At 37.1% G+C, this 144179-nt stretch overlaps 3 protein-coding genes and 2 long non-coding RNA genes across 10 annotated transcripts in view; 3 read left to right on the forward strand and 2 right to left on the reverse strand.

The window, feature by feature from the left end:
* Positions 1–35080: 35080 nt before the first annotated feature.
* Positions 35081–50807, forward strand: LOC104226859 (uncharacterized). 3 transcript variants are annotated; one of them, XR_710949.2, is made up of 4 exons: positions 35081–35615; positions 36290–36385; positions 44765–47606; positions 48166–50807. It is a non-coding gene; the product is annotated as an uncharacterized lncRNA (long non-coding RNA). The 3 variants fall into 3 exon arrangements; XR_710945.2 differs by lacking the exon at positions 36290–36385 and adding an exon at positions 38728–38852; XR_710948.2 differs by lacking the exon at positions 36290–36385.
* Positions 50808–69743: 18936 nt separating this feature from the next.
* LOC138889122 (uncharacterized) lies at positions 69744–76669 on the forward strand. Of its 4 annotated transcripts, none has more exons than XR_011406685.1 (5): positions 69744–71611; positions 72173–73689; positions 74265–74549; positions 75214–75297; positions 76277–76669. It is a non-coding gene; the product is annotated as an uncharacterized lncRNA (long non-coding RNA). The 4 variants fall into 4 exon arrangements; XR_011406686.1 differs by having other exon boundaries at positions 76308–76669; XR_011406683.1 differs by lacking the exon at positions 75214–75297.
* A 16428-nt stretch (positions 76670–93097) lies between these two features.
* Positions 93098–96329, reverse strand: LOC104226858 (oligopeptide transporter 1-like). Its single transcript, XM_009778940.2, has 8 exons — positions 96260–96329; positions 95722–96164; positions 95421–95518; positions 94755–95327; positions 94230–94488; positions 93963–94145; positions 93549–93870; positions 93098–93456 (listed from the first exon to the last, which is right to left on the reverse strand). Exons 1-8 carry the CDS (start codon positions 96291–96293, stop codon positions 93155–93157), a joined length of 2214 nt encoding a protein of 737 aa, XP_009777242.1. The 5' UTR covers positions 96294–96329; the 3' UTR covers positions 93098–93154.
* A 12572-nt stretch (positions 96330–108901) lies between these two features.
* On the forward strand, positions 108902–110325 carry LOC138889202 (uncharacterized). Its single transcript, XM_070172469.1, has 3 exons — positions 108902–109080; positions 109123–109183; positions 109423–110325. The coding sequence occupies exons 1-3, from the start codon at positions 108902–108904 to the stop codon at positions 110323–110325; spliced, it is 1143 nt and encodes a 380-aa protein (XP_070028570.1).
* Positions 110326–142747: 32422 nt separating this feature from the next.
* LOC104219634 (uncharacterized) overlaps positions 142748–144179 on the reverse strand; it is a 3100-nt gene continuing 1668 nt past the window's right edge. The window contains exons 3-4 of the mRNA XM_070172470.1: positions 143326–143936; positions 142748–143176 (exon numbers count right to left, since the gene is read on the reverse strand). Coding sequence (XP_070028571.1) covers positions 142748–143176; positions 143326–143936 — 1040 coding nt within the window. The remainder of the gene's footprint in view (positions 143177–143325; positions 143937–144179) is intronic.

Genomic DNA, 144179 nt, shown 5'->3' on the forward strand with positions numbered 1-144179 from the left:
AAGGAGTTCGTTGGCAGGCCAATGTGGATGCGCGTTCTAGCATAGTCGGTTTAGTTGGCCCTAAACTCTATTGTTAGGGGACAGGTTGATGCGACCGTTATTGAGCTTACTAGTGATCTAGGAGATCTATGAGTTGCCTTCCTATGTTGCGAGACGTTATGATATTTTGGGTTATGGGCACATATAGTGCGGTTCTATTGGGGTTCATAGTGGAAGTTGAGCGGGGAAAAGTAATTGGGTGTTGCTCGGCGAGTGGCGTATCGGTTATATACTATCGGGTTTGCGTGGTATATGTTATTTGTTTCACTGTGGGTATGATGATGTGCTTTGGTTCCAGACATCAAATTGTGCATAGTTGTCGATTTCGAGCATAGTGGCTTGAGGTGTTCTATATGGAATAGTGGTTGGATAGAATCGTGCATTGCAACGAAGATTCTGTGGAGGCATGATCCTTCAGGTTAGATTCGTGTGCTCTATTTCTATGATGTAAGATGGATCCTCAGCCTTGTGTTGTGGTGGATCTGGTGAGCTTGAGGTACAGCTCTTTCATTTAAGTCATTTTCATAATTTGCGTAGGTTCGGACCGTTGCTTATTGGTGCGCGTATTATGCAAGTCGTGGCTTAGGCCTCTATTGACGTGTCATGTTACCAGAGTGGTGTGTTGGATTAGGGGAGATCGTTGGGATCATTAATGAATACAAACGGATTTGATTTCAGCTTGTTGGAAAGATAATATTGAGGTTCGGCTCGGAAATTGCTATAGTATTAGCCGAAAAGGGAAGCGCCTTCATGAATGGTTGATCTGGGGAAATGGTTATGGCTTACCACGTTTTTTGTGATCATTGGCAGTATATGAAAGTGTTGGGATGAGACATTAGTTGATAAGAGTTTTTCTATCGGTATTCGGGTGTTGTGTGCAGCTGTTGTAATTAGAAGTTATCACTACGAGTGTTTGAGTCAAGTGGTATATCAAATGATTGCACCTGAGATTGCAAGTATGGGTAATTACAGCTTGTTCGAACTTATTCTGAATATAGATATGAGATTCTGATCTTGTGAATGATTTCAGAAGTGGAAGCGTGGTTCTAAGGCTTATGGGTTAGATTGGGTTGTGAAATTTTAATTACTGTGTGTTATCAAACCTATATGAGATAGGGTGACGTGGTATCACCCCCGGATATATGCATGGTAAGGTTATTCAGCGATTGGTTGGCTTTTAGAACAACTCTGGGCACGTTCGCGGACGAACGTATGTTTAAGTGGGGGAGGATGTAACGACCCGACCGGTCGTTTTGAGCTTTTGCACTTCGCTCGCCAGTTCTCGGGCATGACTTGCCTCGTATGGTGTATTATGACTTATGTAAATCATTGGTGTTGGGTTTCAGGTTAATCGGGATGAATTTGGAAGAACAGACTCAGTTGAAAGCTTAAAATTTGAAAGGTTTGACCAAGATTTGACTTATGTGTATTTGATCTCGGATTGAAATTTTTATGATTTGGTTATCTCCGTTAGGTGATTTGGGATTTAGGAGTGTGATCAGAATGTATTTTGGAAGTCCGTGGAAGGTTTAGGCTTGGATTAGCGAAATTGAGATTTCGGCGCTTTCCGGTTGATAGGTGAAATTTTGATATAAAGGCCGGAATGAAATTACGAGAGTTGCAGTAGCTTGGTGTGTCATTTGGGATATGTGTGCAAAATTTCAGGTCATTCAGATGAGGTTTGATAGACTTTCTGATCGAAAGCATAATTTAAGAGTTCTTGGAGTTCTTAGGTTTGAATATTATGTTAATTTAGTGATTTAATGTTGTTTTGAGTGTTCCGAAGTTTTGAACAAGTTTGAACGATGTCATGGGATGTGTTGGTACAATTAGTTTGAAGTTTCGGGGGTCCCGGGTAGGTTCCGGGATGTTTTAGGCCGAAAATCATAGCTATAGCAGGTCCAGAAGGGTTGTAGGCCCCGGAACTCACCCACACGGTCCGCACAAAAATAAGTGCGCCCGCGGTGAGTGCTGTGCAGACCGCAAAAGAGCGGTCGCGGCCGCGGTAGGCGTCGCGCAGACCGCACAAAAGTGGGCGCGGCCGCGGTGAAGAACTTTCCCGCTGGTCCTACTTCGGAAACTCATATCTTTTGATCTACAAGGAATTTTGAGGTGATTTAAAAACAAAAGTTATAGCTCTTCGTGTCTAGTTTCCATAAGGTAAATACATCACAATTTGGAAATCTGTAGAGAAAGTTATGACCAAAATACTAAAGCCTGTACTGCAAAGGAAGGCCTGTGCGACCGCGGTTGTTTTTGCGCGAACTGCGGTCGATTTGGTGCAGCCCGCGGAGGCTGAAATCTGAGGGGTACTTTATAAATACGAGGTTTTGGATTTTATTTAATATTTTGACCTAGAGAGCTCGGATTTTGGCGATTTTTTGAAGGTTTTTCAAGAAATTCATCGGGGTAAGTGATTTTAACTCAGATTTGGCTAGAGTACATGAATATATCATTGAATTCATCATTTAATTCGTTATTTGAGATGGAATTTGGGAAGAAAAATTGTGAAACCTTTCAAAAATGTAAAATGATGATTTGAAGGGCCAAATGGTATCGGAATTGGATAATTTTGGTATGGTTAGACTCGTGATGGTATGGGGATTCTGAGAATGTAAATTTTACCCGATTCCGAGACGTGGTCCTAGGGCTCGGGTTTTGCTAATTTTGGGATTTTTGATATTTTTTGAATGTTTTCGCTTGGGCTTTGTTCCCTTGGCATATTGTGACGTATTCGTTCTTATTTTGGATAGATTCGACGCGCGTGGAGGCGAATTCGAGGGGTAAAGGCGTTGCGAGCTAGAGAATTAGCCGGTTCGAGGTGAGTAATGATTGTAAATGATGTCCTGAGGATTTGAAACCCCGGATTTGCACATCGTAGTGCTGTATTGAGGTAAGACACGGGCTGTATGATGAGCGTGGGGTATTTTACTACTGGGGATTGTGACTTGGTCCATCCCGATTGATGATTTTACCGCGTATTTAACTGAAATTTATTTGTTATCATCATGATTTAGGCTGATTGCCATATTTGAGCTTCGTGCCAACTATTTGGACTCTTCGGGAATTTTTATCACTATTTCCTCACTACTTTGACTTATTATTTGAACTCAGTCCTGTTGATATCTACTATTTTACAAACTCAGCCACTTTTACTCAGATTTGAAACTTATATGATATTTTTAAATGATGTTTTGGCTGAGAACTACTGTTTTACTAATGTCCAAGGGGCTTGTGATGATTTTCGGACTGAGTGAGGCCGAGGGCCATATGTGAGGATATGCTGAGTGATATGAGGTCGAGGGCCTGAGATACTTTATATGCCACGAGGTGGCTTGAGTGATGTGAGGCCGAGTGTCGAGTGATGTGAGGCCGAGTGTCGAGTGATGATGCCACGAGGTGGCTTGATATAGCGCTTGGGCAGTAAGGAGCCCCTCCGGAGTCTGCACACCCACAGTGAGCGTGGGTACCCATTATTCTGAGAGTGAGCCTGAGGGGCTGATATTATTATGAGAGTGAGCCCGATGGGCTGATATTATTTTGAGAGTGAGCCCGGGGGGCTGATATTATTTTGAGAGTGAGCCCGAGGGGCTGATATTGTTCTGAGAGTGAGCCCGAGGGGCTGATATTGTTCTGAGAGTAAGCCTGAGGGGCTGATGTTATTCTGAGAGTGAGCCCGAGGGGTTGTGTTTCTTTCCGCACTTGTTATTTAGACGCATGTTATGGTATTTTATTTAATTAATAGCATAAAACGCCCTTATTTGGAAATATTGTCTTGATTTAGGATTGTGTCGGCTGACCTAGTTTCATGATAGACGTCATCACGATCGGATTGGTTTTGGGGTCGTGACAGTTATAGTTTTTCATTTATCACAACCAAAAAAACATAATATAAAATCTGTAAAATATATTAATAATGTTAAAGAAAGAAAAGAATTAACATTGTTGCCGATATATATTATTAATATTATTAATTGAAGCACATGGCTTTCCTTGGGTTACATCACCCAAAAAAAATGACATGAACTAGAAATGGTAGTAACTGATAAAAATTGTGAAAAAGTACTTTATGGTTAATTGAGAAAATATGGGATATAAACTGTAAAAATTATATTAATAATGTAAAAATAAACGTAATAATAGTAATATTGTTGCTGATATATATTGAACATCTATTAGTGGAAAACTTAAAAGAAAAGAAATGTGTTGCGTAAAAGCCTCAACATCAGATGATTTTACCATAACAAATAATGAAAAATGAACGTTGTACTCCATCTGTTCCAATTTATGTGATCCTTTTTATGAGGGTCAACAAAAAAGGAGTAGGACCAATTATTCCAACATAATAATACAGGTGTTTATAATGGTTTATATCATCACATTTTTAGACAATATCAAATAATTTTGAGTTTAACTGTCAATTCATTGAAATAGGATCACCTTTCATCATTTTGGACTTGCATCATTTTTTCTTTTCATTTTGTTTTATACCTCAAGCATATGTTTTAACGATACATATTTGATTTAATTTTTTTTTTACCAATTGATACAAGATGCACGTATGACGCACGGGGTATGCACGTATGATGCACTTAGAAGCTAGTTTTATTAAATATACTTGAGACCTTTTTTATAGAAAAACAATTATAAAATTTTGTAAAAGGAAAGAAAAAATTTGTCTACTCTTTAACACTAAAATATTTTAGAACTTTGCATTAATCTACTTAGATCTTGATATTAGTAAATATATTTTTTACAACAATATCAAAGGTAACATATTGTAAATACATATCTTATTTATTGAATTATCCCTTTCTAATATAAAAATTTATTACTATGTGAAGCTAAAGGCTTTAAGTCATTTATGTTGAGGGAGGTAATATTATGTCATGTCTACTATAAAAATAGTAATATTTATCATGTACCACGCTGTAGTGGTGGATAATGTTGAGGTTACCGAAGGGAGGACATCTGAAGGTGAAAATTTGTGGCAGAGGTTGGTGCGGTGGGCTGCAACTGTGGAAGTACTGTTTCGCTTCGACCATATAGTTGTTCGTATCTAAGAGTTGCTTCGTCTAATTTCCAACGCAGTATGTAGAGCAAGAAACATGCCGCGAACACAAACTAAATATACACACGCAGCTGGAAAACATTCATAGCACTGCTCAATGATGCATTAACGAGCAAAAAGTTTAGGACTCCGAAATCGGTGGCTGGCTGAACCATCGCCACATTGCAAAGCAAAGACGTCACACAGAATAATAAGGCGACCATCTGAGCAGTAGAAGTGAATCCGAAACTTAACCGAAAAATAATAGACCACATCGCTCCCATGACAGATTCCATAAGCTTCTTCCTCTCATAAATCTGCACTATTAAAGCTGGCAATGTGCCCATATCTAGTCACTCCTTTAATACTATATAATCAATCAAAAGGCTTGGAGGGACGAATAGATACAACAAATGAATCAGGGTATCAGAATAATACGTTTGAGGAGGAACAACCAGATCACTGAAAATCACACTACAAAACCCTCATAAAAAGTAATAATCGAAATACATCCGAATGGAAGGTGAAAAGTTGGAGTTCCATAAGCCAATACGTAGTAAAGGACATCAAATAGAATAAATGCAAAGATGTAGTATACGAAATCAACTAAGTATACTGATGGAGTAATGTGGTTGTCTAGAGCAAAATGATTGGCTGGTCTTGAGGATAAAAGATAAAATGGCACGGACACAACTAGCAACTGTCCCAAAAAGATAGAAATTAGGACCTTGCCGACTCTGTTGAGTCTGAATCTGAAATAAATTGAATTATAAAGACTAAGCTGACTATTTTCTAACACTGGACGAAGAAGAAACGCGTATGCGGAAGAGGTAAAAGCAGACAGAGACATGCAATAAGATATTACGTATATGACACTAATCGATAATGTATGGTGACGATGTAAGTGTGCGGATATGTAAATCGACTATACAGTGTGCTAAGTAAGTACTAGACAAAGAAAAAGATGATGGAGACGAATTCCATTTGTTTTGGTGACTAAGGACACAATGCATGAACAGTGATTTCAACTAATATATAACTTTAACTCTCTTACACAGGAAATATATAACTATAGCTGAATAAGTAACTATGGTTATAACTTGTAACAAATATCTATTTACTTGGTGTGAAAGTTACCTTTATTGATTTTATGCTCAGTCAACAGCAGATGATTTTACCATAGCAAACGATGAAAAATGTCAAATAATTGTTTTTTAATGGTTATAAAAGTTTCTTATTTTTTTATGTTTATAATTATTTATATCATCACAGTTTTAGACAATATCAAATAATTTTGAGGTTAACTGTCAATTCATTGAAATAGGATCACCTTTCATCATTTTGGACTTGCATTATTTATTTTTTTCATTTTATTTTATACCTCATGAATATGTTTTAATAATTGACACAAGATGCACGTATGACGCCCGGAGTATGCACGTACGACACACCTAAAAGCTAGTTTTATTAAATATACTTGAGATTTTTTATATAGAAAAAAATTAGAAAATTTTGTAAGAAGGAAAGAAAAAAAATTGTCTATGCTTTAACAGTAAAATGTTTTAGAACTTTGCATTAAACTACTTAGATCTTGATATTAGTAAATATATTTCTTACAACAATATTAAATAACATATTGCATACACATGTCTAACATCTTATTTATTGAATTGTCCCTTTCTAACATAAAAACTTATTACTATGTCAAGTTAAAGGCTTTATGTCATTTAGGAACGTTATACTATAAACAACAAGTATGAAAAAAATGGCAATACTAACTTTTTGCATATATATTGTAACGACCCGGCCGGTCGTTTCATGAGTTGCCGCTCTGTTTCCCCTATTTATGCTTCTTTATGTCTTGTTTAACTGTATTATATGGCATTGGGTTGGTTGGTTCGGGTTCGGAGTGGTTTTGTAGAGGAATGAGACACTTAGTCTCTTTGAGAAAGCTAAAGTTGGAAAAGTCAACCAGATGTTGACTTATGGGTAGAAGGTCTCGGATGTGAATTCTGATGGTTTGGATAGCTTCCTTAGGTGATTTGAGACTTAGGAGCGTGACCGGAATGTATTTTGGAGGTCTGTGGAAAATTTATGCTTGAATTGGCGAAATTGGAAATTTGGCATTTTCCGGTTGGCAGTAAAAATTTTGATAGAGTCGAAATGGAATTCCGGAGATTGGAGTAGGTTCATTGTGTCATTTCTGTTGTGTGTGCAAAATTTTAGGTCATTCAGAGTTGATTTGATAGGTTTCGGCGTCGTTTGTAGAATTTGAAAGTTTCTAAGTTCTTAGGCTTGAATCCGAGGTTGATTTGGTGTTTTGATATTGTTTGGAGTGATTCGAAGGTTCGACTAAGTTTGAATGATGTTATGCGATGTGTTGGCATGTTTGATTGAGGTCTTGAGGGCCTCGAGTGAGTTTCGGGTGGTTAACGGACCAATTCTTGGTGTTGGAGAGTTACAGATTTTGTTGGTTTCTGTTGCAGAAGAATTTGTTCTTCGCATTCGCGAAGATTGTCCCGCGTTCCCAAGGAAGAGCTGGGTTTAGGGGAGAAAATATTCTTCGTGTTCGCGAATTGGGGGCCACGTTCGCGTAGGTTTGGATTCCAGTGAATCGCGAATGCGTGAGAGGAGTCGCGTTCGCGTAGGGAAATTGGAGTAGTTGGATCCCAGGAGTTTGTGTATCGCGTTCACGAAGGCTTGGGCAGCTGAAGCTTCGTGTTCGTGTGAAGGAACTCGCGTTCGCGAAAGAGGAATAATTGGGAAGTGGACTTTTTTGCTTCGCGAACGCGAGGGAGTTACCGTGTTTGCGAAGGAGGAAATAATACCTGGGCAGAATGTATAAAAACTCATCTACGCGATTTTTAACCCATTTCTCATCATTTCTGAACGGTTTTGAAGCTTTTTGAGAGGGATTGAAGAGGGATTCGAAGGTAAAGTGAAATCAAAGAAGGCGGCTTACCTGCGGTTAGTAGGGAGAACTAGCAAGGAAGAGAAGAGAGCGAACAGTGAGAGGTATAAGGTAGCTAGGAAGGAAGCGAAGATGGCAGTAATGGAGGCTAAGACGACAACTTTTGCTCGTCTGTATGAGGAACTAAGGAACAAAGGCGGGAAGAAGAAGTTATTCCAACTCGCTAAGGTGAGAGAGAGGACAGCTTGGGATCTGGACCAAGTGAGGTGTATAAAAGATGATGACGGCAAAATTTTGATGGGAGATGACCAGATTAAGAGGAGGTGACAGACCTACTTTCATAAACTTTTAAGTGAAGAAGGGGATTAGAATATTGTACTAGGAAAATTGAGGAATGCCGACAGTCCCCATGAATTAAGTAATTGTAGGGACATTGAGATCGATGAGGTCATGGAGGCAATGCTTAAGATGAGAATGGGCAGAGCTACCGGGCCAGACGAAATTCCGATTGAACTTTGGAGGTGTGTGGGTAGAGCAGGCTTGGAATGACTTACTGGATTGTTTAATGTTATATTCAAGACTAATAGGATGTCTGAAGAGTGGAGGTGGAGTACAATGGTTCAGTTGTATAAGAACAAAGGTGATGTCTAGAGCTGTAACAACTATAGGGGTATCGAATTATTGAGTCATACCATGAAAGTTTGGGAGAGAGTGGTAGAAATGAGAGTGCGAAAGACGATGTCTATTTCAGACAACCAGTTCGGGTTCATGTCAGGGCGATTTACCACAGAAGCTATCCACCTTATTAGGAGGATGGTGGAACAATACAGGGATAGGAAGAAGGATCTCCACATGGTGTTTATTGATCAGGAGAAAGCGTACGACAAGGTTCCTAGGGAGGTCTTATGAAGCTACTTAGAGGATAAAGGGGTCCCGGTTGCCTATATTAGGGTGATTAAAGACATGCTGGAGCTAAGACTCGGGTTAGGATAGTAGGAGGCGACTCCGAGCATTTTTTCAGTTGTTACGGGGTTGCACCAAGGGTCTGCGCTCAGCCCATTCCTTTTTGCCCTGGTGATGGATGCACTAACTCATCATATTCAGGGGGAGGTGTCATAGTGCATGCTATTTGCTGATGACATTATTCTAATTGATGAGACACGAGGCGGCATCAACGAGAGGCTAGAGGTTTGGAGACATGCTCTTGGGTCTAAAGGTTTCAAGTTGAGTAGGACGAAGATGGAATACCTCGAGTGCAAATTTGGGGTTGAGCCGACGGAAGCGGGAGTGGAAGTGAGGCTTTACTCTCAAGTCATTCCTAAGAGGGGTAGTTTCAAGTACCTTGGATCGGTTATTCAGGGGATCAGGGAGATCGACGAGGATGTCACACACCGTATAGGGGTGGGGTGGATGAAGTGGAGGTTAGCGTCGGAAGTCCTGTGTGATAAAAAGTGTCACCGTTACTAAAAGGTAAATTTCATAGAGCAGTGGTTAGGCCTGCCATGTTGTATGGGACTGAGTGTTGGCCGGTTAAGAACTCACACATCCAAAAGATGAAAGTAGCAGAGATGAGGACGTTGAGGTGGATGTGCGGGCATACAAAGATGGATAAGATTAGGAATGAAGATATTCGAGAGAAGATGGGTGTGGCCCCCATGGAGGACAAGATGTGGGAAGCAAGACTCAGATGGTTCGGGCACATTCAGAGGAGGAGCATTGTTGCACCGGTGAGGAGGTGTGAGCGACTAGCTGTGGTAGGCACGAGGAGAGGTAGAGCGCGACCTAAGAAGTATTGGAGAGAGGTGATCAAACAGGACATGGCGCGACTTAGGATTACTGAGGACATGGCCCTTGACAGGGAATTGTGGAGGTCGAGCATTAAGGTTGTAGGTTAGGGGAAAGTTGTGAATATTTCTACAGCATAATAGAGTGAGATTAGCCAGTTAGGAGTTAGTCTGAGGATGCTACTGGTCGTCTACTGATGTAGGGCTTTATCTACTGGTTTTTACTATACCATCCATCTATTTCGTATTTCGTATTCCGTATTTCGTATCTCTTATATTGTTGTTATTTTATTATGAGTCTATTGATAGTACTAATATATCTTCTCTTATTGCTTTCTTGAGTTGAGGGTCTCTTGGAAACAACCTCTCTGCCCCTCAGGGTAGGGGTAAGGTCTGTGTACATATTACCCTCCTCAGACCCCACTTGTGGGATTATACTGGGTTGTTGTTGTTGTTTTTGAACTCAATACTCGATTCTATGGTAATTTCTAACCAATTAGACATGAAATTTGTGGGATTTAAAGGCTAAAATTTGGGAATTAGGGCTTAGAATTAAAAAGTTTAAATTGGGGATTTGAGGGGCCATTTAAGGTCCGATTTTGATGTTCTTGGTATGTATGGACTCGTGGGAGGATGAGGATTCTTGTGATGTAATTTTTATCAAATTCCGAGATGTGAGTTCGGGGGTCGGGTTTGGCCAATTTCGGGATTTTTAAGTTAATTTGATAATTATCGTATGGGTTTCATTCCTTTAGCGCATATTGATGGTTATATACTGATTTTGGTTAGATTCAAGGCATTTGGAGGCCGAATCGAGAGGCAAAGGCATCGCGGGCTAGAGATTGGCTTGGCTTGAGGTAAGTAACGCTTCCAAACTTGGTTCTGAGGGTTCGAAACCTCGAACTATGTGTTCTATGATTGCTATTGAGGTGACGCAAATGCCAAGTGACGGGCGTATGGGCATGCACCGTGAGAATTGCGGCCTGGATCATTCCATGGCACTGCTTAGTAACTCTTTCTTGTTGATATCCATGTTTATAATATGTGACTAAGTAAATGTGCTGTGAAAACATGTTAGATATCCTGTTAGGGCTTGACACTGATACTGTTGAGACCCGAGAGGTCGTTTCTTACTGTCATATCTTATCTTTATTGATATTCTGTACTCAGTCATGTTCATGCATTATATATCAGGCCTCAGTCTCGATTATTATTATTTGGCATATCATATCATTGTTCGGGCTAGTATCATGACATTGTGAGCCCGTGTGTATGAGACTGGAGAGTGATGACTGAGTGAGGCCGAGAGCCTGATTGTGAGTGACAGTATATGGGATCGGGTTGCACGCTGCGTTGGTTATGTTGATGATTATGATAGTGTTTGGGTTGTAGGATCCCCTCCGGAGTCTATAACATACCCCCAGTGAGCGCAGTTGATGATATTGAGGGATGGATCTTCCCTGGACATGGATCTTGTCTGAAGTATTATACCTGGAGATGGATCTTTTCCATAGGGCTGGAATGACCTTCCTCGATACTAGATGACTGCGGCCAGTGATATATATATTCCAGGATGGATCTTCCCTAGGCCGGATAGCCATATACAGTACCGAGTGGTTGAGCACTTATGAGTAGAGGTACACGGAACATTGATCATGTTATCTGTGCAATGGTACATAGAGATTTCCTGAGCTCTATACTCTGTACTGCTTAGACTGCATTTATTTACTGTTGAATTTTTACTTGAACTGCAAGCGTGTCTATATTTTTGTACAGTTTAATGGTATTACCTATTGAGGTTTGGTCCGCCACTACCTGTCAGTCCATAGTTTGAACTTGTTACTTATTGAGTTGGTGTACTCACGTTACCCCCTGCACCTTGTGTGTAGATCCAGGTATCTCGGGCCATGGTAGTGGTTGCTGATCATTTTAGTGGTGGACTTTTCCTTGGAGATAGCGAGGTAGTTGCCTGACGATTGCAGTCTTGTCTTCTCCTTCCTTATCTTCCTCTTAGCGTATTTGTTGGTTATTCTCAGACTATGTTAGTCTTGTGTATTTCGAGCAGCTGTAGTATTTTGCTCATGACTTAGTGACACCAGAGGTTGGGCTTGTATTTTTTTGCTTTGTTTTGATATTACTTTATAACTTTTATCGGATTTCAGTTAGAAACATGGTTTTACTTAAGTTTTAAATGAAATATGGAGTATTGGGAAGTAAGTTGGCTGGCCTAGTTTCACGATATGCGCCATCACGACCGGGTCAGTTTTTGGATCGTGACATGTTGGTATTAGAGCCTAGGTTACATAGGTCTCACGAGTCATGAGCAGGTTTAGTAGAGTCTCGTGGATCGGTACGGAGATGTCTGTACTTATCCTCGGGAGGCTGCAGAACCTTTAGGAAAAACTTCACATTCTAGAATTCTTATCGCGTGAATCTATTGATTCTGATACTAAACTTTTATTATTATATTTTCTCACAAATGGTGAGGACACGTGCTACCGGTCAGGACGGACGACCACCAATACCACCAGTTGAGGCCACTAAAGGCCGAGGTCGCGGTCGAGATCGTATTAGGGGTAGGGGTGTGGCCCGTACAGTAGTTAGGGCAGCATCTACAAATCCACCAACCGCCCCAGTTCATGATCAGGCTCCAGCGGGGGATGCTCCAGCAGCACCAGCTCAGGTACCGATTGTGCCTATTGTTATTCCGGGTCTCCAGGAGACCTTGGCTCAGATTCTGACCGTGTGAACCAGTCTTGCTCAGGCAGTCGCAGTTACTACTACAACAGCTACTTCTCGGGCCGGGGGAGGCACTCACATTTAGACTCCCGCCGCCCCGTACACCCGAGCAGGTTATTTAGGAATTGCAGACACCGGAGGCACCACCAGCCTAGCCGGTTGCACCTACTCAGGATTATGTAGTTCCAGTTATGCCGGATGATGAGCAGCATCGATTGGAGAGGTTTGGTAGACTTCAGCCTCCGACGTTCAGTGGAGTAGAGGGCGAGGATGCCTAGGATTTCTTGGACAAGTGTTAGAGAATGTTACGTACAGCGGGTATTCTAGAGACTAGTGGGGTCTCATGTACTACTTTTCAATTTTGTGGAGCTTCCTTCACTTGGTGGGAGGCTTATGAGAGGCGTAAGCATGTTGGTGCAGCGCCTCTTACCTGGTAGCAGTTCTCCGCCTCTTCCTGGAGAAGTATGTGTCGCAGTTCCGTAGAGAGGAATTGCACAGGCAATTCGAGTAGTTGTGTCAGGATGATATGACTATGATGCAGTACGAGATAAGGTTCTCTAAGTTAGCCCGTCATGCTATTTGGTTGGTTCCTACAGACAGGGAGAGGATCATGAGATTCATGGATGGCTTTGCTTATCAGCTACAGATTCTTATGACCAGAGAGAGGGTGTCTGGTGCTTCTTTTGAGGAGGTGGTTGACATTGCTTGAGAGATAGAGTCAGTTCGCTACCAGGAGCGAGTTGAGAGGGAGGCCAAGAGGCCTCAGGGATCTGGTAGTTTTGGTGGTGTTCCTTCAGGAGGTTAGTTTCAGCACGACAGAGGGCGTCTATTCAGACATGCTTAGCCAGCCCATTCGGGCCACCATGGTGGATCATATGGACACGGTTCTCACAATTCACATCAGGTTCACTCATCTCTAAGTGCCTTTCCAGCTCAAAGTTCGACTCAAGCACCATTAGTTCAGGGCTCATCTATGTTTGGTTCTTCTAGTGGGCATCCCGGTGCGCGGGGCTCCATTCAGTCCCTACCGCCATTTGCTAGGAGAGGTTGCTTCGAGTGTGGAGATTTGGGTCATATTAAGAGGTTTTGTCCCCGTCTTACGAGAGGTTCTTCTCGGCAGAGGAGTCAGCCTTTGACTTCAGCACCAGTTACTTCCCCACTTGCTCAGTCATCTCGGGGTGGAAGGCAGTCAGCTAGGGGTCGCCCTAGAGGGGAAGGTCGATCAGGTGGTGGTCAGGCCCGTTTCTATGACCTCCCAGCCAGACTAGATGCTATTGCTTCAGATGTTGTGATTACATGTATTGTCTCAGTCTGCCACAGAGATGCTTCTGTATTATTTGATTCTGGTTCCACTTTTTCATATGTGTCATCATATTTTGCTCATTATCTGGATACGCCCCGTGAGTCTCTTGCTTCATCTATTCATGTCTACTCCGGTGGGCGATACTATTATTGTGGACCGTGTATATCGGTCGTGTGTAGTGACTATTGGGGGTTTGGATACCCGAGTGGATCTCTTGTTGCTTAATATGGTTGATTTTGACGTGATATTGGGCATAGATTGGTTATCTCTGTGTCGTGCTATTTTGGATTGCCATGCCAAGACAGTGACATTGGCTATGCCGGGGTTGCCACGGATTGAGTGGCGAGGTTCGACAGATTATGCTCCCAGTAGAGTTAATTCATTCTTGAAGTCCCAGCGGATGGTTGGGAAGGGTTGTCTTTCTTATCTGGCATTCGTGAGGGATGTTAATGCAGAGACTCATACCATTGATTCAGTTCCGGTATTGAGGTACTTTTCTGATGTGCTTCCCACAGACCTGTCGGGCATGCCACCGCACAGGGATATTGATTTTGGTATTGATTTAGTGCCGGGCACTCAGCCCATTTCTATTCTGCCGTATTGTATGGCACCGGTGGAGGTGAAGGGGTTGAAGGAGCAGCTTCACGAACTCCTTGATAAGGGGTTTATTCGGCCTAGTTTGTCGCCTTGGGGTGCGCCGATAACTAGGGATTATGATGCATTTTATATTCCTTCTTGCTTAAGTTTCGATTAGAAATGTGTACAAAATAGTCACAAAGGCTCACAAGTTGTACTTAATTACAGGTTTGATCAACAAGGTGACAACCAGCTCAAAAGGAGTAAAACTTGCACAAGTACCAAGACCAAGCTCAGTCAAACAGGGCCAATGCGGCCGCACACCATTTTATGTGGTCCGCAAAGATGAAGATCAGATAGTATGCTTCTCAGTCAGCCAGGTAATGCGGCCGCAAAGGACTTTGTGCGGTCCGCATTGAGTCCACTGCGGTCGCACTCGATTTCGTGCAGTTCGCAATGGCCAACTTCAGAGAGCAGATTAGTCAAGCCAAGAGCTTTAGTACGTCCGCACTCGATTTTGTGCAGTCCGCACTAGCCCCGCAGGGGTATTTTTGTCCAGAATTTTCAACCTAGTATAAGTAGTTTCTTTTCCCATTTTTAGGTCATCAGATAGATTTTGGGACAGAGTTGCGCTCGTGACTTCTTCTCTTTTACCATTTTGAGTAATTGTAGCTTAGTTTCAACATTGAATCTTCAAGTGTTATTTAGTAATTAATTATTATGGGTTTTTCTTCATCTATTTCTTTGTTTTCTTCTATAATTATGAGTAGCTAGACCCATTAGCTAGGGTTGTGGCTCAACTCTAGTGTGGGTACTTGATGGTTTTTGTGTTTTAATGCTTGATTGTCTATGGGTGTTTGATATTTGGACTAATTTAGGGTTTTAATGTTGAATTAGTGGTTGCAAACACTAGTTTATGCCTAGTAGACTTTGGCTCTTCTTGAGAAAGAGAGTCTAAGTCCATGAAATTAGTCTAACAAGGAATTGGGGCTTATTCAAAGATTGATAGCCTCAATTAAAGGGTTAAACTTAGAGATAGTAATACCCGACTTGAACCTCAATTGCTTGTACAAATTTGCATACTCAATTGGTCTTGAGAAAGTCAATTCGGACAAAATCACTCGAACTATAGAGAGGTATAGAGTGAGTAGAATCATGCAATGGTTATATCATACTCCCCAAATGTGACAATCTAGCCTTAGACTCAAGAATACGTCAATTAACCACCTAGGAGAAAGTCACTACCATAGTGCCTTTTATCTATTTGATCAACTCTCAATAGTTTAATCTTAGCTTAATTTAGCATCGTAGTAGTATAACATTAGAAGTAAAACCAAAACAAACAATGTTTAGAAGTACAATTAGGAACAATTACACAACTCCCATTTAGATAGAAACTCAACTCCAATATCTAGCTCCCTGTGGAAATCGATCCCGACCTTCTCGGGTAAAAGCTGCTTTGACCTCTCTTGCAACTTCATAGTAGTACAGGGTTGGCCTCGATTACTTTTTGGCGACGTTGCCGGGGAGCTAACGGTTTTGGCTATCTATCTAAATAGTTTTGTGTATCGCTCTTCTTTCCTTCCGTGTTACTAATTTGTGTGTGTCACAACTTCAGGTACAAAATGGCAGCAAACTTAAACAACGCACCTCTTGGAGATCTTCCTCGGGGGAGGAAGTAGATGACAATGTTGAAGATGAGGTCCCTATTGTGCCTCAAGGACAAAGGAGAGGCCGCCAGGCCAATGATAATATTCCAGACCCTCCCCTACCACCTCCAAGAGTGGCTCCTCGAGTGCTTCCAATCCAAGGCTATGCAAGTGCAATTGTCCCGCCCCGGATTCGGGCGGGCAATTTTCAAATTACCAATGTGATGCTGATATTGCTGGAGCAGCGTGGGTATTTCATGGGTGCTGCCAATCAAAATGCTTACAAACATCTCACGAGTTTTGTGGATACCTGTTAGGGGAGCAAGCAAACTAATGTGTCTGAAGATGCACTTCGATTGAGACTCTTCCCATTATCACTTAGAGGGAAGGCATTGGATTGGCTTGAGAGACTTTTCAACCATTACATCACTACTTGGGATGAGTTGGCGGACAAGTTCATTGCAAAAATTTTCTCGCCGGGGCATATGGCAGCATTGAGAGATGAGATCTTGGCTTTCAAGCAGGAGCCCACTGAACCTTTGCATGAGATTTGGGAGCGCTATAGAACAATGGTAAAGGAATGCCCCAACAATAATATGACTGAGGCGATGATCCAACAGACTTTCTACCGGGGCATTAACACAACAAACCAATGCATAGTGAACCAACTTAATGGGGGCAACTTCATGAAGCTGTCTTATGATGAGGCTTGTGACATTCTTGACGAGATGGTTGACACTTCTTATGCTTGGCAAAGTGATCGTAGGCTAAAAACTCGTGTTTTAGTCATTGTAACAACACTTTAATTATTGCAATTTACAAAGTTTGAGCTTAAATGATAATGAATTGTACTAAATTCATGTTTTATGCCTTGCAGGAAGCTAATCCGACTTAAGAATTAATTTTGGATGAATTTGATTAATTTGGGGCTTTGAAATCTGAGTAAAAGCTAAATAAATCAAGTCGAGATCGAGTTCGGGGGTCGCAAAGCAAGCCCGGATAGCAAAACAAATGAAAAAACGAAGCAGCGCAAAATTTTGCACTGTCGCGCCGCGGGGGACGGCACGACATTTTGCGCTTGAATTTTTTTGCTCCGTTAAATTGTATTCTGACTCTGTACAATCCATGTACGCATCGCCCGGGACGCTGCGTGGTGCGCCGCGGGTGTGTAAAAATCACAAAATTATTCTATTTCGGACTAAAAAGGGCATACTTGTCAAAACCCCTAGGGAGACGACTTTAAGAGGCAAAAACCAGTGCCATTATTGGAGAGACCTGTTTTTTAGAGAGGGAGAAGAAGAAGGAGATTCATCTTGAAGAAGAGAATCAAGGAAGAGCATCAACTTGGAGCAAGGATTGAAAGAGTTTTTCTAAACTTTCTCCTAGTATTTACTTATATTATGTTTAAGCTTTTTATTGTTGATGTTTGTATAATTATGAGTAGCTAAAACCCCAAATATTCTAGGGTTATGGGTGTTAGATGATTATGTGTGTTGAAACTTAAATTGATGATCTTGAATTTATCGTTAAGAGTTGTTTATTTGATTCTGCTATTAATTATTTTACTGCGTAGCTAACAGTGAAATACTATTTATGAATCTTGAGTTAAACTTGAAAAAGGAAATTCTTGATTGCATATAGAATCAAATAGAGCAAGATCTGGATCCTGGGCATCGGGTGAAAGATTCGCGATTAAGATTGAACTATACTTAATTGCCTTGTTTGGTTGAGAAATAGGATTTGTAAATGCATTTGAATTAATATTAATACCATAGAAATATAGATATTAATTTAACTTGAATAGGCGCATAGGAAATCGATAGATTCTTATGAGTATTATTAACCCTATAATCAATAACCCAGATAATTCAATAAATTATTTTTAAGCTAAAAGTGTAGCATGATCTCTAGCAATCCCCTAACCCTGGAATATCTCTTTTATTAATTGTTGAAAGAAAACTTCATAAGAGGCGTAGTAACTTTACGTAGTATTATTATTAAATTACTGGTTAAATTGTAAATTGGTTATTTATGTATTTTGTAATGAAATAGCTTGAATCGATAATTGTTTGAATTTGCATCAGTTGATAAGTTAATCACAAGTCCTCGTGGGAACGATACTCTACTTATTACTATATTACTTGAAGATCGCGTACACTTTCGTGAGTATTTTGGTCGCAACAAGTTTTTGGCGCCGTTGCCGGGGACTTAGAAATTAACTGTTTTTCTAGATCGGACTTTTATTCTTATCTTTACAAGTTTTTTTTTCTTCTTCTTTTTGTAAATATTTGATTTTTATAACTATTTGATTTTTCTCTTAGTATGCGCCTAGTTCTCTCAGGATGACATATGGGGATGAAATATATAGAGGTAAGGTTAATAATGAAGACGCTTGGTTGACGAAAGATTTTTATGGCCCGTATTTTTGTTCTAGTCATGGCCTCACCTCTTGGAGATCTGAATTTGAATATGGGAGTAAGGGTTGGTATTGGGACGAATATTCTCTATTAGGGGAATCTGTGGAATGACGTTGTTTACTAACAACGTTGATGAAAGATTGGTCTAAGGAGAGAGATGAGCTTGCACAAAAACTTGATAATTTTAGCTTGGTTGTGCATTACTTGGAGTCAGATTTGAGTGCAAAGGTTGATGCGTGTAACGCCTAACAACTTAATGATGAGTTATATGAACCTGAAAAAAATCTTCTAGACCAAATTGAGGAACTAAAACAAGAATGCCAATCATTAGATCATGTTTTTCTTGAGGATGCCAATGTTGGGAATAGTGCTCTAGAGTCATGTGAGGGAGTAGATAACTTTACTTTAGGAGAATTGAGTGTGTGTATAAATGGGGATGTAAATTGTAGTAAAATTCATGAGTTAGGGAGCATTAGACCTCATTCCAATCATTTTTCCACATTATGTTTAGATAGTAAGATAGTAATCGAGCCATCTGAGCCTATGGGGGAGTCAAAAAGTGAGGGTAAAAGTGCCTATATTCTTGAATTTGTTGTGCCAAAAAGCAAAAATTACATTCCTCATCTAAAGGGCGAGAACTGGCGAGTGAAAAATTTATTACTTGGCCTAGTTATCTTTGTAGCTCCACCAAATGAGCATAGCCACAGACTGGATACCCTGTTAGGGGTACAATTCATAAGTTCAAGGTGGAAGCAAAAAGTGGTTCACGTCGTGCCGCGACGTTAGATCAGGCGCTTGTTGGGAGGCAACCCAATGACTAACATCACTAACTTTTAATTGTAGTTTAGAAATATTAGATTTTAGAAGTTATGATGTCTTTAGTCAGGTACAAGCATGAATTTGTGCATTGAATATTATTGTGAAGATGTGATGATGTTATAGTTGTGATGTGAGGCATATTTGTGTTGTTGATATGGTGATTTTGCCTCTTTTGAAGTTGAAATTTTAAGAATACAAGACATGCTTACAATGTGTTTGTTAAAATGCCTAAGTGACATGAAATTGAGTAATGTTGCAAATTGAGAAACAAATTGCATTGTGAGATGTTATTTTTGATAACAACTATGACATTAGGCTAAACCATGATTTTTCACTTGCTTTATGTAAAATGATATGTAGGATTCATGCTGATGTGCCTATGTAGTATATTTTGTATAATAATTTTGGATTTTGTAAAATTGACTAATTTCTTTTTATGTTTATTTTTAATATTTTCAGCCTAGTGTTTTGAATTTTTATTTTATTTACAATTGTTGTAATTGTCTTTAATGTTGGGTAGGCCGATAAGCATTATGTCATTCTAATTGAAGAACAGGGTAGTCTGAATCCTTGTTATACATGCTAAGTGTCAACATGATAATAACATAAGTGTGGGGTATTTACTCCACTTGCTTTGAAAAATGATTTTTGTGTGTTTTTAGCTAATATATCATGTTGTGGTATAATGTCTCGGCGCCCAAGCAAAAGATCAAACACTGGCCTATCTGAGGTTGCATCTACTAGCCGACGAGGAGGCAGAAGGGCACCCCCTCCAGCACCTTTAAAGATGAAGATGCTTAGGCCAATGGCCTCAGGGAGTCTCTTTTCTGATCTATTTTGATTTTTTGCATTAGGGAAATGCAAGTTTATAAGTGTGGGGTGACTTGCCCCTATTGTAATGTACTTACTTTTGTATTTTTTATATTTTGGGTTGTTTGATTTTGTCTAGACTGTTAAACTTTTTTGTTTTGGTAGATTATAGCGTTTGTAGGTAGTAAGTGGTAGTGGTACTAATTATGATTTTTTTTCCCGGCGATGGATTTTCTTGAGGGAAATAAAGTTGAAATTCGAAAAAAAAAAACAATTTTGCATTTTATTTTAGTTTAGTGTATGCTAGTTTTGGTTTAATTTAAAATTTTCCTCTTGGTTTTCTTTATGCCACGGTTCTTTTCCAGGGGTGTATTTGAACCAGGTATAGTGTAATTTTTTTATTTCAATTGAATAAAAAGTTCCTAACTTACAGAGTTAATCTCCTCAAATGCACATTCTTTAGAAGTTATATGTACCTTATTTGTGATGTTCAAATCTCAGTTCTTGATTCTAAAGTAAGTGCCTTAAATTGTGTATTTATAACTATGCTTAACTATTTTGACTAGAAAGTCGAGAAAGATCCAATCTTGAGTGAGTTGTATGCCAATTTGCGAGTAAAGATTGCTGAAATATTTCGTGTATAATAGTTGATATCTAGAACTTACCCCCAAGTGTTTACAAAGCGAAATAATAGCATTATTCAGTTTAGGAGATGATATAGACATTTCTTTGTTGAACCAGTTTGATAATTATCTCCACTTAATTGTATATATCTTAGTCAAACCTTTTGAGTTGTTAATCCTATTTCTTTGGCATCCGCATTTTAAACCTTACCAATTTATGTAAATATATCAGTTGTTTGAACCTCTATCTCTTATGGGCACTTAGTCTTGTTTTAATATTGTTAAGGTTGGGAAGATATTTGTTGGTTTATATATATATAAAAAAAGTGAAGAATAATTCATATATGTATACATATGTATGTATATATAGGGGATGAATTTTTATTAGTAACATTCACTAACTTATGGTGCTTAAAGAGAATGAGATTTGTTGTTATTATGTAAACCTCAAAAAGGTTGGAGATGGTTTAACATAAGAGTAAGGCTGAAATTGTGAAATGAAATAGTGTATGTATGAAGTACTCAAAGAGATGTAGCCACTATATTCTATATTTATCACACTCTTCCTCAACCTGCATTACAACCAATTAAAGTCCTATTTGATATTTGATTGAATAAGTTCAATTAGTAGAGTATTATACTAGGGGCAAGCATATGGTATGTCATCTGTTGCACATGAATTCCAATTCTGAGAGTGAGTTAATTCTTCCTATTTTTGAGTTCCTAAATATTTGTGAATACTATGTTGAGAGGAACTAGTCTATATTAGTTGTGGGAGGGCACATGATTTGCAAAAGCAAGGAAACGTTTTGACCTTTGTGTTAGAGTAAGTGAGCAAGTTATGAAAATGTGTGGCACTTGTGAGTCACGTCTTGAGGTTTAACTATTATGAATTGGTACTTAAGTGTCGGCATGTGTTGTTAGAGAAATTGTCTGATAAAAAGGTCGTCCTTATGTGAAATGTATGTTAATTGCTCGAGAACGAGCAATGTTCTAAGTGTGGGGTGTTGATCATAGGCTAAAAACTCGAGTTTTAGTCGTTGTAACAACACTTTAATTATTGCATTTTACAAAGGTTTGAGTTTAAATGATAATGAATTGTAATAAATTCATGCTTTATGCCTTGCAGGAAGCTAATCCGACTTAAGTATTAACTTTGGGATGAATTTGATTAATTTGGGGCTTTGAAGTCTGAGTAAAAGCTAAATAAATCAAGTCTGGATCGTGTTCGGGGGTCGCAAAGCAAGCTCAGATAGCAAAACAAATGAAAAAACGAAGCCGCGCAAAATTTTGCACTGCCGCGCCGCGGGGGGCAGCATGGCAGTACAAATTTTTGCGCTTGAATTGTTTTGCTCCGTTAAATTGTATTCTGCCTCTGTCCAATCCATGTACACGTCGCCTGGGACGCTGCGTGGCGCGTCGCGAATGTGTAAAAATCACAAAATTATTCTATTTCAGACTAAAAAGGGCATACTTGTTAAAACCCCTTGGAAGACGACTTTAAGAGGCAAAAAGCAGTGCCATTATTGGAGAGACCTATTTTTTAGAGAGGGAGAAGAAGAAGGAGATTCATCTTGAAGAAGAGAATCAAGGAGGAGCATCAACTTGGAGCAAGGATTGAAAGAGTTTTTCTAAACCTTCTCCTAGTATTTACTTATATTATGTTTATGCTTTTTATTGTTGATGTTTGTATAATTATGAGTAGCTAAAAACCCAAATATTCTGGGGTTATGGGTGTTAGATGATTATGTTTGTTGAAACTTAAATTGATGATCTTGAATTTATCGTTAAGGGTTGTTTATTTGATTCTGATATTAATTATTTTACTGCGTAGCTAACAGTGAAATACTATTTACGAATCTTGAGTTAAACTTGAAAAAGGAAATTCTTGATTGCATATAGAATCAAATAGAGCAAGATCTGGATCCTGGGCATCAGGTGAAATATTCGCGATTAAGATTGAACTATACTCAATTGCCTTGTTTGGTTGAGAAATAGGATTTGTAAATGCATTTGAGTTAATATTAATACCATAGAAATATAGGTATTAATTTAACTTGAATAGGCGCATAGGAAATCGACAGATTATTATGAGTATTATTAACCCTATAATCAATAACCCAGATAATTCAATAAATTATTTTTAAGCTAAAAGTGTAGCATTATCTCTAGCAAGCACATAACCCTGGAATATCTCTCTTATTAATTGTTGAAAGAAAACTTCATAAGTGGCGTAGTAACTTTGCGTAGTATTATTGTTAAATTACTAGTTAAATTTTAAATTGGTTATTTATGTATTTTGTAATGAAATAGCTTGAATCGATAATTGTTTGAATTTGCATCAGTTGATAAGTTAATCACAAGTCCTCGTGGGAACGATACTCTACTTATTACTATATTACCTGAAGATCGCGTACACTTGCGTGAGTATTTTGGTCGCAACAAGTTTTTGGCGCCGTTACCGGAGACTTAGAAATTAACTGTTTTTCTAGATCGGACTTTTATTCTTGTCTTTACAAGTTTTTTTTTTCTTCTTCTTTTTTTAAATATTTTATTTTTATAACTATTTGATTTTTCTCTTAGTATGTTTCTAGTTCTCTCAGGATGACATATGGGGATGAAATATATAGAGGTAAGGTAAATGATGAAGATGCTTGGTTGACGAAAGATTTTTATGGCCCGTATTTTTGGTCTAGGCATGGCCTCACCTCTTGGAGATTTGAATTTGAATATGAGAGTAAGGGTTGGTATTGGGATGGATATTCTCGATTAGGGGAGTATGCGGAACGACGTTGTTTACTAACAACGTTGATGAAAGATTGGTCTAAGGAGAGAGATGAGCTTGCACAAAAACTTGATAATTTTAGCTTGGTTGTGCATTACTTGGATTCAGATTTGAGTGCAAAGGTTGATGCGTGTAACGCCCAACAACTTAATGATGAGTTGTATGAAGCTGAAAAAAATCTTCTAGACCAAATTGAGGAGCTAAAACAAGAATACCAATCATTAGATCATGTTTCTCTTGAGGATGCCAATGTTGAGAAGAGTGCTCTAGAGTCATGTGAGGGAGTAGATAACATTACTTTAGGAGAATTGAGTGTGTGTATAAATGGGGATGTAAATTATTGTAAAATTCATGAGTTAGGGAGCATTAGACCTCATTCCAATCATTTTTTCACATTGTGTTTAGATAGTAAGATAGTAATCGAGCCATCTGAGCCTATGAGGGAGCAAAGAGTGAGGGTGAAAGTGCCTATATTCTTGAATTTGTTGTGCCAAAAAGCAAAAATTACATTCCTCATCTAAAGGGCGAGAACTGTCGAGTGAAAAATTTATTACTTGGCCTAGTTATCTTTGTAACTCCACCAAATGAGCATAGCCACAGGCTGGATACCCTGTTAGAGGTACAATTCATAAGTTCAAGGTGGAAGCAAAAAGTGGTTCACGTCGTGCCGCGACGTTAGATCAGGCGCTTGTTGGAAGGCAACCCAATGACTAACATTACTAACTTTTAATTGTAGTTTAGAAATATTAGATTTTAGAAGTTATGATGTCTTTAGTCAGGTACAAGCATGAATTTGTGCATTGAATATTATTGTGAAGATGGGGTGATGTTATAGTTGTGATGTGAGGCATATTTGTGTTGTTGATATGGTGATTATGCCTCTTTTGAAGTTGAAATTTTAAGAATACAAGACATGCTTACAATGTGTTTGTTAAAATGTCTAAGTGACATGAAATTGAGTAATGTTGCAAATTGAGAAACAAATTGAATTGTGAGATGTTATTATTGATAACAACTATGACATTAGGCTACACCATGATTTTTCACTTGCTTTATGTAAAATGATATGTAGGATTCATGCTGATGTGCCTATGCAGTATATTTTGTATAATAATTTTCAATTTTGTAAAATAGACTAATTTCTTTTTATGTTTATCTTTAATATTTTTATCCTAGTATTTTGAATTTTTAATTTATTTACAATTGTTGTAATTGTCTCTAATGTTGGGTAGGCCGATAAGCATTATGTCATTCTAATTGAAGAACAGGGTAGTCTGAATCCCTGTTATACATGCTAAGTGTCAACGTGATAAAAACATAAGTGTGGGGTATTTACTCCACTTGCTCTGAAAAATGATTTTTGTGTGTTTTTAGCTAATATATCATGTTGTGTAGGTATAATGTCTCGGTGCCCAAGCAAAAGATCAAACACTGGCCTATCTGAGGTTGCATCTACTAGCCGACGGGGAGGCAGAAGGGCACCCCCTCCAACACCTTTAAAGATGAAGATGCTTAGGCCAATGGCCTCAGGGAGTCTCTTTTTTGATCTATTTTGATTTTTTGCATTAGGGCAATGCAAGTTTTAAGTGTGGGGTGACTTGCCCCTATTGTAATGTACTTACTTTTGTATTTTTTATATTTTGGGTTGTTTGATTTTGTCTAGACTGTTAAACTTTTTGTTTTGGTAGATTATAGCATTTGTAGGTAGTAAGTGGTAGTGGTACTAATTTCGATTTTTTTCCCGACGATGGATTTTCTTGAGGGAAATAAAGTTGAAATTCGAAAAAAAAAACAATTTTGCATTTTATTTCAGTTTAGTGTATGCTAGTTTTGGTTTAATTTAAAATTTTCCCCTTGGTTTTCTTTATGCCACGGTTCTTTTCCAGGGGTGTATTTGAACCGGGTATAGTGTAATTTTTTTATTTCAATTGAATAAAAAGTTCCTAACTTATAAAGTTAATCTCCTCAAATGCACATGCTTTAGAAGTTATGTGTACCTTATTTGTGATGTTCAAATCTCAGTTCTTGATTCTAAAGTAAGTGCCTTAAATTGTGTATTTATAACTATGCTTATTTAACTAGAAAGTCGAGAAAGATCCAAGCTTGAGTGAGTTGTGTGCCAATGTGCGAGTAAGGATTGCTGAAATATTCTGTGTATAATAGTTGATATCTAGAACTTGCCCCCAAGTGTTTACAAAGCGAAATAATAGCATTATTCAGTTTAGGAGATGATATAGGCATTTCTTTGTGGAACCAATTTGATAATTATCTCCACCTAATTGTATATATCTTAGTCAAATCTTTTAAGACGTTAATCCTATTTCTTTGGCATCCGCATTTTAAACCTTACCAATTTATGTAAATATATCAGTTGTTTGAACCTCTATCTCTTATGAGCACTTAGTCTTATTTTAATATTGTTAAGGTTGGGAAGAGATTTGTTGGTTTATATATATAAAAAAAAGAGAAGAATAATTCATATATGTATATATATGTATATACATATGTATGTATATATAGGGGATGAATTTTCATTAGTAACATTCCCTAACTTATGGTGCTTAAAGAGAATGGGATTTGTTGTTATTATGTAAAACCTCAAAAAGGTTGGAGATGGTTTAACATAAGAGTAATGCTGAAATTGTGAAATGAAATAGTGTATGTATGAAGTACTCAAAGATATGTAGCCACTATATTCTATATTTATCACACCATTCCTCAACCTGCATTACAACCAATTAAAGTCCTATTTGATCTTTGATTTAATAATCTCAATTAGTAGAGTATTATACTAGGGGCAAGCATATGGTATGTCATCTGTTGCACATGAATTCCAATTCTGAGAGTGAGTTAATTCTTTCTATTTTTGAGTTCCTAAATATTTGTGAATACTATGTTGAGAGGAACTAGTCTATATTAGTTGTGGGAGGGCACATGATTTGCAAAAGCAAGGAAACGTTTTGACCTTTGTGTTAGAGTAAGTGAGCAAGTTATGAAAATGTGTGGCACTTGTGAGTCATGTCTTGAGGTTGAACTATTATGAATTGGTACTTAAGTGTCGGCATATGTTGTTAGAGAAATTGTCTGATAAAAAGGTCGTCCTTATGTGAAATGTATGTTAATTGCTTGAGGACGAGCAATGGTCTAAGTATGGGGTGTTGATCATAGGCTAAAAACTCATGTTTTAGTCATTGTAACAACACTTTAATTATTGCATTTTACAAAGGTTTGAGCTTAAATGATAATGAATTGTACTAAATTCATGCTTTATGCCTTGCAGGAAGCTAATCCGACTTAAGAATTAACTTTGGGATGAATTTGATTAATTTGGGGCTTTGAAGTCTGAGTAAAAGCTAAATAAATCAAGTCGGGATCGTATTCGGGGGTCGCAAAGCAAGCCCGGATAGCAAAACAAATGAAAAAACGAAGCAGCGCAAAATTTTGCACTGCCGCGCCGCGGGGGGCGGCACGGCAGTACAAAATTTTGCGCTTGAATTGTTTTGCTCCGTTAAATTGTATTCTGCCTCTGTCCAATCCATGTACGCATCGCCCCGGACGCTGCGTGGAGCGTCGTGGGTGTGAAAAAATCACAAAATTATTCTATTTCGGACTAAAAAGGGCATACTTGTCAAAACCCCTTGGGAGACGACTTTAAGAGGCAAAAAGCAGTGCCATTATTGGAGAGACCTATTTTTTAGAGAGGGAGAAGAAGAAGGAGATTCATCTTGAAGAAGAGAATCAAGGAGGAGCATCAACTTGGAGCAAGGATTGAAAGAGTTTTTCTAAACCTTCTCCTAGTATTTACTTATATTATGTTTAAGTTTTTTATTGTTGATGTTTATATAATTATGAGTAGCTAAAAATCCAAATATTCTGGGATTATGGGTGTTAGATGATTATGTTTGTTGAAACTTAAATTGTTGATCTTGAATTTATCGTTAAGAGTTGTTTATTTGATTCTGCTATTAATTATTTTACTGCGTAGCTAACAGTGAAATACTATTTACGAATCTTGAGTTAAATTTGAAAAAGGAAATTCTTGATTGCATATAGAATCAAATAGAGCAAGATAGGGATCCTGGGCATCGGGTGAAAGATTCGCGATTAAGATAGAACTATACTTAATTGCCTTGTTTGGTTGAGAAATAGGATTTGTAAATGCATTTGAGTTAATATTAATACCATAGAAATATAGGTATTAATTTAACTTGAATAGGCGCATAGGAAATCGATAGATTCTTATGAGTATTATTAACCCTATAATCAATAACCCAGATAATTCAATAAATCATTTTAAGCTAAAAGTGTAACATGATCTCTAGCAAACCCATAACCCTGGAATATCTCTCCTATTAATTGTTGAAAGAAAACTTCATAAGTGGCGTAGTAACTTTGCGTAGTATTATTGTTAAATTACTAGTTAAATTGTAAATTGGTTATTTATGTATTTTGTAATGAATTAGCTTGAATCGATAATTGTTTGAGTTTGCATCAGTTGATAAGTTAATCACAAGTCCTCGTGGGAACGATACTCTACTTATTACTATATTACTGGAAGATCGCGTACACTTGCGTGAGTGTTTTGGTCGCAACACAAAGTAGAGTCAATGTGCCCCAGGGTGAACCCACGGTCACTCAGTTGCACAAGAAGTTACATGATCGTGGGCAGGCTATAGCTTAGTTGACAACTACAATGAACCAACTAGCAAATGCACAGTTGCAACAAGTTCAAAATCCTCGCCAAGTTAATGCTATGGAGGGTGTCAACATGCTAGTTAACAAAAGAAGACAAACAGGTCAACAGAACGAAGGGAATTCGGAGCAATTTGAGAATGATTGTGGTGGATTCCAAGATGATAGTTATGATGGGTAGAATAAAGAGGTGCAATACGTGAACAATTATCAAGGCCAAAGGGGCAATTCTTCCAACCAACAACAATAAAGACCCCAAGGCAATTGGGAAAATCAACAACAACAAGGCAATGGTAATTGGGGGAACAACAACCAAAACTCCAATTGAGGCAATCAGAACAATAATCAAAACAATCAGGGTAATTGGAATGGTAACAACAACAACTGGGGTGGTAACAACAATCAAGATGGGTGGAACAATGGCAATCAAGGAAACTAGGGGCATGCCTTTCAAAGGCCCCCAATGTACCAACAACCAAACAATCCGCCCCCATTTCCATCCCAAGGTCCTAGTTCTTCTAACTCTGATATGGGGAGAATTGAAATGATGTTTGAACAGATGATGAAAAAGAGTGTGGATTCTAATGCTCAGTTGTCTTCCCACAATACTTCGATTAGAAATTTGGAGGTGCAATTAGGCCAAATCTCACAGTCCTTGAATACTCGCCCTAAAGGGGCTCTACCAAGTGATACTGTAGTAAACCCAAAGGGTGGGAACAATCATGTTATGGCGGTAACTACAAGGAGTGGACGAGGAGGTGATGTGAATGCCTCCAAACAAAAGCAAACTTTGGGTGATGAAATTGAGTTGCAAGAAGATGAAGTTCCTTTGGTGGTTGAAAATGTGATTGACGAGAATGTGAATGAAGAAGTGAGGATTGATATTCAAGATGCCGAGGTGGAAACTCAAAATGACGTGAACCCGTCTAGGGAATACGTAATAGACATGCCGTAGTCGGTTGTGCCTAAAGCTAAGGTTCTTTTTGCCAAGGCCACCTCCACCTTATCCTCAAAGGCTTACAAAGCAGAAAAATGAGAATCAGTTTAAAAAGTTCATTGATATAATGAAGAGCTTATCCATTGATGTGCCTTTGGTGGAGGCTCTTGAACAAATGTCGGGCTATGCTAAATTCATGAAGGACTTGGTGACAAAGAAACTATCTATGGATTGTGAAACTATAAAGATGACCCACCAAGTTAGCGCAATAGTGCATTCAATGGCCCCTGATTCACTGCTTATTTTGGAATTTTATCATGTTAAAGACTTAAATGCTTATTACTTAATTGCTTAAAAATGATTTGGGAATGTGTCGGCCCTTGTCTTCGCGAAAGGTGTCATCACGACCGGATCCGGGTTTAGGGTCGTGACAACTATGGGGAATTGTAGAGCAGGTGGAGGAAATAAGGAAGTTGTTACTGGAGTGTAACACTATCATAACGCATATATATCGCAAAGGCAACAAATTGGCTGATCACTTAGCTAATTATGCTCTTGATGTAGGTCTTATAGAGTGTGATTCTTTTGCACAGTTGGACAGTACAGGGAAAGGAATTGTGAATAAAGATAAACTTCAATGTCCATACTTAAGGATAAGAGTTGCAAGAGATTGAAAGGGGAGGAGAAGGTGAAAGAATCGATGGGGAGATAACCATACATACCTGCTTTGTTCAAATCCTTAGGGAGGAGAACATGGTAGGTCTTGTTTATATTAACATTGTGTTCTTTTTTGCAGGGAAAGCTAATGTATCCATACCTTACCATTTGATACAATTTCATTGGATGGGATTAGCACTTGATACTCACTCCTAGAACGAGTATCGATAGTAGGCATATGCACGGAACCATGGAGTAAATCAAAAATACTTAGGACTATTTGTGCTCTCAATCTCGGAGGGCATATGCTCAAAATACACAATCATGTCCAAACCATTATTTTTCTGCCACTTTTCTATAAAGAAAAGAGGAACTCACATTTACTACATCTCAGAGGAAAGCCACTGCGCAGTTCTTTGGCCACGCTACTGACTTTGGGAGCTACATTTGGAGGGCTCTCAGAAAGGCATACGCACTATATTATATATGTATAGTTTTCCAGGATGTGATTCATGGGAATGATACATTGATATTATACTGGATATTGCTACATTCTAGGAAGGTACACTACATTATCATAAAGGAAACTCATTGTGCTATAGACCTAGACAACTCGAAGTTTCAAATGTCGGAGGTGATTCGTAGGATATTTACCAAAAATGGGGAGTTAACAAAAGACATAAAAGGATGCAATAGAATCTCAAGACGAGATTCAACAAATCAACAAGGAATCACACAAAACAATGCACGAATATCGTGTGAACTGAAGGATGTATTGTTTTCATTTGGTTTAATGCTTAAAGTTTGTGCTACGCTTTCAAGCCAAATTATGAAGATGTCAACAAATTATTCAAAGAGCTACAAGGATCTGCCCAGCTCTTGCTAGAAGACGAATCAAATTTGGAGACAGTTGGCGCTCATGCGATTGATATCCATATAGCTAGTTTGTATTCTGTTTCGTTTATACTGTTAGAGGTTACAAGTTTCTACATTTCTTAGTTCAAATTGCAAGACCAATTTTGGGTATCACTCACTCAAAATTGGTAACAGGAGATATGTAACCACCAAGATAGGTGCTTTACTTTTCCTTGTCAAAAAATGACAGTCAAGCTATAGTAACTTACATATGTGCTCTTCGATTTCTGGTCCACAAACTCTTTGTTCGCCTTGACATGTGTCTTCTTCAGAAGCTCATACGGATGAGCTGGCCTTCCTAGTTCTTTAGCCTAAAATTGAAAATCACATTCACTGTATTAATACATAATCACTAGCTTTGGATATATTATAACTTGGCTAAAGAAAAATGAATATACCAGTAGTCTTGCATGTTCTCGGTGAGTTCTGGAGCCTCCTGTATGGCGTGAGAGACCAGACCCTTCACCACCTTTCTCACTTAGTCGATTCCTTGAGCACTGCGCGGACTTGGCTTTAAAAGCCTCAGTCTCCCAGTGAGGCTTCCAGCTCTCCCAAATAGATATTGGAATATGTTTGCGCTTCTTCTCACAAAGTCTTGCTTCAAATAACATACGCTTGTATAGTTTTTCACATTTGCTCATAAACTTATCCTTTATGGCACTACCAAATCTAGTGTCCCATTGAAATCATTTCTATTCGAGAAGATCAAATGAAAAATAACACAAGATACTGATAACAACAACAACTTACCCAGTGTAGTAAACCCTCAGCTCAAGAAAGATAAAGGGAACTCCAAATATTATCGATCTTATTTTAAAAAAAAAAAGAATAGCTCCAAATATCTAAAAGGAATGAGAAGGATCTTCTAGCTTAGCTAAAGAAATTTTTTTACTGATCTAAAAACCAAGTTAGTAACAGAGATCATCAACCAAATACTAACAAAGAAGTGTGATCCCTCAAGACAACAAAAACCTTTGCCAGACACGATTATTATCAACATATAGGACCAAAAGTTTATGCTTATTCCATCATTACTATTGTGGTCATTATAAATTTTCCCTAGCTCTTCTCGGACACTAGCGTAGCAGAACAGAGCAGTCCTAGAATTGCTTTGTCAAAGTACTTGATAAATGACGATGCTTGAATCAAAACCTATGCAACTCAACATATGTATATTCTAGAAGTTGAAGGAAATATGAGATCTTAAAATAATTCATGCAGTAGTTACTTCATGATATTTGTACATTTGGCATAAATGGAAACTAACTAGTACAATATTAAGGTATTAAGTTTTCTATTTCTCATCCTTTTATCTTGCATTACTGACGTGTAGGTATTTATAGCAGCATAAAAACACTAAAACTAAGAAGTCTTGGACGTTATAAAAGCTGTTATATATAAGGATTATGATTGTTTTCACTAATTATGCAACAAAAATAAGACATTGCAACGAGAGGAATTCAAGTATCGTGAAATTATGATAAATGTATCACATATATACTCGACAGAATGATATTATGAAGAAAAAAACACCAATATGACGAAACTAGAAGGACTTAACCATGATTACAAGGTTTCTCAAAGATGTAAGAGATGAATAACAGTCTACTTCAGATAAAATTAATAGCAGTAGATGAAATAATTAGAAGCGCATTCACGATATCATGATTTTTCCTACATTTTAGGTTGGACTACTGAAATTATCTGTTAGAAACTAACAAAGTAAAGAACTGCATTCTCCCTAGCCAGCTAAAGCATACTTCTAATGCATTTGTTTATTAGTTCATCATAATCATCCCATATCTCCTATACATCTCAACATTGAAGATTACTAACCAGATTTTGTTTGGCTACCCACCCTAGTATTAATCAAATCAGAAGCCTCGAACCAATATTTTTTGGAATGCGCACAGAACAGATAAAACAAAAGATTGATACAACAGAAATTTTAAATATACAAAGTCCATTATTAAAATAATAATTAGTACTATAATTTTACCTTAAACTCTTCCCAATAGAAATCTTTTGTATCTGGTGTAACAGACTTCCAATTATGTCCTTCATGATCCAGTTTCTCCTTGAAGATTTTTGTGATAGACTGAGCAACTTGATTGCCTGACTCCAGACTTGAGTAAATAAGAAACGAATTATTTTATTACTCCATTCCATTTAAAGCTTTCATATTCTTTCAAGAAGCATTTGAAAAATAACGTGAATTATTTAGACGGTGCTTAATAATCATCAAGAGGGACATTCTTCTGTCCATCTTCTTACGAGAACAACCAATTTATATTTTTTTTGTATGAAGTGTAAGTAATATCTTTATTTTACACAATTCCTGCAGTAAATGAGTTGTTACCTCCTAACTAGAGTTAATATGAAGGAATTAAGATTTTGATATGCAACGTAGACCACATTAATGCACTCAGATATGCATATCACATAAATTCTTCCAACAGTTTTCCTAATAAGACCAAGTCTTACTTCATATAAAATAAAATAGAAAAGATTTCCTCTATAAGATGATTCCATGAGTATATTTATCTAGAGTCATTGTCTAGTCATATTGAAAAAGATAAGAACTTTCCTGCTTTCTCTAGTTTTTGGATATGAGCACCCTGCTATTAGAGTAGAAAATCAATGACATATTCATTTGAAGTTTTTGTCCTACGTACCATATAAAAAAGATAAAAAAAAGATTTCGCTAACTGAAATACTATAACAAATTGTGCCTCAACATGTCTGTCCCAATAGTCTAAATATGTATCTATCTTTATAGATGCTAAACAATCAGGCATGACTTCACAAAGATGCACGATACACATCAGATAAGCACGAAACATAAATAAATAAAAAAACATAAATAGATGACACTTGTACTCTTACACTCCAAGGGCGATTGTAATTAGGATACGGTTACCACCAATTGCGTTTGACGAACTTGTTGATCGGATTTCATCTCCAGGTGTACCAAGATCAGAAGATGAAGATGGTAAGGATCTGTTTATAGTTGCATCCAAATGTGACGTTTCTATAACTTGAGGGTCAGGTGATAATGGTGACTGATTAGATGTAGGACTCAACATCTGAGGAGATCTAAGTGAGTTTGTATTCCTGTTTTCAACATATCTACGTGCTTCACCTCCCGTAGGTGCCATATCTGCAATTCCAAAGTCATATGTAGATGACCAATTAAAATAATTAATGAATTATGATCAAATCTAATTGGATACAGTGATAAGTAGTTAATTGATATAGTATTCCAAGAGTAATTAACTAATACATTACTCCAAGAACAGATGCTTTGAAAAAAATAAGCATACAAGTATTAATATAGACATGACAGATTAAAAAGTCAAACATATGAAGAGGAACAAATTTACTTTATAAGTATTTCTTACTGCACTTGCAAAATACAACTACTACTCCTCACAAAATGAGGGTGATGGTCACCGGTCAAACAAGCCAGCGAAAGAACTATTAAATACAAATACCAAAGTTAAAAAAAAACAAGAACCCATAAAATCTGAAATCCAGGAACTTTTTTCTCAAGAAATATAAAATCAAATAGTAATAAAAATAAATTATATATTATGTTTCACTCATTCAGACTCTATAGTTGAAGAGATTGAAGCACTTTAACTCTATTCACTGTCATTTTCATCATATGGCTCTTCATCCTCATCTTTCCAATTCAACATGAAGTTCTACTTCATCATCTAAATTATCATCCCCGTCTCTTATGTTTATGAATTCACCATTTGGATCATTCAGGAGAACAATTTCATTGTCAGGTACCACACTAAATGTTAAACTATCTTCCTCAGATTGGAATGACTCAACACCATCTGCCGGAGTTGACTATTGTAAGCACGTAATTTTTGATCCGCACGATTTTTAAGAGTTATTTTAGTATTCGTAGTATTTTTATTATCTATTTGATTTTATAAAATTTTAATATTTTATCTTCAATTTTATTTTTTAGACACAAAAATAAAAATACAAAAATAGTTCATTATATATTTTCTTATTTCTTTTACTTAAATCCATTAGTATTTTATAGTAATATTTTGATTTTTACTATGATTTCAATTTATTTCTTTTTCTCTACCCTTACTTAAAAATACAAAAAATATTTTCATATTATTATATAGCTTACCTTAATTAATTGGAATTGATTTATATTTAATAGTATTTTGAATTGTTTTAAAGAAAAGGGTTAAGTCACTTAGTTGTTGGACTTTAAGAATTGAAATTCAAAATTTGGAGCCCAATTTCAAATTTCCTAAATCCAAGCCCAATCCCATAACCCTAAGCCCCTTCTCCCTACCTAAAGGTAAATACACACTCACAATAAAAGAAGGGGGAGTCAGCCGCACCACAAAAGAAGAAGAAAAAAGGGGGGGAAACTCCTAACCTAGAAAATCGGCAGACCCTCAAGCAAAATGAGAGCAGCCGCCACCCTCAACAAACTCCAGCAGCAGCCGTCCCCACCTTTTGGCTTAGCCCTCGTCTTTTCCCTCTATTCATTTTCCCTTTTGGATTCTTTTGCAAATTCCTTAATCCACCTGACATATAGTAGTCCCAAGAATTGTTTGTAGAATTTTTCCTAATTGTTTGTAGAATTTTTCCTTCTTTACCCATTTGGTTTGGAGTCGAGTATTCTGGATTTCACATTCTAGCTGCCTGGGGTTTCTTTCGATTTTTCTCCTGGGCTTATAACACAGAAACGCAAGCCACATCTCTGAAACGACAAATATGCAGCGTTTTTGGGTGGAGAGAGCAGTCGAGGTTTTCGATCGATTTTCCGACGAGGTTCGTTGAGGTTTCCGGCGAGGTGGACGCCGTCCATTCCAGCTCATTTCCGGATTTTATTTGGTACTTCGAACTGTTTCCTTGCTTTCAATAAGTAAGCTCTTCATCTTTGCCTTCTTTATTTTCCAGTTTATCTCTGCCCCTTTTTGTTGAATAGTATTTGACATGAATATATGGAATCTTGTTGTCTTTCAAATCCTGTATATTCGTTTTCCTTTGTGTGGCAATCTTTATCATTCTATGTATTTAATTTAATTAATGTGGATTATAAGATTTGGTTTGCAAAGTGATAATAACCCTTTAGGAAAAGGTTGAATGATATGGTGGTATTTCTCATTTTTTGGTGTGTTCTTTTGTTGGTATGCATTTTGCACACATCCCACCCGTCATTCTTATCACGCCTTAAGCTAGGATAAGCTGTATAATACACTTGAGCCGCTTGCATTGCCAAAACAAATGGTTCATACATTTTAATTTCTTTTCATGGTTGATATCCACAAGTTTATATTGTGGGTGAATCTTCATTACTGCCTTTGGTGTGGGATCAAACCACTCGTACTTGAGTAAAACAATTCTCTTTATATACTAACTACCCTTGTACTCCAATTCAAGGATATTAGTTATCACACCATAGTAGTCACTATCATTTGCACTATATATTAGTTTCTTTTATGCATACACCGTTGTTGTTAGATGCTCTATAAGAACTGCGGGTTCTAGTGTGAAATTTAAAGTCGTTGACAATATAACCAGTCCATGGTTGTGCAGTTTGACACGGACCTTCTGCAATGGCCTTGATGAACTGATTATCTATGTGGACTCGTGCCTATAAAAGAAAAATAATTAGAGTTTCTTATAAGCGAGGTAAGTATAAGTGGGAGGATATTGTACAAGTACTCACATATCTTTTAAACTATGATGCAGAATCTTCATCAAGTTTCTTATCCACTTCCTTCTCCATAATATGCGGGAAATTTTGATGAAGGGAGTCAATAAAAATCCTTTGAATCACATCGAAGAAAATTACTATATTAAGTGTTTTGATGAATTTGCTAATCTATAAATGAAAATAAAAGATTGAAGTCTTACTCAATATATGGGTGTACTTGTGCGCAATTTAATAAAATATAAATATGAGCTGCATCAAGTTCTTCTTCAGTCATATATCTTGGTTTACATATCCCAAATGCTTTACCTGGATAGATAAATATAGAATGATTACCATCGTGTTCATCCGTTTCACTTATACCACCATCATCATTTCGTGGAACTTTTCTATGCCTTATGTAAACATGAGGCTCGAAGTAGTGTGAACAAAAACTTATGCCTTATTTCGAACATTATTTTTCAATTTCTGAAGGTTTTTTGAAATAACGTATAAGCTCAAATTGTGAGTCATTCATGATGAAAATGAAGTGCTTGAATTAGTATCAATGAAATTTTACCTCTTAAATGGGTACATCCATCGTACGCAAGATGCACGGTGAGATGTTCCATTGAATCAAAGAAGTTGGGAGGGAATAAACGCTCCAATTTACAAACTATTTCAGGTATTTCTTGTTCAATCTGACCGTATCCTCTTCCCGAATTGCTGTAGAAGTGAGATCCCTAAAGAAAAGGCTCATCTCAGCAAGTGGTTCGCAAACTTTTTGTGGTAATAGCTCTCGAAACACAATAGGGACCAATCTTTGCATGAGTACATGACAATCGTGGCTTTTCATACCAAACAATTTATGTTTTTTCATATCCACACACCTTCCCATTTTTGAGACATATCCATCTGGAAATTTGAGATTCTCCACCCATTCACACAACACTTTTTTTTGACTTCTTGTCTAGTGTGTAACTAATTTTTAGATATTCGTCACCAACAACATGTAATTTAGGGCGTCGACAGAACTCTTTCAAGTCTTCCCTAGACTCGGGATTATCTTTGGTTTTACCATCTTCATCCAGCACCGTGTTGAACACATTCTCGAAAAAGTTTTTCTCGATGTGCATAACATCTAGATTGTGTCGAATGAGATTTGTACTCCAATATGGCAAATCCCAAAATATGCTTCTTTTCTTCCAACCAGAAAACTTACTAATTTTATCATTAACAATATCAACCCCAAGCTGTGTTACCTTTTTCAACCCCAATTCATTTATCTCCTTCAATATATCATCATCTGATCGTATCGGGGGAGGATGTGTTGTGACCGCTTTATTCTTTCTAACTGAATTTCTATTAGTTCTGTATGAATGATCCAGTGGTAGGAACTTACGATGATTGTCAAACCAGGACTGTTTGCCACCTTTTGTCAAAGTAAAAACATCTAAATTCTCCATACAATATGGACATGCTAGCCTACCTGCAGTACCCCATCCAGACAACATCGAATGTGCATGAAAATCATTAATTGTCCACGTCAAAGCAGCTCACATGTTAAAATTTTGCTTCTTTGAGATATCATATGTGTCCACACCTATACTCCACAGTTTTTTTAGTTCTGCAATCAAAGATTGCAAGAAAACATCAAGTTTTTGCTTAGGGTTCTTCGGCCCAGGAACTATAACTGACAAAAACAAATAGGACTTTCGTACTCATCCAAGACGACAAGTTGTATGGTGTCACAACTAATGGCCAACATGAATACTGTTGACCTGTTTGTCCAAATGGTTGAAAACCATTTGTGCATAGTATGACATTACGACTTTCAGCTGCAAAAGGTGGATACATCTTATCAAATTGTTTCCATGCGGGTGCATCTGAATAGTGACGCATCAAACCTTCCTCAACTTCATGTTCGATATGCCATCGCATATGTGCAACAGTCATGTCGGAAGCATATAAGTGTTGCAACCGTGGAGTAAGGAAGTAGTACCTCTGTTTGAGTGGTACAAGATTTCTCTTTGAATTAGATATTTGCCTAGTAGGCTTGTACCTGGAATGACAACAAAACTTGTAATGGCTAAGTTTAGTGTCTTCTCCCCAATAAATCATACAGACATTAATACAACTGCGAATTTTTCTACTGGCATGTTCATTCCCTGCATTAACTTCTTAGTTTCATAGAAATTTTTTGGCATTAGGTTATCATGAGGAATCATCTCATTCACATATTGACAAATGTCATCAAAATATCTATCAAATAGATGGTGTTCAGACTTGATATGCATTAAACGTGCAACATCTGACAATTGAGAATGTGTTTCACATCCAGGCCACACCTCTTGATTTGCAGAATCAATCATATCATAAAATTTTTGTGCATCGGGATTCGGTAATTCGTCCATATATCGAATAAGGGGCCAACGACGTCAAGGACCATTCTATGGTATGAAGCAGGTGATCCAAGCTCATCAATTACACCCACATTTACTGATCCCAATTTTGCATCTCTTCATGTTGATCTATATTTCTCGTAACCTCATTTTCTCCGTGCAAGTACCATATATGATATCCAAGTACAAAGCCATTGCGCAATAAATGTTCGTGGACCGTAAAAACATCTTCAAAATTTCTATTTTGACATTTTTTTTTGTTACATGGGCACCTTAGTCTCTCACCATCCCTCCCTTCCCAATGATTCTTTGCAAACTCAATAAATTTCTCAACACACCTTACGAATTTTGGATTATACAAACCTCTCGTTAACCTTTTGTATATCCACTCACGATTTGAAGTCATTTTTCTGGCACACTTTCTTTTCTGATAATGTAAAAAGATTACAGTAGCATTTATTGATATCTAAAAATCTTTGGATAGTAAAAAATGAGTACTAATAATCAAATTAGGCTTCGAATCCCAATTATAATGAGCACACGCTTTCAAATCATTACCTAAAAAATGGCACAATAAATGTTCACAGAGAGATTGGAAGAGATAGCTACATACCAATAGCAAAGGACAAATGTTTAAAAAAGCGATCGCTTCGTCGTTTTAAGCGAGAAGCATTGCGAAGCGACAATGCATCATTTTTCTGAAGTTGAGGCGAGGCGATTTTCAAAAGTGATTGCTTCAACACTTGAATCGAGAAGCGACGCAAAAGCAAGAAGCGAAAAAACGATCACTTTAGTCAAAAGGGGTCAATTTCTTTTTTTAGAAAAAGATTGGGTCTTTTTCTTATTATACAAAACATAGACCCCAAAGTGAATATATTTCATTATCTTCTTCCATTCCATCTAGCATCGTTGCTGCTAGGGTTCCAGAAGTCTGTCCAGGTAATTTCTTCTTTTTTCTTCTTATTTTCTTCCTTCTTTCTTCTTCTTCCCGTTGTGTCCACTACTAGGGTTCCAGTAGCCCTTCTTTTCCCCTTTTATTTTTCTTATTTAGCCTTTATTTATTAATTTTTGTATATTTTAGTTTATAAACTTAATTATTATATTTTTGAATTGTTGCTGCTTTGCTGATTTTAGTATATTAAATTTGATTATTATTATTATTATTATTTTCCGTTTTTTCCTTTTATTTTGAAATTTTATTGATTTTAGTTATTAAATTTAATTTAATTAAGGTGTTGCTCATTTCAGTTTTATATATATATATATATGTTATATTTTCAGTTTATTTCTTTATATTTGTTTTTCTTATATCTTAATAGGGATATATATTTATTTTTTTGATTATTTATGTTGTCTCTTTGTAAGGTTTACTTTTGTTTTTTTAAGAATTGTGCTCAACTTCAATGATCTAATATCTGTATAACCAAACAAATATAGCATATCAACATATCTACAATATACTTGAAAAATTAGATCGATAAAAAATACTTACCATTTAGCCGAATGGATTGTGAATTGAGAAACATCCAAACGATAGCTTGTGAGAGACTGGTATACTTTATTTTTCTTCTTTTTATATAATTTTTCTTCTTTTCTTTGTCTCTTTGGAAACTTTCCAATTTATATCGCTTTCTCCATTTTTCTTTTTGAGTATTTCGTAATTTCACTTTTGATTCTTAAACTATGTTAATACTAACTAATCACATGACTTATACATGTATCTTTAGTTATTAAATTATCATACAAAATAATAAACTTTAATTGCACCAAACTATTTGTACAAAATAATAAAATTTTAATTGCACTCATGTTTGAATTACAAAATATAAACTAAGTGCAAAAATAATTTAGATCTAATTATTTAATATTCGAATATGTAATGAAATTATTACTAATACTAGAATGTATAATTAATATTTTAAAAGGTGTAGGCATGAGGCAAAGCATTTTATCTAAACACACGTGAGACGGAAGCCTCAGGACGTGAAACATAAGTCCCATGGATAATTAATTTTTAATATTTTAAAAAGTAATATCATAAACATACAAATAAATAAACAATAAAATTACATTAAAACATTAAAAATCATAAAATAAATTAGTATATGTATATTTGCAAAATACTTTTTCTCTTATATGAAAAAGTAAATAACATAAAGATACATTACACCTATAATATAACTATGATGGTAATCCTCAGGGGTTGGCCTGGTGGCAATTGACTTGAACCTTGAGGTTTGCTCCCTTTCAAGGTCTCAAGTTCGAAACCCACTGGGTGCAAACAATTTCTGAGGGCCATCGGACTGGGTAAAACCTTAATTAACCGTGGTGCACTTACGGGAAACTCCTTGCCTAGGGCCTGTGCACCCCTGAGATTAGTCGGGGCTCTTAGAGACTCGGACACCCGGTGCAAATAGAAATAAATATATAACTATGATGGTACATAATTAGAGTTGTAAATGATACTCTATTACCTAATAATTCAAAAATAAAAAATAGAAATAATATAAAGTTATTGTTTGAACATTTTAAACTATGAAACAAATTACAAATACTCGTTATTATATAATTAGAACATCTTTTGAAATAAAATCACCATAGCAATATCTAAACAGTGTGATACCAAAAAAACTAAAATTAGAGACTAATTTGAAAAAACTATAAAAAGATTGACGAAGATATGCATAAGAAGGAAACTACAAGCTAAGGAGGACAAAGCTCTTGGCTCCAATTATTATTTTATTGTGTTTGTGTCTCTATCTCGTTCTTATCGTAGGCCGTGATGGTGCTCAACGTTGTCGTTAGACAAACCAACCATAAATTATCACCACAATTGATAGCCCATAACATTTTAAAACTCAAATAATAAAAATGATTAAACGGTAGTAACTTATGGGATCTTGATCGATAAAATACTATAACATCTTCATCAAGCTATGGAATATAAACAAAACATAAAATGAAATAATGTATAGCAATTACAACCATGAGCATCTGGTAAAATCATCAACCCTCGGTGTCGCAAGTGCACGAGCATCTAATAGAATGTACAAAACTACTACAACTAGGGGTGGGCAATCGAGACATTCGGATTGGATATGAAAATTTCAGTTTGGATATGTGGTTGTCGGATTAAAGAAATTAAATACAATCCAAATAAGTTCGGATTGGATCGGATTTTTTAAGTTCGATTTTGGATTAATCAGTTTGGATATTTTGGATTTTCGGTTTTGAGCTTATAAGTTGAGATGTTTCTTCCCTTTACAAGAATAAATATACAAATGAAGTACTTATGTTAAATTGTCTGAAAAGTTCCTCATTCTCACCGCAACCATCCAAATGAAGTATTCAAGTAATGAAATTATTATCAAGGAAATGCAATAGAGACATTAACACGACCTAAAAGTAGCAATAGTAAATCCGTATCTAAATATATAGTATTCTGACAGTAACTTAGTAGGGCATTGAACTTGTTATTATTAGAATATGGATAATGGATTAATAAAGTATAAGAATTTTGGATATCCAAAATTCGAAGTACCAAATCCAATATCCAATTCGAAATCCAAAAATTTTAAAAATTAAATCCAAAATCTATTCCGTTATTCGAAAATTCAAACCAAAAATCCAAAAAATTCGAATTTCGGTTTGAGCTTCGGGTTTGCCCAAACTATGCCCACCCCTAACTACAACTACTGTTTGGAATGAAAGTAGAATACAATTAATTTAGGGAAAGGAGACTCCGAGTGATGCGGTTGAAGCTTGGAAAGCAACTCACTACTAAGTCTCCAGCTGATACGACTATGCGCCTAAGTGAGCACCCGATGCACCCCCCTCAGTACCTGTACAATTAGTGCAGAAGTGTAGTATGAGTCGTAAATAAATTAGCCTCGGTGGTTTAACAAACTAATCTTCTCAAAACAAATCATGATAGAGTTATTGATGAGATATTGTATTTCCTAAACGTGACAGTTTTGGGTATGATAAAGATCGGGAACATAAACATAAATCTAAGTCGTTGAAATAAATTTTTTATTAAAAACTTACTCTAGTTGTTTTTTCCTCTTAGGCATTCTCTCATGCACCAAACTATAACCAAGAGATTTGAGAAGGTGAGATTTATATGTGAGTAATACAGTTTTCGAGTTTATATTATCGAGTCGATAATATTGCTTGTTGGGCTTTTGTATGTAGGCTAATTGTTGGTGGAAGTATAAGATCCTTTCACGTTATTTGTTAGAGAAAATATTTAATTTGATTAACGGTTGGAAAAAGAGCTAAAGGTTAAAACAATATAGGTACTTTGGAGTAGCAAAGAACTGAGGAAAAAAATGTGAATGAGATAAGAAAAAATTAGAGCTTGATATATAGGAAGTTGAAGGATCAGATGAATATGACCTATTAATCATTCAACCGATTAAAGCTCTTTCTCAGGCATCGAAGAAGATGCATATTTGGATCTAACTAATTAGATGGTTCGGAAGAATCCTGAACTGGTTTTGATGGGTTCTTGTGTTTTATTCAAATAAATTAAAATATTAATCCTTACAAATTAGAATAAACTATATTATATTTGGGTTATAAGTAAAATACTAAATGAAAAAACCCAAGTAAGATGTCGTCATAGTAAAATAATGTATAAAGAAAGAAAAAGAGAGATAGAGTAACACTGAGTATACTTTGAATTAACTTAAAAAAATAAAGTAAAAATAATATTCAAAAATATAATTGATAATTTCAAATAATAAATGAATTCGGAGCAATCGAAAAAGTCTAAAAGAGGTAAATTTTTTGGTGCATACATTGAGATAATATGATATTTAATTTATGATTTTGTTAAAATATATGATTTAAAGTACCCAAACAATTCAGATCGATCATACTTTCATATAATTAATATTCTTTAATAATGTACGAGCATCGTGGTTACTAATACTACTATATTAGTGAAAGTTGCCCAAGTGCCTATTAGTCGGAAGTCTATAACCAAATATTTGGATATTTATATCTGAAAAATATAATTTTACGTGAATTTTTTATTAAAGATTGGAGTGTGACTCCAATTTATAAAAAGATGATTCTTATTCGTGCACAAACAATAATGAAGTGTGACTCATGATATATATTGATATATTTATATTTACTATAAATGCTAGATTCGTCAGAAAATATCAATTGATTATATATCTATCATTAAATTTATCAATCGTTTCAATGCTAGTTGGTAATTTACCAACTATTTCATCTCCATATTGATAAATTTTCCAACTATTTCAATATCAGTTGGTAATTTGCCAACGAAACTAGGCTTAGTAATTACTAACAAATTCCATATCGTAAGTAATATTAAAAATTAATTTTAATTTGCTGATAAATTACAAACCAAAATCTTGATCTATGGTGGTTGTGATTGTGATTTTGGAAGGTGATGATGGGTGGTGATAGTTTATAATGGTAGGAGGTGAGTGAATTTGTGGTTATGGTTGAAGATAATGGTGGTGGTAGGTGGCGGCGGCTATGGTTGAGAATGGTGATCATGGTGGTGGTAGGTTATAATGGTAGGCGGTGGCGGTAGTTAGTAATGAATGTGGATGATAGCATCTTAATGAAATTAAGTCTTTGCTATAGATCTTAATCATACTGACCTATTAAGTGATTGTGAAGTAAAAAAAAAATACACTTAATAATTAAGATTTAAATGATTAAGATTCAGACCTCCATTAAGTGCTAACAAATGAGGCCTAAGTCATCTTGGAAATTAACAAGTCCAAGCATATTGGACTTGGTAATTAGTGTTGGATATCTGATGAGTAATATATATTGAACTTATTAGATTGAGCATATGTGTAATGTGCTAATGTCTGATGGGTAGTCGGGTAGGGCTAAATATAAGATTACAAGATTCTCGCCATTTTCATCATTATTATCTTCCATGTAGCTTTTTTTAGTAAAATTATTTGTTTTCTCTCTGAGCAGGGGCTGGGTATGTTATGGTATGAGGCCCGACGCCTAATATTTTTGGGGCACTGGTGCTATTAGCTTTTGGTAAAGCTGACCGAGATATTTCTTTGAAAGCATTTCTTGTTGATCAACTTAGGAATAACATGGAGGAATCTGAGCTTGAACACCTTTCATAAGCAAATCCAAAAGCCAACTGGATAGTTTCCTAAGTTGCACGTATACTATTACGGAAATCTTTAAGTGAACCACTTCGTGAAGAGGATCACAAAAAAATAAGGATAGAAATACTACGAAGACTTAGTTGAAGATGCAGCTGGATTATAGACATTTTTCGCTGCATTCCTCTCAAATTAAGAGTGGGAGTGGCTTACAAAGATATGTACATTTGTAATGGTGGGAGGATTGCAATAGTCTTGTTAGGCTTCCCATTTTGTGAACGCAAGGAACTATCAGGGAACTCCCTTCGTTATGTCTTTAAGATTGTTAAAGCGGCAATATCAAAGATGCATTTGAATTACCAGTCTCTAATCATCAGTTGTTCAAGAATGACACTACCGATACTTAGATTCTTCCTCGCATTGCATACCTCAGGTACATTATAATGTAATACGTACCTAAACTTAACTCCCCATTGACTAGTTGGTACATATATAATAGTAGATCCTTAATTTTTGTATAATCATATGATATCCGACATCTATTGACTCAAACGTATGTGAATCATCCGTCTTATAGCATATAATTTTTTTGTGTGTTGATGGTTAGACAAGGTAGCCATACTGGAGGCGTTGCCCCTTCACGTTCAGAATCAATCGAGCAAGAAAACGTGTTGGGCAGACGACTTTTTGAGGTGGCAAAAGTGAGGGAAGTGAAACACTTGTTAAAGATGCTCCCGTTATGGTCAACATTTCTTGTTTACAGTCTTGTAGGGGCTACAGGGAGAACCTTCTTTTTTGAACAAACTAAATATATGGATGACTGTCGCGGAAATTGCTCATTAATAGTTTTTGTCATTGCCATGACATTCACACATATCCTGTATTCAGGATATGTCCGTTGCACCACAATGAAATTCATGTGCGGCATCCTTTGATCAACAGAGTTAGCCTTCGAATGTTTTGTTCCGTAATATGTTGTGTAACTGTTTGGAGAGTTGAAGATCACAAGCTTCATCATGTGGGGATACACCCCATTAGTATTTTCTGGCTAACTCTTTAATTCATCTTGATTGTGATTATGGAGGGATTGACTGCCATTGGACTCCAAGATTTCTTTGAATCTCAGGTTTCTGAGTCAATGAATCAGTATGGATCACAATTAAACGAACTCGTCTTAGGCATTAGCCAATTCTTAAATGTCATATGCATCATCATTTTCGAATCCTTATTTAAGGAAGACGTAGATAAGAGCCGTTTAGCCAAGTATTAGACAAGAATATGTCCTCCCATAATTCTTGAGCAATGTCCTCCAACACTTCGGTATCATGAGGCTCATGATTATCATACCAATTTCTGATCAGCAAACAACATAAGCAAAAATTGAGGGAGGTAGGAACTATTAACATTGCATAATACTTGTCTAAAAAACCCTTATCTACGTCTTCCTTAAACAAGGATCTGAAAATGAGTAAGACGAGTTTTCGTTTAATTGTGGTCCATACTGATTCATTGACTCAGAAACCTGAGATTCAAAGAAATCTTGGAGTCTTGTGGCAGCCAATCCCTCTATAACCTTAATCAAGATGAATTGAGGAGTTAGCCAGAAAATAGTAATGGGGTGTATCCCCACATGATGAAGCTTGTGAACTTCAAGCAGTTACACAACATATTACGGAACAAAACATTTCAAGGCTAACTCTGTTGAGCAAAAGACGCCGCACATGACTTTTATTGTGGTGCAACGAACATATCCTGGATACAGTGAATGCCATGGCAATGACAAAAACTATAAGTGAGGAATTTCCGAGACAGTCATCCATGTATTTAGCTTGTTCAAAAAATACTACAAGAAATGTTGACCACAAACGGGAGCATGTTTCACTTTTGCTACCTCAAAAAGCCATCTGCCCACCATGTTTTCTTGCTCGGTTGATTCTGAACGGGAAGGGGACGACTCCTCCAATATGGCTGCCTTGTCCAACCATCTGCATAAAAAAATATGTTATAAGATGGATGATTCACATACGTTTGAGTCAGTGCATGTCGGATATCATATGGTTATACAAAAATTAAGGACGTACTATTGTATCTGTACCAACTAGTCAATGGGGAGTTAAGTTTAGGTATGTATTACATTATAATGTACCTAAGGAATGCAATGCGAGGAAGAATCTATGTATCGATAGTGTCATTCTTGAACAACTGATGATTAGAGACTGGGTAATTCAGATGCCTCTTTGATATTGCCGCTTTAACAATCTTAAAGACATAACGAAGAGAGCTCCCTGATAGTTCCTTGCGTTCATAAAATGGGAAGCCCCAACAAGAATATAACAATCCTCCCACCATTACAAATGTATATATCTTTGTAAGCCACTCCCACTCTTAATTTGAGATGAATTCAACGAAAAATATACCTATAATCCAGCTGCATCTCCAACTAAGTCTTCGTAGTATTTCTATCCTTATTTTTTTGTGGTTCACTTAAAGATTTCCGTAATAGTATACGTGCAACCTAGGAAACTATCCAGTTAGCTTTTGGATTTGCTTCTGAAAGGTGTTCGAGCTTAGATTCTTCCATGTTCTTCCGAAGTTGGTCAAGTGTATTTGATACTGGGACTTCCATTGTTAAACTTTTTCTTAAAATGGAGAGTTGCTGTTTATAAATGTATCCTGCCTCATCAAGGTTCACACACCTGGTAAGTTTTGATTTTTATTCAGTATCTCTTTTCTCCTGTGAACATACCTAAGTATTCACTTAAAAAAAACATTTTGTCAATTTGATCTTGGTGTGTTTTAAGTATTGATTGCATCAAAATGCTTGACAGATTTTATTCTTAAACATTTTTCATCTGCATGTGTTTGTGCTACATCGAGAAATTGAAAGAGAAAAGTAGGCGCAACTTTGTTGTACTAATTTGTGGCATATCTATTTTGATTTGCACATGCATGATTCTGTATATTTGATGAATACAAATATGATATTTAGGATAAAATATTTATTTTCTGTTGCACACTAATTCACGGTATGCACCCAACGTGTTTGATGATATGACTGCAACAATTTCATAGTAATTTTATTTTCTCTTTGACAAGAAAAAGGGGGTTTACCTGTATCTTATTCATGCATGTTTCATGATCAATGCAACTGATAAGAAAAAATTATCTTTGGATATGATTAACCAATTCCTAATGTGAAGTTCTGTCCAAATATCTTTAGTGTGTTTCATCTGGTGCTTGGATGATGATTTAATGTAGGTGTTGACTTTTTGGAGCTTCAAGCTTCTGAAATTGCAGCGGCAATGGCTTTGTCTGCCTCGGCCTTTCAAGAAAAAAGCAGGCAAAAGACATTGAAAAGCTAATACAGTTGCCTTACTTTCTTTTATATTAGAAGAGACTTGACAAGCTTGAGCAGCCTCTTTCATCAACGCGCCTGCTTGGCAGCCATGTGTTCTGCCCTCGCTCTGTCCTATGAAATATCCAACCTTTTCTAGACTTATCTATCCTTCCACTCTTCTCCGAAGCTTAGTAGGATAACTAGGGCAACAATCGTTTGGATTTCGGCCCGCCAATTTCATACGACGCCATATGTAGCTGTAGCAGTTTTCTCTTTTGGGCCCTAGCAGTGAACTGAAACGTCACTTTTCTTAGGCGAACTTGCTTCTCTCCATCTCTTTTCTCCGGTGAAATCTATTGCTAGGTACCCTTCTTTCTCTCTGACCTTGTTCCTCTTGATTTCTACCCTTGCACTTCAAAATTCATCCTTATGCTACCCTTGTAATCATTTGGAGGTCTCCATGTCCGTTAATCGATTTTGCAATCGCTATGGGGTTTTTTTGATTGAGTTTTTGTCTAGACAATTGAAGAACCAGTCCTCTAAACATACAAAACATTTTTCACTTTTCAATATTCAATCTAACACATAAAATGGATCACGGAGTAGAATCTAACCATGACATTGGAGAGAAAATTTTAGCTACTCTCTTTCTGTGATAATAGTGTGGTTGATTTTAGTTGTTCCGTGGTTAAGAGTGGTAACTCCAATTGAAAAAGGCCTAAATTTGTAGTTCTTATTCCTACTCGCTTTTTCTGATAATAGTTTAGCCAAGATTGGTGGTCTGCTGTTAGTATCATACCAGTGTCTCTGTTATTTTCAATTCAATATTCAGATAATTATTTATGATACGTCAAATGTGAACAGGGCCGCTGCATAATGCCTGATTAAATTTCTTCAAAAAGGTTATACCCCTTAACTGGTGTCTTTTGGACTAAATAAGAACAAGTTCTGCATTTCGTCTTCCTTTTCTTTTTTGTTTCCGTCCTCTCTTCCCCTGTTATACTTTATACCCCATTTTTGCTCTATACTTTTTTTAACTATTGCCCTTCACTTCAATGAAGCGTGCGTTTCGCTTTTGAAGCGAGGCGAGCCCCTGTCGCTTTTTTCTCTCAAAAACAGAGTTATACACATTATAGCACAACAGCCTCAATATGAAAGACTAGGTACTTTTGGTACTCCTATTATTTGGTTTACGATACTTAGATAAGCTTCTTGTGAAACTACAATTGTTTTTTCTTAGCATAATAAGGTGCACAGAGTGTGCTTACAAAAATAAAATAAAAAAGTACAATGAGTGCTAATGCAGATGTCCAGGTTCCAGTTGGAGATTTTGCTTACTGAAGGGTACATCACGATTTTGACTGGTTGGTTCTCTGGCAGTTTTTTGCGAGTATTTTCTACTTAGTGTTGTGGCGCTCAAACAGAAGGTTTTTGGTATTTGAAATGATTACCCGATAACAAAGAGACATATTATGCATCTTTTTACAGTCAGTTTCTTCTGCTGCTTTATTTCTTGACCTGTTGGAAAAGTGAACATTTGATTTTTTGTTTGAAGTCAATATCATAAGCCTGCTTCAGTTTTGGAATTCTCATTTGGATCTTTCCATGGAAGAAAACATATCTGTCCATTGGATATGTGAGAACCTGTTTGGTAAACTCTGTATGGAGTAATACTTTTTCAGATCTTTGGCCCATCCTAGACTACTAATGAAGGAACTACTAATATTCTTTTTGTGGGTGTAAAGTTATATTTAGCAAGAAATGGGGGACCTGTTTTTGGTTTTTAGACTAACTAGTAGCTTCTTAAATGTTAAGTTTTTTGAAATGCTAAGAAGATATTTAGTAACACCAGGTTAGACAGGACTCCTTAACCTACTAAATTTAAAATAGAAATTCAGGCCCTTTGTGGCATTTTCCTTTATCATTGATGGAGGAAGAGTGTGTCTATACCATTTAAGTTCCAAGTGGCAGGTAATCTTCTTTAGATAACCCGATGCACCAACCAAGATCATCTTGCCAAATTTCATGTAGTTACAGAGGTAATTTTGTACAATAATGGTCTTGTAAAGCTTATTTCAATGATAACAAAGTAAATTAGGCAAAAAGATCATCTTGCAAAAATGCTCAGCAATAACTGGATGGTACTTTTGCATCGATCATAACATCCTGCACATTACATAATGTCGTTGGTGTTGTAAACTTTATTTGATTAGCTGTTGTTTCTGAACAGGCGAACCTAAAAACATTGCATTTTTAAGTAGGCTTCAGATTCCTGGTTTTCCCAGCTATTTTACTGTTTTGCAGTTTTCCCGCTCTCAGTTGAAACGGTCTGTAGGGACAATGGCCCTCGTGATGAGATTTACAGCTTAATATGGAGTCATGATTTTTCGCGATGCGAGTAGTGTCAAATGACAGTCTGGTAATGGATAGTTCAGAAATAGAACTCGTCTCACATATTGCCATTGTCGAGGAATCTGAGGACACTTCACCTTCAACTGAAAGCTAGTTCGCCTTGTACCCTTAAAGTGTGATTTTATATTGAACAAGATCGTCATTTAAATTATCTCCTAATATTTAGAAGTTTTAAATTGAATAAAATTTTACTTATTAAAGGTTTCCTTATTTAAAGGGTTACATATAAGTCTAAAATTTAGGATATCAAACCAATTAAAATTTGACCTTGTATGGATCAAACAATTCATTTATAATAATTTGTTTTAACTTTTTTAGACCTACAAATGAGGAACGTGCATTTATAAATAAGGCATGTTAAGATTCCATTCAATCTACGGTTTCCTTTCAAATTAAATATTTAAACTATTCTATATACATTAAATTTATATAATTATTTTCTTAAAAAAAAACTTTTACCATTAAAGTATATTCCTTATTTTGACTATCTATAAAGTTAATCCATTATACAGATTTGGACGAGAAGTAAATGAATAAAAAAAGTAATTTAAAGACAAATATCACAATTACATATTATATTTTACCATCGTGCTTCTAATAAGCTATTAATAACTTGACAAACAATTCAATATGCTAATTCATTTCTAAAAAGAACATTAATGAATATTCACAATTTTGTCCTCACTAATACTAACTAATAAATAATAACTTTCATAAACTACAAAAAAATTGTCAAACGAAATAACATAAAAAAAATGAAATTTGAATTAAAATATAAATAATCAAATACTGAAGACGTGACAAAAATTAGAACTTTGGATGAAAGGTTTTATCACATTCACTTCCGCGACGCGATATTGTATTCTCAAATTTTGAAATGCGACTAATAAAGAAAGTTTTTTACTGCTCAAAGGATTATTAATGAATTTTTGATGATCTACTTACAAATCTAATTACAGACGATTGCAAAAAAACTTCGGGACGAGCTTATGCGCCAGGCGTTGGGGCATACCAGGCGTACGCATTAAGGTGGAAGGATCAAGATTTATTATTTTTAGAAACTTATATTTTTATTTTTATTTTGATACAAACATATTATTTAATTATATTTATACGTTCGTTTAAAATGTTCTATAATCATTGACATGGGTACACGCGCAAAGTGCGTATCATAAAACTAGTATATTACAAAAAAGTACAACATTGTTCATGTTGGGTCCGGCAAAGCCCGGGCTAACAATACTAGTGTGTGTGTGTGTGTATATATATATATGTGGGGGGGGGGGGGATTTTATTTATTTTTTTTACCAAGTGACACAAGATGCACGAGATATGCACGTACGGCGCACACAAAAGCTAGTTTTATTAAATATATTTGAGACCATTTATTAAGGTTTTACTTCATGCCACTAATTCCATTGCCACCCTGGTTACACTGTCATCTTCATTAATTAACTTGTACTGTTAAAATAGGGAACACAAAGGTGGAGAGAAGAGGAGGCATTGGTGATTAAATCAGTGAGGATGTATGTTAATTAACCAGGATTAAGTGTTAAATGTCTATGTACAATCTTTCACCAGAATTTTTTCCTTCTTAAGTAGATACTAAATCAAGTACTAAATAGTTGTTCGTATCTAAGAGTTAATGCATCTAATTTCCAATGCAGAATGTAGAGCAAGAAACACGCCGCGAACACAAACCAAGTATACACGCACAGCTGGAAAGCAATCATAGCACAACTCAACGATGTATCAACGAGCAAAAAGTTTAGGACTCCAAAATCATTGGTTGTATGAACCATCACCACATTACCAATCCAAGCCGCCACCCAGAATAATAAGGAGACAGTCTAAGCAGTAGAAGTGAATCTGAAGCTAAACTGAAAAGTAATAGACCACATCGATCCCTTGTAATAAGTTCCTTCAGTTTAAGCTCCACAAGATCGAGAAGCTTCGTCACAAATAACTGACAACACTTCAGAGAATATTGGACTAGATATAACTGGAGGAAAGTCGTGTCTGAATACCTTACTGCAAATTTAGCATCGCGAAAATATTTTGCTGGACTGCCACAGTTTTTTTTACAGCGCAAAAACCATATTAAGGCAATAATGCCATTGATATCCTAAGAAGCAGCTTAACTAGTTATTTTTTAAAATAGAAATTCAGGCCCTTTGTGGCATTTTCCTTTTATCATTTCTGGAGGAAGAGTGTGTCTATATCATTTAAGTTCTAAGTGGCAGGTAATCTTCTTTAGATAACCCAATGCACCAACCAAGATCATCTTGTCAAATTTCATGTAGTTACAGAGGTAATTTTGTACAATAATGGTCTTGTAAACCTTATTTCAATGATAACAAAGTAAATTAGGCAAAAAGATCATCTTGCAAAAATGCTCATGAAGCATTTCTAGCAATAACTGGATGGTACTTTAGCATCGGTCATAACATCCTGCACATTACATAATGTCGTTGGTGTTGTAAACATTATTTGATTAGCTGCTGTTTCTGAACAGGCGAACCTAAAAATATTGCATTTTTAAGTAGGCTTCAGATTCCTGGTTTTCTCAGCTATTTTACTGTTATGCAGTTTTCCCACTCTCAGTTGAAACGGTCTGCAGGGACAATGGCCCTCGTGATGAGATTTATAGCTTAATATGGAGTCATGATTTTTCGCGATGCGAGTATTGTCAAATGACAGTCTGGTAATGGATAGTTCAGAAATAGAACCCATCTCACATATTGCCATTGTCGAGGAATCTGAGGACACTTCACCTTCAACTGAAATTACTGCGAGCGAGGATTGTTTGGAAAATGCTGGTCACCTTCTAAGTGTTGAAGTTGACGGAATTCAATCTTTGTCACATGCTTAGTTATATGTAGACCATTCAAGAAGATATATTTCTCAATGATAAAGATTATTCTTTCGACTGAATATATATATATATATTCTGAATGGCGAAATGGCCTCGTGGCCACTTAAACTTGTACGAGATTTCAAAGCCGATATATAAACTTACATAATTCACATTTGAACACTCAAGCTCGAATATTTGATAACTAATAAACATATTTGAGTGTTGACCATGCACATGTGGCAGTGACAGAGGTGATATAGACAAAGTGTGTGCAAATCACCTAAGCTAAGCGCAGTCACTACAATAATTTGGATTAAAAAAATCTAAAATAAAAAAAATACAAAGAAAAAGAAAGACCATAAAAAAATTGACGAATTTTGTTTAATTACTCAGTCCGACTTCTTCTCTTTTGGATTTCACTATTCATGTTCTTCTTTGACATAGCTTCGCTGGCTCTTTTTTGCCTAGACAGAATTTTAGAAGGTGCCTCATCAATTCTGACTTGTAATTGGGGTATGGATTTTATGAATTTTGTTCGAAGTGAAAAATGGTGGATTTTATGGAAGTTTATGGCTGATTTTGGTCGGTCTATTGATTAAAAGAGGGGGGACCCCAATCAATTGGGGTTTGTTTTTGCGCCCTTGACGTGTAACAATTCCATTGGTCATTTGCTGACTGGGATGGACACGTCTGTGTATGTGTAATACAGGCGCATAGGATCAAGGGTCAGATGTGTTTATTAGTTAAGGGAATCATGAGTTCCAGTGTTCAAATGAGAAAATCCAAAGTTCGTGTATCGGCTTTCAAAAGCCCTACAAGTTTAAGTGGTCAGGAAACCATCACGCCTATTCAGAATAGTTGTTGTTTACTATACTTACAACTAGAAGTTAGTGACTGATTTTCAGGAGAAGATCTGATTGCTCCCTGCCACTGTAAAGGAACCCAAAAGTATGTCAATAGTTCATGTCTTGGTAACTGGAGATCAACTAACGTGAATTGCCTTTAGTACTAACAGAGTTACTGTCAAAAAGAAAAATTTACTATCAATACCTAAAATGAAAAAACCTATACACTTAATGATACCCTTATGTTGACAAAGTAACATAATATATAACAAAAAAGTACAACATTGTTCACGTTGGGCCCGGGCAAAGCCCGAGCTAACCATACTAGTATATATATATATATTAATATGTATATATACATGTGTGTGTGTGTGTGTGTGTGATTTTAATTTTTTTCACCAATTGACACAAGATGCACGAGATATGCACGTACGACGCATGCAGAAGATAGTTTTATTAAATATATTTGAGACCATTTATTAAGGTTTTACTTTATGCCACTAATTCCATTGCCGCCCTGGTTACACTGTCATCTTCATTAATTAACTTGTATATGGAACGCAAAGGTGGAGAGAAGAGGAGGCATTGGTGATTAAATGAGGTGACGATGTATGTTAATTAACCGGGATTAAGTGTTAAATCTCTATGTATAATCTTTCACGCAGCTTTTACCAGAATTTTGTTTCTTAAGTAGATACTAAATCAAGTACTAAATAATTGTTCGTATCTAAGAGTTAATGCATCTAATTTCCAATGGAGAATGTAGAGCAAGAAACACGTTGCAAACACAAACCAAGTATACACACGTAGCTGGAAAATATTCATAACCCAGCTCAACGATGCATCAACGAGCAAAAAGATTAGGACTCCAAAATCGGTGGCTGGCTGAACCATCGCCACGTTACCAATCCAAGCCGCCACCCAGAATAATAAGGAGATTGTCTGAGCAGTAGAAGTGAATCTGAAGTTAAACTGAAAAGTAATAGACCACATCGATCCCATGACAAATTCCATAAGCTTCTTCCTCTCATAGATCTGCACTATTAAAGTTGGCAATATGCCCATATCAACTCGCTCCTTCAATATTGTATAAGCAAGCAAAAGGCTTGGAGGGACGAGTAGATACAATAAATGTATTAGGATATCAGAATAATATGTTTGAGAAGGAACAACCAGATTGTTGAAAATCACACTACAAAGCCCCCCATGAAAAACAATAATCAAAATACATTTGAATGGAAGGTGAAGTTAGAGTCTTGTAAGCAATAGGAAAAACTGTTTTTATGATAGGATGTCCTCTTTTTGTTAAGTTACCTGTTGCTAATACTTATCAGGTTTTGTAAGTTTTTGTAACCTTTTTATAGAGAAAGTTTGCACAAGGAGGTAAACTAGGATATTTGATCCATCTCTTTGTTGTAACTGATTTTTGGATGAATGAAAGGAATGCGCCACCTATGGCGTAACTTTATTTATAAAAAAAAAAGTACTAAGCTGACTATTTTCTAATATTGGACGAAGAAGAAATGCATATACGGGGGAGGTAAAAGTAGGCAGAGATAAGCAATAAGATGTCACGTTTATGAGGCTAACAGATACTGCATGGTGGCGATGTAAGTGTGGAGAGAGTACTATCAAAAGCTCATATGTAAATCGACTAAACAGTGCATTAACAAAGTACGAGACAAAGAAAACTATGATGGAGACAAATTCCATTTAGTAACTTATTCTAAACCCTAAGTATGTAATGTCGATCTACGGGCTAGAATAAATTCTTTTGGATGAATATTTCATGAGTATATGATTACAAATGTTCCAAATGGACTCTAGAAACATGAACAATGATTTAAAAGGTGCCTGCAAACATGAACAATGATTTCAAAGGTGTCTGGATTATAAGAGATATAGTATGCTATATATAGGATATGAGTTGTGTATACTTCAACGTTTATGTATAAATTAATATTACCAATTACAGCACTTGGCTTTCCTCGGGTTACCTCACCAAAAAAGAACGAGATGAACGAGAAGTAGTAATTGACGAGAAACAAACATTGTGGGAAAATAATAAGTACATGATTAATTAGTTATTGTTTTTATGTTTAGTTTTATTGTTTGGTTTATATCTATATATTTGTTTACTAGTTAGTATAACTTTGGCACTATAAACTCGGATATCCAAATTGTAAAAAGTTATTTATTTGTAACGCATACTAGGTTAAATTTTACACCACAAATATATATAACTTTTAACTCATAAAATAAATATGATTTTAACTAATGTATGTTCATCTATTTACTTGGTGTAAAAGCTACCTCTATTGACTTTTATGTTCAGTCAGTATCACATGATTTTCCCATAGTACACATTGAAACTAGCCTCCAAATTTAACATGGGATATAATCTATAAAATATATTAATAATGTAAAAAAAAATTAACATTGTCGCTGATATATTTCGTTTAACATCTATTAGTGGAAAGACTAAAAGAAAAAAAAGCAAATGAAAAATCATAGGAGTGTTGCGTGAAAGATTCAAGATATCAATTCAACGATAAAAACTGAAAACTTATCCTCATTTAATGTTTACATCAAGCTAATTGATGCATGACATATAATTGTTTATAGACTTTGCAACTTAACTATGATTATATCTTATTTAATGAGTTTCCTGATTAATCATATCTTTGACGTGTAGTAACCATATAGTTTTTTCTCCACTTGTATTCCTTGAACTAGGGGCGGCTCGACATAATATGAGGCCTAAGGCGAAAATAATAAGTAAGGCCTTAAATTTTTTAATTTTTTTATTCTTATAATTTATCGAAATTTAAAGAAGTTATACTCAATTTTAATTATTGTCAATGTCTAACCAATTTGTTTAATCTCTCTTGGGTTATCATATCAAACTTTATTGATTTAGTTTTGAAAAACTTTTTCAACCGAGACAATTGATATAGAAATTGAATTGGTCAAAATCTGACTGCCACGACCAGGTTACCCACGACCCCTTTTTAGCAATCGGGTAGTGGAAGTCAATAAGGTCCACTTCATTTCTTCTCCAAGATATCCGACACATCGAAAAGAGCAATGCCTAGAGTCACGACTAGAACGCACCACTGACCCAAGCGCACCAAATCACGGTGGGGATCAAGAGGTTTCGACTATATATAACAGCCCAGGAAGGTTTTCAAAAGGGGCTGGGGGGGGGGGCTTCTCAAGGGTTATCTAGAAAAATAGAGCTAAGAGCTCCATTCTGGGATTCAAAGAAAAAGCAATTGTAGCTCTCTCTCCTTTGAAACTGAGGTGGAATGCAATATTGAATCTTAATGAAATTAGCGACGTCTTGTTCATCTCCTATATATTCATCATTACGAAGTCGCTCGGTCTGGAATCAATTAAGTTTGACTATGATTTACCCTTTCATCTTTGATTAATTTGTTCAAAAAGGTTTTAATATCTTTTGAGTCAAACAATTTGGCGTCTTCTATGTAGATTTCCTAGTGAAAACTCCTAGTTTTACCCAGATCAAAGCTGAGAAACACGATCATTCACCGAAAGAAGCACGAAGGAAGAATCTAACTCACGCGAGACATGAATACAACACGTTAGGAGAAGGAAAGCCGAGTGAATCCACCGAACCCGGAACTCCTCGCACCATCAGCTGCAAATCTTCTAAATTAGACAAACAGTGCTCCGGAACCAGGCTTATATGTTCCACCAAAATGAATTCTACATTCCAGGCTTTAAAAACCTTTTTTAACATCACCTCAATTTGCGTGCGCAGTCCGGGCACGTAGTCGGAAAGCTTATATGTGAAAATCTGTGAAAAATAATAAGTTTTGACAATAAAATGAATTAATTTGACTTTGGTCAACGTGTTGGGTAAACAGACCCGGACCCCTGATTTGACGGTCCCGGAGGGTCCGTAGGAAAATATGGGACTTGGACGTATGTCCGGAATCGAATTACAAGGTCCCAAGCCCGAGAAATGAATTTTCAAAGAAAATTATTTTCTCAAGTTGTTTAAAGGATTTTGAAATAAATTTGATTAGAACATGTTGGTATCGGACACATATTTTGCTTCTGGTGCCCGGTACAGGTCTTATATGTGATTTAAGATAATTCTGTAAAATTTGGTAAGAAACGAATGTCATTTGACGTGATTCGGACCTTAAATGCAAAATTTGATGTTTTAAGAAGTTTTGAAATATTTCATTGATTTTGAGGTTTAATTCGTTGTTTAAGGGGTTATTTTGGCGATTTAATCGCACAGATAAGTTCATATGATATTTTTGAGTTAGTACGTATGTTTAGTTAGGAGCCCCGAGGGCTCGGGTGAGTCTCGGAAAGTTTTTGAACTCATAAAAGTTGCAGGATTTTCAGTTCTGGTGTGCTGGTATTTTCTTCTTCGTGTTCGCGGGAGGACCCTCGCGAATGCGATGAGTTACTTATGCCGAAGGAAATTTCCTTCAACGCGAACGCGTGACGCAGGTCACGAACCCGCTTACATATGCCCAGGCCAACCAATAAAAAAAAGAAGAGAAGAAGAAAAAAAAACGGAACGAACAGACGCTAATAAACAAACGAAATAAAAATAAAAGACAATATTTTTCATTCGGCATCATCATCACCACTGTCATCACCATCTCCACAAGGTTCATCATCATCACCATACGCACCCCCATTAGCTTCGGGTGTCGCCGCGTCGTATCCACAATTGACGCAGATACTCAGAGCTCATGCACTTGACGGTGAACGATAGCGGGAGACGATTCAACCTGAGCCTTTAGTCACTCATTCTCTGCCTCCAAGGTCGCGACCTGATCCCTCAGAACCGAAGCTTCCTGATCAATCGTGCTAATCCGCTCCTCGAGCCTCGCCTCCATAAGAGTAAATGTCGCTCTCTCCGACTCCTGTTCAGATTGGAGAACACGATATCATGATTTCTCCCACATTTTAGGTCGGACTATTGAAATTATCTATTAGAAACTAACAAAGTAAAGAACTGCATTCTCCCTAGCCAACTAAAGCATACTTCTAATGCATTTGTTTATTAGTTCATCATAATCATCCCATATCTCATATACATCTCAACATCGAAGACTACTAACCAGATTTTGTTTGGCTACCCACCCTAGTATTAATCAAATCAAAAGCCCGAACCAGTATTTTCTAGAATGCGCGCAGAACAGATGAAACACAAGATTGATGCAATAGAAATTTTAAATACACAAAGTCCATTATTAAAATAATAGTACTATAACTTTATCTTAAACTCTTCCCAATAGAAATCTTTTGTATCTGGTGTAACAAACTTCCAAGTATGTCTTTCATGATCCAGTTTCTCCTTGAAGATTTTTATGACAGACCGAGCAACTTGATTGCCTAGCTCCAGACTTGAGTAAATAAGAAACGAATTACTTTATTACTTTATTCCATTTAAAGCTTTCATATTCTTTCAAGAAGCATTTGAGAAATAATGTGAATTACTTAGACGATGCTTAATAATCATCAAGAGGGATATTCTTCTGTCCATCTTCTTACGAGAACAACCAATTTATATTTTTTTGCATGAAGTGTAAGTAATATCTTTATTTTACACAATTCCTGCAGTAAATGAGTTGTTACCTCCTAACTAGAGTTAATATGAAGTAATTAAGATTTTGGTATGCAACGAAGACCACATTGATGCACTCATATAGGCATACACATAAATTCTTTCAAGAGTTTTCCTATTAAGACCAAGTCTTACGTCATATAAAATAAAATATAAAGTTTTCCTCTATAGGATGATTCCATGAGCATATTCATCTAGAGTCATTGTCTAGTCATATTGAAAAAGGTAAGAACTTTCCTGCTTTCTATATTTTTTTGGATAAGAGCACCCTGCTATTAGAGTAGAAAATCAAATGACAAATTCATTTGAAGTTCTTGTCCTACGTACCATATAAAAAAGATAAAAAAAGATTTCGCTAACTGAAATACTATAACAAATTGTGCCTCAACATGTCTGCCCAAATAGTCTAAATATGTATCTATCTTTCTAGATGCTAAGCAATCAGGTATGACTTCACAAAGATGGACGATACACATCAGATAAGCACGAAACAGAAATAAATAAATAAATATAAATAGATGACACTTGTACTCTTACACTCCAAAGGCGATTGTAATTAGGATACGGTTACCACCAATTGTGTTTGACGAACTTGTTTATCGGATTTCATCTCCAGGTGTACCAAGATCAAAAGATGAAGATGGTAAGGATCTGTTTATAGCTGCATCCAAATGTGGCGTTTCTATAACTGGAGGTTTATGTGATAATGGTGATTGATTAGATGTGGGACTCAACATCTGAGGAGATCTCCGTGAGTTCGCATTCCTGTTTTCAGCATATCTACGTGCTCCACCTCCACTAGGTGCCATATATGCAATTCCAAAATCATATGTAGATGACCAATTAAAATAATTAATGAATTATGATCAAATCTAATTGGATACAGTAATAAGTAGTTAATTGATATATTATTCCAAGAGTAATTAACTGGTATATTACTCCAAAAACAGAATGCTCTGAAAAAAATAAGCATAAAAGTATTAATCTACACATGGTAGATTAAAAAGTCAAACATCTAAAAAGGAACAAATTTACTTTATAAGTATTTCTTAATGCACTTGCAAAATACAACTACTACTCCTCACAAAATGAGAGTGAGGGTAACCGGTCAAACAAGCCAGCGAAAGAACTATTAAATACAAATACTAAAGTTTAAAAAAAACAAGAACCCATAAAATCTGAAATCCAGGAACTCTTTTCTTAAGAAATATAAAATAAAATAGTAATAAAATATATATACTATGTTTCATTCATTCAGACTCTATAGTTGAAGAGATTGAAGCACTTTGACTCTATTCACTGTCATATTCATCATATGGCTCTTCATCCTCACTATCCTCATCCTCATCTTCATCCGATCCAATTCAACATGAAGTTCTACCTCATCATCTAAATCATCATTCCTGTCTCTTATGTTTATGAATTCACCATTTGGATCATCCAGGAGAACAGTTTCATTGTTAGATACCACACTAAATGTTAAACCATCTTCCTCAGATTGGAATTACTCAACACCATCTGTCGGAGTTGACTGTTGCAAGCACGTAATTTTTGATCGGCATGATTTTTAAGAGTTATTTTTAGTATTCGTAGTATTTTTAATATCTATTTGATTTTATAAAATTTTAATATTTTATCTTTAATTTTATTTTTTAGACACAAAAACGAAAATACAAAAATAGTCCATTACATATTTTCTTATTTCTTTTACTTAGGGCCATTAGTATTTTATAGTAATATTATGATTTTTACTATGATTTCAATTTATTTCTTTTTCTCTAACCTTACTTGAAAATACAAAAAAATAGTTTTATATTATTATATAGCTTACCTTAATTAATTGGAATTGATTTATATTTAATAGTATTTTGAATTGTTTTAAAGAAAAAGGATTAAGTCACTTAGTTGTTGGACTTTAAGAATTGAAATTCAAAATTTGGAGCCCAATTTCAAATTTCCTAAATCCAGCCCAATTCCATAACCCTAAGCTACCTAAAGATAAATACACACTCACAATAAAAGAAGGGGGAGTCAGCCGCACCACAAAAGAAGAAGAAAAAAGCGGGAAAAAACTCCTAACCTAGAAAATCGGCAGACCCTCAAGCAAAATGAGAGCAGCCGCCACCCTCAACAAACTCCAGCAGCAGCCGTCCCCACCTTTTGGCTTAGCCCTCGTCTTTTCCCTCTATTCATTTTCCCTTTTGGATTCGTTTGCAAATTCCTTAATCCACCTGACGTATAGTAGTCCCAAGAATTGTTTGTAGAATTTTTCCTTCTTTACCCATTTGGTTTGGAGTCGAGTATTCTGGATTTCACATTCTAGCTGCCTGGGGTTTCTTTCGATTTTTCTCCTGGGCTTATAACACAGAAACGCAAGCCACATCTCTGAAACGACAAATATGCAGCGTTTTTGGGTGAAGAGAACAGTCGAGGTTTTCGATCGATTTTCCGACGAGGTTCGTTGAGGTTTCCGGCGAGGTTCTTGAGTAAAACAATTCTCTTTATATACTAACTACCCTTGTACTCCAATTCAAGGATATTAGTTATCACACCATAGTAGTCACTATCATTTGCACTATATATTAGTTTCTTTTATGCATACACCGTTGTTGTTAGTTGCTCTAGAAGAACTGCGGGTTCTAGTGTGAAATTTAAAGCCGTTGACAATATAACCAGTCCATGGTTGTGCAGTTCGACACGGACCTTCTGCAAGGGCCTTGATGAACTGATTATCTATGTGGACTCGTGCCTATAAAAGAAAAATAATTAGAGTTTCTCATAAGCGAGGTAAGTATAAGTGGGAGGATATTGTACAAGTACTCACATATCTTTTAAACTATGATGCATAATCTTCATCAAGTTTCCTATCCACTTCCTTCTCCATAATTTGCGGGAAATTTTGATGAAGGGAGTCAATAAAAATCCTGTGAATCACATCGAAGAAAATTACTATATTAAGTGTTTTGATGAATTTGCTAATCTATAAATGAAAACAAAAGATTGAAGTCTTACTTAATATATGGGTGTACTTGTGCGCAATTTAATAAAATATAAATATGACCTGCATCAAGTTCTTCTTCAGTCATATATCTTGGTTTACATATCCCAAATGCTTTACCTGGATAGATAAATTTAGAATGATTACCATCGTGTTCATCAGTTTCACTTATACCACCATCATCATTTCGTGGAACTTTTCTATGCCTTATGTAAACATGAGGCTCGAAGTAGTGTGAACAAAAAGATGAAGCTTCCTCAACTAAATCCGCATTGCATATGGATCCTTCAACTTATGCCTTATTTCGAACATTATTTTTCAATTTCTATAAGTTTTTGGAAATAACATATAAACTAAAATTGTGAGTCATTCAAGATGATGAAAATGAAGTGCTTGAATTAGTATCAATGAAATTTTACCTCTTAAATGGGTACATCCATCGTACGCAAGATGCACGGTGAGATGTTCCCATTGAATCAAAGAAGCTGGGAGGGAATATACGCTCCAATTTACAAACTATTTCAGGTATTTCTTGTTCAAGTCTGACCATATCCTCTTCCCGAATTGCTGTAGAAGTGAGATCCCTAAAGAAAAGGCTCATCTCAGCAAGTGGTTCCCAAACTTTTTGTGGTAATAGCTCACGAAACGCAATAGGGACCAATCTTTGCACGAGTACATGACAATCGAGGCTTTTCATACCAAACAATTTATGTTTTTTCATATCCACATCCCTTCCCATTTTTGAGACATATCCATCTGGAAATTTGAGATTCTCCACCCATTCACACAACACTTTTTTTGACTTCATGTCTAGTGTAACTAATTTTCAGATATTCGTCACCAACATGTAATTTAGGGTGTCGACAGAACTCTTTCAAGTCTTCCCTAGACTTGGGATTATCTTTGGTTTTACCATCTACATCCAGCACCGTGTTGAACACATTCTCGAAAAAGTTTTTCTTGATGTGCATAACATCTAGATTGTGTCGAATGAGATTTGTACTCCAATATGGCAAATCCCAAAATATGCTTCTTTTCTTCCAACCAGAAAACTTACTAATTTTATCATTAACAATATCAACCCCAAGCTCTTTTACCTTTTTCAACCCCAATTCATTTATCTCCTTCAATATATCATCATCTGACCGTATCAGGGGAGGATATGTTGTGACCGCTTTATTCTTTCTAACTGAATTTCTATAGTTCTGTATGAATGATCCAGTGGTAGGAACTTACGATGATTGTCAAACCAGGACTGTTTGCCACCTTTTGTCAAAGTAAAAGCATCTAAATTCTCCATACAATATGGACATGCTAGCCTACCCGCAGTACCCCATCCAGACAACATCGAATGTGCATGAAAATCATTAATTGTCCACGTCAAAGCAGCTCGCATGTTAAAATTTTGCTTCTTTGAGATATCATATGTGTCCACACCTATACTCCACAGATTTCTTAGTTCTGCAATCAAAGATTGCAAGAAAACATCAAGTTTTTGCTTAGGGTTCTTCGGCCCAGGAACTATAACTGACAAAAACAAATAGGACTCTTTCGTACGCATCCAAGACGGCAAGTTGTATGGTGTCACAACTAATGGCCAACATGAATACTGTTGACCTTTTTGTCCAATTACTATTTTAGTGTGTTTGTGTCACTATCTCGTTCTTATCGTAGGCCGTGATGGTGCTCAACGTTGTCGTTAGACAAACCAACCATAAGTTATCACCACAATTGATAGCCCATAACATTTTAAAACTCAAATAATAAAAATGATTAAACAGTAGTAGCTTATGGGATCTTGATCGATAAAATACTATAACATCTTCATCAAGCTATGGAATATAAACAAAACATAAAATGAAATAATGTATATCAATTACAACCATGAGCATCTGGTAAAATCATCAACCCTCGGTGTCGCAAGTGCACGAGCATCTAATAGAATGTACAAAACTACTACAACTAGGGGTGGGCGATCGGGCAATTCGGATTGGATATGATAATTTTAGTTTGGATTTGCGGTTGTCAGATTAAAGAAATTAAATACAATCCAAATAAGTTCGGATTGGATCGGATTTTTTAAGTTCGGTTTCGGATTAATCAGTTTGGATATTTTGAATTTTCGGTTTTGAGCTTATAAGTTGAGATGTTTCTTCTTTTTACAAGAATAAATATACAAATGAAGTACTTATGTTAAATTGTCTGAAAAGTTCCTCATTCTCACCGCAACCATCCAAATGAAGTATTCAAGTAATGAAATTATTATCAAGGAAATGCAATAGAGACATTAACACGATCTAAAAGTAGCAATAGTAAATCCGTATCTAAATATAAAGTATTCTGACAGTAACTTAGTAGGGCATTGAACTTGTTATTATTAGAATATGGATAATGGACTAATATAAAGTATAAGAATTTTGGATATCCAAAAATTCAAAGTACCAAATCCAATATCCAATTCGAAATCCAAAAATTTTAAAAATTAAATCCAAAATCTATTCCGTTATTCGAAAATTCAAACCAAAAATAAAAAAAATTCGAATTTCGGTTTGAGTTTCTGGTTTGTCCAAACTATGCCCACCCCTAAGTACAACTACTGTTTGGAATGAAAGTAGATGGAATACAATTAATTTAGGGAAAGGAGACCCCGAGTGATGCGAGTTGAAGCTTTGAAAGCAACTCACTACTAAGTCTCCAGCTGATACGACTACGCGCCTAAGTGAGCACCTGATGCACCCGCCTCAGTACCTGTACAATTAGTGCAGAAGTGTAGTATGAGTCGTAAATAAATTAGCCTCGGTGGCTTAACAAACTAATCTTCTCAAAACAAATCATGATAGAGTTATTGATGAGATATTGTATTTCTTAATCGTGACCGTTTTGGGTATGATAAAGATCGGGAACATAAACATAAATCTAAGTCGTTGAAATAAATTTTTTATTAAAAACTTACTCTAGCTGTTTTTTCCTCTTAGGCATTCTCTCATGCACCAAACTATAATCAAGAGATTTGAGAAGGTGAGATTTATATGTGAGCAATACAGTTTTCGAATAAATTTTTATATTATTGAGTCGATAATATTGCTTGTTGGGCTTTTGTATGTAGGCTAATTGTTGGTGGAAGTATAAGATCCTTTCACGTTATTTGTTAGAGAAAATATTTAATTTGATTAACGGTTGGAAAAAGAGCTAAAGGTTAAAACAATATAGGTACTTTGGAGTAGCAAAGAACTGAGGAAAAAAAAATGTGAGTGAGATAAAAAAAAATTAGAGCTTGATATATAGGAAGTTGAAGGATCAGTTGAATCAACAACAACAATGACCCAGTATAATCCCACAAGTGGGGTCTGGGGAGGGTAATATGTACGCAGACCTTACCCCTACCTCGAAGGGTAGAGAGGCTGTTTCCAGGAGACCCTCGGCTCAAAAAAGCAATAGGAGATGATATATTAGTACCATAGAAATGCGTAATAAAAATAACAACAATAACAACAACAATATATAAGAGATACGAAATATGGAATACAGGATACAAAATACGAAATACGAAATAGATGGCTGGCATAGTACAACTAGAAGGGAAAGCCCTGCATCAATAGACGACTAATGACATTCCTAGTCTAACTCCTAACTGGATAGTCTCCCTCTATTGCGCTGTAGAAATATTCACACTCTCCCCTAACCTACAACCTTAATGCTCGGCCTCCATAATTCTCTATCAAGGGCCATGTCCTCAGTAATCCTAAGTCGCGCCATGTCCTGTCTGATCACCTCTTAATCATTCAACCGATTAAAGCTCTTTCTCAGGCATCGAAGAAGATGCATATTTGGATCTAACTAATTAGATGGTTCGGAAGAATCCTGAACTGGTTTTGATGGGTTCTTGTGTTTTATTCAAATAAATTAAAATATTAATCCTTACAAATTAGAATAAACTATATTATCTCTGGGTTATAGGTAAAATACTAAATGAAAAAACCCAAGTAAGATTTCTGTCATAGTAAAATAATGTATAAAGAAAGAAAAAGAGATATAGAGCAACACTGAGTATACTTTGAATTAACTTAAAAAAATAAAGTAAAAATAATATTCAAAAATATTATTGATAATTTCAAATAATAAATGAATTTGGAGCAATCGAAAAAGTCTAAAAGAGGTAAATTTTTTGGTACGTACATTGAGATAATATGATATTTAATTTATGATTTTGTTAAAATATATGATTTAAAGTACTCGAACAATTCAGATCAATCATACTTTCATATAATTAATATTCTTTAATAATGTACGAGCATCGTGGCTACTAATACTATTATATTAGTGAAAGTAGCCCAAGTGCCTATTAGTGGGAAGTCTATAACCAAATATTTGGATATTTATATCTGAAAAATATAATTTTACGTGAAATTTTTATTAAAGATTGGAGTGTGACTCCAGTTTATAAAAAGATGATTCGTATTCGTGCACAAACAATATTGAAGTGTGACTCATGATATATATTGATATATTTACTGTAAATGCTAGATTCGTCAGAAAATATCAATTGATTTTATATCTATCATTAAATGTATCAATCGTTTCAATGCTAGTTGGTAATTTAGCAACTATTTCATCTCCATATTGATAATTTTCCAACTATTTCAATATCATTTGGTAATTTGCCAACGAAACTAGGCTCAGTAATTACTAACAAATTCCATATCGTAAGTAATATTAAAAATTAATTTTAATCTGCTAATAAATTACAAACCAAAATCTTGATCTATAGTGGTTGTGATTTTGGAAGGCGATGGTGGGTGGTGGTAATTTATAATGGTAGGAGGTGACATCTATGGTTATTTATGGCGATAGGATGGTGGTAGTTGAGGTGAGTGAATGTGTGGTTATGGTTGAAGATAATGGTGGTGGGTGGTGGTAGGTGGTGGCGACTATGGTTGAGAATGGTGATCGTGGTGGTGGTAGGTTATAATGGTAGGCGGTGACGGTAATTAGTAATGAATGTGGATGATAGTATCTTAATGAAATTAAGTCTTTGTTATAGATCTTAATCATACTGACCTATTAAGTGATTATGAAGTAAAAACAATACACTTAATAATTAAGATTTAAATGATTAAGATTCAGACCTCCATTAAGTGCAAAGAAATGAGGCCTAAGTCATCTTGGAAATTAACAAGTCGAAGCATATTGGACTTGGTAATTAGTGTTGGATATCTAATGAGTAATATATATTGAACTTATTAGATTGAGCATATGAGTAATGCGCTAATGTCTGATGGGTAGTCGAGCAGGGCTAAATATAAGATTACAAGATTTTCGTATTTTGAATATTCAAAATTTGAAGTTCCAAATCCGAAATCCAATCTATCCGAAAATCCAAATTAAATACTCATTCGGATTGGATTTCGGTTCCGATTTTGAGTTTATCCGAATAATGCACACACCCAATCCTCCTCGTCATTTTCATCATTATTATCTTCCATGTAGCTTTTTTTAGTAAAATTATTTGTTCTATCTGAGCAGGGACTGAGTATGTTATGGTATGAGGCCCGACGCCTAATATTTTTGGGGCGCTGGTGCTATTAGCTTTTGGTAAAGCTGACCGAGATATTTCTTTGAAAGCATTTCTTGTTGACCAACTTAGGAATAACATGGAGGAATCTGAGCTTGAGCACCTTTCATAAGCAAATCCAAAAGCTAGTTGTATAGTTTCCTGCTGCACGTATACTATTACGGAAATTTTTAAGTGAACCACTTTATGAAGAGGACCACGAAAAAATAAGGATAGAAATACGACGAAGACTTAGCTGGAAATGCAACTAGATTTTAGGTATATTTTTGGCTGCATTCCTCTCAAATCAAGAGTGAGAGTGACTTACAAAGATATATACATTTGCAATGGTGGAGGTTGTTATATTCTTGTTGGGCTTCCCATTTTATGAACGCAAGGAACCATCAGTGAACTCCTTTCGTTATGTCTTTAAGATTCTTAAAGCGGCAATATCAAAGATGCATCTGAATTACCAGTCTCTAATCATCAGTTGTTCAAGAATGACACTACCGATACTTAGATTCTTCCTCGCATTGCATTCCTCAGGTACATTATAATGTAATACGTACCTAAACATAACTCCCCATTGACTAGTTGGTACAGATATAATAGTACATCCTTAATTTTTGTATAATCATATGATATCCGACATCTATTGACTCAAACGTATGTGAATCATAGTCTTATAGCATATAATTTTTTTGTGTGTTGATGGTTAGACAAGGTAGCCATACTGGAGGCGTCGCCCCCTTTACGTTCAGAATCAATCGAGCAAGAAAACGTGGTGGGCAGATGGCTTTTTTAGTTGGCCAAAGTGAGGGATGTGAAACACTTGTTAAAGATGCTCCCGTTATGGTCAATATTTCTTGTTTATTGTCTTGTAGGGGCTAAGGGAGAACCTTCTTTTCTGAACAAGCTAAATACATGGATGACTGTAGCGGAAATTGCTCACTAATAGTTTTTGTCATTGTCATGACATTCACACGTTTCACTGTATCCAGGATATGTCTGTTGCACCACAATAAAAGTCATGTGCGGCGTTCTTTGCTCAGCAGAATTAGCCTTGGAATGTTTTGTTTCGTAATATGCTGTGTAACTGCTTGGAGGGTTGAAGTTCACAAGCTTCATCATGTGGGGATATACCCCATTACTATTTTCTTGCTAACTCCTCAATTCATCTTGATTGAGGTTATGGAGGGATTGACTGCCACAAGACTCCCAAGATTTTTTTGAATCTCAGGTTTCTGAGTCAATGAATCAGTATGGACCACAATTAAACGAACTCGTCTTAGGCATTTGCCAATTCTTGAATGTCATATGCATCATCATTTTCAGATCCTTATTTAAGGAAGACATAGATAAGGGTCGTTTAGATAAGTATTATGCAATGTTAATAGTTTCTACCTTTCTCAATTTTTGCTTATGCTGTTTGCTGATCAGGAATTGGTATGATAATCATGAGCCGTATGATACCGAAGTGTTGGAGGACATTGCTTAAGAATTATGGGAGAGCATATTAAAGAAGTGATGATAAATTACTTTAAGAATATGTTCTCCCATAATTCTTGAGCAATGTCCTCCAACACTTCGGTATCATGAGGCTCATGATTATCATACCAGTTCCTGATCAACAAGCAACATAAGCAAAAATTGAGGGAAGTAGGAACTATAAACATTGCATAATACTTGTCTAAACATCCCTTATCTACGTCTTCCTTAAACAAGGATCCGAAAATGAGGATGCATATGACATTCAAGAATTGACCAATGCCTAAGACGAGTTCTTGTTAAATTGTGGTCCATACTGATTCATTGACTCAGAAACCTGAGATTCAAAGAAACCTTGGAGTCTTGTGGCAGCCAATCCCTCCATAACCTCAATCAAGATGAATTGAGGAGTTAGCAAGAAAATAGTAATGGGGTATATCCCCACATGATGAAGCTTGTGAACTTCAACCCTCCAAGCAGTTACACAACATATTACGGAACAAAACATTCCAAGGCTAATTCTGTTGAGCAAAGGACGCCGCACATGACTTTTATTGTGGTGCAACAGACATATCCTGGATACAGTGAAACGTGTGAATGTCATGACAATGACAAAAACTATTAGTGAGTAATTTCCGAGACAGTCATCCATGTATTTAGCTTGTTCAAAAAAGAAGGTTCTCCGTGTAGCCCCTACAAGATTGTAAACAAGAAATGTTGACCACAACGGGAGCATTAACAAGTGTTTCACTTCCCTCACTTTTGCTACCTCAAAAAGCCATCTGCCCACCTTGCTTTCTTGCTCGGTTGATTCTGAACGGGAAGGGGGCGGCACCTCCAATATGGCTGCCTTGTCCAACCATCTGCATAAAAAAATATGTTATAAGATGGATGATTCACATACGTTTGAGTCAGTGCATGTCAGATATCATATGATTATACAAAAATTAAGGACGTACTACTGTATCTGTACCAACTAGTCAATGGGGAGTTGAGTTTAGGTACGTATTACATTATAATGTACCTAAGGAATGCAATGCGAGGAAGAATCTATGTATCGGTAGTGTCATTCTTGAACAACTGATGATTAGAGACTGGGTAATTCAAATGCCTCTTTGATATTGCCGCTTTAACAATCTTAAAGACATAACGAAGGGAGCTCCCTGATAGTTCCTTGCGTTCACAAAATGGGAAGCCTAACAAGACTATTGCAATCCTCCCACCATTACAAATGTACATATCTTTGTAAGCCACTTCCACTCTTAATTTGAGAGGAATGCAGCGAAAAATATGCCTATAATCCAGCTGCATCTTCAACTAAGTCTTCGTAGTATTTCTATCCTTATTTTTTTGTGATCCTCTTCACGAAGTGGTTCACTTAAAGATTTCCGTAATAGTATACGTGCAACTTAGGAAACTATCCAGTTGGCTTTTGGATTTGCTTCTGAAAGGTGTTCGAGCTTAGATTCCTCCATGTTCTTCCGAAGTTGGTCAAATGTATTTGATACTGGGACTTCCATTGTTAAACTTTTTCTTAAAATGGAGAGCTGCAATTGCTGTTTATAAATGTATCCTGCCTCATCAAGGTTCACACACCTGGTAAGTTTTGATTTTTATTCTCTTTTCTCCTGTGAACATGCCTAAGTATTCACTTAAAAAAAACATTTTGTCAATTTGATCTTGGTGTGTTTTAAGTATTGATTGCATCAAAATGCTTGACAGATTTTATTCTTAAACATTTTTCATCTGCATGTGTTTGTGCTACATCAAGAAATTGAAAGAGAAAAGTAGGCGCAACTTTGTTGTACTAATTTGTCGCATATCTATTTTGATTTGCACATGCATGTGCATGATTCTGTATATTTGATGAATACAAATATGATATTTAGGATAAAATATTTATTTTCTGTTGCACACTAATTCACGGTATGCACCCAACGTGTTTGATGATATGACTGCAACAATTTCATAGTAATTTTATTTTCTCTTTGACAAGTAGACAAGGGGGTTTACCTGTATCTTATTCATGCATGTTTCATGATCAATGCAACTGATACGAAAAAATTATCTTTGGATATGATTAACCAATTCCTAATCTAAAGTTCTGTCCAAAGATCTTTAGTGTGTTTCATCTGGTGCTTGGATGATGATTTAATGTAGGTATTGACTTTTTGGAGCTTCAAGCTTCTGAAATTGCAGCGGCAATGGCTTTGTCTGCCTCGGCCTTTCAAGAAAAAAGCAGGCAAAAGACATTGAAAAGCTAATACAGTTGCCTTACTTTCTTTTATGTTAGAAGAGACACTTGACAAGCTTGAGCAGCCTCTTTCATCAACGCGCCTGCTTGGCAGCCATGTGTTCTGCCCTCGCTCTGTCCTATGAAATATCCAACCTTTTCTAGACTTACCTATCCTTCCACTCTTCTCCGAAGCTTAGTAGGATAACTAGGGCAACAATCGTTTGGATTTCGGCCCGCCAATTTCATACGACGCCATATGTAGCTGTAGCCGTTTTCTCTTTTGGGCCCTAGCAGTGAACTGAAACGTCACTTTTCTTAGGCGAACTTGCTTCTCTCCATCTCTTTTCTCCGGTGAAATCTATTGCTAGGTACCCTTCTTTCTCTCTGACTTTGTTCCTCTTGATTTCTACCCTTACACTTCAAAATTCATCCTTATGCTAAAAGCCCTAATTTCTTTTATTCCCTTATTATGATTTTGGGTAAAAATGCGTATTGTAGTTGTGTTGCTATACTTTTTCTTTTTCTAGTTGTTTGAATGGCCTTAGTATGCAATTGGTAAATTAGAAAAACTGTGTGATTATGTAATCATTAGGAGGTCAGAAAAAATAAGTGTAACAAGGATGATTTTTTTGGTAATCACAAGTTAGGTATTGCTGCAATTTATGTGTTACTGTTTTGATATGCTTTACCTAATTTTTTATTTGGCAAATCTATATGCTTTACCTAATTACTTTGGGCAAAGTTCCGCTTATTTGATTTAAGTAAAGGGCGATCTCTGCCTATTCTACAGAAAGATAGTTAGGCTGCATATATGTCGTCGCTTAACAATTCAAATGTGACCATTCAGTTGTATGTAAGTCTTAGCTTTGTACCATAGCGGCCTAAATTTGTATTTCTAATTGCTACTCTCTTTCTGTGATAATAGTGTGGTTGATTTTAGTTGTTCCGTGGTTAAGAGTGGTAACTCCAATTGAAAAAGGCCTAAATTTGTAGTTCTTATTCCTACTCGCTTTTTCTGATAATAGTTTAGCCAAGATTGGTGGTCTGCTGTTAGTATCATACCAGTGTCTCTGTTATTTTCAATTCAATATTCAGATAATTATTTATGATACGTCAAATGTGAACAGGGCCGCTGCATAATGCCTGATTAAATTTCTTCAAAAAGGTTATACCCCTTAACTGGTGTCTTTTGGACTAAATAAGAACAAGTTCTGCATTTCGTCTTCCTTTTCTTTTTTGTTTCCGTCCTCTCTTCCCCTGTTATACTTTATACCCCATTTTTGCTGTATACTTTTTTTAACATTTTGTTGTCTGTGTAATTCTAAACATGCTGAATGTCACATGCTTCAACACACCAGGCAAACTGCTTCAACAGCTTGTGCAGCAAGGCTCTTCTTACTCATGTAGCCATTCCGTACCCAGGTTACACTATATTTAGCATGTAAGTTTTTTTATACTTAGCTCAATATCTTCTGTACTATTCACATAGAAGTTGATCACTTGAGAGGAACTTTTATCCAAGCTAATAACTGCTGATACTTTTGCAAAAAGAGATCCACATTTTCAACACCTTTACGCTTCTGCTGTTATCTATACTTTAAAAAGTGGATATCAAATGTTTTTTAATCCACAATTAAACTTCTGTGATCAACTGTTCATCCATTTGAAATTATTCATGTCCCGGACACGGGAATAACCAAACATCTTCTCTCTTGTTTCTCCTCTTTTGATATGAATCTGGTTATTCTATTCCAAAGTTCTACAAACATCATAGATTATCTATCAGTTTTTTTTGGTTTGTTTGGGTCATTTTTGGGAGCTTCAGATGTCCACGTAGTATGATTGTTGTCACAATGCGATCCGTGCTTAAGCACTATGAGAGAAACATTTTTACCAGATGGATGACTTACTGACTTTATAAACCTTTCCAGTTTCATTGTTACCCTTATTTGAGGATATTGTCTATACTTGGTAAGTTTATCTAATTCTTTCGTTGTGTCCATTTCTTTGTTGCAGTTATACCAGTGTTTGAAAAAGCGATCGCTTCGTCGCTTTAAGCGCGAAGCGACCAGCCATCGCTTTTCCCAGCCTAAGGCGACTCGACCATGTGAAGCGTGCGCCTCAGTTGAAGAAGCGATGAAGCGATTGCTTCTGTTAAGAGGGGCCTTTTTTAAAAAATAAAAATTTTGGGTCTGTTTTTTTATTATACAAAACAGACCCCTAATACCAAAATTGACCATTTCTCTCTTCTTCGATCGACATTGCTGCTGCTAGAGTTTTAACTTCCTCCATCCAGTCCAGGTATTTTTTCTTTCTTCTTTCTTCTTCTTGTTCCCGTCCAGCGTCTGCTCTTTTTTTCTTTCTGTTTCCTTCTTCTTCTTCTCTTCTCTTTTTCACTTTTTCTTGTCCACTTGCAGACGCTGTTTTCTTTTTCCCCCCCTTTTATTCTTCTTAATTTTAATATGTATTTTAGTTTATAAAATTACATATTATATATATGTGTTATATTTTTCAGTTTATTTGATTTTTTAATGTGTATTTTAGTTTATAAAATTAATTATTTTATATATGTTATATTTTCAGTTTATTGGATTAATTTTATATGTATTTCAGTTTAGAAAATTAATTATTATATATATATATATTTGATTTTTTTAATGTGTATTTCAGTTTATAAATTAATTATTATATATTTCAGTTTAATACAAAATTTGCTCTAGCTTATCACCTACTGGACATGAAGCCCCAATAAGGAGATACCTATCTTTAACTGCTACTACTGCTTCTAGAAAATTAATTATTATATATATATATATATATATATATATATATGTATATCTTATATTTTAGTTTATTTGATTTTTTAATGTGTATTTCAGTTTATAAATTAATTGTTATATATATTATTACATATATTATATGTATTTGCGCTTCACTTCAATAAGCGTGCGTTTCGCTTTTGAAGCGAGGCGAGCCCCTGTCGCTTTTTTCTCTCAAAAACACTGAGTTATACATACTATAGCACAACAGCCTCCATATGAAAGACTAGGTACTTTTGGTACTCCTATTATTTGGTTTACGATACTTAGATAAGCTTCTTGTGAAACTACAATTGTTTTTTCTTAGCATAATAAGGTGCACAGAGTGTGCTTACAAAAATAAAATAAAAAAGTACAATGAGTGCTAATGCAGATGTCCAGGTTCTTGAAATCTTTTTACACCATTCCAGTTGGAAAAGTGAACATTTGATTTTTTGTTTGAAGTCAATATCATAAGCCTGCTTCAGTTTTGGAATTCTCATTTGGATCTTTCCATGGAAGAAAACATATCTGTCCATTGGATATGTGAGAACCTGTTTGGTAAACTCTGTATGGAGTAATACTTTTTCAGATCTTTGGCCCATCCTAGACATAAATTAATGGAGGAACTACTAATATTCTTTTTGTGGGTGTAAAGTTACATTTAGCAAGAAATGGGGGACTTTTTTTTGGTTTTTAGACCAACTAGTAGCTTCTTAAATGTTAAGTTTTTTGAAATGCTAAGAAGATATTTAGTAACACCTGGTTAGACAGGACTCCTTAACCTACTAAATTTAAAATAGAAATTCAGGCCCTTTGTGGCATTTTCCTTTATCATTGATGGAGGAAGAGTGTGTCTATACCATTTAAGTTCTAAGTGGCAGGTAATCTTCTTTAGATAACCCGATGCACCAACCAAGATCATCTTGCCAAATTTCATGTAGTTACAGAGGTAATTTTGTACAATAATGGTCGTGTAAACCTTATTTCAATGATAACAAAGTAACTTAGGCAAAAAGATCATCTTGCAAAAATGCTCATGAAGCATTTCTAGCAATAACTGGATGGTACTTTAGCATTGATCATAACATCCTACACATTACATAATGTCGTTGGTGTTGTAAACATTATTTGATTAGCTGCTGTTTCTGAACAGGCGAACCTAAAAACATTGCATTTTTAAGTAGGCTTCAGATTCCTGGTTTTCTCAGTTATTTTACTGTTTTGCAGTTTTCCCACTCTTAGTTGAAATGGTTTGTAGGGACAATGGCCCCTGTGATGAGATTTACAGCTTAATCTGGAGTCAAGATTTTTCGTGATGCGAGTAGTGTCATATGACAGTCTGGTAATGGATAGTTCAGAAATAGAAACCCACCCATCTCACATATTGCCATTGTCGAGGAATCTAAGGCACACTTCACCTTCAACCGAAATTACAGCGAGTGAGGGATTGTTTGGAGAATGTTGGTCACCTTCTAAGTGCTGAAGTTGACGGAATTCAATCTTTGTCACATGCTTAGTTATATGTAGACCATTCAGGAAGATATATTTCTCAATGAAAAGAGTATTTTTTCGACTACGTGACTGTAATTACATATATATTCAGAACTGTTGTTTACTATACTTACAGCTGGAAGTTTGGTGACTGATTTTCAGGAGAAGATCTGATTGCACCCTGCCACTGTAAAGGAACCCAAAAAAAATCCATAGTTCATGTCTTGGTAACTGGAGATCAGCTAACGTGAATTGCTTTAGTACTAACAGAGTTACTCTCAAAAAGAACAATTTACTGTCAAGACCTAAAATGAAAAAACCTATACCCTCAATGATACCCTTACATTGACAAAGTAATATAATTTATCTATATCTATCTATACTATATTAAAAGCACGAAGGCCCTTAGCGAAATCTAGTTCGCCTTGTACCCTTAAAATGTGATTTTATATTGAACAAGATCGTCATTTAAATTATCTCCTAATATTTAGAAGTTTTAAATTGAATAAAATTTTACTTATTAAAGGTTTCCTTATTTAAAGGGTTACATATAAGTCTAAAATTTAGGATATCAAACCAATTAAAATTTGACCTTGTATGGATCAAACAATTCATTTATAATAATTTGTTTTAACTTTTTTAGACCTACAAATAAGGAACGTGCATTTATAAATAAGGCATGTTAAGATTCCATTCAATCTACGGTTTCCTTTCAAATCAAATATTTAAACTATTCTATATACATCAAATTTATATAATTATTTTCTTAAAAAAAAACTTTACCATTAAAGTATATTCCTTATTTTGACTATCTATAAAGTTAATCCATTATACAGATTTGGACGAGAAGTAAATGAATAAAAAAAAGTAATTTAAAGACAAATATCTCCTTTATTGACAATTGACAATAAACAACATTTACTCTTAGAGGAATAATTCGCAATTACATATTATATTTTACCATCGTGTGATTCTAATAAGCTATTAATAACTTGACAAACAATTCAATATGCTAATTCACTTCTAAAAAGAACATTAATGAATATTCACAATTTTGTCCTCACTAATACTAACTAATAAATAATAACTTTCATAAACCACAAAAAAATTGTCAAACGAAATAACATAAAAAAATGAAATTTGAATTAAAATATAAATAATCAAATACTGAAAACCTGACAAAAATTAGAACTTTGGATGAAAGGTTTTATCACATTCACTTCCGCGACGCGATATTATATTCTCAAATTTTGAAATGCGACTAATAAAGAAAGTTTTTTACTGCTTAAAGGATTATTAATGAATTTTTGATGATCTACTTACAAATCTAATTACAGACAATTGCAAAAGAACTTCGGGACGAGCTTATGCGCCAGGCGTTGGGCGCATACTAGGCGTACGCATTAAGGTGGAAGGATCAAGATTTATTATTTTTAGAAACTTATATTTTTATGATTTTCATAAAAATATATTATTTAATTATATTTATGCGTTCGTTTAAAATGTTCTATAATCATTGACATGGGTACACGCGCAAAGCGCGTATCATAAAACTAGTATATTACAAAAAAGTACAACATTGTTCACGTTGGGTCCGGCAAAGCCCGGGCTAACAATACTAGTGTGTGTGTGTATATATATATATATATTGGGGGGGGGGGAGGAGGAAATTAATTTTTTTTTTACCAATTGACACAAGATGCACGAGATATCCACGTACGGCGTACACAAAAGCTAGTTTTATTAAATATATTTGAGACCATTTATTAAGGTTTTACTTCATGCCACTAATTCCATTGCCGCCCTGGTTACACTGTCATCTTCATTAATTAACTTGTACTGTTAAAATAGGGAACACAAAGTTGGAGAGAAGAGGAGGCATTGGTGATTAAATGAGTGAGGATGTATGTTAATTAACCAGGATAAAGTGTTAAATGTCTATGTACAATCTTTCACGCAACTTTCACCAGAATTTTTTTCTTCTTAAGTAGATACTAAATCAAGTACTAAATAGTTGTTCGTATCTAGGAGTTAATGCATCTAATTTCCAATGCAGAATGTAGAGCAAGAAACACGCCGCGAACACAAACCAAGTATACACACACAGCTGGAAAACAATCATAGCACAGCTCAACGATGCATCAACGAGCAAAAAGTTTAGGACTCCAAAATCGGTGGTTGGATGAACCATCGCCACATTACCAATCCAAGCCGCCACCCAGAATAATTAGGTGACAGTCTGAGCAGTAGAAGTGAATCTGAAGCTAAACGGAAAAGTAATAGACCGCATCGATCCCATGACAAATTCCATAAGCTTCTTCCTCTCATAGATTCGCACTATTAAAGCTGGCAATATGCCCATATCAACTTGCTCCTTCAATATTGTACAAGCAAGCAAAAAGCTTGGAGGGACGAGTAGATACAATAAATGTATCAGGATATCAGAATAATATGTTTGAGAAGGAACAACCAGATTATTGAAAAATCACACTACAAAACCCCCCATGAAAAGCAATAATCAAAATACATCTGAATGGAAGGTGAAGTTAGAGTCCTATAAGCCAATACGTGGTAAAAGAAACATCAAAGAAAATAAATGCAAAGATGTAGTATACGAAATCAACTAAGTATATTAATTGAGTAATGTGGTTGTCTACAGCAAAATGATTTGATGGTCCTGACGATAAAAGATAAAATGGTACGGACACAACCAGTACCGTTCGGGATGCCGACTGGCATGGCCTCTCTAAGACATACATGTTGGATTTGATGCAAATGGCACATAAGCATAGGAAAAACTGTTTTTATGATAGGATGTCCTCTTTTTGTTAAGTTACATGTTGCTAATACTTAGCAGGTTTTGTAAGTTTTTGTAACCTTTTTATAGAGAAAATTCACATAAGGAGGTAAACTAGTATAGTTGATCCATCTCTTTGTTGTAACTGATTTTTGGATGAATGAAAGGAATGCGCCACCTATGGCGTAACTTTATTTATAAAAAAAATACTAAGCTGACTATTTTCTAATACTGGACGAAGAAGAAATGCATATGTGAAGGAGGTAAAAGTAGGCAGAGATAAGCAATAAGATGTTACGTTTATGAGGCTAACAGATACTGCATGGTGGCGATGTAAGCGTGCAGAGAATACTATCAAAAGCTCATATGTAAATCGACTACACAGTGCATTAACAAAGTTCGAGACAAAGAAAACGATGATGGAGACATGGTAACTTATTCTAAACCCTAAGTATGTAATAGGGAATGTCGATCTACGGGCTAGAAGAAATTCTTTTGGATGAATATTTCATGAGTATATGATTACAAATGTTCCAAATGGACTCTGGAAACATGAACAATGATTTAAAAGGTGTCTGCAAACATGAACAATGATTTCAAAGGTGCCTGGATTATAAGAGATATAGTATGCTATATATAGGATATGAGTTGTGTATACTTCAACGGTCATGTAGAGAATTAATATTACCAATTACAGTACTTGGCTTTCCTGGGGTTACCTCACCAAATAGAACGAGATGAACGAGAAGTAGTAATTGACGAGAAACAAACATTGTGGGAAAATAATAAGTATATGATTAATTAGTTATTGTTTTTATGTTTAGTTTTATTGTTTGGTCTATATCTATATATCTGTTTACTAGTTAGTATAACTTTGGCACTATAAACTCGGATATCCAAATTGTAAGAAGTTATTTATTTTTAACGCATGCTAGGTTAAATTTTACACCACAAATATATATAACTTTTAACTCATAAAATAAATATGATTTTAACTAATGTATATTCATCTATTTACTTGGTGTAAAAGCTATCTCTATTGACTTTTATGTTCAGTCAGTATCACATGATTTTCCCATAGTACACATTGAAACTAACCTCCAAATTAAACATGGGATATAATCTGTAAAATATATTAATAATGTAAAAAAAGATTAACATTGTCGCTGATATATTTCGTTTAACATCTATTAGTGGAAAGACTTAAAGAAAAAAAAAAGCAAATGAAAATCATTGGAGTGTTGCGTGAAAGATTCAAGATATCAATTCAACGATAAAAACCGAAAACTTATCCTCATTTGATGTTTACATCAAGCTAATTGATGCATGATATATAATTGTTTATAGACTTTGCAACTTAACTATGGTTATATCTTAGTTAATGAGTTTCCTGATTAATCATATCTTTGACGTGTAGTAACCATATAGTTTTTTCTCCACTCGTATTCCTTGAACCAGGGGCGGCTCGACATAATACGAGGCCTAAGGCGAATATAAAAAATAAGGCCTTAAATATTTTAATTTTTTTATTCTTATAATTTATTGAAATTTAAAGAAGTTATACTCAGTTTTAATTATTGTCAATGTCTAATCAATTTGTTTAATCTCTCTTGTGTTATCATATCGAATTTTATTGATTTAGTTTTGAAAAACTTTTTCAACCGAGACAATTGATATAGAAATTGTATTGGTCAAAATTTGACCGTCACGACCAGGTTACCCACGACCCCTTTTTAGCAATCGGGTAGTGGAAGTCAATAGGGTCCACTTCATTTCTCCTCCAAGATATCCGACACATCGAAAAGAGCAATGCCTAGAGTCACGACCAGAACGCACCACTGACCCAAGCGTACCAAATCACGGTAGGGATCAAGAGGTTTCAACTATATATACATCCCAGGAAGGCTTTCAAAAGGAGGGGGGGCTTCTCCAGAGTTATCTAGAAAAATAGAGCTAAGAGCTCTATTCTGGGATTCAAAGAAAAAGCAATTATAGCTCTCTCTCCTTTGAAACTGAGGTGGAATGCAATATTGAATCTTAATGAAATTGACGATGTCTTGTTCATCTCCGATATATTCATCATTACGAAGTTGCTCGGTCTGGAATCAATTAAGTTTGACTATGATTTATCCCTTCATCTTTGATTGATTTGTTCAAAAAGGTTTTAATATCTTCTGAGTCAAACAATTTGGCGCCATCTGTGGGGATTTCCTAGTGAAAACTCCTAGTTTTTCCCAGATCAAAGCTGTGAAACACGATCATTCACCGAAAGAAGCACGAAGGAAGAATCTAACTCACGCGAGACTGAATACAACGCGTTAAGAGAAGGAAAACCGAGTGAGTCCACCGAACCCGGAACTCCTCGCACCATCAACTGAAAATCTTCTAAATTAGACAAACGATGCTCCGGAACTAGCTCTCCCTCACCGAACCACCGGACGGGAGCGAAGAAAACCTCACAATCACCTCCTACCTTCCGCTAGGGCAAGCACATAAGGCCCTCGCGAACGAACACAAGGGCATCTAGATGAAAAAAAAGTACTTCGATACAACCAAAACCCTCCCAATCGGCAGCATCTTCTAGATGAACGACAGGAGTCAGGCAAGAAAGCTATAATGCACATAAAACGCAAGCCTATATGAAATGCCAACGCCTCATGTCCACCAACGTTGCACCATTCGATGCAAGCAATACCAAACAAACTGGGATTCCAATGGAGGATGCCCAACTCTCGAGAAACTGGGACTGACGACGGGTTGTTATTTCGATAAGTTCGAAATAACACCCTTTAAGGCCAAGGGCCTTCGCCATCAGAAAAAGAAAGGTTCGATCTCGCTCGAACTACGACGGGCTGTTATTTCGATAAGTTCGAAATACACCTTTTAAGGCCAAGGGTCTTTGCCATCAGAGAAAAAGAAAGGTTCGACCTCGCTCGAACTACGACAGGCTGTTATTTTGATAAGTTCGAAATAACACCCTTTAAGGCCAAGGGCCTTCGCCATCAGAAAAAGAAAGGTTCGACCTCGATTGAACAACGACGGGTTGTTATTTTGGTAAGTTCGAAATAACACCCTTTAAGGCCAAGGGCCTTCGCCATCAGAAAAAGAAAGGCTCGACCTCGATCGAACTTTAAGGCCAAGGGCCTTCGCCATCAGAAAAAGAAAGGTTCGACATCGATCGAACAACGACGGGTTATTATTTTGGTAAGTTCGAAATAGCACCCTTTAAGGCGAAGGGCCTTCGCCATCAGAAAAATAAAAGTTTGACCTCGATCGAACGACGACAATTGCTATTTTGATAAGTTCGAAATAACACCCTTTAAGGCAAAGGGCCTTCGCCATCAGAAAAAGAAAGGTTTGACCATGATTGAATGACGACGGTTGTTATTTGATAAGTTCGAAACAACACCCTTTAAGGCCAAGGGCCTTCGTCATCAAAGAAAAAGAAAGGTTCGACCTTGCTTGAACTACGGCAGACTGTTATTTCGATAAGTTCGAAATAACACCCTTTAAGTCCAAGGGCCTTCGCCATCAGAAAAAGAAAGGTTCGACCTCGATCGAACGACGACGGGCTGTAATTTCGATAAGTTCGAAATAACGCCCATTAAGGCCAAAGGCCTTCTCCATCAGAAAAAGAAAGGTTTGACCTCGCTCGAACTACGACGGGCTGTTATTCCGATAAGTTCGAAATAACCCCCTTTAAGGCCAAGGGATTTCGCCGTCAAAGAAAAACAAGAAAGGTTCGACCTCGCTCGAACTACGACATGCTGCTATTTCGATAAGTTCGAAATAACACCCTTTAAGGCCAAGGACCTTCGCCATCATAGAGAAAAATAAAGGTTCGACATTGCTCGAACTGTGATGGGCTGTTATTTTGATAAGTTTGAAATAACATCCTTTAAGGCCAGAGGCCTTCGCCATCAAAGAGAAAGAGAGGTTTGAACTCGCTTGAACCACGAAGGGATGTAATTTCGATAAGCTCAAAATAACACCTCTTTAAGTCTAAGTGCCTTCACCGAAAAGGAAAGAGTTCAACAACCACCGGAGGAAAAGAAAAACCGGGACTCGTCGGGCGAGCCCCTGTCTTGCACCACGACCACAAATAGTTATGTGATGACCCAAGAGGTCATCACTTGTTTTTAAAATGAATTATGAATTTTGAGGCTTTAAAAACCTCTTGTAGCATTACCTCAATATACGTGCGCAGTCCGGACGCGTAGCCAGAAAGCTTATATGTGAAAATCTGTGAAAAATGATAAGTTTTGACTATAAAATGAATTAATTTGACTTCGGTCAACGTTTTGGGTAAACGGACCCAGACCCATAATTTGACGATCCCGAAGGGTTCGTAGGAAAATATGGGACTTGGACATATGCCCGGAATCGAATTCCGAGGTCCCAAGCCCGAGAAATGAATTTTCAAAGAAAATTATTTTCTGAAATTGTTTAAAGGATTTGAAAATGAATTTTGATTAGAACATGTTGGTATCGGGCCCGTATTTTGGTTCCGGCGCCCGGTACAGGTCTTATATGTGATTTAAGATAATTCTGTGAAGTTTGGTAAGAAACGGATGTCATTTGACGTGATTCGGACCTTAAATGCAAAATTTGATGCTTTAAGAAGTTTTGAAATATTTCATTGATTTTGAGGTTTAATTCGTTGTTTAAGGGCTTATTTTGGCGATTTGATCACACGGATAAGTTTATATGTTGTTTTTGAGTTAGTACGTATGTTTGGTTTGGAGCCCCGAGGGCTCAGGTGAGTTTCGTAAAGTTTTGGAACTCATAAAAGTTGTAGGATTTTCAGTTCTGGTGTGCTGGTATTTTCTTCTTCGCGTTCACGAGAGGACCCTCGCGAACGCGATGAGTTATTCTTGCCGAAGGAAATTTCCTTCTACGTAAACGCGTGACCCAGGCCACGAACGCGAAGCTTTGGGGGGTCTTCCCTTCGCGAACGCGGGCCTGGTAACGCAAACGTGAAGGCTTTTGAGCCTGGGCAGGGGGAGGGATATTATACCCTATGCGAACGCAACCTCCTGGCTGCGAACGCGATGGCTCGAGGAGTTAATGCTCCACGAACGCAAACCCGCTTACGCGAACACGAAGGTCTCTCAGGCCTAGCTCATTTCGAACGCGGTGAGCCTATCGCGAACGCGATGAGCCTGTTGCGAACGCGAAGACCAAATTCGCCCAGTTATTTTAAGTTCCAAAACAGAATACATTACGGGATTTCCACCATTTTTTATAAACTTCATCTTCTCCACACCTCTTGGGCGATTTTTGAAGAGGAACTTCACCATATCTTCATAAGTATGTAATCCTAATCTCGTTTTCTTCCATTTTTTCAACACCCATTAGATTTCTAGGCCTAAAACATGATATTAAGTGTAGAAAATTAGGGATTTGGGTAGAGTTAGGGCTTTTTGATTATTTGGTTATTTGACCTCATTTTGGGGTCGGATTTCAAAACAAATTATATATTCAGGCTCGTGGGTGAATGGGTGATCGGGTTTTGGTCCGAACCTCGTGTTTTTACCAAGCGGGCCCGGGGTCAATTTTTGACTTTTTGGGAAGAATGATTAGAAAGCTATAATTAAGCATTGGAATTGGATTGTTTAGCATTTATTGATGTTATTAAGTCGATTATATCTAGATACAATTGATCTGGAGCCGAATTCGAAAGGAAAGGTGGTGTTTGAGGCTTGAGTTGGCCGTGGAAATTCGAGGTAAGTGTTTGGTCTAACCTTAGCTTGAGGGATTAGGAGTTGTGTCCTATTTGCTATTTGTTTCTTGTTGAGTAAGACGTATAGGCATGGTGACGAGTATCTATACGTTGGTGTCGAGCATGACCGTGAGTCTTATATTGTGATTTTCATGACTTCATTGTATTATTCAAGTCTTGGTGAGGATTTCCATTTGTTGTGTAAAGTTGTGGAAGGAATTGTGACCTATGAACATTGAGGAGCGTTGTCTCCAGTTGTATAACGAATTGTGAAAGTATAAGTGATAATTGAACCTCTATAGCATTGGCTCGAGTTGTGAAGTCTATTGTGAAGTAAAAGTGAGAAAGAGAAGAGATCATTATGTTGCTCCCTTGCCGGGCTATTGTTGAGTTGTGGTTCCCTTGTATTGTGTTCTTAATTGATATTACGGATGCTTAGGTTGATGACTCTTTGTGTTGGGTAAGGATTATGGTTATTCTCAGGGAACAAGTTTGGTTATAGCTGAGGTAGTTAGATGTTGGAACAAGTTTGGTTATAGCTGAGGTAGTTAGATGTTGGAACAAGTTTGGTTATAGCTGAGGTAGTTAGATGTTGTAGCAAGTTTGGTTATAGCTATTTCTCCCTTGCCGGGACGTAATTACTTATGCTGTCGAATCCCTTGCCGGGATAGTGTAGACCTTATTGATCCCTCGTCGGAACTCTTGTTATGATTGTTGTTGATTTTATATGTGGATCGGGTTGCACGCCGCAACAATGTTATATTGGATCGGGTTGCACGCCGCAGTAATATTATATGTGGATCGGGTTGCACGCCGCAACAATATTATATGTGGATCGGGTTGCACGATGCAACAATGTTATATTGGATCGGGTTTCATGCCGCAACAATATTATATGTGGATCGGGTTGTACACCGTAATAATATTATATGTGGGTCGGGTTGCACGCCTCAACAATGTTATATTGGATCGGGTTGCACGCCGCAACAATGTTATGGGTCATAGTGCGGGCTATCGCCGCTTACATATGGCCCAGGCCAACCAATAAAAAAAGAAGAGAAGAACAAAGAAAAGACGGAATGAACAAACGTCAGTCAACAAACGAAATAAAAATAAAAACAAAAGACAACATTTTTCATTCGGCGTCATCACCACCGTCATCATCACCATTGTCATCACTATCTCCACGAGGTTCATCATCATCACCATTCGCACCCCTATTAGCTTCGGGTGATGCCGCGTCGTATCCGCAGTTGAAGCGAGCCTCGCGACCTTTCGCTCGCGCTTCTTCATAAGCAGCCTCAACCACGGTGCCTGCTTCCCACAAACCCTTGTATATGTCCCGCTGGGTTTCGGCATAAACCCAGAGCTCATGCACTTGACGGGGAATGACAGCGGGAGACGATTCAACCTGAGCCTTTAGTCTCTCATTCTCCGCCTCCAAGCCCGCAACCCGATCCCCCAAAATCGAAGCTTCCTGTTCAATCGTGCTAATCCGCTTCTCGCCTCGCCTCCATAAGAGTATCTGTCGCTCTCTCCGACTCCTGTTCAGATTGGAGAACACAGATAGTGTCCTCCAGGGCCGCCCCCCTCGCCAAAGCCTCAGACCAGGCTCTCTCAATATTCTCCAAACCAACATCCTTGCTCTCAATCGTGGTCAACTTCCCTCTCCACTTTGCGCTCATCGCCTCGACCCAGACCAAGTTCTAGTCCATCTCCGACTGCATAGACCTCAACTTGCCCTGCAAATGCTCACACTCTGCAGCAATCCCCTTACCCAATTCAATCTCCTCGTCCTTGATGCGAAGTTTCTCCTCAAGTTCGCTCTTGCTACGGATCGTCTGCATCAATTCCTGATCCCTTTTCTCCAACTCGTCACCAAAATCCTGGTTGCGGGGATCCGTCCTCAACCGCTCGTGCATCTCGCGAAATTTGTCATAGTAGAGACGGTACTTCTCCAGCATATTCAAGAAGATCCTTTCCCGGACGTTGGCCCTACGAATGCTTTCCACTTCCACCATGTATGTCTGAAAATCATAAAGATGGGGTTGAGCTAATGCTTTCGAACAAGGGAAAAGATTAAATCGAGAACCAAAGGCAACGCACCCTCAAGCCCATGACGACCACCTTATCCCTCAGCTCGACATCAGGGGTATCCCGAAGGGACTCATTCTCAGCTTCTGAACATAAAAGGCTGAACTGCGGCGCCAGATCCTCCCCTTCCGCTAAGAGGTTAACGCCTAAAGGGATCTGAAGAATACGGGCCGAGCCCCCTGCATGAACCACCGAATGAGTGAGGCCCTCCTCGAACATCCTAACATCATCAGGATCCATGTCTGACTCGGACTCATACTCGTCAATCGCCACACCTTTTCCCCTTTCCGCTGCTGAAAGATGAGCACAACCCGCTGCAAAAGAGGAAGGCACGTCTGAAGTCACTACAGCGGCGCCCGAGGTCTGGTTCTCTGCCACGACAAGGCGTTGATCTCCACTAATAGCAAGAACATCCGATTGAGCCGTGACGGTGGCCGGGGTTTATAATCGCCGACCGCCGGCGCCAACTTCAACAATTTGCTCTGCCTCTATGGGAGACGCCGCAACAACACCTTCTCCTAAGCCCAGTCGGGGGAGAATCATCCAGGTGAATCACTGTCGGAGGCGCCATGTCAAACTCTACTCTCCGTCTCTTCGATGACCCTTCTTCCTCTCTAGTCGACGGTGACTAGTTCGTAGGACGGACGACATTGGTCGGGACCTCGTCCTGAGAAGCGGCCCTCGCTGGAGTAACCAAGGCCGCAGATTCAACTGAAGCAGCTCTCGACGAAGGGCGTATAGTGGGTACAACGACAAGACAAGCGGATGCGGCCGGTTGGCGTAAGGCTAGCTGAGGGGCCCTTACTTTCCGCACCCTCCCTAACAACGACGAACGATGCATAAGAGGCCAAACAGGAAAAAAAGGAAAGACAGTAGACAGGGGCATCATCTAACCTATAAGAGGCCTGCATCCAAACCTCTCGTGAAAAGTCGACCAGGTGCGAACTCCCACTGTGTGGGGAAGAATGGCCTCCACCCATTCACGAATCCCTTCGACAGGTGGCGGGGGAAATCTCTCAGCTGCAGAAAAATAGAGCATTTTAGCATTCACAGAAAATGGTCAAACATTTCATTAATTAAATACGCAAACTTACAGGCAAAGTTCCATCTCTTGGGGAATCCCGTCGGGTGCACCACAATATGCACGGTCCGCGCATAAAAATAATTTTCATAGAAAGGACGATTGATTCTGTCATCCATCTTCACCACCAGGCCCCTCGATCCTCGAGGATGCACGTGAATCATCGTACCTCGAATCAGTTGTGGAGAAAAAATGCTAAGCATATGGCCCAAAGTGACCTCACAACCGGCAAGTTCCGCATACTTAAGCAGCATAAGAAACAACTTGTACAAATAAGGTGAAAGCTGAGCAGGGTAACCTCATAGTGACGGCAAAAGTCTACCACCAACATGGGAAGAGGAAGTGTGTACCCTACAATAAAGGGGTAGGCGTAGAACACACAATGTCTGGGGCGGTCGAAGTGAACTCTGTCGCCCCCTCCGCCGGCCGCATCTCGACGAAATCGGGGATTCCCCACCATTCCCTCAAATCTACAATTCCCTCTCTCACAACGGAAGTGACAGGTTCCGACTCCACTCCACTGCCGAAACTGTAGTCAGTCGCGTCCCTCCCGTGGCGAGGTAGAATTTCATCTACCGAGGGAACCTCCTCATCCTCCGCCGCATCCACTTCTCTTGCGATCTGAACAGAACTCTCTGGCACCGGATTAACGATAGGGAGATTATCATGAGAAGAATCGCCAGCCATTTGTAGTAAGAAAACTCTCCAAGATGCGATACGAAGAAAATATGAAAGGTTTCAGTGAGCAAGAAGGTAAGCAAGAGTTCGAGGTATCAGAGAAAGTGATATCTTAAGAATTCTCTCAAACGAATGTTGAAGTGTATTAATCAAATAACAAGTTCCCCTATTTAATAAGAGACATAAATTCTCCAAGAACGAAACCCAAGAGTCGCCATTTGAATTTGATGGGGAACGAAACGTTTCAGTTTCCCAGGAATGTGTGTCATAATGGTGGCATACATGAACCAACGCTTCATTTACCAAACTAGCGTTTCGATTCCGAAACCATCGCAATGGTCCGCGAGTGCCAAAAGAACACCTCCACTCCGCCAAAAATTCCACAGAACGCGACTAAGGAATGCAAAATTGGGGGTCAGATTCCTCTCGACTACGCTGCAAACATGATCCGTCCGTTGAGCCCGACAAAGGACGACGCCGACGGACGGAGGGACTAACTATATTGGTCAAAATCTTACCGCCACGACCAGGTTACCCACAACCCCTTTTTAGCAATCGGGTAGTGGAAGTCAATAGGGTCCACTTCATTTCTCCTCCAAGATATCCGACACATCGAAAAGAGCAATGCCTTGAGTCACGACCAGAACGCACCACTGACCCAAGCGCACCAAATCACGGTAGGGATCAAGAGGTTTCGACTATATATACAGCCCAAGAAGGCTTTCAAAAGGAGGGGGGCTTCTCCAGGGTTATCTAGAAAAATAGAGCTAAGAGCTCATATTTGGGATTCAAAGAAAAAGCAATTGTAGCTCTCTCTCCTTTGAAACTGAGGTGAAATGCAATATTGAATCTTAATGAAATTGGCGATGTCTTGTTCACCTCCGATATATTCATCATTACGAAGTTTCTCGGTCTGGAATCAATTAAGTTTGACTATGATTTACCCCTTCATCTTTGATTGATTTGTTCAAAGAGGTTTTAATATCTTTTGAGTCAAACAATTTGGCGCCGTCTGTGGGGGTTTCCTAGTGAAAACTCCTAGTTTTTCCCAGATCAAAGCCGAGAAACACGATCATTCACCGAAAGAAGCACGAAGGAAGAATCTAACTCACGCGAGACATAAATACAACACGTTAAGAGAAGGAAAACCGAGTGAGTCCACTGAACCCGGAACTCCTCGCACCATCAGCTGCAAATCTTCTAAATTAGACAAACGGTACTCCGGAACCAGCTCTCCCTCACCGAACCACCGGACGGGAGCGAAGAAAACCTCACCATCACCTCCTACCCTCCGCTAGGGCAAGCACATAAGGCCCTCGCGAACGAACACAAGGGCATCTAGATGAAAAAAAAAGTACTTCGATACAGCCAAAACCCTCCCAATCGGCAGCATCTCCCAAATGAACGGCCGGAGTCAGGCAAGAAAGCTATAATGCACATACAACGCAAGCCTATATGAAATGCTGACGCCTCCTGTCCACCAACGTTGCACCCTCTGATGCAAGCAACACCAAACAAACTGGGATTCCAATGGAGGATGCCCAACTCTCGAGAAACTGGGACTGACGACGGGTTGTTATTTCTATAGTAACTATTACGTTTCAAGAGTCATTCAATGTTAAGGACGAATTCTAATAGTTACTTATCAAAGTAGCTTGAAAAATATCTACAAAGGCACCCAAAGAAATAAGAAAAAATATTCTAAACTAAAATTATAAGAAGATCGATTTAAGTTAGGACGAATTAAAGACAGAAAACAACTAGTAACTACAATTTAAGATATGTAAAACTTTTTAGCTATAACTATTTTAATCAAATGATTTAAAAATTATATCAATAGTGCATATATATATATATATATTGGGGCCCTAAGTATTTTGGGGTTTTGACACAGTTATCCAAAAAAACAAAATTATTTATCCTTGTCTACCCCTTTGTTTTCCTACCCATAAACTAATTACATTTCCTACCCATAGTAGGTTTTGTGGGGAGTTTTTTCTTTATTCTCCAGTTCTTTTTTATTTCTATGCTTCTTCTTTTTTTCTCCTTTTCTTTTTTCTCGTTTTCTTCTTAATTTTTCTTTTTTCCTTTTCTAATATCATTTAACTTCTTTTTCTCTTCATAATCTAATTTCATTTACTGTTTTCACTTTTTTTTATATTATTACTAAAGAAAAATCAAATTGTGTACCAATTAAATGTACACAATTAAATGTAGCTAAAATTAACTAACATATGATACCAGTATAATATATAGTTATACCAACATGGTATACAATTGTACGCAAAGAGTTAAAAAAATGTAATTCAATTATTAAACTGAAATAATATCAGTTGTTAAAAAAAATTTAAAAACTTCTAAAAAGATCTAATTATAAGAGTATATCGTTACATCATATAGCATACTATAATTTGTTTTTTTTTATTCTTACATTTCAATTTGCCCCTCATGCTGAGTAAAAGCTTAAAACAAATTAAAAGGGAAAAGACAAGTGAATTTACCGGTAATAAGTATACTATTATAGTATATTGTATATTATTACATCATATTGTTATAGTATCTTACATATTATTATAGTATACCATAACAATATATTGTATACTATAATAGTATACTGTTGTAGTATAACTATATACTCCTATAATATATTAGTATACTGTAGCGGTATACTGTTTTGTAAACTATAATAGTGTACTGTTGCAGTATAGCTATATACTCCTACAGCATATTGTATACCGTAGCGGTATACTGTTTTGTAAACTATAATAGTGTACTGTTGCAGTATAGATATATGCTCCTACAGCATATTGTATACCGTAGCGGTATATTATAGCTGTGTTCTTCTTCGATTTTCAACTGAAAATTTCGATCTCAATCACCTCAAATCAGCTCCAAATGCTATCAAATTTCAGTATGAACTTCCAGAAGGTACTATAAGAAATATTTAAAAGCACCCACTTTGAACCAAACAAGAAATCTTCAAAAATAAAATTGAGCTTCAAGCCCAAGAATGGTGTATATTCTTAGTAATTCTTAATGGGAAGATTCTCAAAGGATGATATTAGCATGGGACCATGCAAATCAATTGGTGTTAGCTCAAAAAAAAAGTCAATTAATGTGTCTCTGCGTCTAGGGTTGAGTCAAAAACCCATGTAGAGTTTTTTTCCCAGAAAGTCGATAAAGAGGATGATTGCCTCTAATTATTCTGTTGTTGACTTAGTAGCACCTGGTTCTTCAGGGTCGCTAATTATATGTGGATTCTTGGAGTCTTCCTATTTCGTCAATTGAGGGGTCTAGATTACAGATGAACCTTATTGCTTTGATATTTTTTCATCGCTTTCATCTTTGGCAAAGCAGAGACTGGAATTAGCGGGTAAATAATTTGGGCCCGGTAGGAGTAATAAATAATTTGGACATGGACATTGAAAGATAAATAGTTTGGAATTAATGGGTATAAAGTGAGATTTTCTCAAATATTTTAGGGGCCTAAGGCCATTGCCTTAGTAGCCTTAGGCTCCAGCCGACCCTGCCTTGAACCATTAGCAGGTTGTTTTTTCTCTCGCTGTACTTGTGAAATTTTACAGCCTTTTTTTGTTTTTTTTGTTTTTTGTCATTATATCTTCCAAAAGTTACCTATAAAATATACAGATTTATTTGTCAATGACTATGATAATTCAAGGCTATATGTTTATTTGCATATTTTCTACTTGCGTTTCACTTTTTTCCACAATTTATTTTTTACAAAATAAAAGAAACAAGATTAATACATAGGACATGCAGTTATACTTAGCTGATAGTGTAAGAAATCAGTTGGTGTATAGAAGTTAATTTCCTTATATATGATCTCTCAACCATCTCATATTTACCACAGCGCCTCGTTCGTGAAGTTTGAGGACAATAGTAATCTACTTAGTGCAACTTAGTAGCACAATATTTTAAATTTTTGTTGTACAGTCAGATTTCTGTATAACAGCATCGCTATATAACAATCATTCACCGTAAAAGCTAATTTTTAATGGAACCAATTTTTATGTTATGTTATGACCTCTCTATAACAACATCGCTATATAACAATCATTTACAGTAAAAACTACTTTTTAATTGAACCAATTTTTATCCTATGTTATAATATATGTTCTCTATAATAACACTTTGTTATAATAGCCAAAAAAAATCCAGAACAAATGAGACTATTATAAAGAGGCTTGACTGTATATAAGCATTCATATTCTAAGTGGATGATTACTGAAAGACAGGACATCCAGGGACCTGTATACCAGGTGCAGTAGGACAATGTGCCAAAGGGCAGTGATCATCTAAATTTAAACCCCACCAATTTGCCCCATTTATATCTCTAATTTGCAATGTGAAATAAGCAAGTATGGCCATAAATGCAACCCCAGCATCAAGTCCTGCTGATAGAATGTAATTGTGCCTAGCCCACCAACTTTTGTATTTCCTGTACACATAGAAGTTGAAAAACAGCCCAACCGATAACCAGCCGATGTAGTTCACTGCCCTAGCCGGTGGCATTCCTCCTGAACCTGATACAGAGACAGATTCAGAATTTAAATTTCATAAGTTTAGTTTTTAGATTTTTTTTGTTAGTGTCGAAAATGCTGGATTCAATACTGACCTGATAATAATACAGGCATGTTGATGAGTCTAATCCACTCCTGATCAGGGAATTTGCGCGAGAGAAGCCAAACGGGGACAGGCGCTAGAATGCCTATTAGGAAGAAGTAGTTTACATTGGTGTATAATCCTAGTTTTCCAAACATCCTTAGAGGACCAACAACACCCCAAATAATCGAGGCACTGTAAAATACATCATCTCCAGGGCAAGTCCACGGGCTTCCCTCAGGCAATTTTGATGGATTGCAGATGTTATCCACTGTATCGAGGAGCCACCAAGCCGTCCCAAAATAGACTGAGGATGCCACTACAGTTCCTACTAGCTTTATCATATTAAGAAAATTTATAGACGACAAGTGTTAGTCCACCAATCGTGGCATAAGATAGTCGTATATACTCTTAAAACGTAACGTACCTGAACAATGAACATGGATTTTGGAGGGATCTTCATGTAGTGGCCTAATTTGAAATCAGCAAGAAAAGATATAGCTTGTGACACGCTGATTAATCCGTAGGTTTTGAATGTTACATTGGCTAATGGTTTTCCAGGATACATGTAACCTATGATGAGCTCCGAGATGACATTTATTCCTGGTGCCTGTATTATAAAGATTTCTAAACAAAACCAAAGGTGCAGTTGTTGGATATTGAAAAACAGTTAATGGAACGTCGTGAGAGTAACCTGGTTCGTTGTAGCTGTTATTACAGCGATTGGCAGGGTGAAAGTTAGAGCTAAAGCCATTGCTAAAATGACTCCCCAATAAGGAAGCTGCAATTGTCTACCAAATCCCTCAGAAGCAAGCAATGACAGTCCAAGAACCACTATCAAGATTGTGTAAAACCACCATTGAGGAACAGGCTCATAGTTTTTCTTCATTATCCTTGTATGAACATCCTCAAATTTCTCTTGGAAAGATCCCTTTGTTTGTTCCCAAATTGTCCTAAACCATACAGTGCATAAACACATGACATTACAGTCCGGTGCATTAAGCTCCCGCTATGCACAGGGTCCAGGGAAGGGCCGGACCACAAGGGTCTATTGTAAGCAGCCTTACCCTGCATTTCTGTAAGAGGCTGTTTCCACGGCTCGAACCCGTGACCTCCTGGTCACATGGTAGCAGCTTTACCAGTTATGCCAAGGCTCCCCTTCATATAACTAGAAATATGTGTTGCTTTAAATTAAGGTAGAAATAAGGAATTGTAATACCTTCCATGGAAGAGAGCAACATGAGTGACAGTTGCAGCGAGCGTTGCAAAGCTTAAGCCATAGGTAAATACAAAGAATATGCTCAAATGAACTTGGCTGTAATGATCATATCCTTGCTGATTGAAATCAAAAGTTTCCTTATTGAAGATTCTTGTGAGGTTGTATGCTTGTCCATCTGAATCAAACAAGTGAGAGGAGAAAATTGGGAAGCGTTTGACGTGGAACATGTCGGTCCAGTAGCAAAATGGGATGGCTATGTAGACAATTAGCATGAAACCAACCAAAGTGTTCATAACAGCAAAACCAGGTGTGGCTAATGGACTTCCTAAAAAACCAGCCACAGTAGACCAATCTAGAGCAAACGAACCGATTCCAAGTCCCTTTAAACCGGACCCTAGTTGTTGCGCTGTCACTGAGTCCTTCCATATCCAACACACGAATGACAGAGCTGTTATCGATGGGAATAGATAGTTAGGGACGATGTAATAAGAGAAGCTTGATACAAGAACCACAATGAAGAATTGCAGCCTTGTCAAGCCTCCTTTTGGCCTCTTCTCAACGTCGTGCAATGCCCTACAAGATTCAAATCAAGTGAACTTTAGATTTCATAAAACAGAATTGCGGTAAGGGAGTAAGAAGAACAAAGCAAAGAGTGAGAGAAAACACCTAAACAAGGAGACTTGAACCAAATTGGAAGGCCACCACATGTATGGCGAATCAACTAAAAACTTTCGGAATATACCAGCCCATCCATATCCAAGCAACTAAAATTCAACATTCCAACAATAGCAACATCAATTATCCAGGACCAAAACGCGCAATAATAGAAAGTAATGAAACCATTATGGGGTGTTTGGCACTTTTTAGCTTATCTACGCGTTTAGTAAACACCAGTATTACTTTTAAGCCATAAACAGCCAAAAGCAGCATATAGAAGGCTCAAGAAACAGTTCTAAAGAAATCTTGCCTGGGTAGTATGTGTCAATAACAAAGCTGCAAGAGGGTGAATTTGGCTGCCGTAAAACGCCTTTACTATGGTAATAATGCTAACAGCATAAACACTAGTTGCACCAGCATTGGCGAAAATGGTAATAAGAACATGTTCTTTCAAGTTAAATGGCCCTGGATTCAAAGAAAACGACCACTTTGTCGCTGGAATTTGGATTATTTTGGTGGGAAAATAAGCAGCCATAAGCTTTCCAAGGGGAAGCACCAAAATCTGAGCAGAGACAGAGGAAATATACAGCGTGTTTTGGCGATAACCAAAGAACTGATTCAAGAATGCCAAGATTGCACATGATGTAATCCCTAAAGCCCATGTTCGAAACGTTAAGCAAGGCAAAGATGGATCATCTGTTGTTGGCACTGTTAGTCTAACTTGCTCTATTGGTGAATCATTCACTACTTCATCTGTAAACAAAATCTTCTTTTATTTAAGTAAACCTTGAACAGATATATACATAATGATAATTGGTTCGTATAATATTGAGCAGAGTTTAAATTACCTGAAGATTCAGTAATGAGTTTCTTGGGCTCCATAGGTTCAAGCAAAGAGAGTATTGACTCAGAAACAAGAATAATCTAGTGAGTAAAGCAAGTACACATAAATAGTACCTTAATTATCAGGAACATAATTTGTCAAGTAACTCATATTGTCAGACCTCTCTACAATAGTATTCCTATATAACAACACTTTACTATAAAAACCAAACTTTTCAGAAAACCAATTTTTATGTTATATTATAATATATGTTCTCTATAACAACACTTTGCTATAACATCCAAAAATATTCGGAACAAACGAGAATGTTATAGAGATGTTTGACTGTAGTAATAATTTTGGGTTGTTTGTCCATGTTAAAATCTGAATATAGACAATTTAGTGCGCATGCTTTAAATTTACTCTGTTATATCTGTAGCTAAATATGATGAACTGAATGTCCACGTTTACCTTATCTACATACATTATAAAAGACAATGTTGAGTAATGGTTGATTAGAATTCAAGCTTTACCTGTTACTTTTTTCTTATTCTATATACTCCTTTCTTAAGGTTCTACGCCTAACTATTACTCTATCGACCCAAAATTTATTTGACAGCCAATAGCTCTTGTGGTGAGAATAGCCAGTTTATAAGGAGAAAATAGATCATTCTCTCAATCAAGATGGGACACTTAACACCGCCGTACCGCCGTACGCACAAGACTGAACATATGGTGCATGAATAATATAAAATAGGCGCCCAACATTGGGTAAACCAAGAATAAAGATAGTTTGGCCCAATACCATATTAAGGAAATCGACCTTAAGCCTGAATCAACTTCAAAAGTTAGCTCATGAGGTAGGTATTACTTAGGAGTTAGGACCATATAAGAAAACAGCTCATTCTCTCGACCAATATCGATCACTTGACATTAGTAGTAATATTTTACTCCCTCCGGTCACTTTTACTTTGCATGTATACTAAAAATAGATGTTCACTTTTACTTGGCACTTTACGCATATCAAGAAAAGACAACAAATTTTTTCCCGTTTTACCCACAGTATTTATTATCATTTCAAATCATTTTCTCAAATCCAATAAAATATGCATTAATTAATATGGGTAACTTGGTAAATTATGCACTTCATTTATTTTTTCTTAAGGGGCGTAAAAAGTCAAAACGTGCGAAGTAAAAATGACCAGAGGGATTACTTTACTACTGCTTCTTTTATACTATAATATAAATGAAATGAATGTCTTAAATTTTGTGCTCAACTAAATAATGGCACACAAAATGAGATGGATGTGAATTAACTATTACTTTGCTTTCACGTGACATATATACATTCAATTATTTAACAATAAAATGCTTTTTGTTTTAAACTTCTAATTTGAAATCTCACCCACAACTGTGTACTGAATTTGTGAATATCAGTCCAGTAAGTAGACAGGCCAATTGTGGGGACAAAAACATTAGCCTACAATTCAGTAAGAGACAGAATAAAGAATGGCATTGCAGGAGTAGCCAATTTACCTTATACTGCGTTTGTTTCCTTTTCTACAATATACTGAAATCGTATGCATCTTCTCGAGCGGAAATAAGTCTCGTCTTCATCTTATTGTGATGTCATCTCTATTAAATTTGCTATTCCTAATATTATTGCTTCTGTCTTCCAACTATCTAAGACCGGATTCAATAACAGCTTCTGCCCCTGTTGATTTTGCACATTTTATCATGTATCTTAATATCAATACATTTCATACTCACTCAATCGTGAGAAAATGACGATTCAATTGTTATATTAGTCATCAATTATGCACATTATGCAACCCAACATTATTTCCTCATATTAGTGTTGGGATAGAAATAAACACGGTGCATGCGAAAGCTAACAATTCAAAGTTTGATGGACGATAAATCAGAGTATAAGAAATATATACTAAACTAGGCATAATAATTTATTATGATTTGATCAATCGTATTCATCACTAATATAAAAAGAGAAAATAAAATTTTTGAGAGAATAACCTCCCCTAAATATGATTCTCGTAAAAACTACACTGCGGAGGTTGTTTTAATAATTGTTGTAAGAAATGATCTTTTATAGAAGTGTAAAACTTTTCCTCCAAGAAATGAATAAGACATATGAAGGAGATTTATTATTTTTAAGAGTCTTTTTCTCTTCATTCAAGAAAGAGAGTCCTAATAAATTAAAAATTCAATACAAAATCTTTATAACTACTCCCTCCGGTCCATAATAAGTGATTTTTTGGCTGTTTTCATGCAGATTAAGAAATTCATCTTTTAACATTAATTAGCAATGAAATTGACCATATTAACTCTTACTAGCTCTTCACATAAACACTCCTAGCACATATTCCAACACTATTTACTCCAAGGACAATATAGGAAAAAAATAATTAATTCATTCTTGAAATCTGAAAAAATCACTTATTTTGAACTACAAAAAAAAAAGGCAGAAAATCACTTATTGTGGACCGAAAGGAGCAACAGAAATATTTGGTTGTTTTTTTTACGTCTTACAAGTCGTTGTCATAGTGTCTCTGGTTCCAGTCTTAAAAATGAGAACAATTCACATAGGAAGCATTTCCTCCTTTAATAGGCCGTACATGGTGTGAACTCAGATTAGTTGATACCGAGCGAAAAACACACACACAAGTTGTTGCCTCTGTCTATGGCCTATGAAAGTTGCGGTGGTCCGTGCAGCGTGCTGCCTGTCCCTCTGGCCAACAAAAGCGGCGGTTCATTATTTGCAACCCTCCAAATTCTGCTTAATTTGTTGTTCATATAGAAATTCGAATTTTATTTTCCTGCAATTATTGTTATTAAATTGTATATAGAAGAAACGAAAAATTAAAGATTCACTCCTAACATCAAATGCTTAAAATACTAGGTAATGTGTACATAGTGTAAAGTTAAAATAGCATGACTAGACTAGACTAGAAAATACTAGGTATTCAAGATTGCAAATTAATCACACCAGCACTCTCCCATAGAAGAGAGAATGAACCGAGACAGATTCACGATTTAAATTTTATTAATTTTTTATGTTATTATAACCTGGTTGTTGCTATTGTCTGTTTATTACTTTATTTTCCTTTTTTTTGAACGGAGGATCTTTAAAAAAAAACCTTTCTATCTTCATTATGTAGGGGTAAGGTAGACCCCACTTGTAGAATTTCACCGGACTTGTTGTTATTTTTGTTATTTAACATATTGCAGTTTTATAATTATGAGTTCAGAATTTAATGAATTCATCCGTCAATGATATCGCATTTTTCAAGAATATTGAAGCTGAAGTTACACAGAGCAAATCATGGACCATAACCAATCCAAATGTATGCTATATCTTTAATTAGAACTTTATAAGGGCAAAGATCAACTGTAGCCGCTATCGAAACTATTTATATTCGGTAGCTGCAAAAGTGTATAAAATTTGCATAGTTTTTTTTTTTGTATATATATTCGGTTATTATTTTAAGAGAATATACAATGTCATTTTTTTAACTTATAATAAAACAAATGAATTATCTCAAAGTTTGTGTTATCGACCATAAAGGCTACATATAATTAGTAGAAACAAATTAGACGTAAAAATTTGAAGAATTAACCCAAATAGTCGTCCACCCAACTGCTTAAACTAAAAAATAGCCGATAGATATATAATATATGTATTGTATGTGTATAATTATATATAATCAATATTGTATAGGAATATACAGTATCATTTTTCCAACTTACAATAAGGACATAGTTATTATCTCAAAGTTTGTGGTATCGACCGTGAAGACCCATACATATAATTAGTAGAGGCAAAGTAGACGTAAAATTTTGAATATTTAACCCAAATAGTTGTCCACTCAATCACTTAAACTAAAAATAGTATATGAATATATAATATATGTATAATTTATGTATTATATGTGTATAATTGTCTATAATCAATATATAATCTATGTATATGGCTAGAAAAGTAAACAATGAATATGACATGCTATTTATGTAAATATCCCAAAATTTTCACAGGACAGTTTTTGCACAGTGTCATTTAAGGTTTGACCACTTTTTAAATTTCTTGCAGCAATAGCCATTTAAGTTCAGTTCCCGAGACTGAAGTTGGCTCTACTCTAGAACAAAAGAGCTGGAGTGGAGGATAACTTTAGACAAAAAATTAAAGTTGGCCTCAACTTTGTAGCTATGTTCTGAAGTTGAACTTGAACTGCAGACCTAACTTCTCCCCATGGACTGAACTTAGGCTTAAACAGAGTCCAAATTCAGTCTCAATAATAAGTGACCAGAAGTTAAAAAAAATGACTCCGCCTAATATGGCGTTGTGCAAATAGGTTATTTGTGCACTTCGCCCAAGTTAGGCTCGATAATAATCCATAATTCAGGATTTAAATTCTATGGCTTCAATTTTTAATTTTTTTTAGATTGAACAATTATATTTTTAAAGTTATAGTTTTTTATATAATATATATATGTATACAGTCAGACTTCTCTATAACATCATCCATATATAACAACAACTCACTATAAAAGCCAAACTTCTTCGGAACCAATTTTTACGTAATGTTATAATATTTGTTATCTATAACAGTACTTCGCTATAACATCCAAAAATATTCGAAACAAACGAGGCTGTTATAGAGAAGTTTGACTGTATACTATTTTTGCAATTTTAATAAATTTTTACGTATAAATTTTTATTTTGCTCGAAATTTAGGGGTTCAAAATTTTTATTCATCTCCCCATTTACTATTTCTCATTAGAATATTATTATTATTATTATTTAATCTTTTAATTTATCTTTTTATATATACTTAATTATGTTTATATAATATATTTACCTAATTAATTTTTCATCACTTTGACGTATAATTTTGAAAAATTAATTATCGTGCATCTATTTTTTTTATGTTAAATTGGTGGTTAATTTTATTATGAGTTATAATTGTATGAAAAAGATATAACCATCACAAAAAATAAATGGTGCAAATATAAAATATTTGATGTTGCTAAAATTGAAATACATTAAAATTATAAACACATTAAAATTGAAAATACATTAAAATTAGAAACACATTAAAATTGAAAATATATTAAATTAAAATACATTAAAATTGAAACTATATTAATAACATAATAATTTAGTAGCGAGACATGTCGTTTTCAGGTACACCAAAATTATTATAGTACTGACTAAAAGATAATAATATAATATAGAAGAGAGAATAACATAAAAAAGAATATTCTCTTTTGGGAAAAAAAAATAGGAGAATGGTTGGAGTAAGTTGTCCTCAAAAATAAAGATTGGAGATGCCCTAAAGGAAGAAGAAATGGGAGAAGAGCATTACACGATGGGGAATTAAATTATTACTATTTAGGTGAAAATTCTAGTAACCAACCAACTAGCTGCTAGGATTTCTTTTAAGGCTAGTATTAGTACCCGCGCGGATGCGTTGACATTAATCATGTTAAATATTTAAGTTATTTGGATTGTATTTTAGTAATCTTAAAATTTACATTTTCTCAGTAAATATAGATAATCATTGGATATTAACTACATAATAAAATTAACCATTTCTTCTATTTTTTATTTTTGATATCATTCTTGCCGGTGTCATTGGATCCTAAAAATAGTTAGGAAGCAAAATAATAACTCATATTTATGGCAAAACAATCAAATGTTGAGACAATGAATGACTCTTTGGATAAGACTTAACTCTTTTACTACTACTTGAATTCTTATTTGGTTTGTTGATATCTCTTAAAAAATATTTCTTTCTTAAAATTTCAGTTACTAAAACATTATTTTTCAATAATAATTATTTTTATAATAATATAATTGAAAATATTATTCTTAATTCAAAACTCATTTTAGTTGGTTATCAAAAAATATAAAAAATTCTTTAGCTAGTGAATTTTTTTTTTACTCCATTTTGATATTTGACATTAACCATGTTAAATATCTGAGTTATTTGAATTATATGTAAATAACCTTAACATTTAAACCTTCTAAATAATTATAGATAATTGTCAGATATTAATTAAGAAACACTACATGAAAAAAGACTAACATTTTCTCAATTCTCGTAGTGATAATTTTATTTTTGCAGTATTCTCATAGGTGTCATTGGAACCTAAAAATAACCACAAAGTGAAATAATAACTCATATTTATGGTAAAGCACAAAGGTTGACATGATATAAACGATTCTTTGATTACGGCGTGACTCTTATACTATGATTTGAACTCTTATTTGGTATGATTTTATCTTTCAAAAAATATTACTATTTTGAAATTTTAATTTCTAAAACTTTATATATATTATAATAATAATTGTCTTTATAATGATGCAAGTGAAGATATTATCACTAGTTTAGAATTTACTTTAATCAGCTATCTAACATTTAAATGATTCTTTGGCCGGATTTATTTCAGTATGACTCCACTTTAGGTTTATCAATATCTCTAGCCCCAATATTTGAATTTTTAATATCCTATATATACAAAAAGAAAATCACGTCATACCAACTTTTTCTTTATATATACTTTTTGTTACACTTAAAAGTCGTTATAGAAACTATCAATTAGAAACCAATTTATCTCTTGTTGAGTTTGAAAAAAAAAACCTTTCACATAATCTAATGATTCAAAACTAACATTGTTCGACGAAAAAAATATTATATCCTTTCAATATTGGCCTGACTACAGCTAAATGAAGGAGTTTCAGCCTCTACCCTTCAATTCCTTGAATGTGCTAAATTGAAATTAATGATAGCAATTGTATAGCCAAAGTTTTGTTATTTGTTTGATGTCCATTTATTCAAATTGACTCTTCAAACAAATATTCTTCAAGAAGAAAAAGAAATAACTTTTTTTTTTAATGTTGACTGATTTTGTGATGTTTCTTTCTCCAGCATGTATGTTTACTTTATTATATATGTAAGTAAACTTTTATTTGGTTTTGTAAACTCTTTTTTGTTATTTAGATAAACATAGATGTGTACTCTATATATTAAATTTATTTTAAAATAATTTCGTTTTATTCAAATCTAGCTACAGTGTTTCAAAGAACTATACTTATAGGATTTTAAATGTAAAAGAGTTTTATAGTTATATGGAGTAGTTTTTTTTTTTTGCTAGAGGCGAAGTAGTATTTAAATAATTTAAAAAAATAACAAAAGTTCCTAACATGATTGCATATGATAATATGATAAAAAAGATAAATTTTATTTTTAATTTAAATTCAAATTTTAGAACTTTATATATAAATTCAAAATTATCTTTTAATATATATATATATATATATATATATATATATATTATATTATATTTGTATTTAACTAAAATAGTCAAATATAGAATAAAGTTATCATATACTATTGACATTTATTAACTTGCCACTTGGCTTAACCATAATGTCAATTATATATGGTAACTTTCTTGCTTTAATATATATAGATAGATATTCTATGTAATGGCATATATATATATATATATATATATATATATATATATATATATATATATAGAATCCAATTCTCCTTTTAAAAAAGTTAGTAAGAAACTAGACTGGATCCATTATTTAATCGGCTAATAAGTGCAGTAATTAAAAAAATTAGATAGATTAAAATCGTTAATAAGCTATCTCTACATCCTTGCTCACCTCTTCCCAAATAAGCAATCTATTTTAAGCCCGTTAATTTACAGAGATTACATATGGTCGCCTTTCTTATCAAATGTTTCAAATATCAGTAGCAACATGTGTTTTTTAATTGTCTAAACAATTAATTCGATGTGTTCCCTAGTTATTCTCGATTCTCTTAGATTATTTTTATTCAACTTGATTCTCTTAGATTAGAAAAGGTAAATGTGCATATTATTATTATTATTATTATTATTATTATTATTATTATTATTATTATTATTATTATTATTATTATCTACGTTGGAGGAGGAAAAGAAAAGAAAACTCGCCAGATCTCTCACATGCAAGAAACTTGTCGTTTTATGCAGCTCAACCAAATCAAAGAGAAAAAGTCGAATTAAGACAACTTCATCTCATACGCATTTAATTTGGCATATAAGGTATTGTAGGAAAATTGGGTCCACCCATAAGCGGTGTTTTAAGACCCAATAGGGTTATTAGTTAACCGTAATATTACACTTAGTGTGTACATTAAAAATACTTTTCTGCAGTATTTTTCTACGTTATTTTTCTCTCTCACTCCAAATAAGGGTTTAGACTGTGAAATTGGGGATTGCTCTAACATACCGTGACAACCACCGTCGACCAGTAATTCCAGTCGCGGTTCAATTCGTTTTCGCTTCCGCTTCACGAAGAACAAGTAAGTTCTCGTTTTACGATTTACGCGTTATCTAATGTGTTTAGATTAACGTGTTCCTTCAGATACTAATGGTGTAAAAAAATTATACACCTTAAAATTATCTTTACTCGTTATAGTAGATAATCTATCTTTTTCAAAATTACAAATACAATATTTTGACGAAACTTACATGTAAATGTTCTTTATGTGATGTGCGATAATATAATTTTTTTTACAGTAAATGTATATAACTTAAGTTCTAACTTCTTATTATTATTATTATTGTTGTTGTTGTTATTGTTGTTGTTGCAGTATCTTACCATTACTTTTATACATACATAACACATATATGTGCCGAAAATGATAATTAAACTGCTAAACTTTCCACGTACTTGGCCACCGAAAAATTCATTTTGATTCTAATTAAGTTTCAGACGTTGAAATTGAATTTCCCTAGCTCTTCGTCAAATGATTTTTTTTTTGTTTTTACTAGGAGCAAAACATTAGTTAGGTCGTGAGCAAAGACAGTAATGGCATAATACTCTGTGCACGCTGTATTTTGTCTTGCTTTGACACTATGGTAAATGTCAGAGGCGTGTTTTCTGTCCGCGGAAACCAGCCTGTGGGGCAGCCAAGTTTAGTATTTGACTTCAGCCTTCTCACAACACTCAACAAAATTACAGTAATTGTGGACTTAGATTATTTTTAAGCAGCTTTAATGTAGTAAGTCTTTGGACTGATTTTAGGCAACGAAATTAAGTATGGTAACAGAAAATATAGTAGAACACATGGCAAAATATACAGGAAACTCTTTTCCCAACTTTGTATTTAACTTGAGTATACAAAGAAACTCAACTCAAAGTACAAACGTGTACAAAAGAAGATCACTCTTGACCCTCAGATTTTTCTCACAAGACTACTCTTAACCTTAGACGTTTCACTCTTGAAAACAGACTGAACATGCACTCATACACGTTTTTCTCTCTTGCCCACAAGCATAAGGATACTGCCCATTTATAACACATGAGACAACCCCTTTGCCTTACACTTGTCGCACTTTGGCTTAGTCACTTGTCCCACACATCCCACTATTTTAGCCTAGTGTAGTTGACATCCCCCAACAACTAGGATCATGTAAAATTATGCCAATAATATGGAAACATGGCAAAAAATGTGCTAACACTATCTGCCAGTTTTTAGCAAAGCCAACTGCTGCCCATGCGCCCAACATGTGTCGTAACCGCCCTTGACTTGGTCAATCTGAAGCTTGCTGCCCATTTTCGTGTCTTGGCTTGAATCAGGCGCCAATGCCTTGTACTCAGCTGCATTGTAGCCACATTTTGCCTAGGCTATTACCCACAAATATGGCCCTTTGTTGCGCCCCAATTGTATAGGAAAAAATTAAGTTTATATATGGAATTCATTATAAGATGGCACGTCATGACACGTGGACCGGTTAAAGAAGAACAAGTGATGAAGAATAATCAAAGAGGCACGAGCTTCAATAGGCACGGGCAGTCATTCAGATAAAAGGCAAGGAAGGCAGGTGCTCGAACCTCTTTATGACGGAAGATAATGAATCTGATAGAAAATAAGGAATAGATACGAACTATTGGGCATTAAATACATAAACGTTAAGGAATCTGTATTGAATCAAATATGATTGCTGATTGTAACATTACATTAAATGCCACTAATTGATAATAATGGCTCAATTATGGAAGAAACAAAATGTATCATGATGATAGGCTATAATTACGTATTTTAGTCGCTTATTACACTCAAATTTACTGCACTTTGGTTGAGTTTGCGCTTTAATCGCTAGTGTTTTGCGCTAACGGTGTGTTTTATGCCTTTTAGGAGTGATTCCGAGCTATATAGATGTTATGGAATGAATTCAAGTAATTTGGAGCTTTGAAGTATGAGTAAAATCCCAAGGAATTAAGCCGGGATCGTATTCGGGGATCAACGGATGATAGAGCAACAAAACGAAGAATCGAGTAGGCATATTGCGTACTGTCTAGTAAAATGCACATAACTTTTTGTTCAAAACTCCATTTGGGCTCCACAATATATGGTTGTAAAGCTAATTCAAAGACTACAACTTTCATGTTTTATGTTTTTCCAAATTCAAAACAAAACAGGGTGAAAAACGCGGTCGAAGCCGCGACCGCGGACATGAGGCAGTAGCCTTGCAATGTACCGCGTCCGTACCGCGGTTGATCGTGGCCGCGACAGTCCAGACGTGAAATATTGTCCTTTTTCGCGTAGAAGAAGGTATAATTGTTTGGGCCCGACCCTACTTGGTATATATACATGGAAAAATGGTATTTTTAAGAGGTTGGACATAATTTAGACCTAGGGAGTCTGAGGAGACCAATTTTTGACACAGATTCGACCTAAGGAGGCAGAGACACAATAGGAGCAAGGCGGAGAATTCTTCTACGAGTTTTTCCTTCCTCTTCCTATTTTTTCATTGTTGGTTATGACTTTTAGTGTTGTAGGTTTACATACTATTATGAATAGCTAATTTGTTATCTAGGGTTTTGATAGAACCTTTTGTAGGATGAATTCTTGTTATGTTTTTATATAATTGAGCCGTTGGATTTCTCTACTTGTTCAACTATGTGTTTGTTATTGTTGTTTGAACGGCCATCAATTGACTGTGCCTATTTAGTATGTAGTGCTCGAGAGAGAGTACATATTTAGGTAGTTGTTGAACAACGTCACTCCTAACGTATGTGAGAAATCAATACAGTGGGTTTAAAGGCATGTTTAGATATAACAAAACCTTGATGTGGTCATAATGAGTTGTTAGATAAAGCTAACTAGCGTAGTTCGAGAGAATATGTCTAGTAAATTATTGTAGTTGCTCGAGAGAGAACTACGACTCCTAAAGTGCTCACGATCAGTAGAGAATACATTGGCAAAATTGTAGGGAACATCTCTAGAAGGATTCCGACAATTGGGGAAATCATAACTCTAGACCTCCTTAATTTAGTCTCCAACCCTTTGTCTCATTAGTTGATAATTTTACCGTTTTCTAGTATTTGCTAGTTAATTAGTTAGAAATATAAATCTCAATCTTTATAATTTAGAAAATTGTTCAAACTTGTCTTTTTAGTGATATTAAACAGATATAGCTAAGCCTTAGTTCTCTGTGGGATTCGACTCCGGACTTTTAGACTGGATTATATTTGCAGCAACCGCTTATCCTTTTTAGGACTAGAGTTGGGCATGATCATACCACTTAGAAATAGCTATAAAAGGAGAAGATTGATCATTTGTAAGGACACGAAAATCACCGAAATATACTGATTTACTTTGTTTTCTTCTGTTCATCTGATTATTATTAAAGCCAATTTCTTTTATTCATTTTATATATTGATTATCAGTAACCCGAGTTCTTCTAAAATAAAGCTTTAACCGAAATTACTATTTTTGGTTAAACAAATTGGTTTCATTATCGGAAATCTGATAATCATTTACTTTCTTAATCAATTCTTTCATCAAAACTTACCATGTCGAATAACAACGACAACAACCAAGATACTCAACATCAGGAGAATGATGCGGGTGATAGGACACCACTTCCCTCACCACGTGATTCACAACGTCAGTCACGAGAAGGAACTCCAGATGGCTCTGAAACAAATAATGGGGTTGCAAAAGAACAAGCACTTGATGATGCCTTAAAAAATCTCATTGCTCAACAAGTCAGCAATGCCTTCCGAGATTTTACCAGCCAATTGCCAATTGCACCACCAACACCAACTCCGAATTAGAATACTTTGGAAAACCCACGTTCTGGGCTCGTTAACTCAGGCACTGGTGGAACTCCAAGCGAGTCTCGCGATGGCGAGCCAGGTAACATAGTTAATTCTGATTTACAAAATTTAGTTCTAACCTTGCAGAAGCAGCTCAAGGAGCAAAGCGACTGTATATAGCAAATACCCGGAGTACAACATGTAATCAAAGGAATAGACATGGATAAGTACTCATAACAACCATCGAAGCCTAGTGCAGCTCCGGTGCCAATCCTAAAGAAGTTCAAAATGCATGATATTCCAAAGTATGATGGCACAACTGATCCACGAGACCACGTGACTGCATTCACAACTGGTGTGAAGGGCAACGATTTAATCAAACAAGAAATTAAATCAGTGTTGGTCAAAAAATTTGGTGAAACACTCACCTAGGGTGCATTAACATGGTATTCCCTTTTACCCGAAAATTCTATAAATTCTTTTGTTGAGCTTGCAGATTCTTTTATCAAAGCACATTTGGGAGCTCAAAAAGTTGAAAAGAGAATGGAGGATATTTTCAAAATCAAGCAAGGAGATTCAAAGTTGCTTAGGGAGTTCGTGGATAGGTTCCATCGTGAAAGAATGATATTACCACGCGTACCAGATAATTGGGCAGCTATGGCTTTTGCCAGTAACTTGAATGAGAAAAGTTCAGAAGCCACAAGACGACTCAAGGAAAGTCTGTATGAATTTCCAGCAACAACCTAGAATGACATTTACAACAGATACAGCACGAAGCCGAGGATAGAAGAAGACACTATCTCCCGATCTCAGAAAGAGGAGAAGGTGAGTTCGAGACGTTTAGAAAACGAAAAAAGGTCCGATAAAAATAGGTACGAACCATATATGGGCCCAGCAGGAAAAGACTCATGATCAAAGCAGGATAATTCAAGGTACGATCGTAGATCGAGAAATAGAGAGTCGGGTTCGTCATCGAGATTTGGGAACGATCGAAACTCACGGGAAATTCGAGATGATGATAGGAACTTAAAGGCAAGATTTGGCGGTTACAATTTCAATGTCAGCACTTAAGAATTGGTAGCGGTGTTAAGAGGCATGGGGATAAGGTGCATTGGCCAAAAAAAATGAGATCAAATCCAAATAGGCGCAATCCTGATCACTGGTGTGAATTTCACAACGATCATGGTCATAAAACGGCAGATTGCATATTGCTACAAGGCGAAGTTGATCATTTATTAAAGCAAGGGTATCTCATTGAATTATTCAGTGAGAAAGGTAAGCAAGCATACATGAAGAACAGGCAGGAGCCCCCTAAACCTCCTTCTCCCAAAAGGACCGTTAATGTTATAAGCGGGGGTGAAGAAATCAATGGTGTAATGTACACTGCAGCCAATAAAGTTTCCAAAGTCACAATTACCCACGGAAAGCGGGTGCGACATGTCTTAGAGGAAGAAAGCATTACGTTTGATGATGTAGATGCAGATGGCGTGTTAACTCCACATAACGATGCACTGGTAATATCTCTATTTGTACATGATACTAATGTGAAACGAGTTTTAATTGATCTAGATAGTTCCGTGAACATTATTCTGCTGAGAGTACTGCACGAGATGCAAGCTGAAGATAAACTAGTACCAAAGGCGCATACTTTGTCTGGATTCGACAATTCCACCGTTGTGACGAAAGGGGATATAACACTTACTACATTCGCAGAAGGGGTTGTCAAAGATACAAAGTTTCAGGTGGTAGAGATGGAGATGACTTACAATATGATCCTTGGGAGACCATGGATACACGAGATGGATGTCGTTCCGTCTACCTTACATCAAGTTATTAAATTTCCATCACCATGGAGGATACGTCAAATCCGTGGGTCTCCCGAGGATCATATTGTAAGCTATGGATACGTCAAAAATCCGGTGATTCAAGATGAGGTCCAAAAATTACTAATAGATGCAAACAATTAGATGCAAACACTTTATGGTTCTTTTCATTATTTCATTTCCTCCCTCCAGTATCATATAGGAGTATTAGTTATTTCATTGTCGTTTATTTGACATTTTAGAAAAGTCAGAAATTATTCTTTTTCAAATCTAATCTTATCAATTATATTAGTGAAGTTTTCTTAGGTAAAATGTTTAAGGAAAATAAACAATAATTTAGACAAATACTTCTATAATTAAGGATATTAAATATGAAAAAAGCATTAAAAGCCAAATAATATGGATTGGAGAAAGCAGTGACAATTTGCCTTTATTTAGGTCCCATCTCTATCTTCTTTAGTTTCAAAGGAACTCTGTTTTACAACTTTTTCTTACTGGCGACACCTTAATTGGTTAGGTGAGAAGTTGTTCGAAATCTTCAAATAAATGGTTCAAGTGATGGTTACACCTAGGATGACAGCTCGACAGCAGCCTTTACTCTAATACACACATGCACGTTAATTCATATTCTTATAACATGCATGTTCATATTTATTTATTTTTCTATTTGATATTCGGTACTCATTTTATGGTTCAATTAATTTGGATTTAATCCGAAAAATTTACTTTGAAAGATAAAATATTTCATATTAAAGACGATTTCATTCCTATGACTCAAAGCTAAGTCTCGGACTAGACGTATGATTAAGAATGAAATTGCTTCCACCATAACCTTTAGTGATACATGGATTGCAACGTTACGTTATATATAGACTTCTTTTGGTTAATGGTTTAATATGCACAAATTGTAATATTATATGGTGAATAAATATAGGTTAATTGGTATCTTGATGAATCTTAATACATGAAAATTACTATATGAAACTATAACACCGGAGGAAAATATTCTCTTGAACTTCTTTTTTTCGATATTTTGATTGATGAGTAAGAAATATTTTTTGAAACATATATATTTAAAATTGGTGATTCAATTAGCAAAACTGGGGAGTGTTCAAAAGATCAATAAACTTGTGGAAGTATTAATTGGAATAAGTAATACTACTAGAAAACTGTCAAAAAGCATCTAGAAAAATCGACCGAAATCGGTCGGAATCGAACAAAAACCGACCGATTTTCAATCATTTTTAATTCGTCAAAAAAAATGGTCGCTAATGCAAAACGACCGCAGGCGGTCGATATTCAGACCGAAGTCGGTAATTTTCAACGCACTTTCACCAAATAATCTAACACAAAATAAATTTACCAACCAAATTTGGTCGGTATTCTTAAAAATAATTTTTAATTATTTTAAAATTAACGACCGACTTCAGTCGGAATTTTAATTATTCATTTTTTTTAAAATTGTTCAATTCCGATCGAAATCGATCGATATTATTAAAATATTTAAAATCAAAAATTTAAAAAGTTCGACCGACGTCGGTCGGTAAATTTAAATTTCTGGGAAATCAATTGAACCATTTCCGACCGACTTTAGTTGTTAGGTGCCGGTTTTCTGGGTAAGTTTTTGACAGAATACAACTGGTTTATAGCTGCACCACCTGCCAACAATCATTCACCTATAATGGCAGCATTACATTGCTGCCATTCAACCAATAACAACAACAATAACAACTATCAAAACTATATTAACAATATTTATAGAGTTGTAAAATACCCAACAATAAAACGCTTCACAAGTTAAAAGTTCAAACATCATTCAATGAGTGTTTTGTATTACATCATCTCCAGCTCTACTACTAGAAGCTTCATCGTCGACATGGTTCGAAGGATCACAATGAGAAGGATTAGCATCTGAGGAAGGCTCACGAGATCAAAGAATCGGGAAAGCACTAATAGCCAGAAGATTGGCCAGCTGACCTTGGAGGACATTAAATTGTTGGTCCCTCTTTTCTAGCTGAAGTTGAAGGGTATTAAATTGTTTATCTCTCTTTTGTTCTCTAACATTTGTCTCTTCAAGCTCTGCTGTCAGCTTTGCGATCTTGTTCTCCATAGCTGAGAGAGCTAACCTATCAATTGCCTCGCCTTGGACGGAAGTCCCTATACCTTGCAATCCAACCCTGTAGCGCCGAAATAATCTCTCTAGAAGGCCGTATGATATCCCCTTTTTAGGACCACTAACAATATCCAACCATATCTTTTGCACTTCTTCGTCTGAAATGAGTGGTCGCTCGCCTTGCTCATTCGGTGGCAAGCTCTGAGTGTACTCCTCTACATAGTCTTGTAGCGACCCTTTATTTAGAAGATAGAAAATTATTAACTATTCAATATTGTAAATATTAATTTCAAGTTATAATAGTTATGAAACTTATATATGTAGTCTCCGCGCGGTCCTCGACCCATCTACTTGGATCTGTCGGTGTCTTTTTCTTCAGGATGTGAGTCTCCATGAAGAACTTATCATGAGTCATCTTCCTCCCACATTTTTTTCCTACAAATATAATAAAATGTTAACTAAATTAAAATATATAAATATAGTTCGATAAAAATAGATTTAAATATTTTAAGAAATTACCAGTAGTCTCCTCGCAGTCCCTATTCTCCTTCCACCCACACAGTGCAAGGAGCCATCCTTCTAAGATGCTCGGGCCCTCTTTCCATGTTCACTCTTCTTCTCGAATTTCTCATTGGTCCATTGCCTCAATATATCCTCCCATATATGTGGTAGAACCCATAAAGACTTCTTGCCAATCTTGCGAGCATAACAGAAGGAATCAGATAGTACTTTTTACGACATTTGAACTCAAAATTTGCAAGAATGACACTGTTATGTCGGTCCTCCCAGACACACTTAGTCTGCAAATGAAATGTGTAACGTTAGATAAAAATATTATTAATATAATGCTTAAATAGATAAGAATTATATTAAAACCTTAAACTGGTTAAAAATTTGCTCCACGAGCAGCAGTGGAAATTCACTTCAAGTCGCATATGGTGCATCATACAACCGGCCAAGAGCTTCAGTGATTATCTTTGTAGTTTGATCACTAGGTATGAACATGCAACATAGCAATTACATTAAATAAACAAGACTAGCTGTTATAATTCAACAAAAATAAAGAAGTAATAAATAAATCTTACCCATTACCCTCAGGCCTGATGATCATCCTATGATAACGATCATACCGCACTTTCTCTGGATCATCATCCTCCGATGAATCTGATGCATGCGTTGAAGGGGAGACATCTGGCTCAGCGGTACTATCCCAAAGGTGAAGTCTAGAAATGCTAGGAGACGAACTCCGTAGAGAGGGAGACAGGGTCACTAATGAAGATGGATGCGATCTAGACCGCTGTTGCGATCCGGGTGGCTGAAATCTAGATGGATGCGATCCAGGTGGTGATGAAGAAAATGGAGCAGATGACGGGCGTATCACCATGGTGTATGCTAGAAGATTGCTGGCAACCATCAGAAGTGGAAGGATACAAGTGTGGAGTGGAAGGAAACGAGGGTGTAGCACTATCCTCATGATCAATAGGCATCTTATCCTTCCTAGACCTACCTCGACCCGCACCGGTCATCTGTATAAATTAAAGAAAATATTAGAATTGTGAATATAAATCTACATAAGTTGAGAGCGCTTGAAAAAATCAACATGCTAGTCGTCTTCGAAGTATCCTTCCTCGTCCGGAAATTTTTCCTCTTCCCTTATTTCATTTTCATCAAGTGACTCTTCATCCTCATTTTATATGATCGTTATTTCCTCTCTCTCTCTCTCTCTATATATATATATATATATATATGTGTGTGTGTGTGTGTGTGTGTCTGTGTGTGTATATATATATTTTGTATGTGTGTATATATATGTGTGTGTGTGTATATAATTTCTGTTATGGAAAAAACCAAATGACCCTGGGCGGGAAAAAATAAATTCTTCACTTTTTCAATCGATTTCGATCAGTATACTTGATTTTTTTTAGTTAAAACTTATTTTAGTAGATAATATGCAACTACGACCAGGTCTTGGTCAAAGATTGACTAATTACCGACCGACATTCGTCAGAATTATTATATGTGTCAGACGTCTTTGTTGTGGGACCACTATTTCCGACTGATGGTGGTCGGTATCTTTGTATGAAATTTTTTCTTTGACTTTTTTGACCAATTAACCTATGTTCCGACCGATTCGGTCGATTTTTCTTCCAATCAGTTTCGGTTAGTATTTTGTGGACGATTTTGACAGTTTTCTAGTAGTGTAATATAAAGTTAAACGGCAAGATAGTTTTATAAAAAGAGAAAATCTCACTTTATACCTATTAGGCCCAAAATATTTACCTTTTAATACCCATCCCCAAACTATTTACCCTGCCTACCTAGTCGGCCCAATCTATTTACCCGGCCCTGGCCCAATCTACCCATCTCTCTCTTATCTTCGATCCAGCCCATTCTGCCCATTATTCCCAAGTTTTCCTTCTTTCTCTATCAGTTAACAGAGTACACTTTCCATAACTCCATAGCCAACCAATGAGAACGCAAAAGTGAAACACATTCGAGTTGCAATTTTTTTCTTCCGATTCCGTTCTATCTCTTCGTCTAGTACCTAATTTTGGGTGACATTTTTGTTTTGGGTGAATTTTTTGCTTCTGAAAGTACATTTTAGTGAAAGTGGGTTTTCAAAATCATAGGATTTTTATGTTTTCCTTTGTACTTTTGAGAATCAATGTCTATGAGTTGTTGTTTTCTCTATGGGTCGAAAGAATTGTGCGCGTAGATGGTGACGCTTTGGACAATATCATTCTTCAAAAGAAGTAGCTACTGAATCCGTTGCCTCAGCCATGTCTGGGCCTAGTTTTTCCTTATTTTCTGATTCTCAGTCTCCACTTAGTCGTAACCCTAGCAGTATTCATGTTGAAAACACAACTGAAAACGTAGAATTAGAGGGTGAAAAAGGCAAAAATATTAATGTCGCATCACTCGATGAAACTCCCTACCTATCATTACCCGACACAAATTCCGAACCAGTCATAGGAGATGTTCCTGTGACTGATAAGGGAAAAGGTAAAGTTGTTGAGGATTCTGAGTTAGGGGGAAGCCGACGTGAATCCGTGCCTGAAACAGAGACTCAACCAGTAGATGTTGATTGTAGTGATGATTCTCAGTTAAAGAAGAGAAAAATTGGTGTCGCACCCAAGAAGGTAATTTTCTTACAATTATGATCTTTGCGATTTTTAATGTATAGTACATTGTTATTTTTTTATTTCTTATTATGATTTTGTATTATATTATAGTTATAGTCAGTTGTGTTAATTTTTTGAATTAAATAGACAGATTAAATTAATGTTCTGCTTGAGGTTTAAAAAAATGGTCGCTGATTCACTAGTTCTGTCAATCAATAGTTGCTGTTGTCAACCAAATTTATTGAAGCCAGAGCTGCTCTGTGTGATTTCTGATTTTCAGCTTTGCATTAGATGATTTTGTACGTGATCTAGTATTTAGGCCAGTTGATAGTGGTGGGGAGAAGCAAGTATGGAAGGAATGGGACCGTGTAAGTTATGTGTGCAGAATGAGCTTTTCTTTATAGGTGGCATGGTGTAGATGGGGTCAATGTGCAGAAGCCCCACGGCCTTGGCTGGTGACCACCACTGTCATTGATTATAGGCAGGCATCGGGGTAGAGTGATCATGTATGAGGCGTTTTCTGAATAACACCCATTGTCCCTTTTGAAACATCTGAAGAATCCCTTAACCTTAAGTAATAAGTTAGAATATGATTGACTTATTTTCTAATGAAAATGATTTGTTGAATTGGTGCTAAGTAGTATACAAAAAAGATGCCAGGTACTCAGTTACATGATTGACATAGTACTTGAGTCTGGAAGGGGGAGGCAATGCTATTTGACATAGTTCTTCTAAAAAATTGCATTTATGTTCTTTATCCGATTGTTGCGTAACTGGTGTTTTGTTGCAGTGGCAATGGCACACATGATGTTTCCCATAGAAGTTTTGTGCCTATAGACATAATGTATGTGTGTTATGTGATAGTTTTTATAGTTATAGACAGTTGTTGGAACAACCCCGTACAACTATTTACCCTGTTAGTATAGCTATATCCTATCATATGCTTCTGGATCTTTTTTTAGCTGTCTTCGCTATTTGTTTTTCCTTTAATAATAGTAGTATCGTACAGTATCTTGAAAATACTTTATAGCTGCATTCCTTTTTGCTTTTTCTCTTTATTCCTATCTGTTATGTAATAGTAGTATAGTCATTTGTAGTTGCCGGAAATTAGTCAGTATAATTGTATACCCTGCTGGTATAATTATATGTCGTGTTGGTATCGTATGGTAGTTGTGATATTTTTAGTTGGTTTAGTTGCATTTTAAGTGAATTCTATTTCTAAAATTATTTTATATGAACATGTTTTGCAATGTTGGGATTTTCTTGTGCCTATTGACTTAGATTATAAACCAAAGGTTGATTGGGATACCAATTGCCATGTTATTCATCAATTGAAAGCGAATTTATCAAAGCGGCAACTTCGACTGTTTAAGAAAACATGCTTTGGCTATTTTTTGGATCTGCCACCAGTGATTGTGCAGATTCGTATTATGCACCATTTGCTTATGAGAGAAGTACATCATGAGGTCAAAAATGAGATGCGGTTTGTAGTGAATGATTCTAGGTTGCGGTTTGGCTTGGGTGAATTTGCACTTGTTACTGGGTTAAAATGTAAGGGTGGTACAAGTATAGAGAGCATAGCAGAGAATAGGTTGATTTCAAAATATTTTGGGACTGCATCCGTGACATTTTCCCAACTAGCAGACTGTTTTAAGAAGAAGAAATGGGAAACGGATGATGATGCGTTGAAGATAGCAGTTCTGTATTTTGTCAACAGCTTCTTATTTTCTCAACTCAAAACAAAGGCTATTTCACGGTCTTACATTGACTTGGTTGAGTCTGGTGATTTTAATAATTATCCCTGGGGTATGGATGTTTATAAAGCTACAATTGACTCGTGTTCCAACAAGTTTCAAGATAAGCATTCTTTTTATAGACTTGGTGGCTTCCCGTTGGTTTTATAGACTTGGTTGTATGAATGCTACCCAAGTTTGGATGGTCACTTTACTTATCATCTTGGAAACAACAAACTTCCACGAATTTTGAAATGGGCAGTCATGGGTCAAATCCCGAATGAGCGAGTTGCTTTGCAAATGTGTAGCTTGCAACGCAAGCAAGTAATTTTCTCATAGTTTTATTGCCTCTCTTAATGTTTTGGTACACTAGTTTAGTCACAGTTGTAGCAATATCCCAGTTTAGTGATATACTCTGTTGGTATACATGTATACTATATTGGTATCATGTATACTATATCCCAGTTCAGTGATATACTCTGTTGGTATACATGTATACTATATTGGTATCATATGGTAATATGGATCTTTTTTCTTTCATACTTTATTATCATTTCTATTTCTAACTAGTGTGCTTAATAATTGCAGCTAAAGAACATCACCCCAACTGATGATGAGAAGAAACAATTTGATGTGCGTGGTCTAAGCTTTGAAATTGAAGTTGAGTGCACTGACAGCCAACCCAGCCAGCCTGATAGCTTTCAGGTTTTTGGCACTCAATTACCAAAGACACAAATTATGCCTGAAAGTACTGGAGGTGATTCCCAACCTACGAATGCTGAGATAATGAAGGAGTTACAAGCTTTGAAGCTTTTTGTAGAGAACAAGTTTGAGGAGGTGCTTGTAGCTATTGGTAGGCAGTCAGTGAAACCAGAGGGAAATTCAGCGGTATTCATCTTTTATATAATATAATACTATAGTATATTGTTCAAAGATGCAATATATGCTTATAGGATACTATTTCATTCTTTACTTTTAGTGCACATAGTATTCTTGTAATATACATAAGACTAAAATTGCTAGTTTCTCATTTTCAGCACAAGCAACAGGATGATGATTTGCGTTCTGGTAAAATATTGTATATGTAATTTTTGATTATTTTTTCATTTATTTAACTCTATGTATTTGTGCATTAACTAACCTTTTTTAAAAAACTTTTTTCAGCCCCCTTCGTAAATGAGCATGATTTTGGCTTGGATTCTAACTTTGAACTATCTGCATCTGCAATTGATCAAATCACCGCTATTACACAACAAACAACATATAAGCAGTCATCTCATGATGTTAAAAAGTCGGGTCCTGCTCCGCTGCCATCAGGAATCCCTATACAGACACGAGCAGATGTTGTTATTGAGTCTAATACTGCTCCACAGGGTACGATGTTGATGTTACTAATTCTGTAGTTAGTATGTAAATGATAGGTTCTTGATAGTTTTTTATTTTTTATTTAAGTAGTGATGCTGATAATGCTTTTATGTGTTTAGCATGTCGGGTTGATGGTGTTGGTCAAGTGGATGTTGGTGGAAGTAATGTGAATTTGCCTTCTGGTAATGTCTTCTATATATAACTTTTCATTCTTTTTTTCTAAATTTCTTAACTTTGTATATTTATTTATTCACTAGCATTTTCTAATTTAAGCTCCATGTCGACACGGGGGTGATCTTCACTTGGATTCTGATTTTGAGTATACTGATTCTCAACTTGATCTAATTGCTGCCATTACACAAGGAGGGAGACGTAATGTAAATCAATCTGGAAATGATCTGACAACTCGTGCTGTAAATAAGTCTAAACCTGATCAGTCGGTATCAAGAAATATTATTCAGATACAAACAGATGTTGAAACTACTCCTGCATTTTTAACACGGAAAAGGCACCCCGTAGCTGTAAAACAGTCACCGTATAGGAATGATTGGCAATCTGGTGTTAGTGCAGTTGGGGGATCCTCGAAAGTTATCAAAGGAAGATTTCCATTTGTAAATGACATTTCAGAGACGGCTGATTTTAAGCGTACGACTGCATTCTCAAACTTTGTTGAAGCAAATATACAATTGGGAGAGTGCGTATTCGTTTCCATGTACTTTTGTTTTCATTTTTTCTTAATGTTTGTTGTTATATTTCTTATCCATATCTTCTTTTATACGAAATAGGGAAGTGTATTTACCTGGTGATTGTCACACCTCCTTTTTACATACCCGCGAGGGTGCAAGGGAGTTTTTTCCAATTAAAGGACAATCGAAACGGGATTTGTTTATTTATTTCAGAGTCGCCACTTGGGAGGTTTAGGGTGTCCCAAGTCACCAATTTTGATCCCGAATCGAGGAAATGAATGACTCCATATTACAGTCTGCGTACCAGAAATCCGGATAAGGAATTCTGTTAACCCGGGAGAAGGTGTTAGGCATTCCCGAGTTCCGTGGTTCTAGCACGGTCGCTCAACTGTTATATTCGGCTTGATTATCTGATTTTATACAAATATGAACTTATGTGCCAATTTTATCTTTTAACCGCTTTCATAATTATTATTATTTTTTACAAGGAATTGCAACGTCGTGAAAACATACCTCGAATCACGTTACATCAATGTACACGTGATTGTTGACATATCTCGACTTGGTTGAGATTTGGATTTGGGTCACATAAATGTGCACCCGAGTTAAGGAAAATAAATTATTAAAGGCGCTTAAAGCGACTGTCGCGTTATTATTCTGGGAGGGCCGTGAGATTTGCTAAACGACCCATCCTGGAAACTGAATGCTTTGATAATATACATTTAATGAGGGCCCCGCAGCTTGTGCAATTTTATTTATTTGTCGAGGCTCATCTCGTTCTTATTTTGAAGGGATATCCTATAGCAACTACGTTTCTTGTCGCGTTTGTCTCTACTAATTGAAAACAGTAGATAGTCCTAATTAATTACGTGCTTGCAAGTTATCTATAACAGAATTCAGAATGCTTAAAAATCAGAAACGAGGCTGCGTGCACAGTCAGCCGAACAAATAATCACGGGCCCAAATCCAGCCCATGCGTGATGGGCCAGACCTGGGCCACGGTTTGTTCGATGCGGGCCTGCTTGGTCCGTTTCGACCTGGGCTCGACCTTCGCGAGGTTGAGATTGCAAGCTATGTGTTCTTTGTCTTAAAACATGGTTTACCAGTTATATGAAACAGTTTATCGGAAAGGAAAGAACTTAACTAGTAGAGTACGATTTTCATGCTTGGCATACATTACAGAATTATACTACACCATTAAACTAAATCTAAGATACAACCTATTGCATTGGGCATGCTTTTATCTACCAGCCTGCATATACAATTGGATGTCAAATTACCCTACATATACAGTTGCTATGTGTTAAAGCTAACCCAGTATCCGAACAAAATACAAGCTATCATACATCCCGGATCATTCAGTGTACAGGCTATACATAAAATAAATGATCTTCAACCCTTTTCTTTGTATTCATACTCAACTTCAGATTACATTGACAGTATTAGTTGTGTACCTGGTATAGAAGAACAAAAGAAGAAAGGAATGATCAGCTGGGCAGTATGCAATAAACACAACAACAGCAGATACACAGCAACAACACAGCAACAAACCAACAACCACAAGTGTTTTCCACAGTCCACAGACAACCAGCAACAGTTTCCAGAGCAAAGAAAACCAGCAGATGATCGAACACCAAACAAATAATCCCAGAAAGAGTATTGAAACAAACAGAAGTAACAGAGTGTTCTATGCAGCAACACCAGCAGTCCAACAATCACAAACAGCTCAATCAGTGCAAACAACAGAACTTGGCCGAGACAACTTGACCAAATACAAACTCTTATGTAGCTTTCGGACAGTGTTTGGTTACAGTGTTTACTAGAAATTTCCTTATGTTTTCAGTTTTTCTTTAAACTCACAAGACCTCTCTTAAGACTCAAATTTCCCGCCCTTTTTTAAGTTATGAAATGGCCTATTTATAAGCCAAACGACCCAGTGCAGCTAAGCTGCCTGGATCCCCCTACTTGCAGACTGCCCATTCCCTTTAAGCCCATGCCTAAGCATCTTTTGGTGCCAGCCCTTTGTTCCCCACGCCTGGTTTATTCTTTAATCAAGAATTATGGGCTCATTTTAGTATTCATTTTAAACCCATACTCTTGTGTCTTGTTCCCCATTGGCATTAGTTTAATTCCAAATTAGTACCCTACTTGTCAGCTCATTTAAACTAATCATTTTTGTTCTTTTCAAACCCCAGACTACCCTTGTTAAACCTTGATTATTACTGCCCTGCCCATTGCAGCATCAGGGCATTTTGAACTTCTAAAAGTTCAATTTCAGGACTGCCCTGGACTGAACCTTTTCAGTCGTTTTTGCAATGCAAACAAACCCATTTCAAATAATGTCGGGCATTCAATTCATAATACAGGTTTGTTCAGTCATGTGAGGTTGTACGTATTAGCATATCTGAACATTCAGTCGTATGGAGTTAATCGACGACATTTATCAAGTCGACTATACTAATTACAACAGGTAATAATCATTCGCTCATATAAACTACACATACAGGGTCCCGAATGACTTCAAATATCTTTGTTCGATTACTGGGAACCTATATGAGTTAACTTATTTGACGATTAATCTAATTGACGAGCATGTATATCACAGAGTACATTCAGAACACACATAGAAAATCAAACGACCAAATAAAAGGTCTTTTGACAGAGACGGAAGAAATTAAGAAAAACATCATACAATAACACACAGTCACAACAAAGCATGCTAACAACTTGATTAGAACTAAACAAAGGGAAAGGAAAACTTACCGAAAAAATGTTTAAACCAAACTGACCCAAATCTGACTCAACTTTGACCATTTGAGGCCGAACAAATTTTAACCAGGGTGTTCTCACATGAGAACACCTTGGTTAAGATCCATTAAACCTCAAACCCTTGTTAAGGCCGGTTGGACTCCAAGGCTATCCGTGTTCTAGGTTTTGGATTTTCAGATCTGGTTTTTTAGGAGTTGTGGGTAGATTCGGACCAAACCAAGTCTGGTTTGGTCACGAGAGGGGTCCAGGGAGTGTCTGGTATGAAGATGGGGTAGTTTGGTATAGATCGAGTTTCGTCTCGAATCTTCAAATCCAGATTCGAGACGATGGAAGGTGATTCGAGGTACAGGGTTAGTAGATTCGTGTTCAGGGTGGTTGGATGTTTCAGGGGTGTGAAGGGGGTGGTCACCGGCGTTCATGCCGCCGGGTTCTGGTGAAAGGGAAACTAGGGCGGCGTTAGGGTTTGGGGGTTTCAGGGCTTGGGGAAGGAGATGGGTGAAGGAGGGGTTCGGATAGGGTGCGTGGGGTGTAAGGGAAGGCTTATATATGGTCTAGGGGTTTAGATCTGAGCCGTTGGATCAGATGAACTCAACGGCTTGGATCTGATGGTGAGGGGTCAGACGAAGCCGTTTGGTATTAAAACGGTGTCGTTTGGGTTTAAGTGATGGATTGGGTTGGACCGGCTAAACAGGTCGGGTCACGGGTGCGTATGTGGACCGTTGGATCAAGAGGCTTAGACGGCTCAGATCGACTTGCCTGAAACGGCGTCGTTTCGGGAGGTGCCTGGGCAGGCCTGGTCTGGACCGGGTCTTTGCATTAGCTTTGGGCCTAATTTTTTGGGGTCCAAACCGATTTTCCTTTCCCTTTTTAATTCAACAAATTAAACAAAAATTCCTAAAACAATGTAAAAATTAAAATAAACTTACACACATATTGGGTGACACCTACAACGATTAACACATATATATTAGAATTTAAAAAATGGTTAAATCACAGCCTAGAGTAAAAGCTGCATATTTTTGTGAATTTTCTTTTAAAAACCGAATTACGGCCTGATTACACACGGCATACTTATTGTATTTTTGTTTGATAAGATTCAATGAAAAATGGATATAAACACAAAGGGCTACCAGCGCTTGTCACATAAAAATTGAAAATTTGTACGGCGAGGCCATTTGCAATTATTTTGATTTCTTTTGGAGTGATTGTTCGTGAAGCAAAAATCACGTGCTTACAACTGCCCCTCTTTGCACGAGGACACGAAGGGTTTTCGCGCAAAGATAAAGCGGGTGATTTTTGCTCGTCCGAGTACTCCGTGTGAAGCATTTTATGAAAAAGATTTGACCGAACCTTTGCTTCAGAGGTTTCCTACATATCCTGGGCTGGACAGGAATCAGGTCAATGTAGTTCGGGAAAATTTTGGTAGCTGGGACTACCGTGTGACTGTAGTGCTCGCTGCTGTTGTGCGCTGTTGCATGCTGCTGTAGGATGCTACTGCTCACTGATCTCCTTGTTACATTGTTCTTGAAAGGAAAAACAAAAAGCTAAGTTAGAGTATGAGATCTCATCTATCTTCAACTTGTTCTTGTTTCCTTGTTTTCTTGTCGGCTAACGTTTTCCTCTGATGCCCTTATTTTGTGAATTTTGGGAGATGATGCTGGCCCTTCGCCTTTTCTGAATGCCAGTTTTCATCACTTTGCTTGATTTGCTGGGAACATGGCTTTCTTCTTTAAATCTTTCAATGGTTTCTTCAGTGGTACGGCTTTCTTCATCAAAATTGTTATACTGGCATGCTACAACGTTCCCAAACTGCTTCTTCTGAGACACGTTCAAAATCTTTCAATGTACTCTGTTATATTTAGTACAGCCTTCTGCTTCTTGGCGCTGGGGATTTTATTGTTTCCTGCTTGGGGGATCTTTGCTGTAACCTTCCGTCTTCAGGTGGGGTTACTGATTCCAAAATCTAGAGCTAAAAAGTATTCCCGCATTTTACTGGTGGGCGACCTAGAACTTAAATATATTCCCGCATTATACTGGTGGGCGACCTAGAACTTAAGTGTATTCCCGCATTATACTGGTGGACGACCTAGAACTTAAAAGTATTCCCGCATTATACTGGTGGGCGACCTAGAACTTAAATGTATTCCCGCATTATACTGGTGGGCGACCTAGAACTTAAATGTATTCCCGCATTATACTGGTGGGCGACCTAGAACTTAAGTGTATTCCCGCATTATACTGGTGGGCGACCTAGAACTTAAAAGTATTCCCGCATTATACTGGTGGGCGACCTAGAACTTAAATGTATTCCCGCATTATACTGGTGGGCGACCTAGAACTTAAATGTATTCCCGTATTATACTGGTGGGCGACCTAGAACTTAAATGTATTCCCGCATTATACTGGTGGGCGACCTAGAACTTAAATGTATTCCAAATTGTTTCCCCGTTCTTCCGAGAAAATTTTCGACAATTGGCAGAAAATTTTCTGCCCTGGTTTTTGGTGATTTCCCTGGCGTTGCGTCTCGCTGCCATTATCAATCCTTTGTTTTCCTGTAGCAGACAAAAGGATTTAGTTAGTTTTAATCGTGGTGGTAGAGGGTGCCTTTCCGGCGGATGATTTTTCCTCTCTTCCCCTTTTCTTGCTCTATGTCCCCATAATTGGTTAGTAGACAAAATTGCCTGCTGGGGGTCTCTAGCCTGCTGGGGCTGGTTTTCAAATTGTTCCCTTTTCTGCTTTCTCTTTAAGCACATGCTGTGGGAGTCTGTTTTTCGCTCCCGAAACCACTCCCTTTAGGAGCTTACTTCCTCCAAAACTGCCAGGCACGATCATTGCATTGCCTGGGACCGGCCTTTAAAACTGTTTGTATTATCCTGCATTGGGTGAATTCCCCTTCGGTTTCTGGTAGTAAGCTTTGAAAAATCCTTTTCAGACAAAATTTTTTAGGAAAAGAAATAAAAGATAGAAAAGGAGAAAATCTTTCTGAACCAATATTTGGTGGGAGAAGAAACTCAGAAGAACTTATCTTGGAGGACATGACTGGTTCCCGTGATCATGACGTGCACCATAGGTTCCCGACCCAATCTATTTGTATCAATCGATTTGCCCGATGGTCTGACTTGCTGTGGATGATAAATGAGTGTCCATTTCGTTGCGAATGTGGCAGCTTTTGTTGATCTGTCTTGTCGCCTCATAGTGCCCTTCGAGGGGTTTTCACTAATGAGACTCTCTCTTTCTCTCATCTCCCGGCGCCTTATGGTGCCTGTGAAGGTTTTCACCAATAAGACTCTCTCATTTCATATCCCTCATCTTACATCGCCTCTCGGTGCCTGTGAAGGTTTTCACCGATAAGACTCTCTCATTTTATTTCTTTCGAGGATCCGGGGTGTTGTAGATACGACCCTCTCTTCCGGGGATTCTTTTGACTATCAACTCATTCCCAGTCTTACGATCCTCTATTCATTCCCAGTCTTACGATCCTCTTCTTTGCTGGGGATTGGTGTATTATTCTCGGCTTTATTTGCCTGACTTGGCATCTCTTGGATATCGATCGGGAGGTCTTTTGGACGTTGATGTCGGTTTTGGTGTGGGGCTAATGAAAGGCTATAAAAATGAAAATAATTTGATGGGTGATGTGCTACAACTTTTGGAATCAAACCTTTGTTGGAACTTAAAACATAACCTCTGCCCCAGTTTTCTTGCTTGGGGAATTTATTTTTTACACTTATGTTGCGCTATGTGCGTTACGCACACTGTGCCTATTATGCACACTATGTACATTATGCATCCTATATTCACTATGATGCATACTATGACCGAGCCGTGAGGCGCCTACGTATCCTCTTTGAGGAATCAGGTCAAACGTAGTTCCCACGGTTTTATATTCCTTGATTTTTCTTTTCTTTCTTTTCATTTTCTTTTCCTTTTCTTTTTCTTTTTCTTTTCTTTTCCTTTCTTTTCTTTTCTTTTTTTCGTATCTTTCCCATTAGTGATTCCAACAAATGCCAAATACAAACAAATAAACCAAAATTGCCATAATTTAAAGAAATTACGCATAATATCTCTTGACTGCATCTGAATTGATAGCCATGTCGACACATCTACCTTCGACATCTGTCAAACACAAAGCACCATTGGCCAAGACTCTGGTCACGATATAAGGCCCTTGCCAATTTGGGGCGAATTTGCCTTTTGCCTCGACCTGATGTGGGAGGATCTTCTTCAATACCTGCTGCCCTACTTCAAACTTCCTGGGGCGCACCTTCTTATTATATGTTCTTGCCATTCTCTTCTGGTACAGCTGACCATGGCACACTGCTGCCAATCTTTTCTCATCTATCAGGCTCAACTGTTCCAATCGAGCTTTGACCCATTCATCATCATTAATCCCGGCTTCAGCGACAATTCGGAGGGACGGAATTTCGACTTCCGCTGGTATTACGGCCTCAGTTCCGTATACCAACAAATAAGGCGTTGTGCCTATGGAAGTTCGGACGGTAGTGCGGTAACCCAACAAAGCAAAGGGTAATTTCTCGTGCCATTGTCTGGATCCTTCCACCATCTTTCGCAGTATCTTCTTGATATTCTTATTGGCTGCTTCGACTGCTCCATTCGCCTTGGGACGATATGGGGTGGAATTGCGGTGTGTAATCTTGAATTGTTGGCATACCTCTCTCATCAGGCTGCTATTAAGATTCGCACCGTTATCCGTGATGATCACTTTTGGGATCCCAAATCTGCAGATGATATGGGAATGGACAAAGTCCACCACTGCCTTTTTGGTTACTGATTTGAAGGTTTTAGCCTCAACCCATTTGGTGAAGTAATCAATGGTCACTAGAATGAACCTATGACCGTTGGATGCTGCCGGCTCGATGGGCCCAATGACATCCATGCCCCATGCCACAAACGGCCAGGGTGCTGACATCGTATGTAACTCTGTTGGCGGAGAATGAATCAAATCTCCATGTATCTGGCACTGATGGCATTTCCTCACGAAAGTGATACAGTCGTGTTCCATGGTGAGCCAATAACACCCTGTTCGAAGGATCTTTCTTGCCAATACATATCCGCTCATGTGTGGCCCACAAACTCCAGCATGTACCTCTGCCATAACCGTCGTTGCTTGACTGGCATCTATGCATCTCAACAATCCCAAATCCGGGGTTCTTTTGTACAATACTCCTCCGCTGAGGAAGAAACCATTCGACAAACGCCGAAGGGCTCTTTTTTGGTCTCCAGAGGCATGTTCTGGATATATCCCCATTCTGAGGTATTCCTTGATATCATGAAACCAGGGTTCGCCATCTGCTTCTTCTTCTATGGCATTGCAGTAGGCGTGCTGATCACGGACCTGGATGTGTAGAGGATCAACATACATTTTGTCAGGGTGGTGCAGCATTGATGCTAAGGTGGCCAAGGCATCCGCAACCTCATTGTGAACTCTCGGGATGTGTTTGAACTTCACCGATCGAAATTGCTTGCTCAGATCATGCAAGCATTGTCGGTATGGTATGAGTTTTAGATCTCGTGTTTCCCATTCTCCCTGAATTTGATGTACCAAGAGGTCCGAGTCTCCCAAGACCAAGACGTCTTGGACATCCATGTCAGCAGCCAAGCGCAGACCCAGAATGCAAGCCTCATACTCGGCCATATTGTTGGTGCAATAGAAGCGTAGTTGAGCCGTAACAGGATAATGCCGTCCTGTTTCAGAAATGAGTACTGCTCCTATTCCAACCCCTTTCGCGTTTGCAGCTCCATCGAAGAAAAGCTTCCAACCCGGTTCCTCAGGTAATTCCAACTCATCTGTGTGCATTACCTCTTCGTCAGGAAAATACGTTCTTAAGGGCTCGTATTTTTCATCAACGGGATTCTCCGCCAAATGGTCTGCCAGCGCCTGGGCTTTCATGGTCGTCCTCGTCACATAGACGATATCAAACTCTGTGAGCAGAATTTGCCACTTTGCCAACCTTCCCGTGGGCATAGGTTTCTAAAAGATATACTTCAACGGGTCCAAACGGGATATGAGATAAGTAGTATACGAAGACATGTAGTGCTTCAACTTCTGAGCTACCCAAGTTAGGGCACAACATGTTTTCTCGAGTTGAGTGTACTTGACCTCATGTACTGTGAATTTCTTGCTAAGATAGTAGATGGCCTGCTCCTTCCTTCCTGTGTCATCATGTTGCCTCAATACACAACCAAATGAATTTTCCAAGACCGTTAGGTAAAGAATTAAGGGCTTCCCAGGCTTTGGCGGGACCAATACGAGTGGATTAGACAGATACCCTTTGATTTGATCGAAGGCCTCCTGACACTCTGCCGTCCAGCCTACCGCAACATCCTTTCTCAGCAACCGAAATATGGGCTCACAAGTTGCTGTGAGTTGGGCGATGAACCTGCTGATGTAATTGAGTCTACCCAGCAAACTCATTACCTCTGTTTTGTTCCTTGGCGGTGGCAAATCTCGGATGGATTCAATTTTGGATGGGTCTAACTCAATCCCCCGTCGACTGACGATGAATCCTAGCAACTTTCCTGATGGAACCCCGAATGCGCATTTGGCCGGGTTAAGCTTGATATCATACCTCCGGAGTCTTTGGAAAAATCTCCTTAGGTCTGCTACATGGTCCTCCTGACGCCAAGATTTGATGATCACATCATCGACGTACACCTCTATTTCTTTGTGTATCATGTCATGAAACACAGCAGTCATTGCTCGCATGTACGTTGCCCCGGCGTTCTTTAACCCGAACGGCATTACCCGATAGCAGTAAGTTCCCCATGGCATAATAAACGCTGTCTTTTCTACATCTTCCTCGTCCATTAGGATCTGATGATAACCCGCGTAGCAATCTACAAAAGATCCGATCTCGCGCCCCGTGCAATTATCGATCATGATATGGATGTTGGGCAATGAAAAATTGTCCTTGGGACTTGCTTTGTTGAGGTTGTGGTAGTCGACGCACACCCTGATTTTTCCATCCTTCTTTGGGACTGGTACCACATTAGCCAACCACTCGGGATATCGAGTGACCCGAATGACCTTCGCTTGCAACTGCTTAATCACTTCTTCTTTGATCTTTACACTCATCTCTGTTTTAAATTTCCTTAGTTTTTGCTTGACGAGAGGGTATGCCGGGTCAGTGGGCAATTTGTGAACCACTAAATTGGTGCTTAATCCAGGCATATCGTCATATGACCATGCGAAAACATCTTTGAATTCCATGAGGGTTTTGATCAATTCTTCTCTGACATTCGGCTCAATGTGGATGCTAATTTTGGTCTCTTGGACGTTATCAGCGTCTCCTAGATTCACAGCCTCAGTGTCATTTAGGTTAGGCTTGGGTTTCTCTTCAAATTGGCACAGTTCTCGGTTTATCTCTTCGAAGGCTTCACCTTCGTCACATTCAGATTCATCATCACAAACGACCTCTTGCATCATTGAGTCGGATTCAGATTGATTTATTAGACTAGGTCGAAGATCCGCTGTGCATGCCATGTCATTAGAACCAGTAAAAAGAGAACTGTTCAGAAAGAAAAAGAACAAAACAAAATTAAAATGGGACAAAAGAAAAGAACTTTATTAAACTTGCGGGATAAAAGGGTTCACACTTTTACAAAAACGAAAGTAAAATTTGGATTACACCCTTGAATAATCCGGACAAAAACAAAACACACAAAACATAAATCAAAACCTACTACCAAGACTCCCCTCGGACAGGAAGAGGAGTAACTGTCCAATTGTTGGTCTTGGCCTCAGGCCCCACAAACTGTATCTCTGTTCTGCTGGAACCTTCTCCAGCTTCCACCATACTGACATCCGCGAATAGTTTCTCAAAACTCTGATTCAGGTCTTCATTTATACCGATCAAAGGTCCTAGAATCTTTGGGACCGGTGACCCCTTGGCATTTGCTTTAACAAAAGACCTTGAGAGACGTGGTACTGGTTTAGGCAGAAACCAGACCCTCTTCTTCATTTTCCGCGCTTGCTTCCTATCTGCTGCGGTTGGTTTGAACCCCAATCCGAAAGTTTCTGGATTTTTAGGTAAGGTGACAGGTTGGACAATCCCTTGAAGCTCGACTCCCAGGCCTTTTCCTGGCACAAATCCATTACCCAGCATTTCTGAGACCATCATGACTGTCGCGGCAGCTACCCTAGGGTGCGGGATGATTTTTCCTTCAGAAATTTTGTTGGCCGACCCTGTGTCGAAAATCTGGTAGACCCAAGGACCTTTGTCATCAGCGGTCTCTATGAAAGGTACAATGGCTCCGTCCATGGTGCACGTTGTATCCTCGCCGTGTAACATGACCTCTTGCCTTTCCCACTCGAACTTCACCATCTGATGTAGGGTGGAGGGCACCGCCTTGGCTGCATGAATCCATGGTCGTCCTAACAGCAGGTTGTAAGATACTGTGGCGTCTAATACCTGGAATTCCATGGTAAACAAAACTGGACCAATGGTCAGTTCCAGTACAACATCCCCCACAGTGGCTGTTCCGTTTCCGTCAAACCCTCGGACACAGATACTGTTCTTGTGGATCCTTCCGTGGTCGATCTTTAACTGGTTCAAGGTAGATAGTGGGCAAATATTGGCGCTTGAGCCGTTATCCACCAATACTCGAGTTACCACCGAGTCTTCACATTTGACAGCTAGGTATAGAGCTTTATTATGCTCCGTACCTTCCACCGGCAGGTCATCATCTGAGAATGTTACCCTGTTCACCTCGAAAATCTTGCTGGCAATGGTTTCCAGGTGGTTTACAGAAATCTCACTGGGTACATGAGCTTCGTTCAATATCTTCAACAGGGCCCGACGATGCTCCTCAGAATGGATCAGTAATGACAACAGTGAGATCTGGGCCGGTGTTTTTCTCAGCTGTTCGACCACAGAATAGTCTTGTACTTTCATCTTCCTCAGGAACTCTTCAGCCTCTTCTTCGGACACAGGTTTCTTGGTCGCAACTGGGTTGGTTCTTCTTAGCTCCATCGGAGCGAAACATCGGCCTGATCGAGTCAGCCCTTGCGCTTCACAACTAACTTCTTCCACCTGTTTTCCTTTATACATCACCACCGCCTTTTCATATTTCCAAGGCACAGCCCTGTTGTCAATCATCGGCAACTGGATCACAGGCTTTATGGTCACCAGTTCTCTACATACCCCTTTTAACACGACTGCCGGTGTGGGCGGGATCCCTGATATTACCAACTTGCTTGGCTCGGGTTTGCTTGTTATGGCGGACGGGCTCTTTCCCAATATCACTACCGGCTTGACGCCTTCTCCCTGCGACTGTACACTCGTTCCTCCACTGGTTGAGACTTCTTTCGGGGCGGCTTGGATCATCATCACTGTTTGTGAGGGTTTTCTCAATTCTCCTCCCTCACACACCAACTCAATCATGTGAGTTTCGTGGTGCGCTGGCAGTGGGTTTTGGTTGATGTTAGGAGCTTCTGGTGTCTGGACCTCGATCTTATTGGTGTCGATAAGATCCTGTATGGCATGCCTTAACTTCCAACACTTCTCGGTGTCATGCCCGAGCATCCCTGAGCAGTATTCACAACTTATTGATCGATCCAAATTCTGAGGTGGGGGATTTGGTTCTCGAGTCTGGACAGGACTAACCAAACCCAATTGCCTCAGCTTGTGGAACACAGCGGTGTAGGTTTCTCCCAGTTCGGTGAAGGTTCTTTGCTTCCGCAACCTGTCATTCCTAGCATCTGGATTTCCCCGGAAACCTGCCCCTGAAGGGTTTCTATATGCCCTTGGTGGAGGGTAGGTGTTTTGTGGTGGTGCATATATGTTCTGGGGAGCCGGTGCGCGCCATTGTGGGCGAACCGGAGGCTGAGTGTATACCTGGGCTTGGTGTACGGAACAATGTGGTTCTCGAGGTGGATAGAAATTTTGTGGTGGGTTGTATGGGTAGTTTGACCTGTGAGGCCTGGGTTGGTTGTAGTGCGGCCTGCCAGCCCTGGACCAACTGCCTGCCTCGATCGTGGCAACCTCTTCTTTCTTTCTTCTCAGCGCACCTCCCGTGCCGCTTTGAATAGCCTGGGTTGTGGCCTTGAGTGCCGAATAGTTCAAGATCTTGTCCGACCTCAAACCCTCTTCTATCATGACCCCTATCTTGACCACCTCGTTGAAAGATTTTCCAACTGTTGTCACCAAGTGACCAAAGTAGGTTGGATCCAATGTCTGCAAGAAATAGTCCACCATCTCTCCCTCTCTCATGGGAGGATCGACTCTAGCTGCTTGTTCTCTCCAGCGGAACCCGAACTCGCGAAAACTTTACCCTGGTTTCTTCCCAGTTCTCAATAATGTGAGACGGTCAGGGACTATCTCGAGATTGTACTGGAAATGACCTGCAAAAGCCTGCGCCAGATCATCCCAAGTATACCACCTGCTGGAATCCTGCCTGGTATACCATTCTAGTGCAGATCCGCTCAGACTTTGGCCGAAATAAGCTATCAGCAGCTCATCCTTGCCGCCTGCCCCTCTCATTTTGCTACAGAATCCCCGCAAATGTGCCATGGGATCACCGTGCCCTTCATATAAATCAAACTTAGGCATCTTGAACCCAGCCGGGAGTTGGACGTCTGGGAAAGGGCACAGATCTTTGTATGCTACGCTGACTTGATTGCCCAGCCCGTGCAAGTTCCTGAAGGACTGCTCCAGGCTTTTGAACTTTCTCAATACTTCATCCTGTTCAGGGGCCTTAGCCGGCTTCTCAATCTCTGCCGGCACTTCCAAATGTGGATTGTAAGCCTGTGGTTCGGGGGCATGAAACGTAGGCTCGGGGGGATAGTATTGTGTATCGTGAGCCTGAAACAATGGCTCACTGGTCGTTCTTTGCAAAGGGGCTGATGTTGGTCCCACAAAAATGGGAATATTGGGTGTTGGGAGAGGTTGATGGGGTGGTGGAGCTTGGGAATCATGAGGGCTTCTTTCTTGATGATAAAGGGGATTTGGGCGGCTTGTGGAAGGGCCGGAGTGAGGGTATTCTGGCATGTGTCCCAGTGTTTCAGGGCTCTTTTGTGTTTTGGCTATGGCTAGCTGCATTGCATTCATCTCTAGTCCCATCTTTTCAATCTTTTCCATCGCTTCTTTTAGCAACTGGCTCATCGGCCTCTCTTCCTCATTACTATTCTCTGAAGTAGTCATGCTTGTTGCTACCGGTCCTTTGGATCTGGTTTGGTATGAGTGTGTTGCCAGAGTTCTTTAACAACTAACTTGTCTGGATCAGACAACAACAAACTTTGTTAGCGTTAGAGTTTAACAGATTTGATCATAACACGTAGAGGATGTAATGCACCTAGGCAGTTAACCGTTTCTACATGCTTTGCTTCAAACAACATGCGTCATCCCGGTTTGCTCATTCGTCCCTTTTTTAAAGTATTTTGGGAAACCCTGTGCTTTATTTTATTATGTATTTTCTTTTCTTTCTTTATTAAAAGCGGTCGAATCTTATGGGGATTGCCTACGTATCACGTCCCCGCGTGAATCAGACCAGGCGTAGTTCTGCCATGAGGCTAACATTTATAAAAAAGATGAACAAACATTACATTTGAAAACTTTGTAAAAACAATGTCTTGAAATACACACATTCAAATTGAAATAAAAAGATACAATTCTTAACATCTCATAACGTGCCCCACTTTCCACTTGTGTTGTAAATTATTAGATCATTTGCTCAAGGCGGGGCTTGACCCGGATGACCTCCCAATGTTCGATACATCCTTTCCAACTCCACTGCTAGATGACGGGCAAAGGTGGGTGCATGCTCTGTAAACCTTTCATAATCCATTCCTTGGCAGTTTACATAACTTTGAGAGGTGTAGACCGCCAGGTCGTGGATCTGTGCCCTGAAATCTTGGAGATGTTGGCCTTGATTCTGCAACTGCTGCTGGCGAGTGGTGGCTATATCTCGGATACGGCCTTCACGATCTAGGGCTGACTCTAATAGAGCTCGGAGTCTGGCCTGCTCTAATCTCATCTGCGCTCTTTCTCTATCAGTGTCCGCTTGTTGATGCTCTCTGTACCTTCTTGCCTCTTCTAGTTGTGCACGAAGTTGGTCTTCTGATCGTATCCAATGGTCTTTTTCCTTCTTGAATTGTGCCCTGTCTTTCTCGGATTGCCTATCTTGGCGTTCCTTATCAGATCTGGCTTCTTCGTTTAATTGTTGGATCCTTTTTTTTGCTTTGCCCAATGCCCTTTCTTTTGCAGCAAGAACGGAATCATAATCTTGCATTCTTTCAAAAAGATTGACGATGGTTTTTTGATCCTTCCAATTCCTCATTGGCGTTTCAGAAGCCTTTTTCATTCTCAGAAATCGAGCATGAAGACTTTCATTCTCACAGGCTAGACTCTTCTTCTCGCCTTCAGCTTCTTGTGCTTGCAAATCCTTCTCCAGACTGAGGTTCCTTAGATTTTCCTTTAGGGCATGGATAGTTGCTTTGTACCCCTTCTCTTTTTCTCCCCAGATCAACCGCTCTTGGATTTTATCATTAAAGTTTTGAATATGGGGTCTTTTAGTTGGCCTTCTTAGCTCAGGTTCTGGTACATCATCCACGCGAGACCGTTTCTCGAACCACCTTGCATATCCAGGATTTATCTCACCCTTTGTAGTGTCTGGGACTTGAGTATCGCTTTTCAAGTATCGACATCCATTCCACATCTGCTGAAGTAAAGCCTCAGGAATAGTGGCCTCTGGGTGTAATTCGATTTCTTGCGTACTCAAATCTTCATCATCAGGAACTACTTGATATCTTCCTAGTTGTCTTAGGACTCTCAATGGCACATACGGCTGGATGCTTCTCAATCCCAATAGCAGCAGATAACTATTTGAGTTTGACATATGTATCACTTCCCTCATCGGGAGCCATCCCAGAGTCCATTCAATTTGATTTGCCGTTAGAGCCCTTAGACGAGATACCCATGCTTCTATCCCTTCTGGAACCTGATAATTTTTCACTCTTTCCTCATAACCCTCGATGTAATTATCGTTGCTTGGCCCGTACTGTATGATCTTGGGCTGTTGCTGGAGATGTTCAATCAGCCACATTTGCAACAAAATTTTGCATCCTTCGAAGACTTTCGCTCCTGCTTTACATAAAGTCAAAGCCCGATAAATGTCTGAGAGAATGATGGGGACAAGGGTGTGGTTTTCCTTGGTGGTGAGGATTTGCACAACTTTTGCGGTGCGAATATCGATTGTTCGTTCTTTGTTCGGGAAGACCATGATTCCTAGAAAAGCCACCATGAAGGCGAAGCGACGGTGAACCTGCCATGCGTCTTTGTCTTGTTTGTTAGTAAGGCCTTTCTCATGAATTTCGAACCCATCTGACTTTCCGAACCTTGAATACAAAAAGTTGAAAGAACAACATCCGTTGACGACATTGCTTTTCCTGATTTGACTGCTGATGTTCAGAAGACCGAAGAATCGATGTACCGAGGGAGCCTTCGTGAATATCAAGCTTTGATTCCTTAAACTTCCGTCAAAACCAACATATCCAGCTACCTCCTCTAATGTAGGAGTGAGCTCGAAGTCAGAGAAACGAAAGACATTGTGAACAGGGTCCCAAAAAGTTACTAATGCCGCAATCAGATCATCACGGGGTTTAACTTTCATAATATCCGGGAGATTTCCCAAATGCTTGATGACCCACTTTTGACCATCTTCGCCTAATTCACACCACCACATTTGAAGCTGGAATAGAAACTCTTCTGTATTTGCGGATGAGGGGTTTTGTGTGGTGCTCATTTTGTATCTGAAATTTAATTTAATAAAGTCAAAACTCATTTTGAAAACATACTCTAATCATTTTCAGTCAAAACTATTTTCAAGATTTAAAACTATTTTTGGGAATTTTTCAAACTATTTTTCAAGATTAAATACTTTTCAAGATTAAATACCTTTATTTCAAGATTTGAAAACTATATTTTACCTTTTTATTTTTTTTATTTTTTTATATTATATTATTATTATTATTATTATTTTAAAAAAAAAAAAAAACCATTTTATTCCTCAGCTCTTACCATGATTTCATTTAAGCCGGTCAGCAAGCATGTTCGAGGCAAATGAATGCACATATAGCAAGTAGGATGCATCAGGATGGTCTTTTTATTTCGGGTTCACCTGTCCTAGACAGACCCAACCCCTGTGTTGAGTCCCCTAAGTCAAATGCACATGATGCAAATAAACGTTCCTACTAGGGATCCGGTACATGGCTGAGTTATTCTAAGTGTAAAACCTGAGGTTGATTGTTCTAAACCTGGCTTACCCAAACGGACAGTTTGAGCCGAAGCGGGGGCAACGTACCGGGAGCACGAAAGTCTGCCCGGCCTAGTTACTTGTCCCAACTCCGTCTTATTTGGTATGACTTTAACAGAAAGGTGGGTCACGCGCACGTGTACACCATAAATTCAGAAGACTCAGAAAGAAGGGGGTTTCGTAACAGTTGTATATATTCACAATTCAAATAATATTAAAGCGGTAAAAGCATCATTTAGCACATTAGGCATATATCGTGTAAAAATCAGATAATAAATAAAGCCAACTATAATAATTATTCTAAGCTCGAATTCTTAACCCTGAACCAATGGTTCTGGGTCTAGAAATCCTCAGCAGAGTCGCCAGAGCTGTCACACCTCCTTTTTACATACCCGCGGGGGCGCAAGGGAGTTTTTTCCAATTAAAGGACAATCGAAACGGGATTTGTTTATTTATTTCAGAGTCGCCACTTGGGAGGTTTAGGGTGTCCCAAGTCACCAATTTTGATCCCGAATCGAGGAAATGAATGACTCCATATTACAGTCTGCGTACCAGAAAATCCGGATAAGGAATTCTGTTAACCCGGGAGAAGGTGTTAGGCATTTCCGAGTTCCGTGGTTCTAGCACGGTCGCTCAACTGTTATATTCGGCTTGATTATCTGATTTTATACAAATATGAACTTATGTGCCAATTTTATCTTTTAACCGCTTTCATAATTATTATTATTTTTTACAAGGAATTGCAACGTCGTGAAAACATACCTCGAATCACATTACATCAATGTACACGTGATTGTTGACATATCTCGACTTGGTTGAGATTTGGATTTGGGTCACATAAATGTGCACCCGAGTTAAGGAAAATAAATTATTAAAGACGCTTAAAGAGACTGTCGCGTTATTATTCTGGGAGGGCCGTGAGATTTGCTAAACGACCCATCCTGGAAACTGAATGCTTTGATAATATACATTTAACGAGGGCCCCGCAGCTTGTGCAATTTTATTTATTTGTCGAGGCTCATCTCGTTCTTATTTTGAAGGGATATCCTATAGCAACTACATTTCTTGTCGCGTTTGTCTCTACTAATTGAAAACAGTAGATAGTCCTAATTAATTACGTGCTTGCAAGTTATCTATAACAGAATTCAGAATGCTTAAAAATCAGAAACGAGGCTGCGTGCACAGTCAGCCGAACAAATAATCACGGGCCCAAATCCAGCCCATGCGTGATGGGCCAGACCTGGGCCACGGTTTGTTCGATGCGGGCCTGCTTGGTCCGTTTCGACCTGGGCTCGACCTTCGCGAGGTTGAGATTGCAAGCTATGTGTTCTTTGTCTTAAAACATGGTTTACCAGTTATATGAAACAGTTTATCGGAAAGGAAAGAACTTAACTAGTAGAGTACGATTTTCATGCTTGGCATACATTACAGAATTATACTACACCATTAAACTAAATCTAAGATACAACCTATTGCATTGGGCATGCTTTTATCTACCAGCCTGCATATACAATTGGATGTCAAATTACCCTACATATACAGTTGCTATGTGTTAAAGCTAACCCAGTATCCGAACAAAATACAAGCTATCATACATCCCGGATCATTCAGTGTACAGGCTATACATAAAATAAATGATCTTCAACCCTTTTCTTTGTATTCATACTCAACTTCAGATTACATTGACAGTATTAGTTGTGTACCTGGTATAGAAGAACAAAAGAAGAAAGGAATGATCAGCTGGGCAGTATGCAATAAACACAACAACAGCAGATACACAGCAACAACACAGCAACAAACCAACAACCACAAGTGTTTTCCACAGTCCACAGACAACCAGCAACAGTTTCCAGAGCAAAGAAAACCAACAGATGATCGAACACCAAACAAATAATCCCAGAAAGAGTATTGAAACAAACAGAAGTAACAGAGTGTTCTATGCAGCAACACCAGCAGTCCAACAATCACAAACAGCTCAATCAGTGCAAACAACAGAACTTGGCCGAGACAACTTGACCAAATACAAACTCTTATGTAGCTTTCGGACAGTGTTTGGTTACAGTGTTTACTAGAAATTTCCTTATGTTTTCAGTTTTTCTTTAAACTCACAAGACCTCTCTTAAGACTCAAATTTCCCGTCCTTTTTTAAGTTATGAAATGGCCTATTTATAACCAAACGACCCAGTGCAGCTAAGCTGCCTGGATCCCCCCACTTGCAGACTGCCCATTCCCTTTAAGCCCATGCCTAAGCATCTTTTGGTGCCAGCCCTTTGTTCCCCACGCCTGGTTTATTCTTTAATCAAGAATTATGGGCTCATTTTAGTATTCATTTTAAACCCATACTCTTGTGTCTTGTTCCCCATTGGCATTAGTTTAATTCCAAATTAGTACCCTACTTGTCAGCTCATTTAAACTAATCATTTTTGTTCTTTTTAAACCCCAGACTACCCTTGTTAAACCTTGATTATTACTGCCCTGCCCATTGTAGCATCAGGGCATTTTGAACTTCTAAAAGTTCAATTTCAGGACTGCCCTGGACTGAACCTTTTCAGTCATTTTTGCAATGCAAACAAACCCATTTCAAATAATGTCGGGCATTCAATTCATAATACAGGTTTGTTCAGTCATGTGAGGTTGTACGTATTAGCATATCTGAACATTCAGTCGTAGGGAGTTAATCGACGACATTTATCAAGTCGACTATACTAATTACAACAGGTAATAATCAGTTGCTTATATAAACTACACATACAGGGTCCCGAATGACTTCAAATATCTTTGTTCGATTACTGGGAACCTATATGAGTTAACTTATTTGACGATTAATCTAATTGACGAGCATGTATATCATAGAGTACATTCAGAACACACATAGAAAATCAAACGACCAAATAAAAGGTCTTTGACAGAGACGGAAGAAATTAAGAAAAACATCATACAATAACACACAGTCACAACAAAGCATGCTAACAACTTGATTAGAACTAAACAAAGGGAAAGGAAAACTTACCGAAAAATGTTTAAACCAAACTGACCCAAATCTGACTCAACTTTGACCATTTGAGGCCGAACAAATTTTAACCAGGGTTTTCTCACATGAGAACACCTTGGTTAAGATCCATTAAACCTCAAACCCTTGTTAAGGCCGATTGGACTCCAAGGCTATCTGTGTTCTAGGTTTTGGATTTTCAGATCTGGTTTTTTAGGAGTTGTGGGTAGATTCGGACCAAACCAAGTCTGGTTTGGTCACGAGGAGGGTCCGGGGAGTGTCTGGTATGAAGATGGGGTGGTTTGGTATAGATCGAGTTTCGTCTCGAATCTTCAAATCCAGATTCGAGACGATGGAAGGTGATTCGAGGTACAGGGTTAGTAGATTCGTGTTCAGGGTGGTTGGATGTTTCAGGGGTGTGAAGGGGGTGGTCACCGGCGTTCATGCCGCCGGGTTCTGGTGAAAGGGAAACTAGGGCGGCGTTAGGGTTTGGGGGTTTCAGGGCTTGGGGAAGGAGATGAGTGAAGGGGGGGTTCGGATAGAGGGCGTGGGGTGTAAGGGAAGGCTTATATATGATCTAGGGGTTTAGATCTGAGCCGTTGGATCAGATGATCTCAACGGCTTGGATGTGATGGTGAGGGGTGAGACGAAGTCGTTTGGTATTAAAACGGTGTCGTTTGGGTTTAAGTGATGGATTAGGTTGGACCGGCTAAACAGGTCGGGTCACGGGTGCGTATGTGGACCGTTGGATCAAGAGGCTTAGACGGCTCAGATCGATTTGCCTGAAACGGCGTCGTTTCGGGAGGTGCCTGGGCAGGCCTGGTCTGGACCGGGTCTTTGCATTGGCTTTGGGCCTAATTTTTTGGGGTCCAAACCGATTTTCCTTTCCCTTTTTAATTCAACAAATTAAACAAAAATTCCTAAAACAATGTAAAAATTAAAATAAACTTACACACATATTGGGTGACACCTACAACGATTAACACACATATATTAGAATTTAAAAAATGGTTAAATCACAGCCTAGAGTAAAAGCTGCATATTTTTGTGAATTTTCTTTTAAAAATCGAATTACGGCCTGATTACACACGGCATACTTATTGTATTTTTGTTTGATAAGATTCAATGAAAAATGGATATAAACACAAAGGGCTACCAGCGCATGTCACATAAAAATTGAAAATTTGTACGGCGAGGCCATTTGCAATTATTTTGATTTCTTTTGGAGTGATTGTTCGTGAAGCAAAAATTACGTGCTTACAGTGATCAAAAGCTAGAGCCTTGTTTTGACTTTGAAGTTGAACAGATTGATGATAAGACGTTTTTCCATACCTTAAACTATTCTGGCAGGCCGCTCTCTAGTTCGGTATGTGTACTGCTTTTTATTTTTGTTGTTGTAGTAGTTCATTCATATTGTTAGTGGTAGTCATGTTTTCTTCCTCTCTTTTTTGCAACACTTGAATATTATATTCTACTATCTTAGGAAGAAGGCGAAATATGGAATTAATATGTCAATCAAAGTCACAACTACAGATACTCTTTTTAATAATAATTCAAAGGGTTTTCACAGAATTTGTAAAAGGTGGGAAACAAGATAATTTGATTGATAGATTAGACGATATCATGGAGTACATGAAAGGATTTAGAATGCATTGCAACACTCCATGGCACCAGGTTGATCATGTCCTTTTTCCAATTAATTTGGCAGAAATTTGACATTGGATATTGGGGTATGTGTCATTCCACAAGAGATGTTTTTATGTATATGACTCGCTACGTAGTCGAAAGCATAAAAAAGCCATTCAGAAAATGGCAAAGGCTTATGCTGTGTTGATTCCCCTATTTCTAGTCAGTATTGAATTTTATAACCAAAGAAGTGACATTGTAGTAGAAAATGGTCTGCACATGGGAAAGAAGTTGACTGATCCTTTTGATATTGAACTGATTACAAATCTGCCAACACAACAAAATTCGTAAGAATAATTACTTTTTTTTTACTTTGTTTTCCTCATTCATATTAACATTTTCACTTCTAATTGATTTTTATATTTTATTCATTTGTTTTATTTCAGAGATTGTGGAGTATATGTTGCTTGCTTTGCAGAGTATATTATTGAAGATCTTCCAATCCATGTTGCTAATTTTGATGTGGATGGTCTTCGAGCTAGGTTTGGTATACTGTTGTGGCACTATGGGAGGAACAAGCAGTTGCATGGCGAATCAAGTGAATCTGAGGCTCCAGTAGCACCTAAAAAGACTCGTGGAAAGAAACGCAAGAAGTAGTATAGGTCTCTTTTTGGTTTTAGTTAATTGTATCATGAAAACTTTGCAAGATTTTAATAGTTTTTGGTGAAGTATGGTATTATTAGTAGTAAATGACCTTCTGCTGATTCAAGACTGTAGGAAACTTGTGCCTTTATAAAATATTTCCAGCTGCTAATATTTCTTTTGTTATATTTAATTATTCTGGTTCAAAATATGTGGTAATAGATTTCTTAAAGTACAGGGGGGTTATCAGTATAGTTATGTCTCTTGATGCTGAAAATTTGCTGATTTTGTTTCTGATTTCAGCTTGTTTTATTAGGCTTTTCTTAGGCTTCTTCCATAAAGTTGTTGGTTTATTAGGATGTCGGGGTCCATTCCTTTGCCAGAGGGTAAGGTTTAATGGATTCAGCACGTGAAAATTAGGGGCAGATGAAGTGAACACTTCCAGCAACATACAAAGTAGTTGTGACAGAAGTTAAATTATCTGCTTTCGAATGTGATGATGGTCTAAGCTTTAATGTTCATCTGTAGTTTTAGCATAGATGGTGTATTAGTGTAGTAGAACTATATACCAATCAGGTATAATGATATACCATTTGGGTATCACGTTGTATTTGACTCATCTTTTTTCCTGCAGCAACTAGATGTAAGTACTGACATGAGTTGCAAAGTGTGCGCATTTTAGGTATCACGTTGTATCTGGTGCACCATTTATATTTCTGCGCATATTTTGTTTTAGCCATATTAGTGCAGTACCACTATATACCAGCGAGGTATACAAATATAACATTGGGTATCACCTTGTATTAATGTACCTGATGATGCACAAATAACTGCATGTAAATGACTTCCAATTTGTTATAGTTCAATACAAACATGAGCTGCAAAGCGTGCACCACTTCTATTTCTGCACATATTTTGATACTAATAAGGTATACAGATATACCAATAAGGTATACAGATATACCAATAAGGTATACAGATATACCACTTGGGTATCACAGATATATTTTAGCTTTCTTTTTTCCTGCAGCAACTAGATGTAAATGCATCCCACTTTTATATACTAAAATAGAAAATAAACAGATTCTTATTGAAAATACAAGTAGCCATATAAATTTGTTGCCAAAAAGTAATTTCGCAAAGAATCGTCATACCAAATATATGTCCAGTGCAAGAAATGCATTTTATTTTTTGCTATTCAAATGCTATGATTCTACAATATATGAGTTGTATAAAAACATTGAAGCATTATATCAATCTCTCTTTGGAATATTTCGGCATGTTCTTCGGTTGTGTCCTTTTCTCCCGCATAGTGCACATGTAACTGTATTTCCTTCCCAGTTTCTTATGCCTCTCTTCTTTTTAGGTCTTCCTGGTTTGATTTTTCCTTTTGGTGGCAGTACCACCTGCGAAGAGACATGTTCTGGAATTTGCCACGTTGTTTCATCAGGCAATGGATTTACTGGTATCTCATATGTTTTCAGCAAGTAGTCTATGTTGTAGTAATCCGAGCAATACTTGTATGAATCCATATGGAATTTTTGTATAACTGCCATTGCATGTGGACATGAAATATCGTCTAGCTGAAACCTCCCACAACTACAATTTCTTTCATATAGGCGCACCATATTTCTTGTTTGGCCATCAATTACTAAATGTAAGAATTCAGTTGATGGCAACACCTAGTATAATTTTAATTAAGAAAAGTCATTAGCTATATGAAGTAATAGTATTTTTTAAATAACAATATTCAGTTGTTTAGTGAAATTACTAAGTTCAAAAAGTAAAAATACAGTACATGCAATATTGTTATGATTTTGAAAATGCATACCGTCATCGTCTGTGATAAGATAGTATTATCTGCCAATATTTTTTCATACTTTGCACCAATCTTCATAAATAATTCCATTGCATCCTTCCGATTGGTGTAATTCCATTTTTGAATCAATGTTGTCATAAAGTCAAGCAAATTCACAACTGGGAGGTCTCTTGCGTGCTTGTTTGCTGCATTTACTGATTCCGCAATATTCGATGTCATGGTCATGGTTCTATTTGCCTTGGAATGCGCCCGGGACCATTTATCATATCCAATATCCATCAGGTATGTTTTCACTCTACTATCAATAGCTTCTAACTCTGTCATATGCCTGTTGAATTCTTCAACAGTGTATGCTCTTGCTAAAGCAAAATATACTTCTTTGATTTGTTTTTGGTTCTTCCTGAAGTTTGTCTTTATGTTGTTCCACAGACAGAACATACATGCACAATGAGGGACTTCTGGATAGACAGTTGAAGTTGCTTTCCATATAGCATCATGCCTGTCTGATACAATGCACATTCCCTCTCTTTGTCCATAGGTTTCTCTCAACTGCACGAAGAACCATTCCCACGATGCATCATTTTCCGAATCAATAATTGCATATGCGAGGGGTAGAATTTGTCCTGTAAACCCAAAGAACAAAATATCAATTACAACACACTATATTAATTTAGCATTTCATATAGTAGTATAGTCATAGGTAGGTGCAGGTGTGTAGCAAAACAACTATATACTCTGTTGGTATACTTGTATACCATACTGGTATCATATAATATTTGAAAATATTTTTTTTGTTTCTTTAACTGAATGTAATTGGATTGTACACAAAATATTAATTTAGTATTTCATATAGTAGTATAGTTATA

This window comes from Nicotiana sylvestris, chromosome 4 (genome assembly GCF_000393655.2).
Source record: "Nicotiana sylvestris chromosome 4, ASM39365v2, whole genome shotgun sequence".
NCBI classification, from domain to species: Eukaryota; Viridiplantae; Streptophyta; class Magnoliopsida; order Solanales; family Solanaceae; genus Nicotiana; species Nicotiana sylvestris.

Bases quoted from the DNA above. Each gene is read 5' to 3' on its own strand.
- LOC104226858 (XM_009778940.2), bottom strand. From the start codon at position 96,293: ATGGAGCCCAAGAAACTCATTACTGAATCTTCAG. The intron at 96,165-96,259 runs GTAATTTAAACT...TTTTGTTTACAG, and splicing joins ACTCATTACTGAATCTTCAG to ATGAAGTAGTGAATGATTCA. The intron at 95,328-95,420 runs GTGTTTTCTCTC...TGAATCTTGTAG, and splicing joins GTTCAAGTCTCCTTGTTTAG to GGCATTGCACGACGTTGAGA.
- LOC138889202 (XM_070172469.1), top strand. From the start codon at position 108,902: ATGGAGGATATTTTCAAAATCAAGCAAGGAGATTCAAAGTTGCTTAGG. The intron at 109,081-109,122 runs GTATGAATTTCC...CATTTACAACAG, and splicing joins AGACGACTCAAGGAAAGTCT to ATACAGCACGAAGCCGAGGA. The intron at 109,184-109,422 runs GTGAGTTCGAGA...TTTCAATGTCAG, and splicing joins GATCTCAGAAAGAGGAGAAG to CACTTAAGAATTGGTAGCGG.